General features: G+C 36.9%; 3 protein-coding genes, 1 long non-coding RNA gene and 1 other non-coding gene across 6 annotated transcripts; 3 read left to right on the top strand and 2 right to left on the bottom strand.

Moving 5' to 3' along the window:
* Positions 1–2,598: 2,598 nt before the first annotated feature.
* Trnam-cau (transfer RNA methionine (anticodon CAU)) lies at positions 2,599–2,671 on the top strand. Its single transcript has one exon. It is a non-coding gene; the product is annotated as a tRNA-Met (tRNA).
* Positions 2,672–4,481: 1,810 nt separating this feature from the next.
* LOC132796847 (polyglutamylase complex subunit TTLL1) lies at positions 4,482–6,501 on the bottom strand. The gene is made up of 4 exons (XM_060808168.1): positions 5,961–6,501; positions 5,291–5,870; positions 4,896–5,236; positions 4,482–4,777 (listed from the first exon to the last, which is right to left on the bottom strand). The coding sequence occupies exons 1-4, from the start codon at positions 6,317–6,319 to the stop codon at positions 4,492–4,494; spliced, it is 1,566 nt and encodes a 521-aa protein (XP_060664151.1). The 5' UTR covers positions 6,320–6,501; the 3' UTR covers positions 4,482–4,491.
* A 320-nt stretch (positions 6,502–6,821) lies between these two features.
* Positions 6,822–113,268, bottom strand: LOC132795002 (uncharacterized). 2 transcript variants are annotated; one of them, XM_060805386.1, is made up of 6 exons: positions 111,646–113,268; positions 18,077–19,230; positions 15,453–15,689; positions 12,570–13,416; positions 11,748–12,505; positions 6,822–10,763 (listed from the first exon to the last, which is right to left on the bottom strand). In XM_060805386.1, the coding sequence occupies exons 1-6, from the start codon at positions 112,841–112,843 to the stop codon at positions 8,409–8,411; spliced, it is 6,549 nt and encodes a 2,182-aa protein (XP_060661369.1). In that variant the 5' UTR covers positions 112,844–113,268; the 3' UTR covers positions 6,822–8,408. The 2 variants fall into 2 exon arrangements, with proteins under 2 accessions (XP_060661369.1, XP_060661370.1); XM_060805387.1 differs by lacking the exon at positions 111,646–113,268 and adding an exon at positions 108,812–108,999.
* LOC132795003 (VID27-like protein) lies at positions 14,511–15,434 on the top strand. The gene has a single exon (XM_060805388.1). It carries the CDS (start codon positions 14,691–14,693, stop codon positions 15,345–15,347), a length of 657 nt encoding a protein of 218 aa, XP_060661371.1. The 5' UTR covers positions 14,511–14,690; the 3' UTR covers positions 15,348–15,434.
* Positions 74,149–74,585, top strand: LOC132796310 (uncharacterized). The gene is made up of 2 exons (XR_009633545.1): positions 74,149–74,416; positions 74,479–74,585. It is a non-coding gene; the product is annotated as an uncharacterized LOC132796310 (long non-coding RNA).
* Positions 113,269–121,896: the final 8,628 nt, after the last annotated feature.

Here is a 121,896-nt window from a genome sequence, read left to right as displayed (position 1 = left end):
CACACACACACACACACACACACACACACACACACACACACACACACACACACACACACACACACACACACACACACACACACACACACACACACACACACACACACACACACACACACACACACACACACACACACACACACACACACACACACACACACACACACACACACACACACACACACACACACACACACACACACACACACAAACACAGACACAATTTTGTAGAGAGTCGTCCCCAACTTGAGGGTGGTTAGTGCCAGAACCGCCTTTTGTCGTCACATGCCACGCCCGCTTAATACCCTTTCACTTAAGACGGAAGACGTCTATGTCATAAGTTGTTGTTAACTACTGCAGTTGGTATTTAAAATATACTGCACACACAATTCTAGCTTAAGGGTAGTCGATGTAGTTAACTCTTGCAGTTGGTATTTAAAATATACTGCACACATAATTCTAGCTTAAGAGTAGTTGTAGTAGTTAAAATATACTGCACACATAATTCCAGATTAAGAGCATCTAATGGATGGCATAGCACGAATTAACTGCCATACATTACTCATACTATTGTTATTAGTGATAACAATATATCATTTGAAGTATGTATATAAGTTCACATTTTATGTTTTTTTTTTTGTTTTCCAGGGTACCAGAACATTCAGTTTTTAAGTAATTATTGTTGATTGTCATTAAGTCCGTTTTATAAAGAGATGTAAGCAATAGCTTAAAGTATTTTAGCTGTAAATCAGTTGGAAGAAGTTTACATTTGTCAGATGTATAGGGATTTTTGTAGTATTATATCCAAAGTCCTTATGCTCCTGATTAATGTAGCGATTCTGTCTACAATTTGTAATATAATTGTGAGTTTTATTTTCTTAAATTGTATCAACAAAAAAGTGTTTTGTTTTTTTTTTGCAGTACAATATCAAAAGTTGTAGATTTAATATGTATGTATAGTCTTATTAAATAACAGTGCAAAAAGTCTAAAATCAACACGAAAATATATTTGAAAGAAGTTCACATTTATCGAGAATGTGGCGATGTTGGTTGTATTGTATCCAATGTCCCCATGTTCCTGATTAATGTACCGCTCCAAAATGAATACGTAAATAATGCAAAGAAATTTCTAGAAAGCATATGAAACGCAAATAGTGAGAGTAGAATCATCCAAATCCGAATTCCAATTGAAATCGTTTAATAATCACTTAAAGCAATAAGTAAAAGTAAGTCTATTAAATTGCATTGATCTATACACCCACATATGTATGTGTGTGTAAGTAACGATTTGTTAATTTTTTGTCTATAGACTCAGCTGGCGTTGAAGTCCTCACAGTTTGCCCCTATGACTGCAACGTTTGGCAATGGGCTAAAAAGGAAATTAACTAACTGTTTGACAGAGTGATTGACTAACTGGCCAACTAATTGATTGAGTGATGACGTCGTTTCGACCAAAAGGAGAAGAAGAAGAAGAAGAAGGCAGCGACGACATTCCCGGATTTTCTTCTGTCCAGCGCACACGCTCTCAACATACTCAGTAACTAACCATAATATGATTTGATCGTGTGAGCAAACATACAAATTGTTTATGCAAATTTTGAGCTGCATGTTAACATCATTAAAATGCCGAAATGAATCAACGTGAATCTCAAAATTGTAAGTATGCGGTACAAACTCGAATTTATATTATGCAGATTTATAGCACACAGGGTATTGCAAGTTTTGTACTCATCGCAATAACTTTGGGGGCCTGGTGGTCAAGTGATTCCTCAATTGGTTTGCTGATCATCAATACGTCGAGTTTAGACCCCATGATTGTCTCGGGATGGAGGAGCTCGTGACTCAATCGAAGTGCACGTGAATATCACGAGAAATTTATAATCAAAGCTATCATGAGCGAACAATGTGAGTTAATCAATTTAATAAATCAATGAAACTTGATAATGATGCTTACATGTTTTCAATTTTGACATATCACTTCATCGCATTTTCTTTGTTTGATTTTATTAGACTAGTTCTATAATGTAACACTTGCAAATGTGCAAATTCAATGCTGTTCAATGCCATTGGGTTATCAGCTAAGCAAGAACAGTTTTCCTATTGCAAGGAGAGGAAATAGAAGTGAGAGGAAGGAGAGAGAGAGAGAGAGAACATATGTATGCCTACTTGCAATTGTTAATCTAATTTGTATACTGACTGCAGCGTTATGAAAGTAATTCACAAGATTGTATTTACTGTATAATATATTAATAATATAATAATGTGCTGGAGTTGTCCTCTTTATGTTTAAATATATAAATAGTGTATATACCCATTAGCCCTAAACTTTGCTTATTTTGTATATATACAGATAGTACAAATAATAATTTGCTATAAATACTATAAATACCTTGAACTTTGTATATATTTTAATGCAATAAATATCCTACAAATGGAAATACAGATAGTACAAATAATAAATTGCTATAAATACTAATTCAAATGTTTGAATCTGCAATGCACCTTGATAAATATAAAGGAAATTCTTTTCCTGACGCTTTTAATTCTATTTAAACAAAGTAAGCTTTTATTCCTTATTTTGCTGGCCGCATTCACAGGGCCTCGGTGGCGCAGTAGGCAGCGCGTAAGTCTCATAATCTTAAGGTCGTGAGTTCGAGCCTCACCCGGGGCATGTAAATTTTTTAAATTTACTTTTTTATTTACATAAATAGATTAATACATTTAATTGAGTTAATTTTAGTTATAATCACAATTCATTGGCATTTTTAAATTTCCTATACAGTTGAATAGAGCGTGCAGATTCTAATAATTATTTGCCGAAGCTTATTTCTTTGCTGATAATAAGAGTATGCATATATTTCTTGTTTCAAGGCAGAGAGCGAGGAAGTGCATTTAAATTTTAATAATAGATTAAGCAACAAATGTTTCTTATCTTATTTAGTTGACCATAAAAGTATGCAGTAGTGTTTGTAAGCTGCGAACAAAAATGTAGCATTTCAATTAATTATGCTTAATCAGTTGACTTTAAGAGTATGCTACATAATTGTTCATGTTGTAGATCAAGTAGTTAACCAGTTGTTGCTTTTTGTGGTTGGTCGGTTTGAGCTGGTGCGAATTGCTAAAATTACCAATTAAGCGGGCGAAATACTAGGCGAACAAAAGTCAGCAGCAAGCAGAAATGCAGAAAATCACTACGCGTTAAATTTTAATGTAGCATACTTTTACCGCCAGCTTAATAAAGGGAGTTTTGAAAACTAAATATTAAGTTGCATACTTTTTTCACTAATAAATCAATTTTGTAAGCAACATATGTTCTGCATACTTTTAGGGTCAGCTTTGAAATTAAATACCGAGCTTTTAGCAGCAACGAAATGTATTGCATACTTTTAGGGCTACCATTTAAAATGTTGAGTTTCGGAAGATAACAATAATGTAGCATACTTAAGAGTGCAGTTCTGAAACTAGAAGTGGAATTTAGAAAATTGTGTATTTATCGGCCATATCCTGCCGGATTATCAACGGACTTGTATTGCTAGGATCGCAAGGACCTTCCTTATCAATCGGCATGAACAAAATATGAGGTCATCTAAGGATCCAATACTTGTAATTTTTCAGTGCCGAAAGTCAAGGAAAATGTGCCGAAATTGCGAATTCCAGGATAACTCGAGAACCACTAATACTATTGGAATGTCCTTTGGTCAGTCGATAGGCCTTATTAATACACACCGTTTGACATATCACTTTCCAGGATACGCAAGGACCTTTCAAAGTTATAGCTTATTTTCTGTATAAAAAATATTCATTTTATCTCGAGTCCTGGCAGGATATTCGTCCTTTTGAAAATGCCAATCGGGTTCTTTTTATTAGATATATCCTTGTACCAAAGGACATCCCGATCGTCCTTCAAATAACCAAGATACAGCGGAATTTTGAAAATTTTAGCCATTTTCCTATGCCAACCCCTTGAAAACTTTTCAAGAACATTTTTTTGTAACATCCTTAAAATCCTTAAATGCCAATCGATAGGACTAGTAATCCTGATTACAAAAAGACAAGTCCTGGCAAAATCCTTCAGGATTTGGCTGAGATATCGCGAAAAAACAACGGTTATTTTCAACATTGAAATTGACGTTGAAAAATTCATTTTTATAGCATACTTTGAGGGTGTGATTAGAGAAGTTTTTCGAAAACAAGCTATATCTCGTCCGTATCCTGCCGGATTATCAACGGACTTGTATTGCTAGGATCGCAAGGACGAACTCTATCGATTGGCATCAAAAAAATATGGGATTATCTATGGATGCAACATTTGTAATTTTTCAGTCCGCGGGGTAAAGAATAGCTAGAGAATCGTAAGGACGATTGGGATAAACTTTGACTGGATAATAGTCCTCACTATTGTGCGTCGTTTAACATATGACTTTTGAAATTGTGGCCATATTTGTATATTGCAATAAATTATATTAATTAATTAATCTGTTAAGTTCTGTTTTATTTCGACATGCGTTTCGATAACGAGACATTTGTAGTACAGCGTTTTGCTAACGTTTTTGATTTCTTGGCCATCTTCTTTGTTAACATCGGCGTTGGCATTGAGGCGCCCACTAAACACTTCATCAGACTCTTGGCCTTCCTTTGATGGCACATTGACTTCTTCGTTGTTGGTAAAGTGTCAACTGTTGTCGGCACTTTGGTTCGTGACTTGGGCAGCACAACAGGTGTCAGAAGGGTGAAATTCTTCAAGGACTCCTTGCTGGGTGTTTTGGACCAGCGTTCGCTGTTGTTAAGGAAATGTAGGAAGGAAGAGTTATAAGTTGGAAAATCATAATATTCATTTTGAGTAGATATTTGATAAACTATTGCGATAATGTGCTACATAAGTATCTCTTTCTTACTCTGGCATTCCACTGGGCGGTATAACGACATCGAGCACATTGTCAATGAGTCGCGTTTTCAGTGTGCAATCGTTTTTTGTCGTCGATTGTATCGATGGCGAAGTGTTGATCTCGATGAGCCAAGGCTTCAAATTGTTGTCGATAATAATGTCATAGCCATAGACCTCAAAGCAATGCCGATCATTGGCCATCACAGGAGCCACAGCATCCAAGGAGTGTCGTATCGTCTCCTTGATGCGACGATAAAGTTTCTCCCAAACTCCTTCTCCTCGTATGCTGTCCAAATAGAGACAGAGATTCTGCATCGACCACTTGCCACCGTGTATGGTATTATATTCTTTCTACAAGGCCGCAAAATACAATAAGATCGATAAGATCGAAGCTCGAATACTTACGTTATTCTTCTGTATGCTCACGTTGGTGAGATGCATGAACACATTATCGATTTCGGTTTGATCGTATCTCTGGGTACAGAAGCGACAGAATCCCTCGTTGTACAGATACGCCTTGATCGGATTGAATGTGGTGACCAGCACATAAAGTCGTAGATCGAATTTCTTGCCACCAATGAGCAGGGGATTATCGATATACTTGGAGATGACACAGGTATCGCGATGGAAGTGTGGATAAAAGGTGCGTGCCTCGTATGCAAATCTCTTAAGCTTCGACAGTTTGTTGATCAAATAGATGCCAATGCCTTGTGACTTATCCGATGGCTTGACGATCCATGTGCTTGCCGGATTCTTGTGGAATTGCTCCACAAACAAATTGTAATCGGAGGGCAGCACAAATGTCATGGGTATTATATCCAAATGCATATACCGAGTGCCGCCAACTCCCAATTTCGTGTGCATGGGCATCGTTTCGGCCAATGCATCGCCTTTGCGCTCCAGATCCTTGCGATAACGTTTTATGTTCTTCACCAACAGATCCTTACGCGATAGCTCCATTGAATTTGGAAAATGATTGATCATTCTGTGATGGAGAAAAGTTATGATTATGATGATTCAATCAATCAGTTTATCCTCGCAACACAAATCAGTTGTCAGACAACAAATTACTCACTGATCCGAACGCATGCGATATGGATGATCGACGCCAAAGATGTAGCGACAATTCTGTGAGCAGGCCCAATACAGATTCCATTCACCATCGAATGCGGGCACCTTTTGCCATCCACGTTTCTGGAAGTTGTTGATCAACGCCGTCTTGTCGCAGTCCGTGCTATAGAATACACAATTGCGCTCCTTGCGCGGCCACGGACGATCCTTTGAGACCAATCCAAATATCTGTAACGGCAGCTTCGATTTGCTGCTGGCGCTGCTGCTGTTGATAGACGCATCTCTGTTGATATCGATGCAACAGTTGCTTGGATGGCTTATGTTACTACTCTTCTTTGACTTCTGCAGGCGAGCTTTCATCATAACAACTCTCTGAGCTATATACAATACAATTTGGAATTTCGTTGATGGGCTGGTCCAATTCACTGAGAATTTATGCTATTTACTTCTAGATGGAGCATGTGTCTTAACTATGTGTAGTATCTATTGATTGTTGACTTAACAATATTAAAATTTACAATAAATTTTGAATGACAGGTGAACAGAGTTGTTGAAAATTACAAGAGAATCAAAGAAGCTTAGGGATTTAAGAGATTAACAAATTTCGTATATTTGTAGAAGACTATTTTCTAGAAAAGAAAAAAACTATTTCAGAAATTTCGAGAAAATATAAAAATTACATCATTTGATTGCAAATTTTACAAGAAAAAATTAAAGGAATGAATACGAATGAATATTATTAAATTTCCTTATATATAAATAAATAAACCTATTTTCGATAATACTTACAATTGAAGAACTCTTCAAAATGATTCACTCTTGAAATATTCGATGTACATTAGAAAGCAGTTGGTTTATTTTTAAATATTATTTTTATTGAGTTTTTGTTTTATATTTTTTGTAATACATACAATGTTTTCTTGATCCACAGAAAATGTAATTTGCGTGTTTGTTTGTTGTTTATCGATGCAACAATTGCACTGAATGAGCTCTGTTAAAGTGTGTATGCTTGTGAGTGTGTGTAGGTGTGTGTATAGACATATAGATAAATATTTATGTATGCGTGTATGCTTTAATTATGCAAAAGTATGTATCGTGTGTATAAAATGCACACGTATGCGAAAAAAATTACATAATTTCATTATGCTCTTCTATCAAACGTATCAAAAAACTTGGTTAATTATTTTGTAAATAATTTGCTATATGTGTAAGTGTATGTAACGCTCTGTGTGTGTACGTGTGTGTATGTGTGTGCATATCTATGTTTTTAGACATTAATTTAATAAATTTCTGATGATGTTTGTTTGTTGTGCATCGATATAATGAAGAGAGAACACACAGACAGACATACGAAGTAGTATGGATAGCATTAGCGTATTATTCATATACATATATATAGTACACATCGAACATTTAAGTATTAAGGGGAAAAGTGTGAGCTTTTCCCTTATTATGAAAAATCGCAAGAAAACAACGAAAATCAAGTGCAGCAAAAAGATGATGCCTAAACGCTAAAACTGTGCCAAATCCATACACGTATGTTTTACCATATACATATATATGATGTACATACACACATATACATATACATACATATATAGTAATAATGTAATGTAATAATATGTTATTAAACTAATACTTATTGTACTCGTACATACAACATCATTTTGTAGCTGGGCTTTGCCACTTTCGCTTTCGTTCGCTCTCTCTCTCTCTCTCTCTCTCTCTTTCGATCTTTCTCCATCGTTTTCTCTCTCTCTCTGTTCTACTCGAAGAAGATGCATATTTGGATATTTTCATATTTATATATAGATGTATATGTAGTATTACTGATTATAATTATTATTATGTAGTTATTTTATTGATAGAAAAAAAAAACACTTCTTAAATCTAGGGTTTTTTAAGCGACAAAAAAAAAGATAATGTTTAAATAAGGCGCAGTTCTTTGTTCGTTCAAAGATCGGCTACAGGTATACATACAAGTATATATATATATATGGTATATATGTGTGTTTGTGTGTGTATATATTCGATTTATCAAAAGATGAAGAGTAGTGCATATAGATGTAGACATATGTATGTATAGATGTAACATATATCGTATGGTTAGCTTAATTATCTAGACACGTTGAGAAAGATATTTATTTACATTTGGCCACTTCTAGAACTCCTTGAGGCTGCCGCCTCGCTTCAGCTTCGTCAGCCGCTTTAAGCTGACACTCAACATGCCACCGCCTCCGCCACCGCTTCCAGCACCTCCTCCGCCTCCTCCTGCTCCACTCAATCCTGCGCTACGATCGCGTTCCCGCTGCGTGAACGTGCCACGAAAACGCACGCGTCCACGTCGCTGCTGGTCCCCGCCTCCTCCGACGCGTCGCCAGAGATCCGTGAGCGGCGGATGATGCTGATGTGGATGCTGCTGTAGGGTGCAACAGCACACCAACTCCTGCGATTATAATTTCTTCTCCCACACCACAATGTGCGCATCGTTCGAGTTGGCCGTCAACGGCGAACAGCTGCCCGAGGCGCCACCGCTGCCCGCTGTGGCCGCATTTCCGCCACTGCCGCCGCCGCCCGCACCTGATCCGCCCTTGTGACCCGGCGAACTGGCGTTGCTGTTGTACCACACATGGCGCCAATAGCCACGTCCGCCCATCAGTGTGATCACTGTGCGCGGTCCGTCGGCGCTTTGTTGCTGCTGCTGCTTCGAGTTCTGTTTCTGTTTGCGCTTCAACGTTGCCACAGCTGCCGGGGCCGCTTGCTTCTCCGACTGCAGCAGCTTGAAGCCATCCTCCGACTTGGGTGTGCTGTGTTGTTGCTGCTGCTGTTGTTGCTGTTGCTGCTGCTGATGGATGTCGGCGGTGGTCATGAGTCCGTTCTCGGAAATATTGCCCAGATCGCTGCCAGTGCCCGATGTCTTGTGGCTGGCACTGCTGCTGTTGCGTGACACCGAGCGTCCGCCAAACAGTCGAATGCCCACGCTCTCTTCACTGCCAGACGAGGTGTACAGACTGGATGACTTCGAGTCCACCGACCAGTTGGACAGGTCGAGGGAACGCGGACGCGACGCCTTCATGCGCAGCCGACGATCGAGGGTGCACACTTTGCCAGGAATGGCGGCCAATTCGGGATCGGAGCGACGCATGCCCTCGTACATCATGTCCATGAGATTGCCCTGGGTGCCCTCCTCGGCATCGTAGTCCTCCTTCACAAAGATCAGCTTGCCGTACAGGCCATAGACATCGCAATAGCCGTGCTCGCCATGCTGCGACAAGCTGCTCGCCGTCGCATGCAATCCGGTGGCGCCGCCAGCGGCTGCTGCACCCAGGCCACGTGGCAGGGTCTTTGACATGCGACAACCGGCATCGTTGCCTCCACCAGCACCAGCACCAGCTGCTGCGCCCAGACGCTTGCGATGAAACGCTGGCGAGTTGGCCAACGATGCGCGTATCTTTGCCGTGAAACTTTGATCGAGCGAATGCTGTTTGTCCAGCTTGGAGCTGCGTGGCGAACATGTGGCTGAGTGTGGCAGCGAGGCAATCAGTGCCACATCCACAGGCGTTGTGGACACACTGCCAGGGGTCGAGAGGGATTCCTCTTTGCGGAGATCGCGACGCAAGATGACGCTGCTCTCGTCGAGATCCGATTCGGACAGCTTCTTGGGATCCGCATCGATGGCGGGCAGCTGCAGATCATCACCCATGCTGGGCACAGCCACCACAGTCGTAGTTGTTGTAGTTGTAGTGGCGTTGTTGTTGGTCGTGCTACTGTTGCTGCTGCTGCTTGTGTTCGCTGTTGTTGGCTTGTAGGAGGGATACACCTTGGGGATCAACGGCAAAAGGAAGGTGATGGGACCAAAGTGCGCGTGACACGACATATTGATGCCGCCACTGATGATGGGCACACCCTCGAGCCGGGGCAGTGGAATGGTCACCGCAATGCCCACATTTGTGCCGACCCACAGCAGTCCCTTGCAGGCCATCAGTGCCGTCACATAGATCGAGCTGTTGTTCAGCGGCTGCTCCTTCTTCGCATCGTGTCGCAGCACACTCGACGCAATGTTGATGTCCTGCAGATGCTTAAACGTTTCGGTGTGATACAGACACAACATCGTCGAGTTCTTCAGCGATATCCACAGTCCGATGCCCGAGTGTGCCATCAAATTGACCTGTTGACTGGCGCCGTGTTGCACCTCGAAGCTGCGCTGCAATTCCCCATTGAGGGCATTCAGCACATACACTCGATTGCCGCACGACGCATAGATGTTCATGTTGATGGGCAACAGACTGGGCACCGGCAATCCGGTGTCGCCCAGCGCCACCTGCTGCGGATCGCGCAGCTGCCAGACACCGTCGTGGGCACGGCGATAGATCAACACCATGGCATTCGAGAGTGCCACATAGACGGCATCAAAGTGATAGAGTATGCGCTGCACTGCGCCCGGCACCGACCAGCTGCCCAGTTGCTCCTCCTGCTCGGGATTGCGGGCAGAGTAGACGAGGAGTTTGCGACTATCGGTGCCCAGCCAGACCAAATCACCGAGCAGACTGCTGTGCTCTTCGCGTGTGCGACACTGATCCAAACCCTTGACAAACTCCAACGCTGACACTTGGGTCTCCACCAAATCGAAGGCGCCCGCTTCCCGTAAGTTGCCCGCCTGCTGGGGATGTTGGGCGAGCACGGTGATGTGCGACGAGGTGCCGTCGCTGCTGCACATCCACAGGTAGTTGAGCTGCTTGTGGCGACGTCGCGCGTTCCCACTCTGCTTGGTGTCATTGGCGATGCTGTAATAGCAGCCACAGCGAACCTGCAAAAGGGAGTTTTACCATTAGCATTTGTGGAGTTTTGGTTAATTCCTGATTACAGTTTAATGTCGATAGTTGCAAAGCCAAGATTATTGCGATAAATTGTGTGTAACATTGCATTTAATGGCACAATTCGGATTGTTGTATTTCGAAAGTTGCGCAGCCAAGATAATTGCATTTAACCGCATTGCATTTAAGTGCACATTTCGGATTTGGCACATTTCAAAAGTTGCGCAGCCAAGATAGTTGCGACAAATTGTATGTAACATTGCATTTAATGGCACAATTCGGATTGTTGCATATTTCGAAAGTGGCACAGTCATGATAATTGCATTTAACCTCATTGCATTTAAGAGCAAATTTCGGATTTGGCACATTTCAGGCAAATAATGGCATTTAAGTGCACATTTCGGATTATGGCATATTTCGATAAGGGCATATTCGTGATAATTGCAATATTTTTGCATATAATTCCATATTTCGGATAAATGCCACTTTGTAAGGCATACGATTGTATGTTTACAATAAAAAAAATAGCATTTAAATGCACAACTGCTTGTAAACGATCTAATTTTGATTTACTGATAGTGGCAGCTAAACGCAAAATAGTTGTTAAATTGTGCCAATTAATCGGCTAACAAAAATACTGCTATCATTCGTGACTATCAAGGTCTATTGCGCACTTAACATCAAATTGGATCCCAAAATATTAGTTAGTTTTAATTGTAAACAATCAATTCATTATTAATGACAGTTTAATGCACAACAGTGTTGAGTAATAATGTCATATAAACGCACAACAGCTGTTAAGCTGTGCCACAAATATTGCCATAACCATTGTCACTGTTATCATCGAATCCATTTGAAATCAAGATGGACATTATTTAGTTTAGCTGTACATTGCAGTTAATTGCATTTGATTCTTGTCTAATAGTTGGCTGTGCATTTGTCGAAAGTATAATGCATATATTTTAGGCTCCACTTACCTCCGTTTGATGCTGTGATCGATAGACGGGCATCGCCTTGACAAAGAGCGGCATTTTACGCGACTGCTTCTGCTGCACAGCCTCCTGCAGCTGCTGTTGCTCGTACGTCGATGGCTGTTGACTGGGCGACAATTGTTGCTGGCCACTCGCATGCGAATGCTGCGAATGATGCGGATGCTGATACGTGGACTGCTGATGATGATGATGCGAATGATGCGGATACGTCGACTGCTGATGATGTGCGGACTGCTGATGACTGTGCTGTGAACGTTCCCACGCTGGCGAATTGTTCGGATCGAGTGCCAATTGGGCCAAACGCAGCTCGGTGATCCATTCCTTTTTCACATTGGGCGTTTGCGTTTGGAATGTGAAGGTCTCCTCTTTGCCCGATTTGTGGCGCCCGATGAGCTGCAGACAACACGAATCAACCCAGACCATTTCCTCATCCTTGCGCTGTATCGAGCCCTGAATGGTGTTCAGGACATTGCGTGTCGTATTTGAGTTGAGCTCCTTGTAGCTGCCCTTGAGGCTGCCAACCAGATCGTGTATGCGCGAGATCACCTCATAGTCGTACATCAGCGTGCTCATCTCGTTGCACAAATTGTCCGCTCCATTCGTGAGCTGTGCTGCCGGTGAACTGTGCGCATCGCCAGCGATGCCAGCAGCCTGGCCATAGCCGGAGAGCGTTGCATTTGCATAGCCAGCGCTGGGATTGCCGCTGCTGCCATTCGACTTGAGACTGCCGCCGCGATTCAGACCTGAAAAGGAAGATATAATATTAGAGTACTACAATATTATGGTATATTCAATAAGGTTGCTCACCTGCTGTTAGCACTCGCGACAGCGTTGCCGATGTTGTGTTGTCCACGATCTCGACATCGTTGACGGGAAACATCCACTTGAAGGTCAGCTTCTCGGTGGCACCAAAGTCATGCGACTGTTTTGGCGCCACTGAGACACAGATCACTTTATCGTTGAGCAGCAGCAGTCGCCGCTGCTTGCACTTGACAATGAAACCAGCCTGATTGAACTCCATGTGCGTGACATTATCCTCGCGTAGCAGATAACGCGCTCGATTGCCGCTGTTGTCGCTGACGCTGTTCAGATAACGTGTGTTGAAGGTGCCGCTGATGTGGCCAAGCATCTCCTTGAAGGCCTGATACTGTTCCGCTTCGCGTTTGCTCTCATTCAACAGTTCGGCGAGCAGCTCGAGCTGCGACAGCGCCAACTGCAGGGACATGCGATCGTGATGTCCTTGCGGCGTGTACTTCAGCAGATCCTGCAGAAAGAGTATGAATTGGGGAAAACGTTGCACCGGCTTCACCATCAGCCCGAAGAACGACAAACGATCGTGGGCGCTGATCTGTTTCACTTTAAAGAAATCCGCCAAGGCCGATTTGCGTTTCTCCTCCATTTTGGCCAGCTCCATGGCAGCGGAGAAGTTGTTAATGAACCCGGAGTAGATCTCTAGCAATTGGGGTTTGCCAAAGGCGCTGACAAAACAATCGCCGATCTTCTCGTCGCGATCCCAGTTGCGTACGCATTCGGCTAACGAGATGCGAAACAATTTATGCGAGTGCAGAATGTCCGGCAAGCAATGGAAGAGTGTGGCGATCTTCACAGGATTCAACACTGGTGGGCTGCACTCTTCGAGTGGTTTTTTGTAATCCTAAGAAAGGGAAGAGAATGCAAATCAGTTGAAAAGTGAGTAAATTAAATTCCATTAAATTATTCAATTAAATCAATTCTAGTTTACCAAAAAAAGGTTGACCCATCTGTGATCGCCATTCGAATGCTGGGTTGGGTTATTATTTTTGGTTTGGTTTGGTTTTGGTTTTGGTTTTTTAACTAATTTTGCAACTACTTATTTAGTGTTAAATGATTGTCAAATGATTCATGTGAATGCGAGTGTGAGTGTTCGAGTGTTTGATACAATTTTTATAGTGTGTGTTTTGTTAGTAGTGTGTGTGTGTGTGTGTGGAGTTTGTTATGACGGAGAGTGGCGGCATATGACGTGGGAATTGGATGGCATGTAAAGAAGAAAACAACAAATGAGTTCACATGAGAGTTTCAATTAGTCGCTGCTTATTACAAATAGAGTTGCGATTTAAGCTGAGTTCGTGAAATGCTTTGCAAATCTTGCCATGGCCATAGATTAAGCACAATCATTCATTAACAAATGTTTAAGTTAAACATGCAAAAAATAACATCGCAAATTATTTGTTGTACTCATATGTGCGACAACTAATGATTATTATCTTAATTCGATATTTGTATATTATATTTATATTTATATTTCTTTTTTATTAATTTTAAATGTACAATCTTAAATACCGAATGTTAACAATTTTATTAAAATTTTGAATATTAATTCGTTACTTTTTGTTTTAAAAATCACACACGATAAATACAAATTTTATACTTTTTAAGTTAAAAAAGTCTAATTAATATCGCATACTGGATTGTAAGTAAAGTATTCATTAAAAAGTGATTTATTTGGTGGTTTACACTATATTAAATTTAATCCATGACCATAGCTTTAAATCAATTCAATATTAAGTACAAAATGAGAAGGAAAAGTTTCATAACTACGATGATTACAAGTAGTAAACTTTTAGTTTAAAGTTGTGCAAAGAAAAAGTAGTTAGTGTAAAATATGTATTATTACTTAAGCCAAGTCTAAAGGTGATTATTGAGAGCAATGTATGGAGAAACTAACTACTTAAGGATGTCATGAATTTAGTTTATTTTTTTTGACTGCCATTTCCCAAAACGAAAATTATGTAAGCGTAATTTTCTACGATATTGAAGCAGTATATAACTATTTTTGCAATTATTCAGACTTGAGATTTTGGAGCAAAAAACTAAAAAAACCAAAGAAACTAAACCGAAATAAATAAGAAATATATTATATATTTATATAAATACAATAAATATTAAAAGATGGATAACAAATTGCTTGGTGCGAATTCCGTTGAGGATAAAATTATGGAATTGGATGCGGACAAAGTGTGCCTGGTGACGGACACATTCAGCAAGGCGGACCTATTTCTGCAATCGAATGAAAAGTTTGGCTACATCAAGCTCAATGCACCGGGTTTGTATAACTTCCGATTGCCACAGTCGGAATGCGAATGTGTGCACGATGTGAGCACTGTCAACGTGGAGCAGATGGAGGAAGATGAGCTAACGGACAAGTGGATGAAGGAGCCGATGGATGAGATCAATTTAATCGAAGCAGAGGAGGAGCAGCAACTGGGACTCTTGCAACGCGATGAGGCAACTGGTGAGCTGTACATGTTGCTGCCACTCGAAGTGGATGTGTTGCTGCAGCCAGAGCAGCAGCTGTTGCAAGAGTTGCCCGCGGAGGAGGAAGAGCAGGCGGAGGAGGAGGAGGAGGAGGCGCGCCAAAATGACGAGGATGAAGATGAAGATGAAGCTGATCATGAGGATTTGTCACAGACAACGCTGACGGACACGCCGAAGTTGCCGCCAGAGCAACTGCACAAAGTCTGCCACTTTGTGGTGCCCAAGATGAGTCTCAACTTTCAGCTAACACTGCAAATTGGCAACTTGGCAACCGAAGCAGACGAAGACTAACGAGAGTCCCACTCAAAACATAAACCAAAAACTTGTGCTTATTTCTATGTGTGTATATAGTGTAGAATATAAATTTCGTGTTAAACAGGCAAAAAAAAAACTCACATTGACTAGACGTTGCAGTGTGGCCACATACGAGTTCTCGCTGTGCACGATGGCGGCCACAATGTGTCGCCGCTTCAGCTGCTGCTGCGACAATCCCGGCGGCGCTGGTGGCAACATTGGGACTATCAATCGACTGTGTGCGTTCCGTGCGGTGCCGTTTGCTCGACTGCCCGGCGGCAGCATCAGATCCATGTCGTAGCGATGGCTGCCCGCCTCCGAGCTGGCGTCGTCTTCGTACTGCAAATGTAAGACGCAAATGTTAAGTATACGCCGGGTATTATACCTCCGGTTCGGTTCGGTTTGGTTCGTCTGTTTTCACATCTCAGATCTCTAAGCTGAGGCCACCCAAATTCTTGAGTTGGCACGTTTTAACTGTTTGCTTAGCATTTGAACACCCCTCTTCAAATGAGCTCTAAGAATTTTCAAATTATAAATGTTGCACTAATAATCTAAAGGATTACTTAATCTTATAATAATTCCAAGCGAATAAGGAAATTAAGGAACAATTTGAAATGACATTTGAAATGACCGAATTGCCAATCATTTGAAAATTCTTTAGTGCTACACAAGCTTGGCTGAAAGCTCTTTCTTTTGATGCTTGAAAATGCTTTTTAATTTTGGCTAAGCCAAGACTACAAAATTGTATTATTTACTTCATATATTTAAAATAATAATTGAACAACAAACTGCAGTATTCTCTCTGCATTTTTCATTCTAACAAATTTCAAATTGTTCAATTGGCTTCAAATGCCATCGCTATTTGATGATAAGTAGAAATTTTGTTGTAAATACATCGAATTCTAAACGCCACAGTAACAGGTTGGCTGATAAGTCCTCGGTCTGACACATAGATGGCGTCGTTAGTATTGAATTCATATTATTTTTATATAGTACTAACTTTCAAATGATTCGTGTCAAAATTTGACGTCTGTCAGTCAATTAGTTTGTGAGATAGAGCGTCTTTTGTGAAGCAACTTTTGTTATTGTGAAAAAAATGGAAAAAAAGGAATTTCGTGTTTTGATAAAATACTGTTTTCTGAAGGGAAAAAATACAGTGGAAGCGAAAACTTGGCTTGATAATAAGTTCCCGTAGTCTCCCTTAGGGAAATCAACAATAATTGATTGGTATGCAAAATTCAAGCGTGGTGAAATGAGCACGGAGGACGGTGAACGCAGTGGACGCGCGAAAGAGGTGGTTACCGTCGAAAACATCAAAAAAATCCACAAAATGATTTTGAATGTCCGTAAAATAAAGTTGATTGAGATAGCAGAGACCTTAAAGATATCAAAGGAACGTGTTGGTCATATCATTCATCAACATTTGGATATGCGGAAGCTCTGTGCAAAATGGGTGCCGCGCGAGCTCACATTTGACCAAAAACCACCGTGCCACAAGTCATTGAGAACGATGGCAAAAATTCATGAATTGGACTTCGAATTGCTTCCCCACCCACCGTATTCTCCAGATCTGGCCCCCAGCGACTTTTTCTTGTTCTCAGACCTCAAAAGGATGCTCGCAGGGAAAAAATTTGGCTGCAATGAAGAGGTGATCGCCGAAACTGAGGCCTATTTTGAGGCAATTCGAAGGAGTACTACCAAAATGGTATCAAAAAATTAGAAGGTCGTTATAATCGTTGTATCGCTCTTGAAGGGAACTATGTTGAATAATAAAAACGAATTTTGACAAAAAAATGTGTTTTTCTTTGTTAGACCGGGGACTTATCAGCCGACCTGTTATATTGTTTTGCTAAGTATATAAATGTAATGGTATATTAATATACCATTTATTGGTCTGCTGTATGCTATGCGGTATATGGTAATACAAATAATAATTAGACCTCGACATATTTTGCAGTTATTTATAAGGATGAATTTTTATGATAACAAAAAATACATATTTTAAAATGTGTATAATACATATTTTAAAAGTTTGGTATAAATTGTTGAAAAATATAAAAATTTAAATGAACGACTTTTACTAGCTTGTTTAAATACATTTGTCATCTGCCAACTTTAACTGCTGTCCTGCTCTTTACTGTGCTGTCAATATACCATATTTCTTGGTATAATAATATAAAAATTTTCAATATACGATTTTTACTAGTTTGTTTCAATAAATTTTGGATCTTCCAACTGAAACATGCTGTCCTCAGCTTACAGTACTGTCAGTATACTACAATTGTTGGTATAATAATATACCATTTTTAATATATATATTTTTACTAGATTGTTTCAATAAATTTGGGATATCCCACCTTTAATTGCTGTCATGATGTTTACTGTGCTGCCAATATACCATATTTCTTGGTATATTAATATACCGTTTTATAATATACAATTTTTACTAGATTGTTTCAATACATCTTGAATCTCACAAGTTTAATTGCTATCCTGCTGTTTATTGTGCTGCCAATATACCATATTTTTTTGTATAATGATAACCCATTTTGAATATACTACGATTTTTACTAGTTTGCTTCAATCAATTTTGGATCTTCCAACTTAAACTGCTGTCCTCTGCTTACAGTACTAAGCTGATTACTGTGCTGTCAATATACCATATTTCTTGGTATAATAATATAATCGAAATAAAGTTCTCATAGTCTATTTGTTTAAGTATTCACCTCTGGCACACCGGGCATCATTTTGCTGGCTCCCAAATTTGCCAGCTTTTGTGGCGAGCTGGCATCCAGCAACGTGTTGCCGCCACTGTGGCCCGTGGCATTTGTGGCTGCTGCTGTTGTTGCTGACGATGATGCTGCTGCTGCTGTTGCTGCTGCTGTGGCTTTTGTGGCAGCGGCGGCGGCATCGGGCAAATCGAAACTGGAGCCCGACGACTGGCGACCATCGCGTCCACCGACATCGTACTGATGCGAGGAGCCGCGTCGTATGGAGAACCATCGAGAGAGTCGACCGCCAGGCGATTCACCTGGTGTTGTGATATCTTCGCGTTGCGCCGATGAACCCGAGCTGGGCATCGTGCAGGCGCTGGCCCGTCGCATAATCATGTTACTGTCGCACTGTGATTGGGATTGTGACTGCGATTGCGAATGCGATTGGGTTTGGGTTTGGGAGTGTGACTGTGACTGGGACTGGGATGTGGCAGCCGTGCGCCATTTGTCAAAGGACAAATGCTGCTTGGCCTTGTTGAAGGTGGAACGCAATTGCGAATTGCGTTGATTGCCGGCACTTAACGAACTCACGCTGCTGCTTGTCTGCTCCTCTTCGGTCAATACCTCCTCGTCGGAGTGGTTGTTGCTGTTATTGTGTGATGTGGTTGCTAATTGCTGTTGCTGATGCTGCTGCTGCTGCTGCTGCTCGTTGCGCCTTTCACGTCCTGGCGATTTTGTGTCCCGCTCGCTGCTGCTGCTCGCGCTGCTGCCAACGACACCGACACCAACACCAACACCAACAGTGGCAGCCTGGCCACCGTTGGCGCTGAAGCTTCCGCCGGCAATTGTGGCGCTGTCTGCCTGCTGGCCAATCTGGTAGACCGCCGCCTTGGGCTGCCTCAGCTGTTGCTGCTGCTGTTGTTGCTGCTGCTGCTGCTGCTGTTCGGCTATGCGACGACTAAATGCGCTATGCAATTGAGCTGTGGTCACACTCGCCTTATTGCTGCCCTGAGCTAGCGGCGCAGTTATAAACGAGGATGTCTGTATCTGTTGATGATTGTGATGTTGTTGCTGTTGTTGATGTGGCTGCAACTGTTGCTGCTGCTGCTGTTCTTCCTGTTCGGCCAAAGTATCCTCCCATGAGCCAGAGTTTAATTTGTGTTCATCTGAAATATATAGAGAAGAGGCAATTTTTCAAGATTAGTTTACTGCGCAATGCGATGATGATGATGATGACGATAGCAAAAGTGCTCGCAAAATGTATTTGGCGGCAATTGTGGATTACTACAACTTTAAGTGACTGGCCATGGCCATGTGCAACAGCAACAGCAACTTGTGTGTGTGGCATGCGTGGGCATCAAAGCCAAGAGACCGACAATCTGCGCCGCACCAAATTGGCTGAAACAAATCAAAGTTCTTGGCAAGAACTGTCGCGAATTGCCCGCGCAACTCGTTAGCGCCGGCGATAGCTGTGTTTCATTGTCTCTGTCTGTGTGTGTGTGTGTATGTGTATGTGTGTGTGGGTTGTTTTCTAGTGGCCATGGCCACAGGCAAGAGCAACAGCAACAGCAGCAGCCAGTTACCAATAGGCAGCAGACAGCAACAACTCCCACACATTAGCAACTTTGCATTTGCCTCTCGGCACTGACAGCATTTGTCATGCCACAAGCAAACAACACCCGTATCAAGCAATAACAGTAACAGAAACAACCGACAACCAACAACCAACAACAGCAACCGACAGCGACAATCGGGACAACAATTGATGCTGAGTTTCGTGCCAATTCACGTGGTCGTAATTAATCATGTGGCAAATTTTGCGATAACTGCGATTTAAATGCTGCCGCTGTTGCTGCTGCTGCTGCGGTTATTACACCCGGCCAACGCAATGCTGTAAATGGGGTATTACCATTAAGTGGTCAGCAGGCAGTACTACAAAATCATAGATTTATAAATACAAAAAAAAGATACAGCAAATCTTTGATGTGTTCTCTTAATATAGCAAGTTAATTTTAAACTTATGCAAATTACTTTTTTCTTTTGACATTTGCTTTGTTAAAATCAGAGTTATTAAATTAAAACCTAGCCTGAAGGCTTCAGTTGCTTTGACTTGTATTTATTTTGTACCCTCAAGTTGCATTGAATTTTGTATTTGCAGCAATACAATTAATTAATATCATATATATCTTACAAATATCTAATCGAATGGCAAGTAGACGACTTTGAGTTGGAGAGTTGCAAAGTTAAAAGATCAAAATATTAATTTTCGGTATAAAAATGAACATTTTCTTGAATGTGTTGTAAAAGAAAAGTAATTCAAATATACAATTTTGTATATGCTCGACGAATACTGTCTTCAAAACAGTTAATATAAGAATGTAATTAGAATATTTTATAAGAATAATATGAATAGAAATTTTGAGAAGTGAAAAATTCTAATTTGTCTTATCAACTTGTCTTATCAACTTGATTATTGGCCTAACAATAATGATATTATTTGAGCTGGTTTTGACATGTTGTATGTTCTCATATAGTGCTTTAGCAATATATACAGTTGCAGGGTATAACAAAGTCGAGTTTGCCGCAGAAACGAGGTCGAACTTATTACTGTTGCTTGGACACTGCCCTTTGCTTGGGCGTGGCCTGATTTTCATAGTACAATCTTTTACATTGAAAGCAACAGGGAATAACAAAGAGAGTGACGGAGAGTGGGAGGGAGAGAAGAAAGAAGAGAGAGTAGAGTAGGAGAGGAAAAAAGAGGCCTAAGAGGCGACACAGAAGCAACGAAATGCCGGCAGACAAATATTTGCCAATTTCAAGGCATCTTACAATATATTGCCAGCATGTGGGAATGCGTGTGTGTGTATTAGTGTATACATATGTGTGCATGTGTGTGTGTATGTGTGTGTTAAGGGTACAGTGCCCTTTCCCCACACGCACTTAGAGCATGAATCCGTTTTTACAAAATTGAGTTTGTGTAACTTTTTTTGGTTCTTTCTTTTTTTGTGCATATGGCGTATATTGAAAGCATCTAAGCAAAAGGTTGCCAATGGGTATACTCGCTTGCCACACACGTGTTGCACATGTAAATTAGAGTTTTAATTGAGAATATCTATTTACAGCGTATGTTGTAGTCGATCATCATGGAGCGATCGACAGCGAAGGACTTACGCCACTTTGTACTAATGACAAAGTTTGTGCGTCTTTTCGCCAAATTTGTTTGCTTATCTGCGAGAATATCTCGTATCTCATACATATATACTATATATACACATATGTATATATACAAAAACATATATGTATTTATTTATGCACACATTTTGATTAAGTTAAACCATGCTTTGAGTTGAGTTGCGTTAATAAGCTCGCCAGGCAACAACTGGGTTAAAACATGCAAATATATGTACATACATTTAGTAGAACACACTAAACTCAGGCAAAAGTACAATATTTATTCGAAATACATTGCTAACGAGCGAGCTGGCTATTGGATAACTCTTGGCAATTATGCGCACATTTCAATTAATATGCAACAATTAAAGTAATTATGTGATAACACAGAATTATTGGTGTGTCTCTTTACCTCAATAAAGCTACTTATTTATTTCATTTCATTCTTTATTACTATATGTATGGTAAAACAATAAATAATAATAATAATAATAATAATAATAATAATAATAATAATAATAATAATAATAATAATAATAATAATAATAATAATAATAATAATAATAATAATAATAATAATAATAATAATAATAATAATAATAATAATAATAATAATAATAATAATAATAATTATAATATTATTAAGCCCTCTTTAAGAATTAAATGGCAAACAATTCTTTTTACAACTTAATTATTTTGTTCATCTTTGAATGCGATTAAGTGATTTCAATTAAACGCATCATTTATGTTAAGTTCAATTACAATGACACTTAGAGTATTCAATTAAATGCTTTGAGTGGAATTAATAAATTGTGGAACACTTTTTTTTGGACAAGTATCGTTTGATGCTGTAAAGTGCATAGAACAATGAGAACATTTTAACATTTTTAATTGCGAGGATGCGAGGAAAAACAACTCATTCAAGTTAGTAGATTATGAAATAGGACCAACTTCCTGTACCACTTTACCACTTTGCATCTTTTAAGCGAACCTCATATATTACAAGTGTGCTGATGCACATACATATATTGGTAAACTGCTGAAATGGGACGATCACTAATGCGCCTGTCAATTAGCAGAGCCAGCAAAATGGCCTAAGGCTTGGCATTGCGTATACGCCCAGTGTGTCGAATGCGCATTACATGGCACACTCACACACACACACACACGTGTTCGGTATGTGTTCTGTTCTGTTTTCTGTGTTCTGTGTTGACCGCCCTTGGCCAAGAGCAGCAAGCAAAGTCGACGAGTCGACGCCTCGGCGAACTGCACAAAAAGAGTTAGCTGCATGAGTGCAAATGAGAATTGAGTGTGTGTAATGTGAGTGCATTCATAGTTGCACCGCTTTGGGTTTCATTGGCAGACTCATGGCCGCCAACACACACACTTACACACACACACACACAGAGCAGTGCTTTTTGAACTGCATTCTGCAAAAGGAAAACAAAAAAAATAAAGAAAGAAAAACCGAGCCACAAGTGGCTAGTGGATATTGTGCAATATTTCATGCACACATTATTACGTATACGCAGCGTTTTATGGCCTCGACGATAGCACATTAATTATGATCGAAAAACTCAAACTCAAACTCAACTCTCCTGGCACGCGATTGCGATTTGCAGCAATCCAGGCACACAGCAACAACCACTCCCCTCCACTCCTTTTTGCATAATGCGTCGTCGTCAGCGATTTGCACAGAAATCATATAAAAATTAATCATACGCCATGTGAATCGCGGAGGTGGTATGACAAAAACGTAAAACGTGAAACAAAACGCAACATTTGCATAACAAACCCAGTCAAAATGTCAGTCAGCGAGTCAGAGTTAGAGACATTCAGTCATTCATTAGTTTTTGGCTCGATTGGTAATTTCTAGTCATGATTAATGAGGCTCATTAAAGCAGACTTCGACTGCAGGCAGCGGCTCAGCGACTGCAGCTGAAAAATAAACATGCTAATGACTCGTGCACTAAACTTCAATTATATAAATTACAATAAAATATTATTGTACTCGTACTATATGAAGCGGCCCACGACAAGACAAGAGAATCAACTCAAAAAATATCACATTCAAATGCTGTAAAAAGCAGCGTCAAATTCCAAGAATTATACTTTTTACTTTTGTTATGCTTTCAGCATTGTCGTCAACAAAAACAAAACAGAATGAAAGCAGACATATTACACAATGCGTGGGCGCAAATTGCATATTATAATAACACAAGAAATAACTGCAAATCGTATTAAACGGAATTACAAAGCAAATATGAAAATATCTCAAGTTACTTTAAGATATTCTTGAGGCAAATATTTGCAAAATTAAATATAATGTGAATGAGTTGAAGTAAAATTCAATGTAAAGGAATTTAACTCTAATGTCAAGCCAATAATGTTTGAACAGAATGTTAAATAAATACATAACAAAACAAATTCAAACATGCATTATTAATGCACTATTTATGAAACAGAATTACAAAACAAATATGGAAATACTTTAAGTTTACTTTCTTTAGGTAAATATTGCAAAATTAAATTGAATGCAAATTAAATTAAAGATCAACAATATGTAAATGAATTTCATTTTAATTTCTAGCTAATAATATTGCCACAAAATACTAAATAGATACCTAATCAGCACTTCATACACTGAGAGGCAAGAGTGTCTTGAGGATTATTGCAAACTTACCACTATCAAATCATCAACTATCAATCGAATGGCTTAATATCTTATCTAATTAGCAATCACATTTAAGCACAGGCAACAATTACACATTGAAAGCAACTTTTTTAACTGTGCAGAAGTCAAAGCTTGCTAATTGAAAAGACAGCTACAAGTGGCCACTAAAATGTAGCCAATTCAATTGACTTTTAACAGATTTGAATGGCTCAACTTGCAGTCTGGCAGTTTGGCTGTTGCTCGAATTGAAACTTTTGGCCGCAGCTTGTCGCGTGTTTTATAAATTGTTTGTCAGCCAGCCAGCGCCATTGGCAATGCCAATGACAATCTATGTAAGTTGTTGTCTGTGTTTGGTCTTTTTTTTTTTGGGCGAAAGTCACCTGCTGCGCTTCGTGCAGCATGCGGTCTAATGAGGCCGCCACTTGCCGCATTTGCTGGCACGAGTTGCAAAGTAATTTCGTGTGCGATGTGTCTGAACTGAACTGAGCTGAACTGAACTGAAATTGAGAAGCACGCAGCGCACATGCACTTTAAGGCAAAGCTCATTCACTCAGTTAACCGCAAGAAGCAAGTTTTGCCGCGGGATGGGGAAGGATGGGAGGGGGAGGAAGAGTGGGTGCTTAACTTTCAGCTTTCAGCTTGGTTTGGCCTGGTTAAAATGGAGCTCATTACGCAGCCGCCGCCCCGAAAAAGAAAAACAGCTTAGAGAGCACGATGATGACGATGAGGATGACGATGGTCGATATACGATGAGATGAGGATGGATGCTTTATGGATACGCGCGTGTGTTCTTAATCCAAACACCGAGCCCAAACACCAGCAACAAACACAAACACCACCACCACGTGTCTATAATAAGTGGAAATTGCTTTCTATTTGCAATTTTGATGACGATGCGATGCTTCAGACTGAACCTAGAGACCAGAGACCAGGCCAAAAGCAAGCAACGCGTGTCTTTTGCCATAAACTAATTATTATAATGTAAATCACACACGCAACCCGACCCGACCCGACTTATGTTTTCCTGTGGGGGCCAAAGAAGAAGAAGCTGCTGCTGTTGCTGCTGCTGCTGCTTCTGTCCAGGAAGCTCTCTATAAAATATCCCATCCACTCACATAATTACAAGACACAGAAACAGAAAAGCCAAAGGAAAACGCTGGAATTTCTATACAAAATTTATACGAGAAATAATTATTCTTCAATTGCAAACTTCTGCAGATCTTTATCGCATAAATAATCCGCTCTCTAGATATGTACGTATGTCAAACTAATGTGCAGCGAGTGAACTGAGGGAAAAATCTGTGCCAGTTGCAATAATTAATGGCATTAGAAGTAGGTGTTGAGGAAATTAGAAATGCCGACGATGGAGCTGCTTCAGCTGTGCCAAAAGAAAAAAAAAGAAAAAAAGTGATAAACTTGTTCAATTTTACGACTGCTGCTGCGTTCATAAAATTGCAAATTGTTTGGCAATTGGCAACACACACACACACACAACAACAACAAACTGACACAAAAATGTAGCAGTCAAAAGCGAAGGCAGAGGCGTTGAATCAAATATTCGAAATTGGGTTAAATCATCGACAACAACCGAAATGAATTTGGCTCAAAAAGGGTACAAAATGAATGAATGAAATGTCTGCAATTAGAGCAAATGGTAAATAATCTGTGCGAATGATGAGCAAATAGCCAAATGATGAGCCAGAGAACAAAGGCGATCGAAAAAATATTTCTAGCTATATTCATTCGACTTTGTCTGGCAATTTTTGGGATAATATACTCTTATAGTTAACTATAAGTTAATAATATTTTAGACATTAGTTTCTCTGTTTAATCCATTTCGATTTATTATAGTATGTATTCTATTTTTCAAATTTTCCCTTTTTATTCTATATTTATTTTTGGGGTTTTTTTTTATAAGTACTGTTGGTTATTATTTTGAGGCAGACCATTTTTTTTAAAACCTTTTCATTTATTATAATACTTGATATATTCTTCAACTATTTGCTTTTCATTCTATCAAATACTTTTTTTAAAATTTATATTTTAAAGTTTTTTATTAATATATTAGTTATTATTGTCAGCTGTATTCTGCTTTGTTTACGCATTTTGATTTATTTTTTTAATATGTATATACTTATCAGTTAACGTATTTCTTCTCTTTTATTATTTTCTTTATGGCGTATTTACGTTTTGACTTGAGCATTATTGTTGCTTATTCCTCTCGAGTTGACTTAATAACTTGGCCTGCTTATTGGCATCTGGCCGTAGATTTAACATGAAAAGTTTCACATTTTGCTGCGTATTTATTATTTTGCAACTGTCGAGGGGCAACGTGACGTATGCGCAATGTGCGATAAGAGACAGTTGCCCGCATTGAATTTGACCGGGCAAACGCGTGGGATTAACAAAAGCAGTCAACAACTGTCAGAAGACGACCTTGCCGCTTGCCACTTGCCACTTGCCACCTGCCACGTTAACTTTCGCACGTTGAATAGGGCTTAATTAGCAAATCATAAACAATGAGTTGAGAGTTGAGTTGAGTTGTGTTGTGTTGAGTTGGGTTGTGGACTAGTTTACAGTCAACAGCCAGCAGGCAACCGTTAGCTGCTACATGCCACTTGCCAGTTGCCACTTGCCAGTTGCAACGTGTGTCCCACATGAATTATTTAGCTGTGGACTGTGATTGGTACCTGGGCATCTGGGCGTGTGAAAATGTCAGAATCAAATTAAACTGTTTGCGTTGCATGCAACTTGCCTCGTGTGTGTGTGTGTGCATATGTGGCAACGAAATGTTAGAGAGAACAGCTGCGGCGACCCTCTCAGCCTCAGGCTCAGCCTCAGGTTCAGTCAATTGCAACTGCCAACTTGTGTCCACTTGACGCTGGCATAGACAGTTGTTGCCACAATCGGAGGTGCAACAGCAGCTAAAGATAAGAGTGTAGTATAGAAGAGAGTGTTGGCTCTTTTTTGCTTTTTTACCTATTTTAAGGCATTTGCTGAAAAACAAAAACACAAGCAGCGAAGGAGAAGGAGAAGGAAGCGCAGTTGATAGAGAGTCGAGGCGATGCGATGCCTTTGCTTTTGCTTTTGCCTTTGCCTCGCTGCTCAGATGGATGGATGAATGCGAATGTGGGCTCTTGAATGTGCCACATGCCACATGCCACTGCCTTTGACTATTTTTAGCGGTCGCTGAGCTGCAAACAATGCGGCGACGTCAAGTGGCCTGACTCGCCTACCTCCCTCCCTCCCTCCCTTCTTCCTTCTCCGCTTCCCCGCTCCCTGGACTGTCCAAATGACGAAGCGACGAACGAGCTGAAATCTCAACAACAAAACTTGAGCTTAGGGCAGCTGCATTGGCCACAGCCTGGTAGGGGGAGGGGTGAGGGGGGAGGAAGTAGCGTGCAACATTGCAAAGTGTCAACGCCCACGAGATGACGATGAGGATGACGATGAGGATGAGGAGGACTTCACGAGGACTTGAAAAGGCTTCGAACTGCGACAGCCGGTGGCAATGGCATTGCCACAATAGCTGCTGCCTTTGACAAGCCTTTGTGAGCGTTGCCTCTCTTAAATTAATATTTGCTGACACCCCCCACTCGTCCACGGTTTCCTCCTAACCCCTTAAAGACAACACAGGATGTGTACAATGTGCTCAAAGCAAACGCGACAGCTTTCCCAATATGTTCAATAATTTCAATTCAATTCAATTCGATTTGAGAGTTGAGCTGTGCGTATTTTGCTTGAGATTAGTCTTTCTTTACAGCTAGGGCTGAGAGAGTTCATTAATTAATTGCGAACAGAAAAAACTTTGACACGCACAAAGCCATTCGTCATCAAATAATGCCAAACTATAATATCGCAAAGTGTTTGCAATATAAGTCGAACATTTCTTGGCACACAATTAATCCAAACGCAGCTCACTTAATGTAATTTAAAGTTTTATTTTATGCCAATTCAATTAAAAGCGCCAGCAAGTTTTAACATTTTGAAACTCAATATATACAACGCGCTCATTAAATAAAATTTGCATTTCAACTGCGAACTGATTGATTTTATTAATTGCAAATTAAAACTGACAATTCGAAATCAAGTTGCAGCCAATTTGGAGACTGCAAATTGATTAATCATTTAATTTTTTTTTGTTTTTAGTATTTTATGATACTGTATTTTAAGTTGTAAGGTCACAGATACTCTGTAATTTATATAATAAGCAAAAAAACAAGAAAACTACAGTCGAATGTTCTCTACTGTGAGTTACTCGCTATTTATTTTGAATAAAAGCAAAACAGTGCGATATTATTCTTAAAATATACCAAATTAATATACCACAAAGTACTAACAAAGGCTATATTTGGTATATTTCGAATGTAGTACTTTATCGATATATCAAATATGGTCTTTAGTTCAAATTTGTTTTGGTACACTTTATGAATAATATTGCACTCTTTTGTAACTTTAGTTTTCTTACCTGTTATAATACTGCATTTAAGTTGTAAGATCACAGATAAATACCCTTTAATTCGTATAATAAGCAAAACATTGCAAACTGAAACTGACAATTCGAAATGAATCTGGAAACTGCAATTGAAACGAAGTTGATTACTCATTTCATTATTCTTTTTTTTTTAGAATTTTATAATACTGTATTTCAAGTTGTAAGGTCACAGATACCCTGTAATTTATATAATAAGCAAAAAAACAAGAAAACTACAGTCGAATGTTCTCTACTGTGAGTTACCCGCTATATATTTTAAATAAAAGCAAAACAGTGTGGTATTATTCTTAAAATATACTAAATTAATATACCACAAAATAATAAAATACTACCAAAGTTTATATTTGGTATATTTATATAGTTCTACGTTAAAAATGTTATGGTATATTTCGAATGTAATACTTTATCGATATATCAAATATGGTCTTCAGTACAAATTTGTTTTTGTACACTTTAAGAATAAGAATAATATTGCACTCTTTCTTTACTTGTTATAATACTGCATTTAAGTTGTAAGCTCACAGATAAATACCCTTCAATTCGTATAATAAACAAAACATTGCAAACTGAAACTGACAATTCGAAATGAATCTGGAAACTGCAATTGAAACTAAGTTGATTACTCATTTCATTATTCTTTTTTTTTTTTGCTTTTCATAATCCCCATTTGAAGTAGTAAGGTCATAGATAGATACCCTGTAATATGTATGATAAACAAAACAATATTTCACACCAAATTGTGCCTACTTTTCCATCGATGTTTATAGATAGTGTTAATGTATTGTGATTATTTCTCAGCTCGTTGCTAGCTTTAATATTCACAATAAAAAAAAGAAAAAAACACTGTGTGCTCAACGTGTTAGCGTTTGTCATTTGTAAACAATTTGCCGCTCAGCGCGCGATTAGTTTATTTTTCCAATTGAATTTCTTCAATATTGCGAAATGTTTGAAATGTTTTTTGTCGATTATTGTATTTGTATTTGTTTTGAATTTGTTGAGAGTGCGTTGTTGTTTTCCTTATCAGTTTTCCAGTTTTCCCCTTTCGTTTCATTTCGTTTCGTTTTATTTATTTATGATATTTACACACACTAAATGTAGATATATGAGTGCCTGTGTCTGTGTGTGTGACACGGTTTCACTTTCATTGGCGCTTATCAGAGAAGCAGACTCTCAACTTGAGTTGAGTTGCTTTTTCTGGCCCAAACTTGTTGTTTGTTGTTGCCGCCGCCGCTGTCGTCGCGTAAGCGAAGTGGCCCAACACAACAACAACAACAACAACAACACGACATGGAATGGGGGCAAAAGGGGGCGTAACGTCATCAACCTGGACTGCATCAACACTGCGACTGAGAGACTGAGACTGAGAGTCGTTCGCTTTCTTACACGAATTTGGTAATTGCAATTTACATAAATTTTCTTGTCAGCTGTCGGCAGCCGGCAATTTGCGCACATTTATAAACATTTTGTGTTTTTTTTTTTTTTTCTTTAGTCTATATATGTTTGCGGCTATTACGTTTAAAGCTATAATTATGAGAGCAACAACAACAACAGCAACAACATAATTTATGAGCCTCTCTGTGCTCTGCTTTTGTCTGATGAGCCGAACCGAAACTGAAACTGAATTTTTGCTCGACGATCGACTGCTGACTTTAATAAAATAATAAGCAATAATAATAATTGATCGAAACTATGCGAACAAAAATAAAAAACGAAATAATAAAGCAACGCAGCAGCTGGAAAAATGGGTAAATGCAAGAGCAATTTTTGCAGTTGCCAAGAATGCGCACAAGTTCAAAGTGAAAGCCAACAACATAGCAGCAAGCTGCACAACAACAGGTAACAGCTGGAACAGCAACAGCAACAACAACAAAAACAAAAACAAAAATAATAATCGAATGACCATTAAAAGCAAAAGTTGATTTAAAAGCCGCCAAGCAACAAGAATTCAAAGTCAGAGAGCTGCCAAAAAAATAATGCAACAACTTTTGCAGAGAGTCAACAAATTGAAAATGATTGAAATGAAATATTTCAAGAAACTATTTAAAATGCTTTATGAATATTTGCATTCACTTGCAGCTTTATAATTTAAGAAAAAGTATACAAGTGGTTTCTTAAAATGTTTTTCATTTTTTACTATGATTTGCTTTTATCAACATTAATAATTGAAATACTTAATGCATAAATGCTGCAATTCTATACAAATCTTTGTATTAATAATGTGCATCAGTAAAAGTGGAATCAAAATAATACTAGTAGCTTCCCATTTATTATTATTATTTAGTTTGTTGCCTCACTTTTTATTTCAAAAAAAAAAAATTATTGTATTAAAATGAATACTTTTAGAATTTTTGCACTCACTCGACTCCTTCCATAATGAAAGTTGTTTTTTTTTTTGTAATAACAATAATAAGTAAGTTGGCAGCTGAGTTTTCATTGTCATGAAATGAATGAATAACTGAAAAGTTGCCAACTGTCTATCAATCGAAATCTTTGTATTCAAATGCATTTTATAAATGCATAAAATAATATAACAACAAGTAGTAAATTAACAGCTGAGTTTGTCATTCAACATAAAAGATGCGAATTAACTCTATAATAATATTATTTATTTTTGTTAGCAAACTGTCTCAAACAGTGTTGAATTCAAAATATTATTTAAATACATAAAACAAACATGTTACTCTACAAAAACTTGCTCGTAATTTTGTTGCACATTATGAACTTACTTATTTTTTTCCGCTTACCGCTCAAATTTGTGGCAAACTTTTCACTTTTCCACTTTTAATTACTACAACACACAGGAAAAAAAGAAGAAAAGTTCTCAGTTGAAATAAAAGTTGCACTTGTGGTGCTTTAATGGTTGTTTTTAGTGCTGCTGCTGAACAAATTAAGAACATATTTCAATTGCTATTCTCTTTTAATTTTCCCACTTGTTCTTTACTCTTTAAGCAAAGTGTTTAAAGTGCATTTTAACCTTTGCATTTAAATGAAAAGGATTTGCATTGATATTCTCTTTTAATTCTTCCATTTGTTCTTAACTTTATTTCACTATTATTCAAATTGCATTTTATATTTCAATTCTTAAAGTTTGAAATATTTGAAGATTTCACATACTTATAAAATTGTAAACTTCAGTATCTATAAATTTATGCTCAGTTATTTATGATCTGTCAACTATTTAAGTAAGATCAACGCATTGATCATTCTTCAAGTTGCACTTTGAAGCTTTAATTATGATTTATCGTGATGCTTGGTGATATAATTGAAATTGAAAAGCAATTTCCAATTGATGTAAATATGTAGTAGAAGGGCAACGGAAGTTGTTTTGTTTGTCTTTTCGTTTTCTTTATTGGGTGTGTGTGTGTGCAACTTCCCGTTATTACGTGAACCGATTACAGCTCAATATCAAAGACAAAATGCATCCAAATGTCAAAGCTTTGCGGTTGACAGCATCGTGATGCCCCCGCCTCCATCTCCATCTTTGCCACCGCCACCGCATCAGTCACCGCATCAGCGATGGCAGCGTCTAATTGCAGTGCGTGTGTCGTGTCTCATTTGACTTTGAGGAAGTGCTCGCTGCCATACGCAAACGAAGGCAGACACGCAGTCTGTTCGCAGACTCTAATTTAGCACCCAAGCCAATGCCCTCAACAAATGCAAATGCTGCAGCTTCAACTTCAGTTGCAACTGCAACTGCAACTGCGGTGCAGCTTTGTTTACGCATTTCTGTGCCTGTGTGTGTGTGTGTGTTTGTGTTGTTTGTTATTGCCTCCCGTCTTGCAACTTGCAACTCGCAGCCGCTGCGTTGATCTTATGCATATAATTTGATCATTGGAAAGTGCACAACACACACACACACACACACACACACACACACACACATTTATAGCATAAACGAACTCCCACTCCCGCTGTAATGTTTCCTCTTTAAGCTCTCTCCGTTCCTCCCCCCTCAACGTTTGATATTGAATTTCATTATTGTTTTCTTGTTAATGTTAATGTCGATGTTGTTGTTGATGTTGGCATCTCTCGTATTGTTGTCTTTTGCCATGTCTCCTCACCAGTGCAGTTTCCTCGACACACAAAGAGAGAGAGAGCGAGAGTTTTTTGGTTGCCTGAATTCCGAATTCTGTTGTAATTGTTTGTGCTTCTTTATTTACACAACAAAGTGTTCGGCCATCTTGGCCATCTGTGCTCATGTTGTCCAGCGAAAATACAAAAAAAAAAAAAAATAAGAACGTAACCAAATAGATCAACAAAGTCAACCACGTGCGTTAATGTGCTCGACAGAATATAGAACAAAACAACTACTAATAATATTTACTATTAAGGCAGAGACTGATCGACTTTTAGATACTTCGTGGCTAGATTCAAAGGTTTATTCCACACTTTTTAATGTTTTTCGTGAATGTTGGTTTTTTATTCTCAAAGGTTTATTCAATTAAAATTTTTATTTTTTTTTATGTTTTGTTTTCTTTTTCACTGTTTGGCACATACATAAATTGAATTTAACAATTTTCTAAATACACAAAAGCTGTGCATCAATAAAGGTTTATTCATTTTAGATTTCATTTCTTGACTGCACATAAATTGCTAAATAGTCAAATTATGAGAATTCGATTTTACATTCAGCTTCTGGTAAACATAAATTCTACACGCTTCTACAATAATTAAACAAAGCTTTGGCATCCGGTATTGGCAAAAACCATTTCTAGTATGTGAAATGAACTTAAATAAATACATATACATATATCTGTATCTATAGCTGTAGATGTTGCATGATCACATCATCATCGGCTTGCTTTGAGAGAGAATCGGCATCGATTGGTCTGCGATCTCTGAAACCGAATTCGAATTCTCGAATTCGAGACAGTCTCGTTTCAGTTAATTAGCAATCGTGATCACATTTTGACGCATTTGTTTCACATTTCCGCCAAGCCGACTTAACTAATTCTTAATTTTGTACAAAAAACATTCGAATGAAGTGAGGGGGGAAAAAGCGAAAAGCGAAAAACAAAAAGCGAAAAGCGAAAAATAAATGCTATTAATATGTGAGCAACAGGTTAAGCGACTCTCAGACTTAAACGAAATGTCACACTGTCGCCCGAGGGTAATAATAATAAGAATAATGAAAATAAATCAAGTATACGCAGTGTGACTCACACGACAGCCAAACAATTGTCGAAATAAAGTATGATTCTATACGGGATTATGTCAATAAAACTCGTTTGCTTCTTCGTCTCGCGTTTTGGCTATTTAAAGCCGCCAAGTAATGCCAAACAACAAATAGCAAACAACAAACAGCAAAGAGCAGAAGCCGAAGCCGAAAAGCGAAGCAAAAGGCGTATTTCGCTAATGTTCATTAATGGATTTGCGACATTTTTATGATGACTCTGTTTTTTGTTGTTGCTGCTGCTGTTGCTGTTGCTTTTGCCTAAAGATATGCGATAATTTTATGATTGATTCTTCGGCCAACGACAACGACAACGACAACATGTGGCGGTAGCAATGTAAGATTGCAACACTTGTTAGGCACGCACCAAAATACACAGCACAGAGCAAACACACAAACTTGACCTTAATTTCGGCAACTGGCGTCGCGCCATTGCGTGCGACTGCGACGGCGACTGGCTGAAATTTCCATGCCACACACTCATTATACTCGCCACCCATAGGGTAGAAGGGTATTATAACTTTGTGGCAGCAGGAAATGTATGTAACAGGCAGAAGGAGACATCTATAAAGTATATACATATATTCTTGATCAACGTCCATGTTCGTCTGTCCGCACGAACACATAGATCTCAGAGTCTATAAGAGACTTTACCAAATATAACCTTTGGTATAGTTTTAGTATTATTGCGGTATATTAATTTGGTATATTCATTCAAAATGGCTAGCGGGTATCTCGCAGTTGAGCAAAGAGAGACAATAACCAGTGTAGCCTTTGGTATATTTTGTAGTATTTTTGTGGTATATTAATTTATTATATTTTAAAATTAATACTGTTTTGTTTTTATTCAAAAAAGACAAACTTTACCAAATATAGCAATTGGTATATTTTTAGTACTTTTGCGGTATATTAATTTGGTATGTTTCAATTAATTAATACTGTTTTGCTTTTATTCAGAATGAGTTGCAGCTATCTCACTATACGAAATACGGCCTTTGGTATATTTTTAGTATTTTTATGGTATATTAATTTGTTACATTTTAAGATTAATGCTGTTTTGTTTTTATTCAAAAAGACAGACAGCCTTTGGTATATTTTTAGTACTTTTGCGGTATATTAATTTGGTATATTTCAAAATTAATACCGCACTGATTTGTTTTTATTCAAAATGAGACCCGGGTATATTAATTTGGTATATTTTAAAGTTAATACCGCACTGATTTACTTTCATTCAAAATGAGACTCGGGTATCTCAGAGTCGAGCACACTCGACTGAAGCTTTCCTACTTGTTTTGTTGTGGGCCACTTAACCTTTATGGCCACCCAGCAGCAGCAGCAGCAGCAGCAGAGGCGGCGTCAGTTTTGGCTGTCAACTTGCCACTGCAACTCTGCCACCTGTGTGTGTGTGTGGTTGTGTGTGTCTGCAAAACTCTCCGACTGCATTTGGCGTTCGCACAGCGTGTGGCCAAAACAGAAAGAAAACAACAAAAAACGAATGCAATAAATGTGTGTTTTAAGCAGCCAGCTAGCAAGAGCAACAACAGCTCTCGCATGGCATGTAAACAAAACCGAATGTGTAACGCACAACCTTGAGGTTGTAAAGAGCCTCAGTCATCGCGCATGCATTGCGCAACTGAGGAAAACGTAAAACTGGCAAATGGCACAGCACAACACAACACAACACAACACAGCACAAACACTTGGCCAGACGAGACAGAGACTGTCTGTAGGTGGCGATTGCTCTAATTTGTGCAAGAATTCCATTTGGCTGGCAGCGAAAATCTTCGCACCTCATCGAGCTCGGCGCAGATACAAAATGTATCTTTATCTTTTTTAATCGCAACTGCAATTGCAACTGCTTAACATTCAGCCGCCGCTTACTTTTCATCATCGGTTTTGTTGTTGACTTTGAAAGTGCCGCTAAAATCAAAAACGTTGGAGGGGGAAGGGGAGGGGGAGGGGGAGACAGACAGGGGCAACAACAGGCATTTCACCGAAACATGTCAAATGTGTGGAGTGCAAAGTCAGAGACACTCGTATATCAACAACATGCAGCTAATCATAATTCATTGCCACAACAACAACAACATTAGACTGTCTAACAGGTGGCTGGTGGCTAAGTGCGTGCCTCACTCTGCCCCCCACTCTCTCTCCCCTCCCCACCCCTCTCTTTACACATCTCTTGCACAAATTGAGCAAATCGAATAAGACTGCAGCTGAGCTTTAAATCAAATACAAAACACGAAATTCAATTGAATTGGTCATACAAATAAATAGAGATACTCGTCGTCGTCGTCGCACACAACTCACTAAATGAAATTACACAATTTTCATGGCGGCCTTTTAATTAACAGACTAACAGCAATTACACCTGGCTTAGAGTTTAGTCGACAGCAGTATACTCTGACTTTTGTTTTTGGCGTTGCCAATTGCATTTTATAAATGTAATGTAATTAATTAAAGCCTTTACTTATATCTGCCATTTAAATTCTTTTAAATTATTTTTATCATATTTTCTCTCTGTAGTTTGTAATTCAAATTTGATTTAATTCAATAATTGTAATTGTTAGATTTTCATATATAATCAATGTATTTTTTAAGGCCTTCACTAATTCTTGTATCCCTACAACGTAAAACTAAATTGGAAACTTATTAAATATAATAATGAAATTGTAATTTGAATGTATGAAATATATTATTTTCAGCTTTTGTAATTCTCTTCACTTCATACGGCAAATGTAAATTGTTTTAGTGATAAATGTAGTATTTAAATTGCAGTTTTGAAATTTTGATTATATTCAATTTGAAATTTTAAATATGTTCTTTTCAGCAATTTCCTATTTTAATATTCCAATTACATTCTCTTCTGCTTATAACACATTAAATTAAATGAAGTAATAAGAATGCAATTTTTATCTAGACCATTTTTTATACCCCTATATTTATATGATAATATTAAACTGAAAATAATAAGTTTAGTATGATAAAAAAAAAATGTAATGATTTCAAACCTATTCTTTTGAACTGAAAATGTATTTTTAATATACTTCTTTCTTTAGCTCATATCTTCTAACATGCATTTTTGAAATGCATCTATCTCGAATAAAATGATAAATATGTTACCATATATACAAAATCTTTAGTGCTGACTGCTTGAGCACAGCGTTTTTATCGGGGATCCGGTATCTCAACAGGTTTTCACACTAATTTGCATATTTTCATTTGGCATGCTGCAATTGGCCCCCAATTGGATGCGCTAAATGGCTGAGCAAACCGTTCGCGGCTCACGGCTTGTGGCAACTTTGTCGACAGTTGCAGGCATTATGCAATTTTATTTAGTTTTTGGGGCGGCTTAATGCATATGATATATGCTGATATCGGGGTATTTGATCGGTTTAGCCTATGCAAGTTGGCCAGCTAATTAGCACAGCAACAACAACAGCAGCTCATTCACAATTCAGGCCGAGCGCCCACGCGATCTCTTTGGACAGCTTCATTAGCTTCATTAGGTCGGGCCACGCGGAGTATATAGTAAATAATGCAAATGCGACATTTTCCTCATCGTTAAAATCTGCCCCGATCCGAGAAACAACAACTCAATCCCCCCGCCGACTACGTGGGGCGCATGACACAATTTTATGGCTCCACTATATAACTGTTTGCTGTCAATAGATACTTGCTGCATGTGGTAGAAATTTAATGACAACCTCTGCACATGCGTACAAATTAACATAACATCAACTAAGTGTGTGTGATAGCTGCACACACACAACATCGAAGGCGAAATGCTCTTTATGGCCAACAACAAAATATAATATTAAAATCTTTAGTAGAATGTGAAGTAAAAAGCATGAGCAAGATAAGAGCGTTTAGCTCATTACTAAAAGAGTTCAGCTACTACTAAATATAAAACAGTAATAGAAAACGTTAGTTAATAGCGAAGCATTAACTAATGATTACTGTAAGGTTGGTTGCCATCAAATAGAAAACTTAAAAGTTATACAAGAAATATTTTTATGTGACAAAAATCAGCTGCAGCTGCTGTGACTTGATTGCTTTGTTTAACAAGTTGGTATATTTTGACTGTAGTAGTATATTAACATACTAAATATAGCTTTTGGTATATTTAAAAAAAATTTCCAGCTGTAGCTAATGTGACTGCTTCGTTTAACAAGTTGGTATATTTTGTACTCATTGGTGTACTTTCATTATAATAGTATTCTTATATACGAAATATAGCTTCGGTATATTTTAGTATTTTTCAGCTGAAACTTAACTGCTTCGTTTAACAATCTGGTATATTTTGTGTTATTTGGACTATTTTAACAGTACTAAATATAATTATTGATATATTTGATTGTAGAATACGATATATCGCAGTTGGCATATTTCAGTATTTTTTTCAGAGTATTAATTTGGTGCAGCTGTAGCTTTGTTTCTTGTACAATATGAAAACAGAATGTTTCGAAGTAAGCTACAAATGTCATTTAAGTCATTATAAAATTACTAAAAAAAAAGTAGTACTAAAAAGTAGTAGAAGCTTTTGACAATGTAAGACGTTTGTGAATAGCAAAGAATTAACAAGTGAATGAAAATGTGATTGCTAATTAATAGCATTGAACTGACTTGAAACACACAATGTAAAAAAGCTGCAGATGTGATTGATCTTATTACTAAATTACTAAAATAGTAGAGCTATTAAAAATAGTATGAGACTAATAGAAACAAACAAACAAACAAAGAATAAAAATGTGTAAATATTAAAACAAAATAAAGTGCGAGGCAAACGCGTTGTTAATTCACTCGTATTCTTCATGTGTGTAGCAAGTAAACTATGTTATGATAGCAAATGGAATGCGTCTTCCTCAAATCCATTAAAGAGGCAGCACACAGCGAGCGAGAACACTTCGAGTGCCAATGCCGTTGACAGATTGTTTTAAAGTGGAACTGGAGTTTGTACGCATTTAATGGCTATTTGATGAGCTGCGAATGCTAGAGGTTGAATTGCCGGACAAACAGACTTCAGACGGATAGTTTAAACACGTATCAGCACGGCAGCCAGTTCATTGAGGTGTCTAATTGTTGTGTGTGCGAGAGCGAGTGTGTGGAGGAGAGGGATGAGGAAAGGCACATTACTCATACGCCACTTGGTCATGTAACATTGCTGGGTAATTAAGTTGCCTATCTGTGTTATCTTTTGTTTGTGGCTCTTATCAGTGAGGGAGAGAGCAATGACGCAGAAAATCGTTGCCTGATTTCAGGCGCAAAATAAAGCCATTTTTGGCTAATTGGTTCTCTGCCCCATCCCCCGATACACTCATTATAATTACAAGCCAATTTTTCAGCGATTAAACTCAAACTAATTTCCAGCGATTGCGCACACGAAGACCACGGCCAACAAGCAACAGCAACATCAACAAGAAGTGAACGCCAAGGGACTTACAATTTTGCCACTCACATTGTAAAATGCAAAATGATTTCATATTAGGCTTAATATAGCTTTATGTACTGCACAAGGGGGCAGCAAAAAAACGGAGACAGTTGGGGCACGTTTCTCACACCGCCAGCGGCTGTTGTAATTTTAGAAAATTATTTCAAAATCCCTTCAGACGCACAAAACTCTCTGCCTCGGCTCTGTCTCCACTTGGCGCAGCGCAAAGAATTTTATTATTATTAAATAAAGGCAAAAAAGGCCGCACGAGAGAATCCTTTAAGCTGTTCAGCTGTGAGGATCCTAGCTGCTAGCTTCATTTTCTTATGAAAGGTAAATTTAGCTTGAACAGAGAGCGAGTGAGTGAGTGAGGGGCAGAAAGACCTCTCAGCTTGAAGGCAGTTAATCTATCAAAATGAATTTCGACTGCCTGCCAGTGGCAAGAAAAGCGAACGTAATTTGCTTTGCTATTCAGTAAAATATGTCTGCCTGTAATTTACACAGCACAATTCTGAGCTGAGCGGGAACTGAACGGGAGCTGAGCGACAAGCAATTAAAAAACATTGTGCCAAACGCGCCCACAAAACTGTTTTGACAACCCAGTCAAAGCGACAAATGACGGCAAACAGAGTGAGGCACTTACTATATACTATACTACTATATTATATATTCCAAGTTGAGAACCCAAAAGCCAAATAGACCATGACGACAAAACGACAAACGTTGTTTTTAGGGGCGATGCCAGTTCGATGCCAGTTCGCGGCCACTTTTTCCAAAAGGAAACTTCAATTTTGGGTGTGTTTGCTGCGGCTGACAATAATAAAAAAAAAAAACACTACATAGATAGATACATTCGTATATGTAGACAATGCCTGGCTGTTAACTAAAACTTAGAAGCGTGTGCGTGAGCGCGTGTACTTTACTTTAACAGCTGGAGACCTGAAGAGCTGAAAAGCTGGAGTTTGAGCTGTGCAATGTAAGGAAGGGAGGGGATGTAACGAGGGCATCTGGGTCACATGGCTCGCTGTCGCTGACATTCATTCAAGAAAACAACGCACAGCAACAAAAAAAAAAAATGAAAATAAATAAAACAGCTCCGCATATCACATTTCAAATGCGCAAACATTTACGACTAAGCGTGCCAAATGACAGTGAGACCAATAGAGAGAGAGAGAGATAGAGAGAGAGAAGCTAGGCCTCAAAGAACGAACCAACGACGCAAAAAGCCGGAAGGTTGCTACGGCCGTAACTCTGTGGCAGGTGCTACCATACATAGATAATAATGTAAGTGTGTGTGTGTGTGTGCTGTTGTATGCAACAAGTTGAAAGCTCGTCGCATGTTCCACCAACTCGTAATTAATCAATTTTGTACTTATGTCTTTGCTGGTTGCGCTGCACGCGACTGATTCATTGACTCACCTGAAAAGATAGCGAATGGAAATGGAAAAGTTCAGATTAGCGAGAGAACATGATACAGAAATTAATGGTGTTATAAAAAAACGTAATTACAATTTGAATAATTTCTTCATTTACTTTGATATTTAATATTTGGGTATTTTTGGAAAAATAAAACAAATATTTTTTAGGCATTTTTAAAAATAACAAATGATAACTGAGTTGTATGTTATTTAAGCTAAGGCATAGTTGAATAATTTTTCTTTAATATTGGGGAACTTCTGAAAATAAATCAAATATGATTTGGGAATTTTAAAAAATACAAGATACAATGATAACTGACTTGTATGTAATCAAAGCTAAGACTATGATAAATAATTTCTTTATTTTCTTTGATACTTTTTTTTTGAGAAATATCAAAAATAAAATGAATAATTTCTTACAGATTTTCATTATTTTATTTAGACATTTTCAAAAATAAAAAATATTAGTGGATTGGCCAAAAATTTCGAACTTTTCTTTGTTTATTTATTTATTAGTACTGTAGCTTAGATTTTAGTACATTACAATAATATCAGATATTAAAAAAATAAGAAGACTTTTGCCCTTTCTAAAGTAGGGAATATGGCAAACGATTTCAGGGGAAAGGATTTTTAGAATAACCTCATAGTGCATTAATAAGTTCTTTATTATTATTTCATGTATCGACTTTGAAGTCTTTAAAAAGAAAGCCGAAATACAAAACAACATTCTTGTTCAGTCTTTAAACTTAAAATCCAAAGAAAAGTCTTCATTAAATAACCAAAAGTTGTGCACAGAATTAATTGAAACGCAGCTGTCTAGAGACGATGCTCAACTCTAGCGTTATGCATTTAAAATCTAGACTCTATTCACTAAACATATATGTATGTATGTAGCTCATGTTTCGAACAAATGCCAAGCAACCAGGCGGATAGAGACTAGACTAGAGAGCAAACACACAGATAGAGAGAGAGAGAGAGACTAGCTACAATGGCTATTAATAGAGTTTTGCCTTGATAAGTAGGAAATCAACTTCCAAGTTACGCTAAAATCATCGAGTTACACTATTATTCATCATCTATCTCTGGCTCTCTGAAAATAGCACAAAGCGCAGTTCTATTCCAGTCCCAGACAGATAGACGAACAGACAATAATGTTACTTCACTTGTTTATTAAGGTAAGTAAGCTGCTGCACCATCAGGTGGATGGTTATGTGGGCGGATGAACAATGCATTTATGGTTGTCATGGATAGATAGTATGGATCGCCCACACACAGGAAAAGACAGCAAGCAGCAGCAACAACAACGACAACAACAAACAACAAACAAACATCGTGGCAAGCAATGGAAAAGCAACCCAAAAAAATGCCGACAAACGAAAGCGAAATTTTGCTGATGGTTTCGCTTTTTAGTTAATGAGATTAATTTGCAGTCGCTGCCGGCTTTAGTAACTGCGTCAGCTCCGATGTCAATTCATTGTTGTGCTTGGTGTTTGCTATGTTTGTTGCTATGTTTTGCTGCTTGTCTCTAAGGCGCTTAAAATATTTCACGCTTTTCTTTTTTGCCCCGTGGGCGAAATGCAAATTGAATGCGAGACAAAAGCCATTAAACATGCAGCATACAACACACACACACAAACACACACACACACACCACAAAAATAGTTAGAGTTGCTGTTTTCTTCTACCATGACCTGCTGCACGAGGGCAGCTCAGCTCGGTAATCACAATAAATATCAAAATATTCCAAGCTCGTATCAAATTTTCTGGGAATCAAGCACAACCCAAATAAAACACACACACACACACACACACACTCCCAAACACACACAAAGGCGCCATTGATAGTTAAATAAATGTGCTTTTCCTCAAAATCAACAGCTCTGATAATAGAAAGTTTCTCAGTTTTCGTTGAGTTGAGAAATAGCAAAATTCAACAGAAAATCTTTCGAGAATCAGTAATTAAGCCTCAATTCGTTGTAAGGCACGTTGCGAGTGTTCAAGCAATGTTGTACTTGCATTTTATTAATGAGTGTATCAAATGTATATTATGTATTCAATTTTCATTTGAATAGAATCGTTGCTTAGTAACTTGGAAGTTATTTATGAATCCATTTGCAGCTTTAGCTGCTTAAATGCTTTAAAGTAAACATTTTGGTATATTTTGAGCTTCATGGTATATTATTAGTGTATTGGTATACAGACAAACTGAATGTACTTTTCGGTATATTTTAAGTATATTCTGGACTGCCGCTTCTTGACTTGTAATACAATATAGACATACTAAGTATACTTTTCAGTATATTTTAAATATATTTTAACTAACCGCTTTCTTATTTGCAATAAAATCAAATAATGATTTCTTAATGCATCCCGGATTATTGTGTTTCAAAGCGATTTGCTTTTGTTAACTCGTAAAATTATTTAGGAAATCATTTGCAGTTTAGCAGCTTAAATGCATTAAGGGAAACTTTGGTATATTTTGTGCTCAATGGTATATTTTTAGTGCATTAGTATACAGACATACCAAATATATTTTTCAGTATATTTTAAGTATATTTTCGATTCCCGCTTTCTTACAAATAATAAAATCAAATAATGATTTCTTTATGCATCCCAGATTTGTGTGTTTCCAAGTAATTTGCATTTGTTATATTATATACTATATATACCATTGAGCGACCCTCGTTTAATACTACCTATATACAAATATGCATATACACTATATGACACATGGCATATGGCACGAAATGTGCATGTTTCAACAGTTTCCGTTAATGTTTGCATATTTGATTTGGAGCCAAACAAATTTATGACTCTCTTTCGAGCACGCTGCTGTCTTGAGGGAATGGCGTCATAGCCAAGCGACTAACCAAATAGCTCCAAAGCACACACAAGCCCAATAGGTATTATTGAAAATACATAGAAATTCAAACCAAATACCGTTGACAAATTGCAGTTTTGTATTGTGTGTGTGTTGCATTTGCATTCGAGTTGAAAAGGCGGCTGTAACCTGAGGACAACTAAAAAACCTGATGCCTCGAGGCCCATAAAACGAGCGTAAAAATCAATTATAAATTGCCCATAAGCTGTCATAAAGAATTAATTAATATACATATGTATGGATATACATGTGGAGTGTAAAGTAATGTTTGTAAACGAGCAAATAAAAAATAAAACTCCCACGCGAACAATATGCTATTTATGCGACAGACGCCCCCGACTTTGACATTGAAGTTGTTGCCACAGCAATAACAATAACAAAACTGCAAAAAAACGGAACAAAACAAAGAAATAAATGAAAACAAACTCGATCGACTGGCTTTTGAATATCGTGCATCATACCTCGTTTATACGAGTATAGAGACGGCAACAGATCCGCCAGTGATGACAGATTATGCGCCGCGTTACTATCGATTGATCGATCACACGGCTTAATTGTCTCAGTGGCATTGTCAGGAAATACTTGTACTCGAACCCAAACTCAAACTCAAACTCAGTCACTCAATCTCAATCTCTGGCATAGTCTCGTAATGATCCAAAATTAGACTTAGCGCATGAATGGCAAATAAAACCTGAAAGTGATTAGCAAAAAACCAAAAACAAAAAAATAAAGGAGTGTGCTCGACTGTAATCAACTCGCTAAACACAAAAGTAAATGAATAGAGAAGAGAAGCACGAACGCACAAATGAAATGGAAAATAAATCGCTAAAACATTGAATAAAATAAATAGCTTTAATTAAAACAAAAAAATGTAATTTGTAATAGTTATTGAGTGTTTTTTTTTTCTGCTCTTTGGAGGAATATTAATCAAATGAATTTAATTAAAATGTACAAATATAATTATGCAATGTGTACAATAAAAAAACGATGTATTTATTGGCTTATATAGTATTTTTTTGTGTGGCTACTTTCATTTCAATTCAAAACAGGCAATGACACATATGGGAAAATGTTCCTCGGGGAGACACATAAAGTTGTACGTGTATTTAAATTAAATTCAAGCTAAGCAGCTACTAAGGCTGCAAGTTGAAAGTGAATTTGATGCGTTTGTGTAGCCAGCCAGTGACAGCAAATTAAACGCTCATTAGCATATTCTAAGGAGACAGACAGACACAAACGGGATGGATGTTGGCACGCACGATTTCATCGCGGGAGTTTGAGCTGAGCGAGGGAGGAGAGCGGAGGGGCGGAAAGCGACGTCACGGGCAGGCAGGAAGTCGGTTCCGGTGGTGACGAAGACGATGCCGATGCCGACGCGTCGCTCGCCGGTGATGAAAGCAGAAGGTTGAAGTTGACAACAAAGCGTTTGGAGCCGCCTCAAAGCCGCAAGGCTTAGCTAACTGTGGCTGTCGGAAAGCGCAGAGAAAGACAGAGAGAGAGGGAGAGAGAGAGAGAGCGAGAGGATCTCTGTGTTGTGGGGAAGGCGTTGGCGAAATAAATTAATTTGCTTTACTTCATGTTTCAGACGTAGAAGTTGTTCGACGCATACTCTACTACCAGAAGAGCTATAAACTTGGACATCTCTTTGAAAAAACTGAAGTTTTCGCAACCCTAGAAAAGCTGAGTGATTCAATTGAAACCAGGGTTGCCAACTCATTTATATTTTTGAGAGTTCTACTAAAAGTGAAATTTAGTATATTTGGAAATCATTTGTTGTTTTAATAATTTGAAGCCTAAAAACTATTTGTAAATAAATTTTAGACTGCTTCCATTTAAATAAATAAAGAAATAAGCGATGATGAGAAAAGAATTCAAATTCATATGCAATATGTTATATGTTATATACAAAAATATGATGGTACAATAATAAATATTGAAATATTATCGTTAGTAAGTCTCAATCAACATATCCTAATCGAAATATAGGTAGTATAAAAGATTTCTTCCGCAACTCAACTCAGCTGAAATGTTTCCTTCGCAATATCTTCATCCATTGGATACCGGTAAGGGACTTGAAAGTTCTTTGCAGCTCAGTTGCGTGTCATTCAATTTACATTAATTTAGTTGATGTTTCAGTTTGGGGCAGGCAACATGGGGCGGCACCAAACAGGCCAAACAATTTGATTAGGCGGCAGTCCAGAAGAAATGTTGAGAATGGGGTCGGGTCGTCAGCTCAGCGCTCTAGACAGTTTTCGTCAATCAATCAATCGCTATTGGGCGTGGCAGACGCCCACAACTTTTGGGTGCAAACGGTGTGTCGCGCCGTAAAACACTTCAAAAGCCGCACAGAGCCGGATGCGGGTTATGTATGCTCATTTCAACTCAGCTCAGCTCAGCTAAGTCTCTGTCTCAACTAGACATCGACGTTGACTACTCCTCTTCTAGGTGGTCCCCAAAGACGACCTTTTGGGGCGTCTCGCCATCGCGTTACATCACACAACGAATAATGTCACGGCTGGGTCAATGGCCCCAAAAACCGAAGTGCTGTGATGTGATGTGCAATGCTCGTCGCCCCCGAAATTGGCAAAGAAGAGGAAAACCAACGGAGTCAGCAGTAAAAATTCTGCGAAGCGAGGGCAAAAGAAAGCAAGCGAGTGGAGTGGAGTGGAGGTGAAATGAAGTGAAGTGGAGTGTGCTATCAATTTGATTTGGGGGGCAGTCGCGATTCAAGCGAACTCATCCAATTCGAATGAAACGCAATCACACAAATCGCGGTTTCGTCAATGGAGCGCTGCACATGAGTCACATAAGTTAACGGGAATGGGAATGAGAATGGACATGAGAATGGAAATGGAAATGGAAATGGAGGGGGGGCTGAGGGTTTCTCAACGAAAGTGTGAGAAAAGAACCAAAACTGTAGTCATAATTTGCACATGTCAGCCGAAAGATACAAATGTATCTACAAGTCGCTTACAGTGACAACAACTCCAAAGTAACTTTCATTTAATGAAGAAAATGATGATGATGATGCACAAAGGGATTTTAATTGGCTTTTCCTCGCGTTTTCCCCATTCGCTTTCCATATTGTATTGTGTTTTCAGTTTTCAACTATATCTTGAGGGACTTTTCAATCTGCGATGTTTGCTTGAATTTTGACAAAATTTAACAAACGCGCACATATAGTATTTAAGTCAAGGACGTGACTTTTATAGCAAGTTTGTTTTATTTTTTTTTTTTGTGACTGTGTCTCGCTGATGTTCACTTTTTGTTTCAGCTGGCGGCAGCTCCGTCTTCTTCTTCTTAGTACAGTTACAGTTGTGAGATTTTTTTTTGTTTTGTTTTTGTGTGACCACTGAACAAATATGTTTTTGATTTCTGTCAAGTAATTGGCCATGTTTGTCACGCTGCTGCTTGTGGGCAACAAAAACTCCAACAACCACTTAGAAAATATAACCTGAGCTCTCAACTCCAACAGCTTGTTAACGGCCTTTTGATATTTGATTAGCCATTAAAGCTACGCCTCAAGGGTGCAAAGACAAGAAAGACAACTTTGAATCACATTAGAAGCCCAAAAAAAAAAAAACATCACAAAATGACAAAGAAAGTAAATCTTTGCCCTAAGCAAATGTTATTCTTTTGTTTTTAATGATATAATGAAATTAGACAAATAAAATAATAGTGCAAAAATCAATCAACATTTTAGACAAATATGTAATTTAATAGAAATGAAAATTCCTCAACACTCAAATCAACATATATGTAAAATTCATTTAATGCCATTTAATTAATATTTAGAGAATTTTCTCTGCCCAAGTTATTCGCAATTCGAATGCTTCGTGCATAAATGAATTTGCTTTGTTTGTGTGATATTTTTTGTTGTCGGCTTCAAGCATTTGACTCTCGTTTTGTTTGTGAGATGCCGCTGAGCGCAAGTTCAAGTGGCGTTGATTACAAATTTCAATATAAATTGAATTTGAAATGTTGGAACGCTCGAAACACGTTACGAGCGTATTAATCGAATTTCTGTCGCTTTCAGCAAATTGTGGCAAATGCAATTCATTCAAGGGTTAGTCCCGGGGGCTGGGCCCTGACCAAGCCAGACCAGACCCAAGCAGACCACACCAGATCGGACCAGACCAGGCAGGTGTGCCAATTTTTTAATTATGTTGCTTATTTACTCTTTGCTTACCCCACAAACCCGCCCCCCCACTAAGTCCCCTCGCTGACCCCACTCTCCGTTCAAATGCAACAGCAGCAGCTGAGCAAACGGAGACGTAAAAAAGAGTACAAAAAAAAAATTATAAGCAAAAATAAGCAGCGACTAGTCGATTTAAAAATACTCTTTCTGCCAATTCTTTGTAATGTTAAGCATTTAGCGAAGTTGCAAATGTCATAAAAATATTTATATGCACTTAAAAAAAAACTTGTTGAAAATAAAAGAATAATAATAATAATAAAATTTTCTTATAATATAAGAATTGCAACTTCTGGCAAAATTAAAAAAAAAAAATAAAGAGCGATTTAGCGCAATGAAAAATTGCTTTTGTTTGTTCTGCATTTCTCAATTACAAATTTTTCTTCAAATATTCATTGAAATTTGCTTTAAGATTAATAAAAATACAAATATTTTTGCATGTCAAGAAGAACGCAATTATGGTTAATTCTTTACTTGTAAAATAAAGTATTCTAAAATTAAATATAAATATGTTGAAATGTATATGCATTCTCTATATACAATATATATTTCAATTTATTAAAAAATAATAGAATGACGAATTAATTTTTTTTGGTAATTTTTCAATTTGAACAAAAATAAATATGTTTAACATTATATTCATTCTTTATAGTATATATTATATATGCATTCCAATATATTAAGTTATAATAAAATGAATAAATGATTTTTGTTCATTATTTTCTATTTGAACTGCATATTATAAAATAATAGAATATATAACTGATTTGTTTTTTGCTATATTTACCATTTGAACTGCTCTTCAATTCAACAATTCTTTATATGTATGTATATATTATATAAGCATTTCAATATATTAAGTTATAATAAAATGAATAAATGATTTTTGTTCATTACTTTCTATTTGAACTGCATATTATAAAATAATAGAATATATAACTGATTTGTTTATTGCTATTTTTACCATTTGAACTGCTCTTCAATTCAACAATTCTTTATATGTATATATTATATATGGATTTCAATATATTAAGTTATAATAAAATGAATAAATGATTTTTGATCATAATTTTCTATTTGAACTGCATATTATAAGATAATAGAATATATAACTGATTTGTTTTTTGCTATTTTTACCATTTGAACTGCTCTTCAATTCAACAATAATTTGAAATCTATCAAAGTCAGTGACTAAATGAATGCACCCAGCAAATGTCAGTGTATGCAAATGTGCACAAACAATGGGAATTAGTCAACACTGCTCGTATGGATGTCAACAATTCGTATCCATATGCCTGGCTGCGCACGGGCGCACCTCAGAAAAAAAAAATACAGTAACAACAACAACAACAGCAGAAAAGAGAAAGCCAAGGCAGCGAAGGGGAAGGAAGTGAAGAGCGGGAGGCGAGAGGCGGCCAAAGCAGAGCAGAGCAGAGCGGGGTAGGGTAGGGGTGTTGAACATTTGTGACAACTGCAACTGGTGACCCCAATTTAAGGGAGGGGGGTAATGTGTGTCAATAACTGACGCCTGCTAATAGCCGTTCATTGATATGAGATGTTGTTTATTGTTGACCAAGCAGAAGGAGAAGTTATCAACTATTGCTCTTGCTGCTGCTGTTTACACTGCACTATGTTACACTGTGCACACTGGGACTCAAGAGATCGTTGCACTTTCAATGCTTACAAAGTTCATAGAGCAAGTGACTGAAATTTGCTACGATTTTGATGACTCAGTAGCAGTTTAAAATCTGAATATGACTTGAAACTATTACACAAAGTGTAGCAATCAAATCTTGAAAGTATTTTGCAGTCGAGCACGCTCGTTTTGGGGCAATTTTTGCAATTGTTTTCTTGGCAATTTGCGAGACGCCCACGTCGAGATGAATATGTAATGTTCAAAACATGACCATGAGTTGGCATAAGAGGCATTTTAGTTTCGATTACAAATGTCGAAAAGTTATAAATGAAATGTCGGAATTGTGCATATGAGATCCAAGTACACAGCAACAACAATTGCTCAAGACTACGGCTACACGTGCCGTTTGAAATATGAATTTTAATTTCCTGCATTTTCTGACTATGACAGCGAAAAATTCTGTGTTTTTTTTTCACTTTTTGGAATACCCTTTGGCGTATGAGGCGCAAAATTACACTGAGTGTGGACTGTGGCAAACCGGTAGTCAATCAATCAATCAATCAGTCAATCAAACGAAAGTTTTACCCCAAATGCATTTCAACACACACTCACAATTAGTAATGTTAATGAGTCTGCTGCAGGCAAAGAATCTTTGCCCCAATCTTAATGAACTCTGAACATGCAACAGAGGAATGGCAAAAAAAAAAAAAAAACAGAAGAGCGAGAGGGCGATGGGAAAGCTGTGAACTAGGCAATCGGGTTTGGTCCCTGACCAGACAGCCTCTTTTTTTTCCATACACACATATGCATGTATGTATTTTCTTTGAACACAACAAAGAGCAAAGAAGCGCTCTTAATGCGCTTTAAACGACTCGAGTGTCAAATGGGAGGTTATCTTTTCTTTTTGTTTCTGCGTTTTTTTTTTGTCGCAGAAGAATTGTGGAACTGCGTGTAGAATGTAGAACGAAGCGTGAAGAAGTGCGGAACAACAAACGGCCAACGCGACGTTGACGACGACGACGACGACGACGATTGTCGCAGATCACGCAGATCTTTTGCTCACCCAGAGCGAACTTAAATGAAGAAGAAGGGGAACCAACTGACTGTCAACAGTAATAGTAAAAATAATAACAATAACAATAATAATAATAATGAAAACCGAGCAAGAGTCGCTTGGCTTTCAAGGTTAATTGTGCAATAATTTATGAAATTTATGAAATGGCAAAACACAAAACAAACAACAGCAAAAGTTACATGCGGTCAGGGCATTGTTCAGACATATGTTTCGTCGTGTTTCTGCTGATTCATTGTGTATGGTAAACACCATTGACTGATTGACCGATTGATTGACAATCAAAAAGTAATAATTGTGTCAGTTGAAAAAGCTGGCGCATTTCATTTTAAGCAGCATTCAAATGAGTTTTCCACGAATCAAAAAGCTTTTCAGGAAATTCATTCATTTCCCGACAAGGTCACCGATTATTTATTTATTTATTTTCAGCAAAACCGAATAAACGAAAATCATTGCGATTTCAATTTATTTATTTCATCGGCGTGTGCAACTTTTAAATCTTTCAGCCAAGCATATTTATTTGTATTTGCCAATAAAAATCTGATCGCACTCGGCGAAAACAATCGCTGATTGAAAAGGAGTCGAAGAGCAATCTCATTAAATATGCGAAATGAGTAGGAAAATACCTTTCAGTCTAACTGACAGATCATGTGAATTTATACCACATCATTAAAGTAGCTAATGAACCGACGATGACCGAGACCGAGACCGAGACGAAGACAATGTGCAAATTCCAGAGGCAGATGCGATTGCGATGGCGATTGCGAATGTTGCGAATTATTTAAAAAGCCATTACATTTTTGGCCATTTGGCCATTTGGCAACAAGCACTTTGAATAACACTTTATGACTCTAAACGCGACGGTGAATGCCAAAACAAATACTAAATACTAAAATAACAACTGCAAGTGTAAATTGAAAACAACCGAAAAGAAACTATGAGAAAATATGACACCGAAAATGTTGGAAGCAATTAAATTTAATGGCTCAAATGAAAAGCCAGGCAGGCAGCAGGCAGCAGGCATCATAAATTACAATTTTTGGAAAAATGAAATGTTGAAAACAAAATGCAAAAATCATTTAGTAAATTGTGCACAAACAAATAAATGGTCAGCGAAAACAAAAACAGAAACCGAAAAGCCAAAGCAATTGCTGAACTCTCAACCCGCGAAAATAAACAAATAATAAATACGAAAATAAAAACGCCACGTTTATATAGATATATATTTTTTGCTTTTTTTTGGCTTTTTGCACCATTTAAAAGGCAATGAAAGAACATGAAGAACAACAGCCGAAACACAACAGAAGAGAACAACAACTATTGAGTAAACTTCCGGAATTGAAGATTCAACAACAACACGAATCCGAATGCGAATCCAAAGCCAAATTCGAATTTAAATTCAAATTCAGTTCAGTTGAGTTCTGGGCTGGCAATAAACTCTTGTATGTGTGTGTGTGTGTGTGTGTGTGTGTGTTGGGTTCAAGGCGAGAAAAGCGACGAAAATGATTTCAGAAATCGCATTAACAACGAGAAAGCTGGTCAACTGATCCACAAAGTGCTGTTCTTTTTTTTTTTTTGTTGGTTGACGAGGCCGCGTCAGCAACGTGGGTGATTGCTGCTGGGATGCGGATGCTGTTGCTATTGCGGTTGCGGAAGGTGGGTAAAGGGAGAGACGAAGAGAGAGAGATAGAGAGAGAGAGGTGAAGATGGGTTCATGGCATGGCAAACGCCCAATTAGCTCTTAAGAGTGCAAATGCGAGGCACGCGAGATGACATTCAATGGTGATGCTGACGCTGCTGATGACGATGATGATGATGATGATGATGATGATGATGATGATGATGATGATGATGATGATGATGATTCGCATCGCATCGCCGCGCATCGCATTTGAGGGGCCAACAAACTTTTGCCCACATCGCTGCCAATAAAAATTCAAAATTTGGCCAAACTGTTCAAAAACTGTCGAGGACTCAAGGGGGCATATTGGTTGGTGTTGGTGTTGGTGTGCTGGGTGTCAGATATCAAGCGACGACCTCTGGCTATTTGCATAATTATTTTGAAAAGCAGCAAACGTAAATTCGTAAAGCGAATAATAATAATAAAAGTGAAAATGCAACAAATATATAAATATATATTGAATAATGCAGATGAATTCACTTTTTGATTATATTACAAGAAATATGCGCTAAAGTTGTTTTTTTTTTTTTTCTTTTTAAAGCTGCCAATTTGTTTGTAACATAATTTTGTGGTTATTTTTTTTTTTAATATTGGCAAGTTGTTATGCGATATATTTTTGGATCTTGTGTTTCTTCTTTTCTTTGACAACTTAAACATGAAAATATAAATATAATATAAATAAGAAACAAAATTTTAACAAAATAAAATTAATTAAATACAAAACAAAAAAAAAATTCCATTAAAAAACTGCCAAAATAAAAAATATTTTAATAATAAATGTAGTTAAATCCAAAATATATTCTTTTTTTAACTCAATAAGAAACAAAATTTAAAATATATACTTTAGTTTTGGAACAAAATATAAAATTGACTAAGAAACAAACTCAAAAAATTTGAAAATGAAATAATAAAAGAAACCAGAAATCAGAAACATATCAGAAATAAATGAAATAAAACAGAAATTCTCAAAATGTAATACTTTAGCGCATATTCACTGACTTTACAGGGTATTTCGCAGTCGAGCAGCTTCGCGTTTTACACACATACTGAACTTGTTGCTTTTTGCTGTCGCTGTCTTGCTTGACAAATTATGAACACGTTTCTTGTATTTAAATAATGATTTCGCGTAATTGTTGTTGCAGCAGTTGTTTTTGTTGTTGTTGTTGTCTTAAGATTTTGTTGGTGCGTCGAACTGTCCGAGTTGCTGATAAGATCGATTGCTGATGTCGCCGATGACGACACAAAACCAGCAGCAGACCTTCGTTCGCTTCGATTCGATTGTCACTGTCTCACACACACACACACACACACACATACACACAGAAACACTCTCTTTGCTCCCCACAACAGTTGGCAGAAGGCAGAAGGCCGGCGAAAGGCATTTAACCCAAACGCTTGGACGGTCAACAGTTTCTGTGGCAGGTTCATGGCAGTTATATGGCCAGACTTTATAGTAGTTGTGGCGATTTTATGTAGGTTTGTGACTTCCCTCCCGAAATGAGCAAGTAACAGAAAAAACAAAAAACAAAAAAAAACAAGGCAGAAACAGAAACGATGTCAAAGTGCATTGACATCGCACTTTTCAGTCTCGAGTTGAAAAAAGAGTAGAGTCGAAAGGCGAATGCGAATTAGAAATGATTTGACATTGCAAGCTGTGGACCACACACAAAGCTGCACAAAGTACAATTTGTGCTGATTAAGCGACTAAACGACGATTGACGATTGTTGATCGTGGTCAACAACAGGTTGATTGACCAGCTGCAGCTTGTATCAATATCTGCCGCATTATGTTTATGAAAAACAAAAACAAAAACAAAAGTGAAAGTCAATTGGCGATTGAATACTTTTGATTGCCTATTTGTTGACGTTGACCTACTGCAGAAGCTGAACTTGCCACAGGCCAATAGACAACAACGACGACGCACTTTGAGCACAAAATGCAGCCAGACTGGATTGAAGATGATGATGGCAGATGACTCAGTGTGAGATACTTTTAGCCTGCTGCCCAGCAAATGGCAACATATATATATAGAGTGAGTATCTTATATATACATACAAGTATATTCTGCTGTACAGACAAATGCTAAGCAGCCGCCTTTAGTGAGTCATGGCGAATTGCGAATGGCGATGCAACGCAGTTAGTTTTGGCAGCCACAGAAAAAGAGACCCAGATGCCAGATGCAAACACACACGGAGATTGAGATACAGATACAAATACAGTTGTTGCTAAAACTTTAAGTTCTGTCCGACTCCATGACTCACACCACAGAGTATAGCGAGAGATGGAAGCAGATTAATGACCAAACGGATCGTTCGTTCGTTCGTTCTGAAAACCAGAAAAAGACTTGCCTCCTTTTGGCCAATTGTTTGTTTCATATTTTTTTTGTTATGCTCACCTGCAAAGAAAAAGAAGAAACGAAAAAGCACACAATTAGCATATATCGCAGAGCATAATTATAATTACAATTAAATACAAATCTATTGTATGTATATCTCTTTGCCAGCAATTTATCTCAGGCAAGTGGCTAAAATGAAATACGCAAAAATCATTGAATTTATTGATGCATTTAAATTCGGCAGCAAAAAAAGAAAACAATAGAATACAAATCTATGCAATTAAAATTTAAAATACTTCAATAACAAGTGATTCATGAATTTAAATAACACAATTTATAATTTCCAGGAAAATTCTGCGTATCTTTCGCTTTAAATATTATAACATTTGCAATGCTGATAAAGGAAATTCAATTGAAGAACATTTTCAAGATGCTTGCCAAGAGACCTCAAGACTTTCAAGTTCGATACCTATACAGTATTGATATTCTTATTGAGTTTTCTTTCTGGGAAAGCGCAAAAAAAGTAAAAGGAGCAATAAGTTACGTGTGGGTGTTGCCCGAAATTGAAAAGTGAAAATCGTTGCAAACAATACGTAAATAACACAGACACAAAAACGAAATATATATATATATATAGACAAATGCTATTACAAGTCTAACAAGTAACTGACTGACTGACTGACTGACTGACTGTAGACTAACTAATTGTTAGACTCGAGACAGTGCAAAAGAGGGCGGGGTGTCGGTTTAATAACTCAGTTGAAAAGAAAAGCAAAGAAAAGAAAAGTGAAAAGAGCAAATGCTCGTAAAAATAGAAATGGAATTGGACACACGACAATGACAATGAGGGGCAAAAATACTGGTAATGGAATTGGAAATGGGGAAAGAAAAAAACGGCACACAAAATGAAATTGAGGCCGACGCGTAAATTACAAATCAATAAACGATACAATATGCATAGGCCAAAGTTCCTCATTTGGCCAGAAGAAAACTTATTCCCAGTCCATGCAACAGCAACAGCAGTTCTTGTTGCAAGTTCTTGCTGTGGGGCACAGACTGAATGACTCTGAGAAGACTGACTGACTGACTGACTGACTGTTTTGCCTGGCAGCCATTGAACCTTGGGCGAGGAATGCACACTCGTAGAATGGGAATGAAAATGAAAACGAGTTGTTGTCGTTGACGTCGTTGTCGTTGTTCAAGAGTTTTCCTGGTAAATTGCAGAAGCAACAGCAGCAACAACAACAGCAACAACAGCGGGCTAAATCCAAATGCCAGCGACAAAGCGACGACAACTTTGCTGTTCATGTTTGCTGACGATGAGAGGATGAGGATGATGAGCCAGAATGAGAACAAAACGTAGGCACAGCACAGCAGGAGCTAGCTGTGGAGCGACAATTCGTTTGTGCAACAATTTCATGTGTCAACAGCAAATCCACGCTGATGTCCATAATAACAAACAAGTAAAACTTCAATCGAGAGAGTACTCGACTGTGACATACCCGCAATCTATTTTCATGTAAAGCAGAAAAGTGTATTATACCAAAAAATACTAAAATTTACAAAAGGCTATATTTGGTATAAGTACATACAAAATATACTTTGGGTATTATACTTAAGATTGTGGTATTAAACCTAAAATATACTGAATTAACATTTCGAAAAATACTAAAAGATACCAAATGCTGTGTTTGATATACCTATAAAGCACAAACGTGCGGTATTATACTTAAAATATACCAAATTGATATTCCGAAAAAGGCTGAAATATTATACCAAAAAAAATACTAAAATTTACAAAAGGCTATATTTGGTATATGTACATACAAAATATACTTTGGGTATTATACTTAAGATTGTGGTATTAAACCTAAAATATACTGAATTAATATTTCGAAAAATACTAAAATATACCAAATGCTGTATTTGATATATCTATAAAGCACAACCGTGCGGTATTATATTTAAAATATACCAAATTGATATTCCGAAAAATACTGAAATATACCAAAGGCCATATTTTGTATATCCGTATTCTATTACATTCCAAATATAATATGAATTACAAAATATACTAACCCGTAATCCACTTTCAATAAACCCAAAACAGAGTTGTACAAAAGATATATAAAACTGCATCAGTCATTTTTCAATATATTTATTTATCACTGAAATATACCGAAGGTTCTATATCAATATACTATTACCATCAAAATATACAATGGAGTACAAAATATACCAGATTGTTAGCCAAAGCAACTGCGAACCAACAACAACAGCTTTTTTTCAATATGTTTATTTATTATTTGTATTTCTTTAGGAACTCAGCATCAGGACCAAGTGATTCAACTCTTATCAAATGTATCTTAAGTCCAGCACTGAGCGACTTAGCGACTGATGATGATAACAACAGACGACAGCCAAGCTTTGATAAGTCGACTTTAATAAGCTTAATGCGAATGCGAATGCAAATGCAAAAAAATATATTTAGTATGTACATATATACAAATGCAAATGGCTTATCATTTAGAATTGTTCCTTTTGGTTTTTGTTGATTACTGTGGTGCAGTGCACATTTAATATATTATTGCTTGTAGCTGTTATCACGCACTTCACTGCCAGCTGTGTTTTCAGTTCGTTATCAGCTGAGCAGCTGTATGTGGCGCACAATCAACAGAGCGACAGCGACAACGACAGCAGCCGATCAAGTGGATCATTTAATTGGAAAAGCCATTGAGGGGAAAAACTGCCAATTATTGTGTGTGTTTGATGAGTCGTCGCCATTTCGATGATGATGAATAATTGGCGGAAAATCAAGAGATTAAAGCGGGCAGCGCGACTCGAATTCGTCATGACGAAATTTCCATGCGAAAATTGCGCATACAAGTTTGCTGTTGTTGTCGTTGTTGTTGTTGTTTACCATCTCGGCATTGATAATGACGTTGCTGCTATCGCGCAGCATTCCAAAGTCAAGCACAACAAACAACACGCACACCCTCTCTGGTATTGCACAAATATATATTTGCATAAACAAATCGCCTGTCAGTTATTCAATTCTCTCTCTCTCTGTGTGTTTCCTCAGCGTTTGTCCGTCGTAAACTAGTTTCAATTGGAATTGGAATTTGGACAAAAGAATGGCAAAGTTAGAGGAGGGGGTAAGCTAGAGGGGCACATCTGCAGCAACAGCTTTGTGGAAAGAACAACAACATTGTCAATATAAATTTATATTAAATATCAGGCAAAGCGCAAAGCATTTGACAGGTTTTGTTCTCAGCCATCACATGCACATACGCACCCACATACATATATATACATATATATTCACATTCGCATTCGCCATTCGCCATTCGCATTTACATGCGAGGCACTGAATTGTTGATGCGTGTCAAGAAGCATCGAAAGAGCAGCTCTCGTTTTCGTTTTCGTTCTCGTTCTCTCGTTCACTCTGCGGATTCAATTGTGCGGGCATTAGTATGATAAATGATATCAGGCTTAGTTCAGTCCGTTATCGGGTTGTCTCCATCTCCTTCTCCTTCTCCTCTCTTGTTCCCTGCATCACTTCACTTGTTTATTCTGTGCTCTGCATCCTAACCCCAGCTATGTTTATGTGTGTGTGATGTGCTTCCTCTGGTCATGGCTTTGGTTTCATTTGCTTTTCGCTGCCATTGATAGCAGACAACAAAGCGAGTAGGGGAGAGAGTGTGCGAGGGTGGTTCAACAAGTCCTAATTACCACAGAACTGCAAACTCTTTAAAACTCAATATCAAATTTCGCATTCAACTATGATGAACTTTCAACTTAATGAGTTCTCTCTTCATTATTTTCTGTGTAAGTCACGCCAATTAAAATCATTTTCCAACCCTTTTCTGCACAGATTAGATTTCTATTGAATTTGCACCTTGTGCATAGCTTTTTGCACACTCAGTCAACCCACGCTCTCTCTCTCTCTCAACCCCTCCTTAACTCTTCTTCATTGTCAATTATGTTATAGTATTTGAATTGATATAAATTGCAGACGGTTTCCGCATGCGAGCATAAACAATAATAAATCGTTGAACTCGCTGCAATGAATTTGAATTGTAATTCAAATACTCTCTCTCTCTCTCTCACTCACTCACACTTGACACTTTATTTCCTCGAGATGCGTCTTTGGGTTTCTACAAATTTGTTGGGCAATCTTTTTAATCTCTTTCGCTGCCACTTCCGGTGGCCAAAAATATTCTAAACAAAACGGCCATTAAATTGATTAATAAATTATGCGAGAGAATCATATTCAAGAACACAAATACATACTTATTTTCCGCGTGCCGAAGATTTAAGACTTTTTCACAAATTGCTTTTTAAGTGAGGGCAATAAATTATTTCGTTTTCGTATGAGTGAAAATTCAAATCGTCATCGATTTGTATGACAAAAGGCAAATACCCCGATGTGTTAGGGTATTACAAGCAAGCCACATTAAAAATCAGTTAGCGAAGGACGGATAAAACTTCGATATTTACCGAAAATTTATGCAAAATGCTAAACATAAGCGAAATAAAGCATCCCAAAACATTTCAATTAGCAGATGAGTTATTTTCGGTGTTGTTTTGTATAATTTATGTAAGCTCTCCCCCTCCCTCTTCACCTGAGGGTGTGCCCAAAGGTCAGCAAACAAAATCCAATTGATATCAAGTCAGCAAGTCCAGAAGCCAACCCAGCAGCTTCTGCAACTTTAATTCAAACCAAAAACTAACAACGAACGGAATAATAAAAAAAAATGTATACAGAGACAAACAAATAAAGTTCAAGGCCAGTTACAAAAGGCGGTAGCAATGATAAAAAAAAAAAAACGAAAAAAAATTAAGTATACGACGTGTTGTGCTGTGTGTGTATTGTATTTGGGAACAAGAAGCGCCCCACGAATCGAAGGCCAAAAATCATATAAATCAATAAAAATCGAAACCATAGAATACAAAACAAATCACGGCATTATATATTGATTGAAAATTGTGGAAAATCGCAGTAGCAATGACAGCAATGACATTGCTTTATCGCTATGGACAGACACACATTGAGTGATGTCTGAGGCGAGCAGAACAAATAACGAAATTGATTTACAGAATTTTGTTAAACTTGAACTTGCTGCAAGACAGACAGACGGACAGACGGACGGACAGACACACAAAAAACTGAGTGGCTGGCCCATCAAAACGATTTGCGGAAGTGGGCGGGGCGGGGGCGGTGGTAGAGGAATGTGGCTGATTACCGCAGCTCATTTGGCAGTCAATTAAGGGCATCAGGCCCCATTGAATGGGGTGCGAAAGCAGCTAAAAGCTGATTAGAAGCTGCGCACAGATGATTAATAATAGTTGTCGAGTAGACCAAGGATCACGTTGAGTGACTCGCAGATATCCTGCAAAGTGATGATGACGAAATGAACACGTTTCCATTAAAGGGTATTATAGGCCAAACAATGCTTGTGAAATGCCTTCTCTAGCTGGTGGCTGCTTCGGCTGCTGCTCATTAGCATTGGCAATCATTAGCATGGCTTATGTAATCAGCAGGTAACACAAGCAGGCAACTGGTAACTGGTAACAGGTTAACGGTAGGCCGTAGCCGTTGTTCCCAGCACGCCATGCCACACGCATTGCCACAGCACAATTGAGACCAAGTCGAGTCGAGTAGGCTCCAGCTGCAAACTAATTGGCAACATGATTTGTGCCACAGCAACTTGGCGCATTCTTTATCTCGCTCTCTCTCTCTCTGTCGTCATATAATTGGCGCAACGGGTGAGAAAGCTGTGAAAGGGCAACACATCATCATCTTGTAATATGCATAAGTATTGCAAAAAACAAAGCTTGACCCCGATAACGCATTGTGGCCATGAACTCTAGAGGGCGCTAATGTAACTTTCTGTCTGTCTGTCTCTTAAAATGTGTCTAACATATTAAATATAAACATTATTTAACCAAATTTTTGGAGGGAGCTTTCTTTCTTATAAACGCTCAATCAAGCTATTTTTTCGATTTAAGTTTAGAGTGGATTTCGTATGGAAAGCTCATTCTACTTTCCGTCCGTCCGTCTGTTTAAAGTTATCTAACTTAGGTACAAAAAGAGCTGTGAAACTTAGCTCTTGCATTTAGCATCCTCTTCTATAAACGCTCAATTGAGCTAGTTTTTCGCTTTGAATTTACACTGTTTTTCAATTAATTCCAAATTTAATTTAATTCTTTCCAGTAGCTTCATTTTCGTTGAGCTTATGATTCTTTGAGCTTGAATTCAGCATTTTCCGAATGGAAAGCGACCCCGTTTAAGTCCTTGAAAAAGACGCTACCATCGAAGCTGCACCGATCGTAAATACAAAACGAGACCTAGTTAAATGCAATTAGCTAAACGAGGTAACGCTAAAAAGACCTTAACCAAGCTTTCTGTTACACACACACACATGCTTTCAGGTGTCAGGCAATAAGTCAGCGCTTGAACAGGAGTTGAACGGCAAACAACAACAAAAAATTAAAAAATATATATCGTCAAAACGTTGGCAAAATCATGTGAAACAACGCGACACGATGCGATGCGAGTGTGTCAGTGTAAGTTTTATGCTTATGTATGACACACTGACGACAGCTGATTAATTTGAAGACAACACAAAACGAACAGCGACATTTTGTTTATCATTTTTTATGTTTCGGGTTTTTATACCCGCTACCCATAGGGTAGAAGGGTATTATAACTTTGTGCCGGCAGGAAATGTATGTAACAGGTAGAAGGAGGCATCTCCGACCCTATAAAGTATATATATTCTTGATCAGCGTCAACAGCCGAGACGATATAGCCATGTCCGTCTGTCCGTCTGTGTGTCTGTCCGTCTGTCCGTCTGTGTGTCCGTCCGTCTGTCCGTATGAACACCTAGATCTCAGAGACTATAAGAGATAGAGCTATAATTTTTTTTTTCGACAGCATTTGTTATGTTTGCACGCAGATCAAGTTTGTTTCAAATTTTTGCCACGCCCACTTCCGCCCCCGCAAATCAAAAAAATCGAATAACAAGCGTAATTTTAAAGCTAAAGTTTCGAATTTTGGTATATATAATAACTACTATAGTAGTTATGATTCCTGAAAATTTGGTTGCGATCAGATAAAAATTGTGGAAGTTATTAAAGAAATACTTTTGTATGGGCAAAAACGCCTACTTACTAGGGGTCTGAGTTGCTTTGGCCGACAATCTGGTATATTGTGCCGTCTATGGTATATTTTGAATACGGTACTATGTCGATATACCAAATATACCATTCGGTATATTTTTTAGTATTTTGCAGTATATTTGGTATATTTTGAGAAAATACCGCAAAATATATTTCTTTTATTCAAAATGGGTAGCGGGTATCTCACAGTCGAGTACACTCGACTGTAGCTTTCTTACTTGTTTTTTTGAATATTCGTTGTTCGTTCGGCGACACTTGAACGAACAACGAGCTTAATGATGCCTAATGCAAAAGGTTAATGATAACATTTGTTTAATATTTCGCAGCATCAGCAGCTACATGCATTGCGATTGTGAGCGAGAGTGTGTGTGTGAGTGTGAGAGTTCAAGACCCCCCTTTTGCGCCCCAACCAAGAGTGACCCCTTTAACCCAACATTTGTTAAACATGCTGGGGACAAATCAACTTTGACTTGCATGCAGCATTTGCGCCTGCGCAATTGCCCAGACTGGCATCTCTTTCTCTATCTCTGGCATGATTGATGATGCAAAAGTTCACACAAAAAGGCAGCCAAAAAAATAATAATAATAATAAATAAATGAAAAACAAAAGAGCACATGAAAAACGACGCCAATGTTGACGACAATCGCAATGAGGAAGGCGATGTTGATGACGATACCGATGCCGACGCTGATGCTGATGATGACGATGACAATGTTAATGGCATTGGGCGATAGCAAAGACGATGATGTCGTGTGTGTGTGTGTGTGTGAACCACAGACAAAAAGGAAATTTTACAATGCTTTGTCAACACATTAACCCAGCGACAGAACTGTCAAAATGAGCAATATACGTTGAAATATAATATTTAATTTGCCATTCTTGGGAAAAAGTCGATCTTTTATAATAATAATATTCTAACTTGCTAAATATATATTGTCCAAAAATTTACTTCACTTAGGAAAAGGTTTATCTATAAATTAAATATTCAAAATATATATTCTCAAAATGTACTTCACTATAATAGAACTTTTTAAGTATAGTTTCATTAATGTATAGAACCTTTACAATATTCCTTCCAACAAAATTAAAAATAAGAAACGATTAAGAAATAGAAATAAATGATATAATATTTATTTCTTTATCAATTTTCTAAATTCCAGAAATTTTCAATTTAAAAAATGTTTAAACATTTCGTTTGCTAAACTTTGTGTCTGTATACATGTCAAGTTGCCATTACTTTCGCACGAGTCTTTTGGTTAATATTCTACCCCTTTAACCCCGTCGCCGTCGCTGTCGCTATAATCGAGTATATAACAATGAGCGCTGCAAATAAAACTTCAAATTGTTTTACGTGTTGGCCAAAAAGTGTCAGAGCATTTGGACTGACTGCTGGGTCGCAGTATTTTCTTTAGTGCCACTTCTTTACTTTACGTTTTGTGTTTTCTGTTTTTTTGGCGCACATTTTCCCAAATGAAAAATCACGTAGTCCGCGTGTCGAGCATGTGGAGCGACTAAGATGCTCTCTCGCTTGCTCTTTCTCTCTCTCTCACTCTCTCGGTGTATGTGAAACTGTCATAAAAATGAGATAAACATCTTTTAACCAAAAAAAAAAATAAAAACAATGGCAAAAAGGCAGCAGCAAAAGCAGCTTGAACAGCGTCTGCAGGCGCACAAGCGTGCTTAAGATTTACGGCTTGTTTGGGGCCGGGCTATAAAAATAGTTGAAAACAATTTACTTAGACTTGTGTATAGTAAAGCCGGCAGCTGTTGAGCTCTCTCAACAAGCGCTTTTTTTATGCGCAAAACATGCAAAAATTTCAAACAAATTAAATGAGTTACATTTCATACGATTTGCGATGCAACAATCGCTGGTCAAGAGTTCAGTGAAGAAGAAGAAAAAAACAAATACAAAATAAAATATATATATATAGATGTGTACAGATATACCTACATACATATAATGCCCAATCAGTTGAGGCGTTTTGTGGGCGACTCGTAAAAATTTGTTTACTTCGTCTACTTAATGTTGTTAGTGCCATTGTGGCAAATGTCGTGCTGTTGACACACTGCATCTGTGTTTGTGTGGGAAGCAAGTGCCGCAAATCCACAAAGTATCTATGTGAGTTACCCCCCTTCCCCTTCCCCTTACCACCCCACTCAATCTCTCTTTGTGTCCATGTGTGTGTGTGCGCCTGTTGAGCTTCGCTACCCATTAAATACCGACCAAAAAGGGTAGAACGCCAGAATCTATTATTAACTTTTTTCTTTGCTGTTCTATTCTTTTATAACTTAACGAAACTTTTGAACATTTCTCTAAAAGTGCATACAATTTTCAAATACTCTTTAAATACATTATAAGTAAACACTTTAGTCAACTAACCATCATCTAACATACATAACATACCTTTCATAATTTTATCCCTTGGAATTTTTAAAACATTATTTCTTGTATAAAAATAAAATCCATCAAAATTTCTCTTGTCATATATTTTTCTTTTCTAATTTTGAATAATAAATTCTTTTATTAAGCATAACTTTAGAAAATTAAAAATTTATTTGTTGGGTAAAAAAAAGTACATATTTCTAAAATTGGATTAAACTCTTAAAAACCAACTTTAAAAAGATGCAAACATTTAATTTTTATATTTGTCTTTAATAATTTATATGTAGTGAAAACTTTAAAAATGTTTCTAAATTATTTGTGGGGTTTTCAAAATTTCTAAAACTGCCCAGAATGGGCAAAAAATGGTTAAGAATAATAAAAGCAAGACGATTTATATACTTGCATTAAACTTTGAAACACTAATTAAACAAATACAAATATTAACTTTTTTTATGTGTCTGTCACAATTTATAATTAGTCAAAACTTTAAAACTGTTCTTTTAAAAATTTCACAAAATGGTCAAAATCTAATTAAGAATAATACAACTTCAGTTAACTAAAAATCATTTTATATTTGTTTTCACTTCATTGCCTGTTTTTAATGTTCAACTCTTTCAACAAATATGTTATTCCCCTTCCACAGGGCACTTTGTAGTCGAGCACGCTCAACGCTAGCGCTTGCGTGTTTGTGATTATTTTCTTTTGGTTTGCTGCCCTCTGACGCTGACGCTTGGATTCTAATGCACATCCTCTCTACAAGCCTTCACAATTGCCTCCCCATTGATACATAGAACGTGGGAATTTCGCAGTGAGTTCAACTTTGGGGTTCAGCCAGAGTTTAGTTTAGCTCCCCAACATCATAATGACGATGATCATTATCAGCAGCCGCAGTCATCGTCATCATCGTAAATTACAATTCGCTCGCCGTCAAGATTTATCGGCAGTGACATTAAGCTCAAGTTATTTATTTATTTATTTCTTTTCGTCTGTTTGCGTTTTTTTTTTTGTTTCTGTTTTTTTTATAGCCTGAGAACCATCGTTGAAAGGCGGCTGCGCGGCGGCGTCTGCCTAATTTGATTTTTATTGTACTTTTGTACTTTTTTTTATGGTATTCGCCACCTCGCCACAAAGCGATCAATATCATATATTTATGCCACCGCACACATTCTGGTCAATTTGCTACACGTGTGCTAAGCCAAAGTGAGTGGGGTAAAAGGCAAAAGGAAGAGCTGAAGAGCTGCATAGAATATTTGAGGCCCGCAGCTTTTTGGCAAGCTGCGTAAATTGCAAGTTAATGAGCTCAAGTGGCCAGGCCAAGAAGCGTTCTCGCTGCCGCTCCGCCCAGCGCCTAAATAAAATATAAATTCAAATCAAACAAAAAAGTACATGCCCGCATTCTGAGTGCTAAGCGAGTGTGAGGGTGGCAAACAAACAGATATATAGAATACTATAATATAAGTATATAGAGAACCGGATCCAGAGACCCATGCCCATCAATTAAAACTGACAACGTCGGCGTTTATTACGCGCTCATCAACGCTCACTTAACCCAGAGTTGAGGGAGGGAATTAACAACTCCGTTGAATTGCTTGTTTATTTAACTGTTGCAACTGCAACTGCAACTGCAGTTAACCGTTGACCTTTTTCAATGCCACCCCCGTTGACAACAGTAAAGGAAATGGAAATAGAAGCGATTAAGAAAGATGCAGTCGAGGGTGCTCGACTGTGAGATATCCGCTATACATTATGAATAAAATCAATACAGTGCGGTATTAATTTCAAAATATACCGAACTAATATACCGCAAAAATACTACAAAATGTACGAAAGACACACAGTCTTTGACACAAAATTTAAAATATACCAAATTAATATACCACAAAAATACTATAAATATACCGAATTGTGTTTTTGGTACAGTACTACATTCAAAATATACCGAATTATTATACCATAAAAATACTACAAATATACCAAACGATATATTTGGTACAGTACTAAATTCAAAATATACCAAATTGTATTTTTGGTACAGTACCACATTCAAAATATACCAAATTATTATACCATAAAAATAATATAAATATACCAAATGATATATTTGGTACAGTACTAATTCAAAATATACCATAGAGTGCAAAATATACCAAATCGTCAGCCTAAGCAAATATATGAGGTCAGAAATGTCTCCTTTAGTCTGTTACATGTTTATAATACCCTTCCACCTTATAGGTACCGGGTATAAGAGAAGGAAAACTGTACCAGCTAATTGATTCAGCATAATTCGAAAATTTGGAATTTTCAATATTATCAAGAAACAATATTAGACGCAATCACAAAATGTTTACGCGCTCGCACAATTCCAAGAAAGTCCCCAAAAAAAAGATTGAACAAAACATATGGAGGAAAAGTGTTGAAAATGCGCCTCAGAAAAAAAAAACGCAAAACGAAACTAAGATCAAAAGCGAAGCAAAAGCAAACCAGTTGAACTTCAATCAACAATTAAATATTGTGTTATTTATATAACAAAAAGAAAAAAATGGAAAATGACGCTTACGAATGCAATTGTATCGCAGCTTCAATTTAATTCAAGGTAATTCACTTGTATTAATCGCATAAAACCATTGAATAAACACAATAAATGAATTGTGTAAATTATGTAAATAAATATAATCCGAGCGAACTTAGAGATCTCTGATTCAATGTCAATTGTCAATTGTGAGTTGTTGTCAATTACAAAAGTCGAAGCTTATATTAACAATAATCTGCTTAGACACATATGGAACAAGGCGCTGATAAGGAAAGGTTTGCAAGTGAAATGAATTTAATTGAAAATTTTCCCATTTGCCACGGGAAATTAAATAGAAAATGAAAAGCAGAAGAAATCGTAACACGCAAATGAAATCGAAACCAAAAATCGACTTGAAAAAAAAAAAAAAAAAAAAACATAACAAATGCACAGCTAATGCTGAGAGGTGCGGGGAGGGGGTGAAAAGGGTTGCCATGAAAATTGAAAATTGTCAAAAAGACGAGCAACAAGCTGATGATGACGACGATGAGACGAAGACAGCGCGAACAACAAATTAATCAATGTAACTGCAACGACGAATGCACCGAAGAATGAAATAATACAGAGAAGAAGAAGAAGCAGAAGAAGAAGGAAAAAAAACACAAGCCAAACAATTTGTTGTTATAAACTGCAGGTAAAGGTGAAGGGAGGGGAGAGAAGTATAGAAATCATCATTGGCGTCTTCTGCGCTGCGTTTCAATTTAATTTGCTGCGTCGTTGTCCCCATCTCATTCACTTTCTCGACATCTCTCTCTCTCTCTCGCTCTCGCTCTTTCTGCGTGTGGCCCAAAAGACTTTCGTTTTCTTCTTAGTTGTTGTTTTAGTTTAAATCATTAAATCTTCTGCTTGTTGTGCACAGTGTGTGTGTGTTTGTGTGTGTGTTGACTATTTGTTGTCTGTTTCTGTATCTACTATTTGTTGTTGTTGTGAGTTGCTATTGCAGCTAGTGCAGTTCGCATTTGGTAAATGGGAATAGTTATGTAGTTGGTTAGATGCTCCAAGTTAGCGATTCGCTTTCACTGTCTGCGAGAGTCTGTCTTTGACCCGTCGAATGCACATTTCCTTTATACCCTTGGGAATTCAACAACAACAAGAAACTTCATAAAACTGAGCAACTGGAGGGAAGCTTGAAATTTATGGACAACTCTTTGGATATCAATTTCCAAAGGCGACCGATTCTTTTTACTAGACATAAAAGTAAAGTAAGTTTTCTTATATTGTGCACTAGATAAGCACTAATGAACATTTTGAGAAAGTCTAATAACAATTATTTTAATATTAATTTAATCAAATTTTGTTAACAATTATTTTTTTATTCAAAAAACTAAATATTTTCTATTTTAACAAGTTTTTAATACAAATTCAATTTTAAAAATGTTGACAATCTGACATTTTTGATTACAAAAATTAAGAAAACTCGTCCAAATAACTATTTTAATAATACAAAATAAGAAATAAGTCTAAATTTCTTCAAAATTTCATTGTAAAACACTTTTATTTTATAGGTTTTTAAATAAAAAAGACAAAATTAAAATAAAATACCATAGTATTAATTGCAATTAATTATAATTTCTATTTCAATTTCAATTATTAAAAAAAAACTAAATAATTCCAAAAAATAACAAATTAACTTTATCATTTATTTACTCTTAAAGAATAGCTCAGAGAATTGTCCCATCTGAACAGGGTATCTGCTAGTCTAGCATGACAATTTCTCACTCTCTTATTTTCTGTGTTTATTGACTCTTTGCTTTGCTTCTTGTTGTCGCTTAATTTCGGTTGTTGTAATTGCAGTACTGCGTGTGTTTAGCCGCGTATCTAACAACAACTAAACACAATCTACAAACAAACACACACACAACACACACACACACATGAGAGAAACGCATACTGATGCATTTTTGTTAGTATGTTATTTAGGGCTGAAAAGTTTGTCGATTCGATTTCTGCTTCTTACAATTTCTCGGGGATCGTTTTGTCAAGTCGTCAAGTGACAACAGATGACGCAACTTTCCCAAAAACAAAAACAACAGCAACAACAACAAATAAAATAAAACAACATCACAACAACTTGGCAATGGTTTCTATTTATGCATGTGTATGTGTTATGTTGCCTGCTTCCTCCGATTGTTGTCTATGTTGTTGTTGCTGTGTTGTTGTTGTTGCTGTGTTGCCCGCTCAATTTCCATTTTGAAAATAACTCAATTTGCTGTCAACGTCAGGCGTATTCAGTTCGTATTCATGTTTTGTTCCTCGCTGTCTCCCCAAATTTCAATTGAGTTCAGTTGAGTTGAGTCGAGTCGAGTTGAGTTCCTGTTTCTTCTTCTTCTTTGCAGGTCCCCTGCCTGCTACATCAGGGTAAACAAGAACAATTCTAGCAACAAGATCCATAAGGAGTTTTGTTTGAATATTGAACACACACACACACACACAGCAACACTAACACACATGTGGGTGCAACTATGCATCCGTGAGGCAACAAATGCCAAACATGTGTTGCAAACGTGGAGAGACATGTCAAGCGTTACTTTTGATGTAAATACACAAACACACATGCATCCCATCCCATTACTAAATACGTGCTCAAACTTTATCAACATCAAAAATTGCATATCTGAACAGAGTCCCGAAATAAACTAATTACAATTTGCCATTTAATAAAGATTCTTGCAGCCTGAACGTTTTTTTAAATAGACTCGTCGATTATCACATCGATTCCAAAGCTGCCTTGACCGCATACGAAAACTATATTTAAATTTTTATTGAACCAAAATCATCGAGCTAAGCGGAACAAGGACATTTTATTTTCATTCTTTATTTTCTTTTTTTTTTTGCCTACCAAATATTTGCACATTAATTATGAATCGCTCGACAAATTCAGGTTCGTATACTACTTGTTTGTTGTCACTATAATTGAAACTCCACCTCTGAATAATGAAGGTTTTTCTTTAAATATGCAACATAACTTTTGCTATTTTTTTAACGCAATACAATTAAAAATTTAAAGCAAGTTTGTTAACTCAAAGGGATTATTTATGCTTCAAAAAGGTTAAATTTAGTGGCATCTTTCTGTAAATCTCTTTTAACTTTATAGTAATGGAATGAATATTATTTTTATCTGCAATTTTAAGGAATCTCCAAGATAAACTGGAATCTATTATATTGATCAATAGAAAACTTTATGCAAATTTAATTTACAAATATCCAATCTTAAAAAAACAGGAAATCTTTAAGTTCTAAGATTTATAAGTATTAATAAAATGAATCAAAAGAAATATTTTTGCTATTTCCTTCAACTAAAATTCCACATTATCTTTGTAATCTTATAGAGTCTTTAATCGATTTTAAATCTAACTAAATTCTATAATATAGATCAATAGAAAACATTCTGCAAACTTCTTTTACAAATTTCCAACTCTGTATTTATCTGAACGAAATAGGAAATCCTGACAGAATCTATAGTAATTATAATAACTTTCAATATCAAGAAGTATTTATAAAATGGATCGACATTTTTCTGCTAATAACTTCAAGCAAAATTAAACTTTATCTCTGCCATCTCATATAATCTTTAGTATCTATAGTATTTAAGATCAACTAAAATGAATATATATTATAGATCAATAGATATTGCACTACCGCAGATTTAGCAACCTTCATGTGACTGTTTTTTTTTTGTTTTTGGAAAGGTAGAGTGTAAAATTACTGCACATTGTTGCTCAGGGCTCCAAATGTTGGGGCCATGTAATGCGAGTGCTACGTATGTTTTATTCGGTTACGTTTTGTGGTACTTGACTTTATGAATATGCAGTTGTGTGCGTGTGAGTGTGTGTGTGTTTTGCCCAAGTTCAAATTGAAAGCGGCGCACTTGATACGATTTGATTTTGGGCCTGGCACTGAAATAGGGCTTCGTTTGGACTGAGACTCGTGTCGTCTTCTTCTTCTTCTTCTTTTTCTTAGCCAGCGGCCACAATTTGAGCTCGTCTTGGGTTTCGGTTCGGTTCGATTCGATTCTGGTTCGCAGGAGGGCGGAGAAAAGCGGCAACTTAAAGGGTCGAGGCTCCACAACAAAATATCAAAAAAACAAAAACAAAATGCAGCACACCAAACAAATGCTTGGATTCTTTTTTATCGGCCATTTCAACTTCTACCTTCTTGCCTCAGTCTCAGTCTCTGCCTCTTTTTCTTCCTCTTCTTCTTCTTCTGCTTGCAACTCCTGTCGTTCTTGTTTCTTGTGCACAAAGTACAAATAGTTCCAGGAACCGCGAACCAAAAAAATTTAAATGCAACCGCCGCGTGTTGAATTTTTAATAAATGTGCAATGCACGCCGCGTGATTTGGTTGCAAGAACCCCAAAAGAACAGGAACCACAAAAACAAAAAGCAAAAACACAATCGAGAAAAGAAATTACAATAATAAATAAATAAAATGCAGGCGTGTGTGGCAATTAAAAAAGAGAAGCACGAAACGACCGAGTGAGCGGAACAAACATGCAGCTAATTGTGAGGCAACATGAAAAGGATCAACACTGGAAATATTCAATATTGGAAATGGCACAGGAATGGGAATGGAATGCGCATTTGGAGTACGTCACTCTGTTTCAATTTCCTGCATGTTCCACTTCCATCGTTTCTAATTCGCATTCGCAAGCGCAATGCGCGCATCAAATACAAACAGCAATTAAATTGTTATTTTACCTTCTTATTCTTTTGTTGCTTGGTACTTGGTACGACCACTTCTATCCTCTTTCAGCACTTTTATCACACTCTTTCACTATCGCGATCACAAGCGATGGATGATTTTTTCAATTCTTCTTATTTGGGTTTTTGCATTTGTTTTTGTATTTGCATTTGCAGTTGTTGTAGTTGTTGTTGTGAAGATGAAGTCACTGCACTTTTGTTTTGCCAGTTGTTACCGTTTGTTCTTTTGTTGCCTTTTTACTTTTTGCTAAAAATGGAAAACAATTGTTGCTTTTGTTTTTTTTTTATTTCCTTTTTTTTTTTTTTTTTGTTGCCCGCTTAGAAAATTTACAAGCGCCGCATAGCTTTTGTTTTGTTTTCTTTTCGCTTGACTTTTAGCATGCACTTGTTGCTCTCTCTCTATTGGCGCCGTTGCTTTGCTTCGCTTTTCGTTGCTGTCGGCAAGGAGCAAAAAAGCCGCCGATTGAGCGCAAAATCCACAATAATAAAAAAAATATAAACACACACTTTTTTATTTTTTTGTATAATATTCACACACGCGTTAAGTACTTGTCAAATACTTTTATAAAACAAAAAAAAATTGTAAAAATAAATTCAATTGATAGCCAATTGCATGTTTGCCATTGTTGCACATTCAAATGTAAAACGTTCGTGTTTGGATTCGAAAATAATTTGTGAGCAAAAATGCACAGCGACCCGCACGTCCTTACACTTCGACTTCAGAATTAACACTGTTCTGTTGAATTAACAGCGTACTGTTAGTTAACCGAATCTGTTGCGCACTCATTTGAGCTGCTTTGCACTCAAATGAGCTGTTATGTTAACTTAACATTGGCGCTCTTGGCGCGAGTTCAAATTTCAAATTTAAATTTGAATTTAATTCACAAAATCTCATTTATTTACACTAAATAAACAAAGTATATTAAAAAAATAATTATATCTTATTTTTTGCATTGATTATATGTTTCTATATTTATTTTATATAATTTTTATATTTTTTTCGTATTTTGTATTGCGGCGCGCTGGTGTAAAATTAACAGAGTGCAACAGGCATCTCTGCAATGTAAACAAGCATTTAACAAGTTTGCTTATTTTATTTGCCCAAAAAATATTTCTACGCATTTATTGAACATTTTTGTTTATTGTTCTACGCTTCATGCATTTTTGCATTTTTTTGCGAGTGGGAAGTGCACTAAAGAATCAACATAATGCTTGATTGACAATAATGCTTTCAGGTTGCGCACAACTGGTTACCACTGTGACGGAGAGATCGAATTTTTATGAATGAATACTACACACTGTCCGGTTAACAGCGCGAGAGAGTGCTCGAAAGAGAGCGGTAGAGAGAGAGAGAGCCGTCAGGTCAAAGCGCAGATTAAATGAGAGCGGCACAAGCACTACGATCGATTGGGAGAGTCGTGCAAATGCAGATGCGCTTCCCTCACTTCCCATCGTTCATTTCACGCAATTGGAAACGAAGGCATGCAAATTGTCATATGCCATTCCAATGACATTTGAGGGCGCTCTATTTGGAGTAGTATGTATTTTTGTTTTTGCAATTTAGTTGCAATAATAAGGGGGAGACTGAGTGCTTAATATTCTGGGGCTTGATTAGTGTGTGCTCAGCACAATGGAGTTATATGCTATACAAGGGCAAACATACATACACTCATCAAAGAATTCTTCTGAAGCCGTGACGCAAAAAAAACACAAAAAAGGTTTTTTGCCCATTGAAATCGCAAATGGTAAACACAAAAGCAGCAATTGGGTATTGGGGACTTGGTTGGCCTGAAGACGCCGTCGATAAGTTGTTGCGGTTCCGTTTTTCTTTTCTGTTTTTATTCTTTATAATTTTTTTTTTTTTTGTTTCAGATTGAGATCGGCGCAGTGAATGACGCACCCGCATACGTTTGGCATGAGCGGGAGTGAGAGAGTGTTTGAGCTGGAACTGGAACTAGAGCTGAAGTGCGACAGCGACGCCGACAGCAACAGCAACAGCAACGGCGGCTTAGCGAGATGGCGTTAGCTGATTGAGAACAATAGCGGCGCACCGGAAATTATTGCATCTGTTGTTTTGTGCTGTTGTCGTTGTCGCTGCACATCTCCAACTCGCCCCTGCTTCTCCTTTCCAATTGCTGACTACGACTACTGTCTTCTCTATTGCACACATGTTCGTCTCTGCCAATCGCATGAATGTGTCTGGGTTTGTGTGCGAGTGTATGTGTGTTTGTATATTACTCGCATTTTGTTTTGCTTTTGCGCTTTGTATTTGCTTTGCAGCTCTGCTGGCTACACTTGAATTGTTTTCAGTCTGCCTTTTGTGTGCGGCCTTTCTGCTGAAATTTTCAATTGCTGGCAAAAAAAATAAAAACGAAATAAAAAAAAGGAAACAAGGAAAAAGAAATAAACAGAACCCAGAGCGCACTTGAGCGACAAACAGCGACGCCTGCGCAGAGGCGTTGACAGCAGCGACGGCGACGACGACGACGACGACGGCGACGGTGGCGACGACGACTTCGACAGCAACATACAAGTGCAAAGTGCAACTGTCGCCCTTTAACGTACACACAACAGAGATAACAGTCTGCTATGCTAATTCCATTGCGAATACAGCGGATGCTGTGAGCAGCTGTTACCGGGCGGGCGTCTGTTGCTGTTAGCATAACAGCGGAAGCCATTGCGCATGCTTTGCGAATGCTGTGCGCCTGTTACACGCACTAGCGCAGTGTGTGTGTGCGTTGCGTGTGTGTGCGCATGTGTGTGTGCGTGTGTGTGTGCTTGTGGCGACTACAGGTGCATCTCCGAGCAACCGAGTGATAAGCTCTGCAACAGAGCGTTGCGCTTGTGCAACACAACAATGCAACTGCTCAGTTTCGGTTCCAGTTTCCATTTCAGTTGAAGACGCGAACTTCGAACTTCAAATATGTGCTCAGAGCATTGTGTGGCACACACAACAACAAAAAAAAAGGTAAGAAGTCGAGATACAATACTTGCAGCAAATATTTCAACTCAACGCAACTTCATTCATGTAATTTCGCTTTTTATTTGTCTGCCACTGCATGTGAATCTTGGAACATTTCTTCCGACTCGTTTTTTCATTTTGTTGTTGTTGGAAAATTAAAGATAATTATGATTGCCAACACAGAAGAAGAAGGAAGACACAAAAACAAGACAAAAAGCGAACCAAAGAGACGTACTTGAAGTTGCCACACAGAGCATAATCATTCATGCAGCAGGCTGTTGTATTTGTATCTGTGAGATACGCAGCTCACAAATGATTATGATAAAAAGCAGCAGCCGCAAAAAAATAAAAAGTAAAAAAAAAAAACTACAAGAACATCATCGGAACAGGTAAGAACATCGGATTGCCATGTTTTTATGTTTTGTGTTTTTATTCTTTGTTGATATCCCAGCATAAGCATATAAATTGAATCGAAAATAAACGCACAAAGAAGCGAGAGACAGGAGACTCTCCACATGAACCGATGAACTGGCGCTGATAACAGCCAAAAAAACCAAAGCGAGGCTAAGGCCAAGACAACACACATACAGACGAACACACTCCAATTTAGCCGGTCAAAGAAATTAAGAAAAATCAAACAGGTTTCTGCCACACAGCCACAAAATTTCCCGAAGCTGCTTCAAAGACAGCCGCATTACCACAAAGAACACAAGCAACATTGGGGCACACACACCACAGAAATGAAAACCTCGAAGGAAGCACGAGAAGCAGGTAGGACAACTGATGATTTTGTAATTAGAAAATTAACAAGTCATTGCTCAATTGGTCGGAGGAAAAGTGAAGAGCTGAGATTTTTCCCAGCGAACCAAACAGCAACAATATAATGACAACCCCCAGTACCACAAAGTGCAGCCCCTCTAGTCAACCCCTGGCAATAACCCAACAAAAACCGCAGATAAATCAAAGTGCCAACAAAATTACAACGCAAGCGCTTTACAAGCGAGCGTGCTCGACACTGGAATACTCGCTAGCAATATGAAAACAAAACTGATTGGAAAGGAAATAAGAAATAGAAGGAAGTAGCTGAGAATTTAAAGTTGTCTGTAAATTAAAAAAAAATCTGTAAAGAATTGTATTTCATTGAAATTTTTAGTTAAATAAGGAATTTACATTTAAAATGAAAACTGGAAATGTAATAATAATATTAATATTGTAGTACTCAAAAATATTTAAAATGCGATTCTAAGAGATTATAAGAGATTAGCAAGTATTTCATATTAAAATTTAAAGGAATTTCAAACTAATACGTTAAGAAGTTTTTCTTTTTAAATATAACAGATTATCAAGCATTTCATATTAAAATTTCAAAGAATTTCTAACTAATATAATATTAAGAAGTTATTCTTATTAAAATGTTCAAAACAATTAATTGATTTTTCATATGACTTTTTAATGAATTTCGCTTTACTTAAATTGCTTAATGCTAAGTTGTAAATATAGTTGTCGAGTCTATTCAAATGTTTAAAAATATGAATTGATAATTAAAATATGAAAAATGAATGCAAGTATTTTATTTAATTTCTTCTTGTATAAGTTTTCGAAGAATAAATATGTATTTCCAATAATATATGCCTAAATATCAAAATAATGCTGAAATTACAATTCAAATTTGCAACTTGATGCACAAAATCATTATCAAAAGTAGTGAAGAGAAGCAAATGAAAGTGTTACTAACACGGTCGCAAACACATCAGACTCTTTTAGCACGCTCTTATCAAAAAACATTATAATAATGAATGAAGCATTGTGTGAATGGATTCGCTAGAGAACAGCTCAGAGATAGATAGAGATAGAGAGTTACCTGGTTGGGTTTTGGTTTTGGGTTGCTTTGTGAAACAATACGGGCTAAATGCGTCACACACACCGCACAACACATGCCACAAACTATGCGTGTGTGTGTGTGTGTGTGTGTGTGTGTTGCGTGTGTGAACTAAGGACTAAAGGACTGTTGACAGCCCATGCGCTTTGGCTGTCAATTGTGGCGTATTTGATTTGAATCGATTCGATTCGTTTTGCAGGTAAACAAACACTCGACACAAAAGAAGCACTCACATGACATTTGATGACCTGTTGCTCGCTTCCTTCCGTGTGTATGTGTGTGTGTGTGTGTGTGTGTGTGAAGCGTGTGCTAAATATGCGTGCTATGACCAGGTCCATGAATTGGTAAATCAATTTAGCAATTGGCAATCATAAAACCCTAAATACAATTCCCAAATCAAGTTCGCTTTACGTGCGCAGCAAATGAAATTAAACACGCAGTTCGAGCACCAAATTGTTCGTATATAAAACATTTAATCTACGGATTAGGGACAACATTCTAAGAATATAACCTTGAGTATTTTGTTAGAATAACAAAACTTCATTTTATATAGAAGGACTTTTGTAGCCATTAATTGCAAGAATAGTTTTTAGAACATTTCTAAAATTTCCAATATTTAAGAAATATAAAATATTTTGCATATATCTAAAGTTTAATATTATAAAATGTGTTTTATATATTACCTATTAATATGGTCTTGAAAATATAATACTATTTTTAATTTTCTTTGTTTAGTGTAGAAAATTTAATAAACTAAATACTGTTTTTGTTTAATAGTTTAGTAATTTTATATAATATTTATTTTTCATTAATAATATAGTAAATTGAATTCTTTGTTCATTGTAGTAAATTTAAAAATATGTAATTTTCTATAATAGCTTAATACATATAATAATATAATATTTCGTCGTCTATAATGGCCGAGTAAATTGAATAATATAATATTAATATAATAATATTATTTTTCTATAATATTTTAGTAGTTTATACATAATCTGTTTCTTTTCTATTGTACTTTAGTAAATGGAATATTCTTTTATATGATAGCTTAGCATTTTATACATAATATTTCGTTTTTTAGTCTACTATATTGAACAGCCTCTCTATATTTATCTATCTATCTATCTTTCTTTATTTATTCATTATTTTGTAGTGTGATATATTAAATATTATTATTATTTAATTGACGATATCAAATGCAATTCCTTTTGCAATTCAATGTTACTTAATTTCCTAATATTCTATCTCATACCTATTTGAGTTATTTGAAATAAAAATAAAAGTATCTGCTGACTGTCAAATCAAAATTGCTAGACAAACGTTGACATATTAATACAATTAATTCATAAGGACATATCTCAGCGACTTTCGATATTCCCTAGACCATTTCTTAGTCATTTGCTCAGCTGATCGAATGTACATTCTTGGAAAGTTCTTTCTTTTCAAGCTGACTCAGTCAAGAGGCAAAAGAAGTAGTGATTAATGAGCTGCACTTTGCTGCATTTTGCAGGCTCGAAAATAAGAAATCACAGTTCACGCTGCCAATTGGACAATAAGAACATCAAATGGCCAAACGTTATCTTCATCATCGTGGCTTCATTGGCTTCGACATTAGCCATGGCAAAAGAAGCGCAGCTTGTCAAACCCATGTCAGTTGGTGCCCCAAGCCGCATGCCGCATGCCACCGCCAAGCAATATAAATATGCATTAATTGCCGCAGAAAACAGAGCTCGACTCAACTCGACTCGAAGTTGAGTCGATCTTGAGCTTGGGATCTTGATCTTGACTCTGGGTTCTTTCTTGGGCCAGTGCTGCATTAATTTTAGAGCGTAACAGATGCATAAAACATGACAAAAGGGGCGATGAGCCATTTGCATTGGTCACTCAGGATGAGAGACAGAGACAGCAAGCGAGAGAGAGAGAGAGAGGGAGAATGGGAGTCGACCACACACGCCTCATGCCAAGCAGGATGCTGGTCAAAGGTTCATGCGGGTTTTGTTAAAGTTGCTGCTGCTGCTGCTGCAGCTTTTCAACGCAGCCATCGAACAGCTCATAAAAGTGCAGCATAAAACTTTCAATTAATTAAATGGAGAGCAACAGAGCGAGAGAGGTATAGAGAGAGTGAGAGAGGGAGACGGGAGTTGGGGACAAATGTCAGTCGCGTCACCTTTTCAGATGCGCTAATTAAAAAGCCATGAAAACTGTTCGATGGCGCTGCGCTGACATCAATTTGGGCCAAAAAAAAAGAAGAACATCAAAGATATATAAAACAAGTAAGAAAGCTACATTGGAGTGTGCTCGACTGTGAGATACCCGCTACCCATTTTTAATGAAAGCAAAGCAGTGCGGTATCAATTTCAAAATATACCAAATTTATATACCACAAAAATATTAAAAATATACCAAGGGCTATTTGGTATATTGAAGTAATATTTAAATATACAAAATATGGGCCTTGTCATATTTTTAGTATTTTAGCGGTATATTAATATGGTATATTTTAAAAGCAATTCAATTAAAATATATCATAGAGTGCGAAATATACCAGATTGTCATCCAAGGGCTATTTGGTATATTGAAGTAATATTTAAATATACCAAATATGGGCCTTGACATATTTTTAATATTTTTGGCGGTATAATAATATGGTATATTTTAAAAGCAATTCAATTAAAATATATCATAGAGTGCGAAATATACCAGATTGTCAGCCAAAGGAGCTAAGACCCGATTGAGTCGGTATTTTTGCCCATACAAAAGTATTTGTTTAATAGCTTCAACAATTTGTATTTGATTGCAACCAACTATTGAGGATTCATGACCACTGTCGTTATTACTGTGTGTTACAAAAATATTTAACTTCAAAATTAAGCTTGTTATTCAATTTTAATCGATGTGGGCGTGGCAAAGCATTGAAACAAACTTCAAAAATAGTGTCGAATAAAAATTATATCTCTATCTCGTATAGTCTCTGAGATCTAGGTGTTTATACAGACGGACAGACAGACCGACGGATAGACGGACTTGGCTGTTAACGTTGATCAACAATATATATACTTTGTGGGGTCGGAGATGCCTTCTTCTGTTATAATACCCTTCTACTCTATGGATAGCGGGTATACAAAAACGTTGGGGCATGCAACAAGATGTGCGTCTTGTCATAATTATCATCGCCACTTGGAATTGAAGTGGCCAGGCCAGGCCAGAGTCTATTTACATAATGAAGTCGTCTCCGTTGTCTGGGGTCACCACTTTACTTAACTAAACAGCTGCCACGCGGCTAAGATTGTAATCCCCTTTTTGCCCTGCCTCCTCTTCCTCTATATCTGTGCTCTTCTTGGAAAATCTCTTGACGGCAATGAAAATTGGAAACCATCATAATCAAATGAGCAGCCACTTGGCCCAGACTCCAACTCCAACTCCAACTCCAACTCCAACTTGGACTTCAACTCGAAACTCATTTCCACATCCAATTCGAAATTCTTATTTCTATTCTATTTCGATGGGCTCTTCGATTTTTCTTTCTATCTCGCCTTATTATTCTTATTATTCGAGTGCCTAATGCATCTTTTTCTTTATTTTTGGTTTGGAGTTTTATTTTATGCATTTTTAACGGAGTTTCGGCATATCTATTTTTTCTTTCTTAGCTTTTTGTTTTTACAGTTCTGGGACTCAATGAAAGTGTTATAAATATGTATGTATGTAAAAAAAAGCTTTCGAATGCTACGAAAATCGTGACGGAAAGTGAAACTTCTGGCCCACATTGATAAACGACGTCTGTTTGCTAAACAAACAAACTAAATAACAAATATGTATGTATGTTCCCCCCCTCCTCCTCCTCCACCTCCTCCTCCCTCCTTCCCTTTACACATCTTCCAACGAAAACATGGCCAAGAATTAAAGACCTTGTTTATGGGAAAAGTGCAGCGAAGGCAACAAAAATTGCGCAATTTCAATTGTCGAAATTAAAAGCAACAGATGCAAGTGCAATTGAAAGGCGAAGTCAACTTTGGTTTACCCTTTAAAGTAAATATTATTTTCATTGCCCAGTTTTTCCTATAATGTATACTTTATTTACAATCTATCTTGCGATAAAATTCTTTGCACAGCGATTTAACGAAATTAATAAATATTTTCAAAGAAATCTTTAAATGAGGAATTGAAAACATTTGTATTTTTTCTTTTGTAAATATTTATGAATTCCTTGACTTTTGTATACTAAAAATTCCATGCAGTATTTACAGCACAAATGTTTAAATTAAATGATTAAAAAAGTTCGATAAAGTAACTAAGCTTAATTTATTTGTTCTCAAGAATTTTTCAAAATTGCTGGTGGATTAACTACATATTTATTAACTAATTTTCATAAAGTTTAAAAGAATTTATGCTGGCCTGAAAAAGAATATAGATTATCTTTAAAAAAGTTTGATAAATTGTCTAAGAACAACTTTTGTTTGCTTTTAAAAAATTTTCAAATTTGCTGGTAATTAAAGAAAACTATATACATACAATTCAAAATTTTAATATAGGTTGTAATAAAATGAAATAACTTTATCTAATCAGGCCAAAGTTTAAGCTAAATTTATTCTGTGCTCAAAAATATGGGATATAATCAAAGAAATTAGTTTTATTCTCTAGAAACTTTCCAAACAAAACATACAAAAATAATAATAATACCATAAATTACATTAATATTGTAATAAAATGAAATAATTATATTTTTGACAACGAATTTTGCTTAAACTAAGCTTAAGTTGACCTAAAAGTATGCAACAATTAAATTTGGCACTTGCAAGTAAAGAAATATTATATTATTGATTAAAAATCGTTCACATATGGAACATCATCAAATGCAAGAGAAAGAAAACAGAATTGTATAAAATTCTCAAGTGAAAAGCTTGCGCGCATTTTTCCTAAAACGATTTTGAAGTGCATAGTTGCGATATAATACATATTACAGATTAATTGCCTCTGACCTCCAACAAGAAAACAACAACAAAATGCGATACATTTGCCCCAAGTCGATGGCCTTTCATTTGGCGATTGGGGCAGGAAATGAAATGCAATCAGAATTAATAGAAGAAGAAGAAGAAGAAGACGAGGCATTTTAGATGCGTGCCACGGCCGTGTGCATGGATCCATTTTTCCATTTTCCGATTTTCCACATTTTTCGATTTTCGATTTTCCCATTTTCCCATTTATTTACACAACATCAAATTGGTGGCGAGTCATTCACTCATTGAGAAGTTCTTCAAAAACAAAAAAAAAAAAAAAAACGCGCATTTTTCCTCAATGAAAATATTCAGTTTCTTGTTTGTTTTTTCTTTTCATCGTTGTTTTTTCTATTTTTTTGCCCCATTCCAAGAGAACGCAAAGCGAAATGCGATTGCAATCCCCAACAATTCCCCTTGTCTATCATTGCTCTCAGCTTTTCAGCTGCTTTCCTCTCTGCTCTTTAGTCTCTGCCCCATCTTCCTGCAATGCGGGTCAACTATGTAATTCAATTAAAGTCCATCAACACTGGCGCCTGTCATGGAATTGAGTGAATCTCCCAGACGCATTTTAATTCCATTAATTATTAGATGACCGTTTTCATACCCTGTAAACTATGACGCACAAAACGGGCGAGCTCGACTTCTATGTGATTGTGTGAAACTTGAAGAAATCAAAAAAACTTTAACTTAGAAGAATAAGAACTTAAGAATTATAGAGAAATTAAAGGTTGTATTGAAAAACTGTGATTCATCTTAAAATTTCTGTTATGTTATGTCAGAGTTCTTTTTACCATATTTACATTTACATATTATATTATATTTAACTAGCGATTATAGTATAATTTATAAACTTTAGCTTGTTATAAATGAGTATTAAACGGAGAAAGCAAAAGCAATGAAACACTAAATATAAAAAATGAATAGTAGTTAATATTTGTATATGACATTACGAAACAAGTGAGAAAAATACAGTCGAGTGTGCTGAACAATCATATGCTACAAGTATAGCAAAAATATACCACAAAAATATTATAGTATGCTGAAGACTATTTTTTTGGTATATTCGTTTTGTACTACACTCATAAATATGTTAGTTACTATTCTCTGTAAGTTTAATTCGAGCTTCAAAATTGTGGCACAAATTCACACCTAACAATTACTGTCGAAAAACAAGTTTAGATCTATCTAAAAATAGCAATTAATAATAGGAAATAATATAAAAATAAACAAATTTAGCTAAATATTAATTTTAGTTTTTCTATTCAAAATTTTCGTACATAAAAGTAAAATATATTTTCTATAAGTATCTTTACTAGTTAGCATAATAAAATCAGATTGTTTATGTTTTCATTAGATATGCATTTGGTAACCCTTCTAGAGTGTCACTAATATTTCTGTTTGCCGAAATTTTTCTTAACGATTTATGCAAAGATTTGCTTAAATAAAAATAAAATAAATTTACTGTAGTAAGATCTTAATGCCTGGCAAATATTGAAGAATTGATTGAAGTGAGTGTAAATATTTTACAGGGTATTTAGTCGGCGATTTCACGCTCGCTTGCCAAGCCCAGGCTTAGCTCTTAATGAAGTGCTGGGCATTTGGTTTCTCACAGTGTAAGCTGCATTATCTTGTAGGTGTAAATTGAATGCATCTGCAACGCACAACAACTGGCCGCCACTTCATTAGCAGTCGCTTCAGCCCGAGAAGCGTAGAAGGAATTGAAGCTGTGCAGTTGAAGACTGAGCTGCGGTCTAAGCTGAAGAAGGAGGAGGAGCAGGAGGAGAAGAACAAGGTGGAGGAGGAGGCAATCACAGTTTAGCCTAGACTCTTTTCACACCTTTCTAAAGAACCCAAGCCGTGGCCCAAACAACAATGACAACAAATGAAATCCATACATAATCATAATACATAATAATGAGCACAATGAGGAATACAATAGAGGAATAGAGGAGCGAACAAGTTTTGGTTTCTGTGGTTGAGTTGAGTTGAGGTTGGGGGATAATGGAGAATGTCAGCTGTCTGCTCTATGCTGTCTAGTGTTTAGTGTCTAGTGTGTGCCCCCCACACACACACAGAGAGACACAGAGAGTTGGGCATTCATATTCTAATAGGCCACTTAAGATGCACAGAATGCAGACCCATGGCCCAGACAATGGGCCAGACAATGAGCTTATGTGTAGGAGATGCGAGAGATGCATCCCAACAGCAACAACAACATCTCCACAATTGCAGTTGCAGTTGGCCTAAATATATATTTATTATTATTTTTTTCTTTTTCTCTTTTGTTTTCTGTTCCACATTAAGCTTAAGTAGCTTTGCTCATTAAGATAACACACACACAATATTGTATTTTAATTACGCCAAAGCCCTTTGGATTATGCAATAGCATCAATTGTCTGCCACGATTCCCAATCCCAATTCCCAATTCCCGATTCCCATTTTCGAAATTCTGCGTAAGGTGTGCGCATTGTGGTCTATATTCCAAAATAGGTCAGAGGCTCCCCTGCTCCACAAATGTGTTCCCCCCCAAAAAGTTTTTATGGAGTGTTCACCAACAACAACAACAACAATATCAACGGCGGCATCTGCATCTGATCAATATCAAATAGCCCAGACATTGCCAGCCATTAAAAGTGCTTGCGAAATCGCATCGAGTACATTGGGCATAATACCCAGACACACACACACACACACTAATACACCATATTTGAATGCAACTCATACTCGCAACTCGTAGGTAGACGAGGCAACAACAGCAATAGCAACAGCAGCCACTGGGCGCCGTCTTACTTGGCGATTCTTTTGCTTCTCATTGCTGTTGTTGTTGTTTATGGCAGCCAACTGTGGCAGCCAAAATGGTTGTTGCCCAACAGCGTGCAACATACAGCATGCAGCTTGCAACTGCCGCAAGCCCTTGCCTTTGCCTTTGCCGAGTCCAGGTCAGTCCAGGGCAGTTCCAGTCGAACTCCAACTTCAACTGCAGCTCCGCTTTTCCCGCAACAACATTCGCGCCACAGGCAACGCAAAACAAAATGATAAGAGCACCTTCAGACGCACTCATAGATACCCTGTAATGTTCTAGGCAAAGTTACATCAATTTTAATTTCAATATGCAACAAAAAGAAGTCAAAGAAGTTGTTTATGCCGAAAGAAACAATCACAAATCACTTCCACTCGAATTTCACTTCAATTTCACTTTTAGAGAAACAACGACTATTTTGCCAGGTATTTTGCTAAAAACAGTAATGAAACTTCACTTGAATGTAAAAAATTTAATTGATTTATAAAGAGTGTTTAATTTGCGATTAATCTACGTTCAAATAATTAACATTTTTTAAGCCACCTTTTAATAATTGAACCAACAACTTATCTAATAGAAATGTTATTACATTTAAAAAAATAAATTTGTTCAGCATAAACATAAATATTTTTTATAATTCAACTAACAGCTGGTCCAATGACAATTTTACTAAATAAAAAGTATATTATGTATGAGTAAATAAAAGCTTTTGCTTGGCAGCATGATAAAATATATAAAAAATTCTAGCCGTAATATTGATAGTAATTTTCTAAACATATGTTTTCAGCTACCTGGAATAACTCTGTTAACTAAAATATGAATTCAATCTCTAAAATGTTGTGTATTTTATTCTTAAATGTGATGTACTATAAATGAGGCCATATTATATATATCATAATTAGCATAACAAACATCAGTTGTACATAGCCTTTACATTGATGTATGGTCACATTTGACCTTAACTCCTTGAACATTCGTGTGCTTAAATATAATATTCATTACATATATTCAAAACTAAATCGATGTTGTGTATTTTATTTGCAAGCGGATATTGACAATCAACTAACAAGCCTAAATAAAAACACGATATAACGTTTAAAGGAATAAACTGCACAAAAATTAAATACATAATTTTATTAGCTTTCTTATACTTGATCAGTTCTGATTTAAAAATTCTATTAATGCTTTCTTTGAACTTGAATTTAATTAAATTGCATGCCAAGTGACTATTCCACTGAAATTTCTTCTAAGAATACAGAATATCAATTCCCACGGTATTTGCTAGTCGCATACTTTCGTTGGCCTGAACTTTGCTTAGATCTTTATTTATGTATGAGCATGTAAAAGAATGCAAACTTTGCAAAAGTTTTTGCCTGGCCCACGGGCATAAAGGGTAGTTCCATTTTCCATTTTCCATTTTCTATTTTCTATTTTCCGCTAACACACACTCACACACATATTTTGACAGTCACCCACACACACACACACACTCTCTCATGTGCAAACATATACTATATATTTTTAGAGCAAAAATTGCCATTTAAGTTGCTCAACTTTTGCCAGAGTTTTGTCATCTATGTATATGCAGAGGTCGCAGGGCAAAGCGAAAGACTTTTCTGACAGTATTGCGAGAGAAAATGAAAAAAGGAATTCTTGGATGTGGTCGCAAAAGTTTTGTGCTGTGTGCATTTATCGGTTGCACTACGATGTATGTGATTTGTCCTAGTTTTGTAAGACTTTAAAAGGCGCTCTATCTATCTGTCTCTCAGTATCTCAGTCTCTCAGTCTCTGTTTCTGTTTCTGTCTCTGAGCTAAGTACTCGGCATTATTGGCATTGGCATTGGCATTCGCCTTGCCAATGGCATTGCCAATGGCATTGGCAATGGCATTGCCATTGGCCATGATGGCTTTGAGTCGTCCAGGGCATTAGGCAAACTGATTGGTGTCACCATGCCAGAGACTTTGCTAGTTGTCTGGCAACTGACAAAGCGGGTCGCAAAGCTGCGCAAGCTGCAAACTGAAAAGCAATTCCTTCCTTTGCTTTCGCTTGGCGCGTGGCACGCACGTGGCCGCAAAGACGCAAGCAGAGATACAAATGTATCTGGCGAATAGAGCGAGAGTGAGAGTGCGAGTGAGAGAGATTCACGTGTCCGGGCCCCGGTACTAGTTATGAACAATCTAAGTCAATTCAATTAAAAGCTCCTATTTCATTATAATTCCTTCACAGCCAGCTCCTTCTTGTCTCCTTGTTGTCGTCCACATAATACAAATCATGCGGATTACCAATGACGCTCAATGCTCTTGTCGATAGCAAATTGCTCTTTACGTAACGTTGAAGCACACACAATTCTCAGCCTCTCTCGCTCTCTGTTGCATGCCCCCTCATGCCACAAATCCCCCAAACTATCGATGACATTATACGCTGCAGAACGTGAGTCCAAATGCATTAACATACGCTTCTTTTTATTAAACTATGCAATAGAATAATAAAATTGTATGATATGATATGAGTAATTTTCTGGCATAAATTTCGCGTGAAACTTTATTAAAAGTGAAAAAAAAAACTATACCAAAACATTATTTTACTTTGACTAAAGTTCGATTTTATAGCTCTTGATTAGCACTTCAATTAGAGTTGAAAAATGATCTAGGAATTATTTTTCTGTTTTAAGATAATTTCAATAATAAGCAAATTCGTTCGCAAATCAAAAAATGTATATAGTTTATCATAAAATTGGAAAAGTTCCTAAGATTAAAATTAGCTCTTAATATAATAAAAAAAATCTTAGCTCTTAATATCCAGATAATATAAGAATTACCATCACTTTATTCTGAAATTGTTTCAGCTTATGCGGCAAATTTCGGGAAATATTTATGAATTAATTTAATTTGTATTCTATTTTTCAGAAGAAATTAAAAATATGTTGAGCTTTTTCAATTTCCAATTCCAAAATCAAAACAATTTCAAATAATTCAATATCTATTATTCATTTAACATATTAACATATTTTAACATATTATTCAAGTTTTCTTGTGAGTTTATTTAATAAACAGTCTCTATTTTTTACTCTTAACTTAAATTCATTCGTAATTTGTTGCTTTTTGATATTTAAAATCTTCTGGTACTATGTTTTCTATTTTCTTTTGTAATATATTATTATTTATACTATTTGTACATACTTAAGTTCAATTTTGCTATTTATAAATTGAATTATTTTAAAACAATTTATTAATTAAAAATATTCTGTTATCAAATGAAATATATTCTCACTCATACACTTCATTTTTCATTGATCAGTATAACTTCTCTTAGGTAGTGTAACTTATAGTTCGATAAGATTTTGTGTGTGGCACAATATGTAGCAGATGCTGTTGCACACGTTGCAATGACACGTTGCACCTTTGTTGCAACTGCAATTGCCCATCCGGCCAATGCTTTAGCATTCCAAATATCACTTTTAAAAATTCATAAGTTCGACCAGCAGCCTTCGGGTTTTAGGCAAAAACAATTTGAATTGCAAGCTGCTGTATTTACATTTGGGAAAATGATTGTGTATCTAAATAAAATAAATGAAAACTGTGCTTAAAGCTGAAGGTCGAGGACAAAACTTTGCTAAATAAATTGATTGTTCATTTATTTAAAAAAATGGGAAAAACTGAAATTAATGTAAAGCTTTATAAAGTTTTATTTCGACTTTGCGATTGAATTATAAATTATTACAGGAATTAATACTTTATTTAAAATAAAGATAGAAGTTAAATGGAAACAGTTTCAGGTAAACATTAAAAATCTATAATTTTAATTTCTTAAAAAAATGTTATTGGTTTTCGTAATTTTTGCAGTTTTTCGTAGTTATATTTATTTGCAAAATTACTTGTTACATTAAATTAGCCAATTAAGTCAGTTGTTGGCTGAATAATTTTACAGGAAGCGTCGTGTGTCATTCTCTGACGTTGGTATTCAATTATGATTTACATTTGGGAGGAAACAATGTGTGGTTGCTGGTTGCTGTGCCACACCTACGAGCAACATTGCTGTGGCATGTCAAATATGCAATATTAATATGTTTGCTTGGCATGCAACACACACACACACACATACACAAGTGTGTCTGCCACAAACATGCTCTTGGTAGCCATGATACCTGCGGCTTATGAAGTTGCCCCCGGACGCATGGCACATGCACATGAAGCTTCTTAACCCGCATCTGCTGCTGTGGCTGCTGCATCAACCCGATATCACAATTCTCCCCCGCCTCCACCCCACTCCTGTCCCTGCCCCTGCCTCAAGCGTCTGGTATCCATCAGCGTGTGTGCTTGAAAGTAAAAATAATTCGCCACGCACACGTTAGAATAATGAAAACGACCCCAAAATGGCAAACGGAGCGCAATATGAGGCACTCGATTTTACTCCGTCTCTATACTAAGCTGCTGCTCTTGTTGTGGATACCCTGTAAAATGAGACGGCAAGAGATGCAGCATATTTTCAGCTTGCCTTAGAAAATTAGTTCTTTAATTTTTCTCTCACTGTTTATGTATATGCTTTACTATTCAATGATATATTTAGCTACACTCAAGATAAACTTTCAAAAATCGAGATTTTTATTTAGCTCTAAAAATTTTGGTCTTAAATCTTAATGTTAGAAACCACATCTTGTTTCAAGAACATTTAATATAAGGGAAAAATTTATATATGGGTAATTCTTTGTCGGATGTCGGATCATCTTTACAGAGAAAAAAAAAACATAAATTGAAAAAATTTTAAAAATAAGAAAAGGTTGTTCTTATAGCTCTAGATTAGAACTTTAATTAGATCTAAGAATGGTTTTGGAATTTTCTTTCTGTTTTGTTTTCTGTTCTGATTGCAAAAATTAACAAATTTATATATTTTATCGTAAAACAGAACAAGTTCCTAAAATCAATCTTAGCTCTAAATATAGTGCTAATCCAAAGCTTTAGGAATGACCTTCACTTATTTGTAAAATTGTTTTTGTTTATGTTTTTTCACTGTAAATTCCGTCAGAGAATGACCCATATATAAATCAAACTTATTTATAAATCAAACTATGAAATATTGATGATTGAAAAGTATTCTAAATATATTAATTTTTTTAAATGACAACAGGGTATTTTTTAGCACAGACATCGAATCGAATCAAGTGCTCTTGCTTAAGATTCTTAGTTAGTTCATCGCACAAAGAATTCCTCTCTCTTCGAATGTGTGAGTGTGAGTATGAGTGAGTGTGCATAAGTGTACGTGTGTGTGTGTGTGTACTCTATATGCATAATTCACACTAGCTGCAGCTGCAAAGAAGAGCAAGTGTGCAACATGGGGCAGACTGTTGCTGTTGTGAATGTAGATGTTGCAGTTGCAGTTGCCGCATTTGGCATTTGGCGACTTGCGCTTGTGCCTGTGTTTGTGTGTGTGTGTGTGTGGCAGTGACCGACCCGCAGCTGAGATTTCAGTTAAAGTTCAATGTGCGCTCGCAGTGTGGCAAGTTCCGCATAGTTGTGACTCCATTTTTCGACCTGCAAAACGTTCTTTCCACCAAAACAAAAATGTCGCAAAAAAAGAAAGAAAATAGTTATCAAACACGTCTCCAGGTAATTATGTAAATTACCTATCAACAGCAACTGCAACTGCAACAAACATCGGGATAATAACAACGACTTATCACATGGCAGAAATTGTAAAGTTGCTTGGCTGCTTTTCATTGTTTCATTGCTATGGGCGCAGAGTATCGAAAATAAGATAAATCTCACTCTCGCATGACGTTGAGGAAAAATCGCAATAATAAATGTCGAAATTATGGTGTTGTTTTCCATGTTTTCTTTCCCTCTCCAGGTCTATGTCCATGTCCATGTCCATGTTGTGTTGACCATATCGAGCATTGTAATCGCCTCGCCAATTGGCAACAGTTCATTTTGCCCCGCGGTTGCAACTTTACAGTCAAAGTCAAAGTCATAAGAAGAAATGCAATGAAAAACATTTCAACACACAAAAAACATACACCAAAATACTTGTTGTACTTTGCTGCCCAACTAAGTCTTAAAATTGAACTGAGGGGCGGACACTTGTGATAGTTATTGTTGTTATTGTTGTTGCTGATCATGTGATCATGATCAAACTGTGAATTTCATTTCTGCATTTACTTTTCGTTTACTCTTTACACAACATCAATTTCAGATCGACAATTTTTCCATTCGTAAAACTCTTTCTTTAAATTGAAATTGTTTATTTTGTTTATTTATTGTATTTACTTTATATTTATTTCTCTTCTTTTTCACTCATAAATCTTTCCCTTTAAATTTGAATTATTTATTTTTGTTATTTATTGTGTTTTCTTTAACATATTCCTTAACTATTTATTTATTTTTCTTTATTCATTTGAAATTTGTAAACAGATTTTCATTTATAAATATTTTTATTCAAATTGTAATTGTTTATTTTATATATATATATATTTTTTTGGTATAATGAAGACTTGCTTTTATATCCACATATTCTTTTAATATATTTATTTCTTTTCTTTCTTTAAAATATTTGTATTCAATTTGTATTTGTTTTTGTTTTTATATATTTTTCTTTAACGAAGACTTGCTTTTATTTAAACAAATCCTTTATATAATTTATTTTCGTCTAAATTCGATTTCTTTATTTATAAATACAACAAAATGTATATTTTTAAATAAATGTAAATTTTAAAGTATATTATTATAGATATATATATAGTTGATATAGTTTTTAATTTTGAATTTTTTATTTACTTAAATTTCAATGATCTTTTGTACGCTATATTTTTATATAAATATAATTGTTTGTTTTTTGTTTTCCACTTCAATCAGTTTAAGCTAATCAAAGAAGAGTATTTAGCATTCGTAAAGCTGAAACACTATTTATTTTATGAAATTCTCCAATTGCTCGAATAAATCGCTTAACAACGAAAAACAATGCCCAACAATTTGATTGTCTGTCTGCCACATTGCCTTGCCACAGCAACAACAACAACAACAGCAACAACAATACACATTCTAATGAAATTCTGCGAGCCAAAAATAATAAAACGAATAACCAAATGAAAATAAATATAGAGTGCGAAATATTTGAGAGTGTGTGTGGAAAGCAAAACGCTTTCAAATTGCAATGAGACGTGGAGGAAAAAGTGAATCGACGAGCAATTCGTCATGGTTTATTTGCACTTGTTAATAGCGCTCTCTTTTAATTAATCAACATCGCAATCGCAATCGCAAACGACGCAGACAAAGTCAAAGTCACGTGCTGCCGCTCGCAAAATATCCAAAACCAAAAACCAAAAATCAAAAAGCGAGAAAAACAAAAAAAACACTAACAAAAGCGCCGCCAGACACGCAAACGCAAACACCAACAAGCGCATTGACCGAGCGACCGACTCAGGTAGCAAAGCGGGCCTAAACTAAACGAGAGGCCTAGACCAAAAACCCAAAACCCAAGCCCATACTCAAACCCAAACCCAACGAGAAACGGGGCCCAAAACTCAAAAACCTGAACTCGAAGCTATCAATAAGCGAGGCGTGAAATTGTGCATGTAAACTAATTGATCCTGAGGCAAAGCATTTGCTGTCATTGAACCTGGCTCCCAACGTTTTTGCGCTTTGCAAAACTGGGTCACCCTCTTCGAGCCATTCAAATGAAGGCCTAAACAAATGCCAATGTCCTGTACCAGCTGCCTACGTGTCACAGTGGTTTAAGGTCTATTTTATGTGACATATTTAAAAAAACAATTATTGTTGTTTAATTCTTAAATTTACAATTGTTTCCCACTTCTTTCATCTTTCGAGATAAACTCTGTATTACCTTATTTTGTGTGGCATATAAAAACAAATAAATATCTTTGTTTAAAACCACATCTTTAACTATTTATTTTATAATACACAAAAGTTATAAAAATGTTAAATTTAAACGCCAGATAAACTCAGTATTATGTTATTCATTAGGCATTGAATTATTGAATCAATTCATATTGTACATTTTTATTATTTTAATGTATTATAAAATTTATACCAAAAATTAAAGGAACACAAAACTCAATATATCAATATAACAAGTAATTGACAAAACAGAAAAATATAATTTATTTTTTTCATGTTTTCGACAATTTTAAATTTTGTTTTAAGGAAATTTGTGCAGATTTCGTTAAATAAATTGATACAATTATTGCATTAATGCAAAAATATTATTGCTCATATTAATTCATACTTATTGTTATAATAAATTTATAAAACAAAGAATTATAAAGAATATATAATTAATTTATTTAAAAATAATTCCTTCTTGAAGTATTCTGACATTACTTACCGCTATCAATAATATTTTACTATTTGTTATGCAAATAGTAAGGAAATTTATTAAAATTGTTTATTGTAACAAAGAAAACCAATTCAAATTTGCAATTCGCGTGAAATGAAGAATATGTATTAAATGAAATATATTATAAAGTGAAGAATATGTATTATATGAAAAATATTAACTAAGACCCAAAATATCTATTTAATCTAGATTTTTATTAACCGATTTTAGCTAAAATTGTTCAACATAATTGAAAAAGACAAGTAAGAAAGTTACAGTCGAGTGTACTCGACTGTGAGATACCCGCTTCCCATTTTTAATAAAGGCAAAATATTGCGGTATCATTTTCAAAATATACCGAAAATACTAAAAAAAATAATAAAAATATACCAAATGGTATATTTGGTATATCGATATAGTACACCATTCAAAATATACCATAAACGGCACAATGTGCCAGATTGTCGGCCAAAGCAACTCAGACCCCTAGTAAGTAGGCGTTTTTCCCATACAAAAGTATTTCCTAAATAACTTCGACAATTTTTATTTGATCACAACCAAATTTTCAGAAATCATAACTACTATAGTAATTATTGTGTATACCAAAATTCGTAACTCTAGCTTTAAAATTACACTTGTTATTCGATTTTTTTGATTTGCGGGGGCGGAAGTGGGCGTGGCAAAAATTTGAAACAAACTTGATCTGCGTGCAAACATAACAAATGCTGTCGAAAAAAAAAATTATAGCTCTATCTCTTATAGTCTCTGAGATCTAGGTGTTCATACGGACGGACGGACGGACGGACAGACGGACAGACGGACAGACGGACATGGCTATATCGTCTCGGCTGTTGACGCTGATCAAGAATATATATACTTTATAGGGTCGGAGATGCCTCCTTCTACCTGTTACATACATTTCCTGCCGGCACAAAGTTATAATACCCTTCTACCCTATGGGTAGCGGGTATAATAAGAGTTCAATTCAATGCAGATTAAATTGGCCAAGCTGTGGGAATTTTTCTTTAAAAAAATGTATAAATTTAAAGTTACAATTGGTATACTTTATTCAAATCAAAATAACGTCTGGAATTCCATTCGCATGATTATTATTATGAGCAATCTATTAATGAAAAGACATGCTATTAATTAAAAATATGGAAAATTAGTGTGAAAAGATCGTACGTCTTGAAAGGCATAAGAAATTATTCTCAGACGAATTTCCCATATACAGATAGTATTTAATAAATACCACGTATTCTTAAAAAGTAGATTGCTAATAATAATTGGTCAGCATGCGAAAGTTAATTGCAACTCTAAATAGCTAAAATAATAAAAAGGGATGTAGAAAGCACTTTGAGCTAATAGCTAATCATGTTGCAACCACTGTGCAGGTGCTGTTCACTCATAGCTGTTGGCTTTAGTTGGCCTTAACTGCACAGATCGTTAAGAGTTGGACCAGAGAGTTGGGGGCTGTGGTCATTAAAGCTAGGCTAAGGCGATTTGCCAGCTAAACTCAAAATGCTGAGATACGAACAGCTGCCAAGCTGCCAAGTTGCTGCCGAGCTGCCGAGCTGCAAAGCTGAGAAGTTGATAAGCTGATAAGCAAAAAGTTGCATGTCATGCAGAGGGTCGACAGCAATAGAGAGAGGGAGAGGGAGAGAGAGAGAGAGAGTGGAGGCAAGTATAGAGCGTAGCTAGAGTGTTGTTTTAACGGCTTTTCGTTGAGTTGCGTTGAGTTGAGTTGAGTCGATTAATACTAAGGTGCGGGCGTCTGACATTGTTGACACCTTTGACCACCGTGAATGGAGTCGAGACCCCGACGCCAAAGAGGAAGGTGCAAGAGATTCAGGTTCAGGTTCAGCGTGTGTGGCACGCTGCACGCTGCGGGCGGGGCAAGGTGTCTGACATTCAAGTGGCTGCGGCGGCTTTCAAAAACGTAAAAGGAGACAATTAATATCAATGTTCAATCGAAAAGAAACTTCATTGCCACACACAGGGACAACAACAACAACAACAATAACAATTAATAGGCCGCTGGGAAAAACGTTAAGCAGGAAAACGCTTGAAACCTGAGGCCGCGAGTTCAATTTAATCGCGCCGCGTTTTGGTACAGTTTTTGTATCTCAAGGGTGAGACGGAGGCAACAACTGCGCATATGTTGCAACTTTGCAATCGTTTGTGGCAAGAACACACGGAAGCCCAAAAGCCAAATGACAAACAAAAGCCAAAAATTCTCTCTCTCTCTCTCTATGTTGCAGAAGTGCAACAATGAGTTTGATAATGAAATGTAATTTATGGCAGTCGAAATGAGCGGGGAGGGGCACGGGAAGGGGACAGTGGCAGGGGTTGCATGTTCATATCGATATTGTTTGCATTGGCCATATCAATATTTATATGCTGTGTGTCTCGACTCCTTTTGCTCTCGGGGTGTGACTAAACTCGACAACCTTTTTACACCATTTGCTATGCAATTTGTCAATTTGCCAGCGATTGGCAGGAAATAGGAGAAGGGGAGAACGGAAGGGAAGTGTGCAGAGTGCCAAATGCATTCTTCTTTCTCCACCCGCAAAATAAAATTGCGAAGCGAACGTCGCTTAACCACAAAAATCATTGCTCAACTCAATTGTTTTTTTTTCCTTTTCTCTTTTTGATACCCTACATGCATTGAAAGACTGTGAAAGTTAAAGGACAACATATCACGATTATATAGAATATATATTATTGATTGATATTTGAACTTCTGCGAAACTATGACTGGATTTTTGTAGAGTTCAAGCAACTTACATAAAACGTGAAATAAATTAGTAGATGAAGAATTAAATTTATAATTTTTTTATTAAATATTACAGAGATATGAACTTAATAAAAATTTAAAGTTTTTTTTGTAAGACTAACATTTTTGAGTGACTACTGCCATAATTTAAGGGCGTTAAATAATAGCCCTATAAATATAAAATAAATATCTGTATCTTGTGCGAAACAATAAGAATATATTACTTGTGCTCTTTATATATGAATGAAATTGAAAAACAAAGAAACAAAGATTACAAAACTTTAAAAAATAATACTTTACAAAAATTCAGTCGGAGAACTAATTTGTTACTAGAACTCCAAAAATGAAGTATTGTTCCTTTTATAATTCAAGTTCCTATGTATACAAAACACTATAAATGTTTTACTAAGGCTTCACTTAATATTTCTCTTTTCGAAGTACAGGGTATATCACAGTCGATACAGCCGCACATTGAGCGCAATTTACCCTTTTGACTTTTGCAACCCTCGCAGCGACCAACAACATCAGCTTCCTCTGCTTCCTCAATAAAAATAATTTCGTGTAATCCTGTGCGCGTGCTCTCAATTATTATGAAGCGATTTCACCTATTGCAATGTGCTGCACATTCACGCACACACACATACGCACACACATATTTCAATACATGCATATGTTTGAGTGAAAACTATGTCCTGTCTCTGGCATGTTGTAGTTATTTTTGTTTGAATGCTCAGATTCGGATTTATTCACTAACAGGATTAAGAGTCCTTTGGCTATTGTCTCATTACTTCTGAATACTACAAATTATCCATTTAAAAGAAAATAAATTCATATAAAAAACTAATTATTTGTACTATTCTCATTATTTTCATTTCATTTTTGAACTATTTAATATTATATTTTTAAATATTTCATGAATTTTTCTAAAAATCCCTATTCTAAAATGGAACAACCTTCATAAAAAAGTTCTGTAAGAGTTTATTATAAGTTTTAAAATAATATGCAATGTTATATTTATAAGAACTTGCTTATTAATCTAAGCGTAGAGCATCACTTAGTCTTTTCTTTCTTTTTGCAATGTTATTTAATGTTTTCATGAACTCAATGAATGCAGCGAAGGTTTCCGAAATGAGAATACAAAGGATAATGCTTGCTGTGTTATTGCGACGCAGCCAAAGACTTTTGTGCAGCACTGTAAGAGCTGCGTATTTCTTGGTCAATAGTCAACCTTCTTCGCCGCTGTTCCCTCATCACTATCCCTCACTCTCTCTATCCCTCACTCTCTCTCTCTCTGTTTTGTTCCCCATTCATTGGAACTCATTTATTTCGTGTACTGCATTGTGAAATCTTTTCAATGAAAACATAGTTATATATAATTTCTTAATGCGATTTAGGAATTAAATCAGTTTGCAAATTATTCAAGATATTAATTACTGCGCCCATTGCAAAAAGGATTTGTATTTCCCAACAACAATTTAATACACAACAATCAAAGTAATACCACATGTAAATTTGCTGTTTAACTAGGATTAAGAATCATTTATTTCGTATTAATTATTGTGATTCCATTGCAGAGAGAATTTATATTTCTCTAGTATAATTTAATAATTAAGTGAAAATTGCTTCAAATAATATTTAGATTCATTTATACTACAAATTATTCAAGATATTTATTGCAAATTTGAATGAATGTTGCTGAAAGCATTTAACTACATTTAAGTTTGCTAGCTTTAAACCAATTTGATATATTTTAATTTGCGTCAAGAGTTGAAAACTTGCTTCAAAAACATTTCCATTCTACGAGTACTTTGCGCATATGCAATATTTATTTTGGGGTCTCTTGTGATTAATTCGCAAACAAAGTAATTAAAGTGCACGTCAATTATAAACATAATTACGCTCATAAACAAATTGCTCTCAACACTCGTTTCTCAGAGCTGTCCCACAGCTGAATCGCATAGGGCAAAAACGCGCAAAGTAAATAAACAAAATTTACGAGTTCCTGCCAACAGCACGAAAAAAAAAATACAACACAAAAGGCAAAAAGGCATTTCTATTGAAAAATTGAAAATGAGTTGAGTTGAGTTGAGAGTTGTGCAAAATAAAATAAGCAGCAAGCAGCACGTGTTATCGACGCGACAACCAAAATGACGACCAAGTGCTCCAAGTGCTCCACTTTATTATTATTACTTAGTTCTCTACTTTTTTTTTCTTTTCGCTTTTTTTGTTTGTTCCTAACTGAAAAACTGGACTTGCATCTGGAGTTGCAGTTGGCCTGGCTTGTCGTTGTCGTTGCTTTTTTTTTGCTGCTGCTAATTCATGGAAATTTATGGTTAATGACAAGAACAATGGCAGCAACTACTTAGAAAGAAAATAAGCAAATGTGCGCGCTGAGCGTGCACAACTAAAAAGCACTCGTCAAAGTAAAGTTGAAGCTATGATTTGAGAATTTAAAAATAGTATTTTCAGGAATCATCGCAAAGTTTGTTACACAAATTTGGTATATTGATAAACTAATGTATTTAAAATATACCAAATATCCATCAAAAGCAATCTGATCGCAACCAAATGTTCAGGAATCATCTCAAAGCTTCTTCCTGTTTCATAATTTGGTATAAGAATATACTAATACATTCAACATATACCATAAAGAAATATACCAGATTATCAGCTAAAGCAATCTGATCGCAACCAAATGTTCAGGAATCATCTCAAAGCTTTATTTTGCCTGTTGCATAAATTTGGTATACAAATATACTAATACATTCAACATATACCATAAAGCAATATACCAGATTGTCAGCAAAAGCAATCTGATCGCTACCAAATTTTCAGGAATCATTTCAAAGCTTTATTTCCTAATGCATAAATTTGGTATAAAAATATACTAATACATTCAACATATACCATGAAGAATACCATCAAGAAATATACCAGATTGTCAACACAACCAATCTGATCGCAACCAAATTTTTTGAATTTATCGCAAAGTCTTTTACACAAATTTGGTATATATATAAACCAATGCATTTAAAATATACCAAATATCCATCAAAAGCAATCTGATCGCAACCAAATGTTCAGGAATCATCTCAAAGCTTCTTCCTGTTTCATAATTTGGTATAAGAATATACTAATACATTCAACATATACCATAAAGAAATATACCAGATTGTCAGCTAAAGCAATCTGATCGCAACCAAATGTTCAGGAATCATCTCAAAGCTTTATTTCCTAATGCATAAATTTGGTATAAAAATATACTAATTCATTCAACATATACCATAAAGAATACCATCAAGAAATATACCAAATTGTCAACACAATCAATCTGATCGCAACCAAATTTTCTGGAATTATCGCAAAGTCTTTTACACAAATTTGGTATATATATAAACCAATGGATTTAAAATATACCAAATATCCACCAAAAGCAATCTGATCGCATCCAAATGTTCAGGAATCGTCTCAAAGCTTTCTTTTGCCTGTTGCATAAATTTGGTATAAGAATATACTAATACATTCAACATATACCAATTGCAACAGCATGTGAATAAGTCGCAAATAGAATATGTAAAATATTTTTCTTGCACTTCGCTGACCACAACTCGAGCATGCTCTGCAGCACTTGCCACCACGCAGTGGCAAATTGCGAGCAATTTCAGAGTGGCTGCGCTTTCTGGTTTCTCATTAAAAGCAAATTTGCCTGGGCGACACAACGACACAACAACGAGAGCAGCAACTGACCCACACTAAACTGTGTTAATAAGCCCAAGCCCAAGCACAGTTGTTGTTCGTTGTTGTTGTTGTTTGGACTTTGCGTTGTCTGAGAATGCGGGCGTTGCGTGGGCGTGGACAGCAACGAGACATCGAGAGACCGAAAGTGCAAGTTGCAACTCGTTGTTGTAAGTTGTTTGTTGTCCATTGGCTGAGTTGCCGAGTTGGTGGCAATTGTCAGTTTCGCTGGCAGCTTTATGACATCTGGCATGCAATTATGTATGCGAACTGCGAATTCTTGTGGCGATTTCATTATGCAATGCCACCTTTTTATTTGAGTATTACATGTGTATAATATAATATTCATGTCTGCAGCGAAGAATAGTGCACAAAAAAGTTAACAGATTGTTTCGTTGAATAGCATGTAATTTCATGCAATTGCTGAAATTATTAAATCAGTTCGATCTGATTTATTTGTAGTAGTGATTATTAAGAGCTGTTGAAGTATGAAGTTAAAGTTGAAAGTGTTAAAGTTTTAAAAGGTGTCATTCACTATAATACATATTTCTATTTGTGACTAACTCTGTGCTTTAAGTTTACCCAGTTTTAAAAATGTTTCCAGAACAAACTTGTATGTTACTCTTAACAATAAGGAGCGCCATAATAATAATAATTTTAATCAAAAATTTGAGCATTTTGACTTTTTTTCCATTTAAACAAATATTTGAAGAGTAAAAAACTTTACTAATCATAAAATAAATGTAAAAAGAAACCCAAGTTCGTATTAACATTAATTAAGTGAATCTATTAAACATTCACGGAATTTATTTAGTTATTAATTTTATTCGAAGCTTTTCAAAAATTAGTTGCATATATTTTAATGAAAGGATTACAGAAAATGTTGAAGACAATATGAGACTAAAATATGCGCATTTTTGTTGTATATATTCGTATATGTTTTTCTATAAAGAATAGTAGTAAAATAAAAAGTTATTGTGGAACAGAATAGCTAGCAGGTTTTGTCATTTTAGTATATTGTTGTTTTGATACGAGTCTTAATCAATATATTTCTGAATACTTAAAAATGTGCAACACTCATAGAGCACATTTGAAGCGCCTCAAGTAACTATTTTAAATTCAACTAATCTTTGTAATATACTAATCTACTATTACAAATGCTTTAGTAACAGGGTTAGTCTTAATTTTAATAGTATCCAATCTTTTTAAATAAATTAGTAAATGAATTACATATTACATATTAATCTTTAACTAAAGATTCCAATTCCTGTTAAAGAGAATCTCAATTTTACCCCCAAAATTAACTCCAGTATTTCGGCAGTGTAGAAAATAGAAAATGTCAATTGCATGCCTCAATTTGCATGCGAATTGAATTGAAGTTTTGTGGCGAGTCAATTAAGCTCAGCTTGCAATGATATACTAGAGTGTTTTAGGCCATGGTCGAGTGATAAATGATATGACAGGTTTGACACTATTTGGCTGCCGTTTTCCGTTTCAGATGCTGTCAAAATGTCGAGAACACTGAACGCTGAAGCGACAGTTGAAGACAGACAGAAAGTTAGTTAGTCGCTAAACAGTTCGAACAGTGCTTCAAAAAAAAAAATATAGTGACTGACTGGCTTAGTGATTTAGCCAATTATCGCTATCAATGCCAAATGAAAGCCATAAATTTTGGGCAATTGTCGAAGTGTGTCTCTGTGTGTGTGTGTGTGCAACAATGTGTGGCAGCAGGCAAAGTGTTGACACCATTAAGCGACGCCGCCTTGGCAGTCTAGAAACTAAAGTCGTTCAAACTATATATACATATATATCGATACGTATATATGGTCAACATGTTTCTGCTTTTAGCCACGAAGCTGTTGCAAATGCAGATGCAGTTGCAGTTGTTGTTGTTTTTGTTTTTGTTTGTTGATGCTGTTGCACTTACTAGTTACTAGTTGCTGTTGCTTTGGCTGCTGCTGCTTTGGATGTGCATCACTTTGAGGCAATCCCCCGGCTGATTATGCAACGTCTGGTTGTTGCCAATTAAAACGCCGCCGCATTGTCAAATTGTTAGCAAATTTTTCGCGTTGCATTTCTAATTAAAGGCCGCGCATGCTGCTGTTGCTGTTGTTGCCCCTATGTCTTAGCCTGCTGCTCCACTTAACGTGCTGCAAAAAAGTTCAAGTGAGCGCGTTGCATGCGCTGATCGCTGGCGCAGATTATTGCAGAGTTTGCAACTAGGACTAAGTGCAAAGACTGAGGCAGCCACCTACAGCCTGATAATTGGCGAACAGCCAAACAGTTGCACGGTTGCGCATACGCACCGTTGACCCAGGCAAAAGGCGACCGCATTACTTTCGCCACCTCAAATACGAGCGAGAGAGACGGAGACGGAGACTGAGACTGAGACACTAGCAGAGCAACAATGTGTGCCACAAATGTGGCACCAGATGGAGCGGGGTGCCTCGAGCGCTTAATTAAGTTTTTGTGTTAGGCTGTCAACGGCCGCAACTGGATTGACTTGAAATACTTACTCGCATTTTGTCGTAAGCGGGGAGCCAATGCTACCAAAAAGCGTATGGACAGCATTTTGTGCCACAAAACGTTGCGTAGCAACATCTGAGTGTATTAATGTGTGTGTGTGTGTGTGTGTGGCTGGCAAATGTAGTCACTCTTGATTTGATTGGGATGATGCCGTTTGCCGTTCGTCGTTGCTATAGCGGCAAGTGGGCTGTTGATTTGGCCACGCACATGATTTATGCATTTTCGGCAGACTGACAGCGGACCAACAACAACAACAACAACGACAACAACAACACAGACCGGAAGCAGGCGGACAACTAACAACCAACAGGCGACAGACAACAGGCAACAGCAGCAGGCTTTGAAGAGTCGCAAATCGCCAATTGCAGCTGCTTTTGGAAATTACTAAATTGTACTCTTAAAACTAATGCAGCTCCAAATAAATAAATAATATAAGTTTATATTGAATGCCTAATTAGTAGCTAACAATCAACATATACAATTTCGATTTCGATTTAATGCAATGATAAATAAAATATAAAACTTAATCTTTATACATTCTTTTTAAAGCCGAAGCCAAAATTCCAATAAAGTAAGTATTAATATTTAATACAAATAAAACAAATAAGACAGCTACAGTCGAATGTGCTCGACTCTAAGATACCCGCTTCTCATTATGAATTACTGCAAAATAGTGCGGCATTAATTTTAAAATATACCAAACTAATATACCACAAAAAAAAAAAATGGATCAGTTCAAAACAACAACGCAAAATAGAGTTGTAGTATTCCTAAAATATACCAAATTAATATACCACAAAAATACTGAAACCTGTCTTGGGCGTTGTTTTCGGTATATTGGAATAGTACCATTCTAAATGTACCATAAGATGCCAAATATACCAGATTGTATCCAAAAGGTACTAAGAGCCGTAATGTATGGGCGTTTTAACCCATAGAAAAGAATTTCTTGAATAACTTTAACAATTTTTATCTGATCGCGACCATATTTTGTATTATTATAAGTACGAAAGCCTTAAAACAACGTTTGTCGACTTGCGAGGACGGAAGTGACCGAAAATTTGAATTAAACTTGATCCGCCTGCAAACATAGCAAATGCTGTCGAAACAGAATGATAGGTCTATATATTTCTTATAGTCTCTGTGATCTAGATGTTTATACGTAAAGATCGTCTCGACTATTGACGTTGATCAGGAATATATATATACTTTATACGGTCGGAGATGCCTTCATCTGCCTGTAACATACATTTTTTGGAGGCACAAAGTTATAATATCTTAAAAGCGTTTTCCGCAATTGAACAGCTTACTACAAAGTAAGTTACCCCACACAAAATAAATAACTTTAAGATTAAAATTAAATACTTTTCCATCAGCAGGATCTAACATAGAAATTAGATTCATTAAGTTACGAATTTATACAAAAATAAAATAATTAATAGCAATGTAAAATACTAAATAACTAAATAAATGAATGAGGGATACAAAAAATTCATTTTTATATTCTTTTCGACAATTAAAATCTAGTAAAATGTTGTCGATTTTCTTATTGCGAATTGACTTTTGAAATTGTGATTATTTAGTGAAGAAGCCTAAAACATTTCACAAGTCTGATGACTAACAAACACTTGAGTTGTGCCCCACATAGGCACAATTTGCTTTTGCAGCCAGCAAAATTTGTACACACACTTAGCTCAGCAATAGATATTTGCAGCTCGTCGCTGCATGCCACAAATCAGTTATCTTTTATCGTAGGCAGGCGTTATTTCCGACCCGATATTAGTTTGATTCATTATTGGGGTCAACACGATGGCATCGATGGATGTGGTTGATTGTTGCTGTCGCTGTCGTTGTCGTTGTTAGGTGTTTTAATGTGACAACGAATGATTTATAATTGTCACGCTTGCTATCGGCATTTTGTAAATACATATTTATCGTTGTATTCACACACACACGAGTTCATCTCACAACATTTTTGCAGTTGGCTCCGCTTTTGGGTGGTCGACAGACAATAAACCTGCTGTTGGCTGTTTGCTTTTTGGCTGTTTCATATCATTGCCATATGCATGATTACCAAACCCTAAAACCGCACAAAACAATGAACGGAACGACGGGCAGAAAACAAAAAAAAAAAAACACAACTGTAACATATAGAAGATACTATGTCGAGTACAACGGGACGTATGCGCGTTGTGTTATGCTTTTAGTATTTGGTATTTTTGCTGTTTGTTTGTTGCTTTTTATGTATGCCTTCACATTAGATAAGTTGAGATTGGCGATTGTCGGTTACATTGTTGTTGTTGTGGTTGTTATTATGCAAATTTCTTAACAACCTCTAAATACGGCGGCAGCAGCAGCAACATTTTCAATTTTTTTCGGTTTTCGCTGTTTTTTTTTTGCTTTTGCGACTCCTTTGTGTTCGGCTTGAATTTTAATTAACATTGCGCATACGTCGCATGCACCCAAAAACACGAAAACAACAATAACAACAACTACAACGGAGACTTGGCATCTTAAACTCAGCGGCGCCCCCTTTTTGTTGTTGTTGTAGTTCTTGTTGTTGCTGGAAAATGTATGCCAAATAAATGCTGCTAAAAATGAAATAATGAGCACACTTTTTATATGCAAACATGGTCAAAACACTTTCACTACAACAGCTACAACTACAACTACAACAACAACAATAATCCAACTTAAATGCTACACGAATTTCGTGTTGTAAGGCTCTCAACTCTCTTGGCCAAGTGCTGTGACTAGGAGAGTCTGAGTGGGTGGAAAAGTCAGTGCACAGTGGTACTTCTTAGTTGTAAGTGTTGGCAAATAAAATGAGTATTGGTTAATTGTTAAATAAAATGTAAGAAAATAAAGTGAACATTATTTCAAAATTGGAAGCAGTAAAAAGCAGTAAAGACAATTTAAACAAGTGCAGTAGAACGATTTTCAAAAGCCGCAAGCAATGAAATTCTTAAATAAACTTTAATAAAATGAAGTAAAAATTATTTAACCGTAGGCAATAAAATTCTTAAAGAAATGGAGTAACAATAATTGAAGATGGCAATATATTTTTAAAATGAAATCGAAATAATTTGAAAACTGTAAGCTGTTTAATTGCTAAAAAAAAAAGTAAAAAAATGCAGTATAAACTATTTTGAACATAAAAATAAAAGTTGTAAAGTAAAATATTTAAAACTTTTCTGGTTTTTACGAATCTGCTAAAAATGTTATTCTTTTTTGTTTGCTATTCGAAATGAATTTCCTTTTTATTTGCTTTTATTTAAAAAGTTATTGAAAAATTTGAAAATTTTCCATTAATAGCATTTATTTTAATGTATTCCAATAAAAAGTATTTCATACTTATAAAATATTGTATAATATTTAAACTTAATAAAATATATTTTTTTATTTGCCTCCCGCACACCACTGTGCGGCATGTGGCATGTGGCAACTATGCGCTGCAGCTGAGCCGAGTTGAGTTGAGTTGATGCTGCAGTCAAAGGAGTCTGGGCCAATGTACTGAGTGCTGCTTAAGGAATTGTTGTATTTTCGAAAATGACAGTGGAAATGGAAATGAAAATTACAGTGGACATGGGGCCCAAGAGTCAGTTGTTGTTGTTGTCGTTGTCGTTGTCGTTGTCATTGTTGTTGTTGTTGTTGTTGTTGCTGACGTTGTTGCTGTCGCATTTGCAATTAAGTGACGAGACGACGACATTGATTAACGAGGCGTTTTTAAGCGGCACTCAAACACGCGCTAATGTCCCCACAGACAACAATAACAATAGTCAGCCCAGAAATAACAACAACTACAACAACTTTAACAACAACAACAACAATAGTAACAACATCAACAGCTGACGATCGACACTTGGCGCTGCACAAAGGCATAAAAAGGGGCATTGCAACAACGCAATGCGAGGCATATTTTCATATACAATATTCATATGAATATTTCTATATATGCAATATGAATGCATATACACACATATATAGTTTATATACATATATGATTTACTTCATAGTTAAACTTGTGTGCGAGTATATTCGCTTTTGTTAGCAATGTTTGCTAATTGAATTCAATGACCACTTAGCTGCGCTTAGGATAACTCGAAAAATTAGTTAACAATTGCCGTGACCCAAACACTAAATTTGCAAAAACAGCTCAAGAATTTCTATACTTTATAGTATATATACATATGTATACATATATGTACATACATATATGTATGTAGATTCTATGCTGCATTGAAATACTTTACGATTTACAAATAGTAACTTTTTAATTTGCTTACAAGTAGTAAAAATGACAAAGTACATTTATAAAAGAAAGATTTCTTACAGAAAGATTTACAAGTAAATTTATAAAATAAATATTTTTTTAAGTGGTCAAAATACACAATTTGTGAATATAGAAATACAATACTCAGTTCATAAGCTTTGCGTTTTAGCATTTAATTAAAGTGCTTAAACTGACAAATTTTAAAAAATACAACATTTTCTGAAGTTCTAAATAATCACTTTTGAGGAATTTGCTCAGAAGAAATGCATAAATTCAGTTTGATATATGCCTATTATTAACTCAATATTTTTTGCTAAATAAATACGATTTTCAAGTGAAAAAATAATCAACAACCAACCTTTGTTTGTCAAAGTATGTGCACAAATCTTGTGACACAAAATGTTGCTATATTTTGTTTGTGAACAATTAAAGTTTATTGAACAGCAACAAAAGATGTTCATGAAGTGCGATTAAATTCGCAATTAAAATGTGTTTTTAAATTGCCAATATTTCGGCTTTTGTTTCGATACGTCTCATTTTGTTTTGTTGAGGTAGTTGCAAAAGCAGTGAAAAGGGAAAGAGAGAGAGAGAGGGAGAGAGAGAAAGAGAGAGGGAAGAAATGAGCGAATGTACTTTAATATTTATTTATTTATTGTACTTGGAGATAGTAGTCGTTGCACTGCAGAGAAAAATACGTGGCGATGACCCCTCAAAGTGCTGAGGCAGGAATGTATATGAGGAATGTATATACTATATTTTATAAAATATACTATATGTGTGCAGTATATACTATATATTTGCAGTATATACTATATCTATGCAATATATACTATATATGTGCAGTATATACTTGAAATACACATCAAAGTGCTGAGGCAGTTGAATGTATATACTATATTCCGTATAATATACTATATGTATGCAATATATACTATATACATATTTATATGCAGAGTTCTGAGGCGGATGAATTTATATACTATATACTGTAGAATATACTATATATGTGTTCAGTATATACTATATATATGCAGAATGTACTTGTAATACACATTGAAGTGCTAAGGCAGATGAATGTATATACTGTATTCTGTAGAATATACTATATGTATGTAGTATATACTAAATATATGCAGTATATACTTGTAGTACACTTCGAAGTGCTGAGGCCGATGTATGTATATGCTACATACTGTAGAATATACTATATGTGTGCAGTATATACAATATATGTGCAGTATATACTATATAACATATATGCAGTATATACTATATATGTGCAGTATATACTTGAAATACACAGCGAAGTGCTGAGGCAGATGTATGTATATGCTATATACTGTAGAATATACTATATGTGTGCAGTATATACAATATATGTGCAGTATATTCTTGTAATTTACATGCATGCAATGACAAATTGACATTTATTGACATTTAAAAAAATATGATATTTTTTTTAATATATGAAAAACTTCCGTAAAAAATCGTATAATTGATTTCATAATTACATGAACTCAACATATTTCATGTTAAGGAAGAGCAGCTGATTTCTGATTTCTGACTGCAGCATTGCATAATTAATTAATTAGCATGTAATATAAATTAATGCTGAATTTATGAATTTGTTTTTGTATTGTCATCGTTGTCGTTGTTGCTGTTGCTGTTGCTGTCGTTGTAGTTAATTATATTATTGTTGGCATTGCCATTGTTGTTGGACTTTTATTCAATTTGTGAGTCTGCATTGCGCTTTGCCCTTTTGACTCGCTCGTTGATTGTTGATTTATTTTGAATTGCTGTTTTAGGTATTCTAATTGAATTGCTCTCTGTTATATACATAGTATCAACAATATTGTATATCTGCAAAATAATTTGGTACACATCCAGTCAAAAAGAAAAAAGTCAAATGGCTTTTTCAAATACCGTGATTAGTCATCGAAAGTTGCGCACAAAAAAAAAACTAACACAAAAGATGCAGACGAAAGGGGCGCAAAGGGTGCAGGTTGTGTTTGGGTGTTTCGAGTATGAGTATGAGTATGAGTATGAATGTGAGTGTGAATGTGAATGTGAGTGCTTTAGAAATGTGAACGGAGGCGTTGTCCATAAACAAGTTAGCTGATTCATTTGTCAGCAGCTGTTTAGTCGATGGCCAAATGTTCACTCGCTGGCCCGCTTCTAAATTAGCCAAGAACTTGCCATTAATTGAGAATTGTTGTAACAAAAAAAGAAACAAAAAAAAAAGAGGCGATTTTCAATTAGTCGCCATGTTCACAACTTGCACAACTTAGTAGCTCATAAATACCTTCACCCAAAATCAAAATCAAAATCGAATTTCAAATCCGGTTTTCATCCGCTTGCAATGAGGCTTTTGTCTTCCAGAATTTTAGAAAGCAAAATTACATCATTGACGAATTAAGTCATGACTTTAGATTAAACACAAAACTGCTGTTGCAATTTCATTAATTTGTGCTTAAGTTAAGTGATGATTCGAAAATTGAAACTTGACGTTGATGATGCCAAAATAGAAAAAGAAACAGCTTGTAATTATATGGAACCAAGAAACACAAATTAAAAATATAAATCAAATAATCTAGTTCTCAAAAAGATAAAGTTGTATACCATCGCTAAAAGTTATGATCCTAAGTATAGATTACTTTAGTTAAAATGCAAATTTAATTTATTTGTACTTAAGTTATGTGATTAAATTAAAATTTAAGACCTAATGTTAATAAAGCCGAAATAGAAAGAGAAACAGCTTGTAATTAGATGGAACCAAGAAAGATTAATTAAAAATATGAATCAAATAATTTAGTTTTCAAAAGAAGTTATAGACCGTCGATAAAGTTATAATCCTAATAATAGATTACTTTAGTTTAAAGTCAAATTTCTTCGGCAATTTAATAATTTTGTACTTAAGTTAAGTGATTAATTTGAAATCAAGACTTAATGTTGATAAAGCCGAAATAGAAAGAAAACATGTTAGAAAGCTACAGTCAAGTGTGATCGACTGTGAGATACCCGCTTTCCATTTTAAATGAATATTTTTTAACCACAAAAATACCGAAATATGCCAAAAGCTATATTTGGTATATTGATATTTTCCTATATAAAATAATTGCTTAAATAACATATACAATTCCCTATACCCTTTTACTCTATGCGTAGCGGGTATAAACAGCTTGTAATTAGATGGAACCAGGAAAAAAAGACTAATTCAAAAATGAACATATTTTAATTCTAAAATTAATAAAGTTATATAACAGAAGAGTTGAATAACATCAATAAAGTAATACTCCTAAGAATAGATTATCAAAATTGAAAGTTGCAAATATTAACTTAAACGTTGCTTAGATGGCAAAATGAGAAGAGATTAAAGTTGAAATTGAAATTCTGAAAGCTATCTCTTGAATGTATAAATAGAATAATTACGACATCGACATATATGTTATTGAGTAAATTAATGAAATACACATACATTTTAATAGAACGACGCCGGTGCCGTGATTGCGACTTAGGCCCAGATTACTGCGGATCATCGAATGCGGATGCTGATGATGATTGCTGTCCAGCGCGGATTTAATTATTTGAAATGCCATTATTCAGGTGTTTCACATATCAGTCAATATTCAAAAATGTATCTTGAGAAACTGAAGAATGTTCTCTTAATCTTTCCCTCTCTTTCTTTCTCTGTGTGTGTAATCTATATTTGTTGTGTTGCAACTTCTTCGAGCATAAGTTTCATAATTAATTCAAAAATCATGCGACAACTGATAACAAATGAATTGCTGTCGATTTAAATTTGGGAATATGACAGCAGCAATTTTAATCTTGAAATTTAAGACGATTTCAAGCTTTAATTTGTAAATAATTAGCTAAGCTCTGATTTTATTTTAAACAATCATATTACAAACGTATTATCTCTGTGAAGAACAACGCCTCCCTCAGCATGGGGACAAAAAACATGCAGAGATTTTTTGTTTTGTTGTGTTGCGGGGGTCGTGAGCTTGGCGCGATGCTCTGGCGCTCTTTTATTTCACATTTATTTTCATTTTTAGGGCGGGGGTCATGGGGGCAACAAGCATGACAAACACACAGACACAGAGAGGGAGAGAGAAACACACATACACACTTAGAGTTGTTAACTCACTCGTTGTATAGAGTCGCAAACTGCACTTGTATAGAACTCACTTGCACTTGCACTTTAGACACCAACAAAAACGAGAAAAAAAAATATATGTATATAAAACACACTTACACACACACACACGGCACTTGGCTTGAAAGTGTGTTAGAGTATTGGTAGGCACATCAATTGTGCATGTGAGTACTTTTATTTACTGTTTGTTTGTGTGTGTGTGTGTGGAGATAAAAACAACAACAAAATATAGTAAGCGACAACAAAAGACTGCGAGACGAGAGCGCGCGCTTCAAACGATAGCGCAAAGCATGGCAAAGCATGCGGCAAGCACGACAAGATCGATTCTACTGAATCCGCCGAGTACCGATGAATGGGAATGGAGCCCAAAAAATGAGCCAACAACAACAAAAAAGTACAGCAAAAAAAAAAATAAAAAAAAAACGCAGCAGCAGCAGCGACTAAAAAACGGGCAAGCGAAACGACGACGACTACGCGATGTCCAACGACGAGCGCGAGTCGCAATCGCAGTCGCAGATATGTACACACATACACACATATTAACATACATACATATATAGTATGTATGTATGTAGATTTGTAGTTATAGCCGGTGCTATTGCCAGTGGAGCATGTGCCACAAAAATTATCACGCTGCACATGCAAGTGCCGAATGTATGCCGAAAGTATGTAAATATTTGTTGTTGTCTATGTGTGTGTGTGTGTGTGTGTGTGTGTGTGTGTGTGTGTGTGTGTGTGTGTGTGTGTGTGTGTGTGTGTGTGTGTGTGTGTGTGTGTGTGTGTGTGTGTGTGTGTGTGTGTGTGTGTGTGTGTGGAGTGTGGAGCGTAGCAAGCTTTACTTCATTTTGATTGATTTTGATACAAATCCTTTAAACAATATTGGCAATAGCAATTTTAACACAGACTATGGATACAGGTTTACTTTAAAATTCATGAAAAATTATTATATACTTGCTTTTTATGATTTCCTTATCAATAACTATTTATTGTAAGTATATTTATAAAAAAAAAACCTTAAAGAATTATCACTTTTGATAAAAAAAAAGGGTTTGCAACTATGTTAATTTTCAAATTTGGTAATATAATTTTTCTAGGCACAAATTCACGAAAAAATAAATATATATTTTCTTTTATGAATTTCTTCATTAATAATGATTCATTTTGAGTAATTTTATAAACTAAAATGTATAATAAATGATCAGTTTTTATCAAAAAATGTAGAATTAAAAAGGATTTGCAACTATGCTAATTTTCAATTTTGTCCGTAGAAAGAGGCTGTAGACACAGTCTTACTTTAAAATTTATGAAATTTTATATTAACTTAGATAGCAAATTTACTAATTTTCGAAAGTATAGAATATCACAAAAATATATTCAAAGCAATTTTTTGTTAGCAATTTTTGAAGTAATATTGCAACTCCTTGCTTTGATACGTGAATAAATAATGTAATAGTATTAACTTTCAAGTATGTGGAGTTTGAATAGTTTTTGAATATCTTTTAATTGCATCAAGCAAAACGCCGCAAGTTGAGTACATTTTGCAACAAGTTTCTACCGCATTTTTTTTATGAATTTCGCAAATTTTTAATTGTTTTTATTGTACTGCTTTAGTTAAAGAAAAATAAATTAAGATACGCTCCCCATTCAAACACAATAACATAAAACCATATTTCAATCAAGCAGAATTGCAAGTCCTTGAAATTTATGATGTAAATGCTACACGACATTTTTCCTCCCCGTTTTTCCAAGAATTTTGCAAATTAGCCAGAAGCGGATGCTACTGTACTCAAATACAGATTAAGTCAATAAGCCATATAATCAGTCAGTCAGTAAGTCAACCAATAAGGCAGCAACAGAGTTTTTTTATAAATAGATTGATTTGCGTGTAAAAAAGTCAGTCACTGAAGTTCAGCAAACCAAAAAAAAGTTCACTAAACTTTGCCGGCGCCGCAAAGTATGCAACAGTTGTGCAGCAAAAGTTTTCAGCGCGCTCAGCGCGGACACGCACCATTTAGCCAAGCTACAAACAGAATTGTGTGCGCATGGCTGCACAACAGATGGCGCCAGCACTGGGGGTAGTACATAATACGCACACTAGAAGTGCGCGTAATTCAAATCTGATATGGTTATAAATTATATGTATGAACACTCACCTGTAAGACCTGCATCATTGATGCTGGACGTGGACGTAGAGATGCCGGGCAGCTTTCGCCAACCCTTGCGATTCCAAAAGCTGCGCGCCTTCGACTCGGTGGGCACACTGGGACCCGGATCCTCGGCAGCGCGTATTCTCGCACAGCTGAGTATGCGACGACCGCAGGAGGCGCGCGTTAGAAAGCTGCAATTGGAGCCGCCCGACTGCTGCAGCGTTGCCTCATCATAGGCCATAGAGCGCTGAAAGGAGCGGCAACTTTGTGTGGCATACGAAGACGTCGCCGTCGCCGTTGGCGTTTGACGTGCACACTTGATGTGCTGTGTCTTGGTGAGCCGCAGACTGCCAATGTAGCTGGCACCGCTGCTGCCGCTGAAACCGCTGTCCAGATCGCAGGTCGCCGTCGCCGTCGTCGTTGTTGTCGCCGCGTTGCTGCTGCTGCCTGCTTTAAGTGTGGCCAGCAACTGCTCGATGCCGGCCACATCGGTGCTATCACAGATATTGTCCGCCGATGTGGAGGTCAAGCGGGCCATTGCCAACATTGCCGGCTGTCCGCTGGCCGCTGTCACACACACCGTTGGACTTGGCTTCGGCGGCGTTGCAACGCCACTCGCAACAGTTGCTGATGTCGATGTCGATGTTGCTGCTGTTGCTGTTGCTGCTGCTGTTGCTACTGCTTCGGGTGGACTGCATTTGGGCGGACTGTCGGGCATCAGCATGGCCTCCACACTCAGATTGAGTTCGCCGAGTATCTTGTGATGACGATGCTGCACACGTCGCAACTCCTCCTCGACCAGCGAATGCGAACCGATTGCCGCCTTGCCTGTGGCCGTCGACTGCAAGGCAGCCGCATTGATCTCCTCGTAGAAGTTCTCGCTCTGACTCGAGCTCGAACTGTGCAGCTTGTGGTAGCGCGTCTGATACGATTGCAGCGTGGCCGGTGACACCAACTGCTTGTTCTTCTTCCCCTTCGAGAGCAGCGCCCGAATCGAGTTCGGCGGCGGCGGCGGTCCATCAGAAGCGGCAGCAGCTGCCGCCGCGGCCTCGGCTTGCGCTTGAGCTGCCTTCGCATCCAGTTTGGGGACATTCGAATGCCGCATTGCGGCACCGGGCTCATAGTAAGCATAGGAGTAATCGTGATGCATGTGATGCAAGCTGCTTGCCTGCTGCAACGTCGTCCACTTGTCGCTGCTCTCCATCGCGCTGCCATCGCGACCCAACGTCTTGGCCTTGATGAGTCCATGATGCGGATGCGGATGATGATGATGGGAATGGGGATGTGGATGATGATGGTGGTGAGGCGACAGTTCCTGCTGCTCGTTGCATATTTCGATGGCATCCGGATCGGGATCCGGATAGCGTGGCAACAACTGACGACGCTGCGCGTTGCCATTGCCATTGACCGTTGCAGCTGCCCCGACAGCTGTCTGCCCCAGGTTGCTGCTGACAATGGCTGCCACAGCAATTGGCGAATTGCCGCCGGACTTTTGCTGCTGCTGTTGTTGTTGCTGCTGTTGATGCTGCTGGGGCGGACTTGTTGCTGGCGGCGGATAATCGGGCGGTGGCGGAAAATGCAATGAACCATGCTTAGGCAACGCCTTCGACAGGCCATGCAACAAAGCTTCGTCCTGCTGCTGCAGTTGTTGCTGCTGCTGCTGCTGCTGTTGTTGTTGTTGTTGCAACTTCTGCTGCTGCTTGAGACGCTGCAGCTGCGTCTGCTGTTGCGTGTAATAGTTTTGATTGGCGGGCTGATGTGAATGCTGATGTGGTGCATGCTGCAGCTGCAACTGATGCGTGTGCTGATGCTGCTTCAGCTTCGAGTGCGATTGTGTACTGGCGTGAACGTGCAACTTGCCCAAATGATGCGGGTGTCCGGCAACTCCCACTGTTGCTGCCACTGCCACAGAGTTGCTGCCACTGTTGCCGCCAGTATTGTTGCCACCGCCGCTGCTGCTGTTTGTGTGGCTGCCATTGCTCCCGCTGTTGATGTTGATGCTGTGGTTGTGCCCGTGACTGTGATTGTTGTGACTGTGGCTGTGATTGTTGTTGTTGTTGTTGTTGCGTCTGCTGCCCAGTCCCAGGCTCTCCATGGCACATGTTGCTGCTAACGGCTGCTTTACTTCCGCTGATCCTGCAAGTAGTAAAAGAAGAAGAAGAAAATGCAACTCTTTAGCGACAATTAGCCAAATATTTTGTAAGCTGCAACAGCTGCAACAACTGTTCGTGGAACTGCAAGTTGCAAGTGCAGCACGCGACTCGCTACTTGCAACTCGCCACATTCCAGTTAGCGCCCAGCAACCAAGGAGAATGCAGCTCCCTTCCTTGAGAGAGATTAATTGCTGCCTAATTAAGCGACTCTTTGCCCGAGGCTCTTTAGTGACTCTAATAGCTTTTTATATTCGCCGCGTAAATTGAAAACAACGGCGACAACTGCGCACAAGCAACGAGCGCAGTCTACTCGACTGCCAGAGACCCGCTGAACATTGAAGTTGCAATGTTTAGGAGCTTACTCGACTGCCTTAAAATAGCTGCAGACTAAGATTGACTTATTGTTAATAACTTAACATAAAGTTACTGAACTTAAAAATTAACTCGACTGCCACAAAACTGCTGAACATTACAGTTTCTTAGATGCAAAAGTCTACTAAACTCCCTTTGACCCGCTGCAAATTAAAGTTGTGAAGATTAAGAGCATTGTTGATCACCTTAAAATCGCTATCGATTAAAGTTTACTTATTAATAACTTAACATTAAATTACTTTTCTTAAAATTTTACTCGACATTAAATTAACTTAGGTGCAAAAGTCGACTCGACTGCAATAGACCCGCTTCACATTAAATTAACTTAAATTTAAAAGTCTGCTTGATTAAAACACATTAAAATATCGTAGCCTTTTTAATTTTGTATTCTTAATCCAGCAAACTTACTTTAGTTATTTTAAAATGGGATCTTAAATATAATCGATGGAATATAGAACCAATTTGTGTGTAACTGACTGAGTGAGATAGCAACATACAGAGCCCAAATGGTAAGAGTAAGGAGGTTGCTATTTCTACAAAAAATTATTTTTAGTGGTATTTTAGGGCTTTTTAAAATTCATCAACGAACTTTGCTAAAAATAACAAATTGGCATGCATAGCAAACTATAGGTAAGATCTAGGAGGCTGAAGTATTTATATAATATATCCCAAAGAGTAAGAGATAAGCTGCCACTTACAAACATGATAATTTAAATTATTCTTCTGTGATTTCCAAAATTCCTTAATAAACCATGTTTAAAATAACAAATTAGCATATAACAAGTTTTATAGGCCTCTATATAGAAGACTGAAGTAGTTATCAAAAATATAATCGCAGAGTCCTAATTATAAGAGTTACATGAGTTACATAAGTTACATAATTTTCATTTCGTTTTACTAATTCAAATTTCCATGACAAGCCTCTACCGGTAAGAGTCGAAAGGCTGAAAAGTTGACGCCAGAAAGTTGCCTTAATTTGATAGTACAATAAGGCATCATTTAAGTAGATGTGCTGCTTAAAGCACAAAATAATAATATTTTTTATTAAAAATAATCAGACAATAAACCGACAATTTATGTTTATTGTAATCATCTCAACACAGGGTATATCACCGTTGAGCAGTCTCAGCAAGCAGCTTAGCGCAATAAAAACAATTACGAACTGTTAACGATCGCCCACAGAGTCGACACGCAAAGTTCGAAGTTGGCAATTTAAGGATTACGCACAGTGGAAGCCCTCCATAGCATAAATAGCAGTGGATATTCTTCGGTTTAGAGAGAAATACGAGCATAAGAAGCGAAGAGAAGGGAAGAGAAGAGAAGAGGATGGCAAAGTGCTTCAACTCTTCCAAGAAGAACAACTGCTGGCAATGAAGCGCGAATTAATGAAATAAAGAAAACGAAAGAACAGCAAAGAATTTGCCAAGTGTTTATCTTGGGTTCATTTTTTTTTTTGTATTCTTCGCTCTTTGCGTTGTATTCTTAATAATTTGTGCTATTTTAGTAGAGGTAGAAACGATGCACAGCTAAATGATAATGTCAGTTGTTTGGCAAGATTATGACTAAGATAAAGGTCGTTGGGTATAATGTGTCGGGCACTTGGGGACTTGTCGACTTGGCCCGAGACTTGGTTAGGGGAAGCACACACACACACGCACATACACACGCTGACAAGACGAAAGGAGAGGGGTATGAAAGAGCAGCCTGATAATGTGTGGAACATAATAAAGTTGACGATGATAATGCCACCAAAGTTATGACTGCATAGCAGGTTCAACTGCAGACAGAGGACAGTGAAAGAGAATTCAATTGGTAATTTGAGTAGCTGTTCTCTTCCTTCTGTCTCCCTCTTCTTCGCTGTCTCTTTCTTGTCTTACTAGCTGAAACTTGAGCTGGCCACGGGAGCGGACGAAGAGGAACTTTGAGGCAGGAGAACTTGCACAGCGGGTCGCCAAATTAGCGTCTAAATTTAGTCGAGCACAGCGGGCAATTTTGAATTCGAATTGAAATTGAAATCAAAGCAAAGACTAAATCTAGCAGTTAAAGCCACAAATTGCAAGTTAAAGCATGCAACTTGCTGTATAGAAAATGCATTGTCAACAGCAAATGTTGCGCTAAAAAGATGCCAACAGAAGCTGCAAAACTCTGACAGGGATCGCGAGAGTCAGAAGTCAGCAGAAGTTGGGAAGCACAAAAAAACAACAAAAAACACTCAAGCTGGCAGGATAAAGTTTATGAACCTCACATATGTATGTGTGTGCGTATGTGTGAGGGAGGGAGGTCGTTAGTTTCGCTTTGTTTTTGTCTCTTCCGTTTTCCTTTAGCGTTTTTTTCCATGCCACACGCTGAAGTGAAATTTGCTAAAGAAAGTGAAGTGAAAAACATATACATGCGAACGAGAATATCAACAACAACTTCCTGGTTCGCCCCGAGGGTGGCACAGAGACAGTGAAAGAGAGAGAGAGAGAGAGAGAGAGATAGAGAGAGAGAGAGAGAGAGAGAGAGAATGAGAGAAGAGCTAGAAGTAGAGCTAGAGCGACTGGCCAATTAACCTCAGGCTGTGGCTCAAGACTTTCGCTGGCTAACCATCAAGCATCAAGCATCAAGCAGCTTCACTGCATCGCCAGGGTGGCGGCTATTCCTGCTAATTGGAAATATATAAGTGGATACCCTGCACACACACGCACACACACACACACATGCAAGGAGCAAAGACATTTCTGTTGCAGCTACTGTAGCAGTCACTACACGCACTGCCTATGCAAACAATTCGAGGAAGATGTGTTAAAGTTGCCACACAGCCCACAGAAAATGTGGCAAATGTGTGTTTGCTTTAAAGCGTAGACAGCCATGGGGAAGACGACCAAAGAGAGAGAGAGAGAGAGGGGAGGAGGGGGAGAGGTTGCGACAAAGGAGCCTTGAAGGGAAACGCGTGCTCTCGAAGAAGACTATGCTAGCAAAATGCATTGCAAGTGAGTAAACTCGACAGCGAAATACTGCAGATGTATATATGTATATTTCGAGTACACAGAATTACCCGAATAATCTATTATATATTATTACTAATTTATGGCGACGAAAGGTTATGAAAAAAGAGCTATAGCAATACAATTTTGTAGAATCAAGAATTAAGATTAAATGTATACCCAATTTTCTACTTCATGTTTAATTTCATTCTGATCTACTATAATTTATTAATAATGATATATACCAATGCAACTTTGCAATTCCAAATGTAGATTCATAAGATTTAATGTAGACCCAATTTTGTACTTTGTTTCATTTTGTCAGCTATTGTTTTTCCATATAGTTGAATAGCACGTTCTTAAGATATGAGTATGACGTTTAGCCTGAATGAGTTTTCCCTAAAATGTGTTGTTATGGTACTTTATTACTGTACTGCTGTACTACTTAATAAATTAAAAATCTAAAAACAATAAAACCAAGCGAAAATAAGCAACTAAAACTATATAAAAATAAATTTGTGCACAGAGAAAGTTGAAAGTTTGAAAGAAAATTAGAGTAACTTTAGTGTGTGTCAAAAAAAGTTATTTGTTTTCAGGCTTTGTTAATGATTGTCGCCTAGTAAACAAATTTGATTGCTCTAGCACAAGATCTGGTTGAACATAGAGATGTGGATGCTGGATGCTGAATGCTGCACACACGCATTGACAGGCAGTTGTTATGCTCTTGCTCTGCCTTTGGGGCAGCGATTGTACAATTAATGAGCATGAAGACTCGCTGAAGAGGTGGCGTGTTTGAGGTACAGAAAACAACTCCACCTAATCGTAGCTGCATAAAATGTAAAATATGTAAGTGTGTGCGTGTGAGTATGCGTGTGTGTGTAAGTGAATATGGGTGTATTCAGACGCGTACTCATACTTGTAGTCTAGTGTATGCGTGCCGAGCACAAAACAACAAAACGCATTGCAATAATTATTTGCAAAAAAAACACAAAAAGAGAAAAGAACATAAATGAAAGGAAAGGAAAGGAAAACGAGAGAGGAAGAAGCAACATCATCAGGCGGAGCGGCAAGCAAGAGTGTTGCATGTTCTTCTATCATATTTACAATTTATGTGTCGCCAATGCATTGCTCGCATTGAGGCCAACCCCAGGTCTGCGTCACCATCCTCCAGCCCTCCAGCCCTCATCCAGCCATCCTCCTCCAGCCCAGTCTCAATCGTTTGCCAAAGTCAAACCCCCTTTTTTTCGCGTGTCACGTTTTGCTGCAAACGCTGCAATATGCAAATGGAATCGCAGTTGCACTTCGAGTTGCAGTTGCAGTCGCAGTCGGACATGGAGTTGGAGTTGTTGTTGTTGTTGCTGTTGCTGTTGCTGTTGTTGGTAGCATGATGCGAGCGCGAACAAGTAATTAGAAAATATATTTAAGATGTTTGCTGCTACCGCGACTTGCGACTCCAGCCTCATCTCGCCGGATGATCGTCATCGTCGTGATATTTATGGTCATGCATCTCTAGGATGCACCACACACTTAACACAGCTGCTGCTGCTGCTGTGGCGGCAATGCCAAAGGCAACCCTCGAATGCTGCTCCTCTCATGCTTCGATTGAAATATGCACTTACACACTCTCACAGCAGCAGCAAACATTGCAAACACAGCTCACAGCTCCACACTTCGCAGCCAGTCAACCACTTGGGATTTTTACATTTGAATTTTCATTTATAGCCAGAACACACGCGCATTTACCCTGTTAATTTGCCTGATTGCCATCGGGTGTGCTCAGCTGCAACGAATTACAAATTTAAACCTCATTTCAAGTAGCATCAACTATGCTAACAGTGAAATAAGTCGCATAAAGTAGAACTGCACTATATTCAATTTTCTTCATCGAAATTCTCGAGGAAGATTCTTCTGGATGAGTCGAGGAAATCTCTGCTGGAAGAGTTGACGAAGCCTCTGCTGGAAGAGTTGAGGAACACTCTCGTGGAAGAGTTGAGGAAGATTCTCGTGGAAGAGTTGAGGAAGATTCTCCTGGAAGAGTTGAGGAAGACTCTCCTGAAAGAGTCAAGGAAGACTCTCCTGAAAGAGTTGAGGAAGATTCTCCTGGAAGAGTTGAGGAAGACTCTCCTGGAAGAGTCAAGGAAGACTCTCCTGGAAGAGTTGAGGAAGACTCTCCTGGAAGAGTTGAGGAAGATTCTCCTGGAAGAGTTGAGGAAGACTCTCCTGAAAGAGTCAAGGAAGAATCTCCTGGAAGAGTTGAGGAACACTCTCCTGGAAGAGTTGAGGAAGATTCTCCTGGAAGAGTTGAGGAAGATTCTCCTGAAAGAGTCAAGGAAGACTCTCCTGAAAGAGTTGAGGAACACTCTCCTGGAAGAGTTGAGGAAGATTCTCCTGGAAGAGTTGAGGAAGATTCTCCTGAAAGAGTTGAGGAAGACTCTCCTGAAAGAGTCAAGGAAGACTCTCCTGGAAGAGTTGAGGAAGACTCTCCTGGAAGAGTTGAGGAAGATTCTCCTGGAAGAGTTGAGGAAGACTCTCCTGAAAGAGTCAAGGAAGAATCTCCTGGAAGAGTTGAGGAAGATTCTTCTGGAAGAGTTGAGGAAGACTCTCCTGAAAGAGTCAAGGAAGACTCTCCTCTTAAAGTTGAGGAAGACTCTCCTAGAAGAGTTGACGAAGCCTCTCCTGAAAGAGTCAAGGAAGACTCTCCTGGAAGAGTTGAGGAAGACTCTCGTGGAAGAGTTGAGGAAGATTCTCCTGGAAGAGTTAAGGAAGACTCTCCTGAAAGAGTCAAGGAAGACTCTCCTGGAAGAGTTGAGGCAGTCTCTCCTGGAAGAGTTGACGAAGCCTCTCCTGGAAGAGTTGAGGAAGACTCTCGTGGAAGAGTCGAGGAAGACTCTCCTGAAAGAGTTGAGGAAGACTCTACTGAAAGAGTCAAGGAAGACTCTCCTCTTAAAGTTGGGGAAGACTCTCCTGAAAGAGTCAAGGAAGACTCTCCTCTTAAAGTTGAGGAAGACTCTCCTAGAAGAGTTGACGAAGCCTCTCCTGGAAGAGTTGAGGAAGACTCTCCTGGAAGAGTTAAGGAAGATTCTCCTGGAAGAGTTGACGAAGCCTCTCCTGAAAGAGTCAAGGAAGACTCTCCTGGAAGAGTTGAGGAAGACTCTCCTGAAAGAGTCAAGGAAGACTCTCCTCTTAAAGTTGAGGATGACTCTCCTGGAAAAGTTGAGGAAGACTCTCCTGGAAGAGTTGAGGAAGACTCACGTGGAAGAGTCGAGGAAGATTCTCCTGGAAGAGTTGAGGAAGACTCTCCTGAAAGAGTCTGGGAAGACTCTCCTCTTAAAGTTGAGGAAGACTCTCCTGGAAAAGTTGAGGAAGACTCTCCTGGAAGAGTTGACGAAGCCTCTCCTGAAAGAGTCAAGGAAAACTCTCCTGGAAGAGTTGTGGAAGACTCTCCTGAAAGAGTCAAGGAAGACTCTCCTCTTAAAGTTGAGGAAGACTCTCCTGAAAGAGTCAAGGAAGTCTCTCCTCTTAAAGTTGAAGAAGACTCTCCTGGAAGAATCGCGCAAGAATCGCGAAATGATGGCACATAAATCGCGAAAGGATCGCGCAAGATGTCACATGACATTCTCACTCTAGGTTGTTCCTTTTAAGTTGCATACTACAACAACATTACACAACAAGAAGGGGAGAACTTGCCACTGTGTGTGGTCTGTGCTGATGGAATCGCTTGTTAATTTACGAATTAAATGAAATGCGCACAATTGTCAAACAACTACGACGACGACGACAACGTAACATGAAGTAGCGACAACATGAGGGGCACAATGAAAATGAAAATGGGAACGCGAGCTTAACGGCCAATTGGCGTTGGCAAATTGCCGACAGCATAAAGAGCAGCAGCAACTATATTAGTGGCTGAAGTTAGCACTATTCATAGTGGGAGTTAAAGCAGCTGCAACTGTTCAAATAATTGAATGCTTTAAAAGATGCGCTAAAAAATAATTACTCAAATAATTTGTGTAAGAAATTTTTAAGTGAGTACAATAGTGCTTTTTGCCAGAAGAACAAATTAAGTCCCGGATGTATTGTACATACTATAGAACAAAATACATATTTAAATGTGAAATAAATATGCACATTTATTTGTAATTACTCACTCTCAAATAATGCTTTCCCTGAAGTTATAATAATTAAACTGCACTTTGACTTTCAAAATTATTATCACCAAAAATAAATGAAAAAAACAAACACACACACTTATACAAATTTATAAGACATAATCTTATATTCACAAAAAAAAAACTTTAAAAAAACACACACACGAATGTAGAAGACTGACTCTTCTATTTACATTTCACTTATACGCAAGTGCTACAAAGAAGAATTAGAATTAGAATGCACGCATACTATATGCAGCTCACTAACATCAACACAAAAACTTATATGCATCGTAGCCGTGAGTAAGAGCGAGACGAAAAGAAACCACCCGTCAATTTTTTCACTTTCACAGAAAAAAAATAAAAAAATTCACTTTAACATTAACACTTGTACAATCGAACACTTAAAATGAAACTAATAACAAAGCAACATGCTAAGTATTGATGTTTTAACACATTTATCGATATTTAAATAAAAACCAAACTCTCGTCGCGAGTTTTTAAACACAAGCTGCGCAGGTCAAATACACTCTTCGCTCGTTTGCCGCGTACTGATTGATATTCGTGGTACAATAAAATATTTCCTCACACCTAAAGCTGCAAGGAGCTTTTGGGATA

Source organism: Drosophila nasuta, chromosome X, assembly GCF_023558535.2.
Source record: "Drosophila nasuta strain 15112-1781.00 chromosome X, ASM2355853v1, whole genome shotgun sequence".
NCBI lineage: Eukaryota > Metazoa > Arthropoda > Insecta > Diptera > Drosophilidae > Drosophila > Drosophila nasuta.
This window is presented reverse-complemented; position numbering and strand designations above follow the sequence as displayed.

Bases quoted from the DNA above. Each gene is read 5' to 3' on its own strand.
- LOC132796847 (XM_060808168.1), bottom strand. From the start codon at position 6,319: ATGATGAAAGCTCGCCTGCAGAAGTCAAAGAAGAGTAGTAACATAAGC. The intron at 5,871-5,960 runs GTGAGTAATTTG...TCTCCATCACAG, and splicing joins TATCGCATGCGTTCGGATCA to AATGATCAATCATTTTCCAA. The intron at 5,237-5,290 runs GTAAGTATTCGA...GCGGCCTTGTAG, and splicing joins TGAGCATACAGAAGAATAAC to AAAGAATATAATACCATACA.
- LOC132795003 (XM_060805388.1), top strand. From the start codon at position 14,691: ATGGATAACAAATTGCTTGGTGCGAATTCCGTTGAGGATAAAATTATG.
- LOC132795002 (XM_060805386.1), bottom strand. From the start codon at position 112,843: ATGGAGAGCAGCGACAAGTGGACGACGTTGCAGCAGGCAAGCAGCTTG. The intron at 19,231-111,645 runs GTGAGTGTTCAT...TATATATTTCAG, and splicing joins CAATGATGCAGGTCTTACAG to ATGAACACAAATTAAACTCT. The intron at 12,506-12,569 runs GTGAGCAACCTT...CTTCCTTTTCAG, and splicing joins GTCGCGAGTGCTAACAGCAG to GTCTGAATCGCGGCGGCAGT.